The 144,179-nt window shown below is 44.1% G+C and overlaps 2 protein-coding genes across 2 annotated transcripts in view; one reads left to right on the top strand and one right to left on the bottom strand.

Annotated features, from left to right (window-relative positions):
* Nucleotides 1–38,004, top strand: part of etfa (electron transfer flavoprotein subunit alpha) — a 50,710-nt gene extending 12,706 nt beyond the window's left edge. Inside the window, exons 5-12 of the mRNA XM_068015508.1 lie at nt 144–243; nt 2,318–2,428; nt 4,581–4,682; nt 6,147–6,215; nt 7,486–7,568; nt 21,745–21,810; nt 28,730–28,810; nt 36,911–38,004. Of these exons, the coding sequence (XP_067871609.1) occupies nt 144–243; nt 2,318–2,428; nt 4,581–4,682; nt 6,147–6,215; nt 7,486–7,568; nt 21,745–21,810; nt 28,730–28,810; nt 36,911–36,946 (648 nt within the window). The 3' untranslated portion in view covers nt 36,947–38,004. The remainder of the gene's footprint in view (nt 1–143; nt 244–2,317; nt 2,429–4,580; nt 4,683–6,146; nt 6,216–7,485; nt 7,569–21,744; nt 21,811–28,729; nt 28,811–36,910) is intronic.
* A 21,753-nt stretch (nt 38,005–59,757) lies between these two features.
* On the bottom strand, nt 59,758–117,874 carry tmem266 (transmembrane protein 266). Its single transcript, XM_068015199.1, has 10 exons — nt 117,843–117,874; nt 117,519–117,707; nt 107,260–107,414; nt 107,082–107,155; nt 100,704–100,760; nt 94,791–94,929; nt 81,316–81,431; nt 74,567–74,759; nt 64,234–64,296; nt 59,758–60,474 (listed from the first exon to the last, which is right to left on the bottom strand). The coding sequence occupies exons 1-10, from the start codon at nt 117,872–117,874 to the stop codon at nt 59,864–59,866; spliced, it is 1,629 nt and encodes a 542-aa protein (XP_067871300.1). The 3' UTR covers nt 59,758–59,863.
* Nucleotides 117,875–144,179: the final 26,305 nt, after the last annotated feature.

The raw sequence follows: 144,179 nt of genomic DNA, 5'->3' as shown, positions 1-144,179 counted from the left end.
ACTTGTTGAGCTATGGTTTTCCCTGAAGCTTGTCGTTGTGATAAAGAAAACACAACAAAATAAATTCAGTTTGACTGAAGAAAAAACTATAACAACTTTGACTAATCTCAAAGAGTTCATTCTCAGCTTTTCATTTTTTACAGAATCTTATACCTAGAATAGCTGCTAAACTTGATGTTGCTGCTATCTCTGACATTACTGAAATTAAAGCCCCAGACACATTTGTTAGAACTATCTATGCAGGTAGGTACAAGGTGAACCCTGTTATTGTCATGATGCTTCAAAGGTGTAAGTGATTTGTAATTAGATAGTACACCTTTTTACTGAATGTAAAATCTAAAAAAATTTTTTAAAGTACTTTGAGCTATTTGTGTTCTAGTGCTTGTAGAAAAGAATCTGGCACGGAACCAAAGAAACATCCGCTTGGGGTTATAATGCTGCATTCCTTCCCTCTGTTGCACAGAGTCTTTTATTTACCTTTTGATTGTAGCAATGACTTGTTTCAGATCACGATAATTGCTGTCAGTTGTTACTTCCACTGTTAAAACGAGGCTGATGTGGTTCGTACCTCATTTGCTACAGCAACTTGCACCACCGATGCCTTTAATGCAGTGAAAAGTCCTAGTGCACGATTAAGACAGACATGGAGGGAGGGGTTTCGACATTGGATGAGGGACTGGGATGTTAGAGGTTGGGACTGAAGGTGATGTTGAAGAGAGGGGTTTTATGGAGTTTGAACATGGGGAGCGATAAAGCAAGGTGGAGTAATTTTGGAAAAGCATTGAAGGACAGTGCTGCAACTGACCTGTCACTGACCTTTTAGGATGGGGGTTGGTGGCACGTAGTCCAGGTTTAGAAGAGGGTGGGTGAGGGATGGGACTGAAGCAAGGCTATGGAGGGATTTGTAAACGGCGGGGAGCCATTTGAAGTCGACGAGATTAGGAAACGTGTGCAATAGGATGTAAGTGACAGAGTCTGGGTGAGTTGAAGTTTGTGGACATTGATGGCCAATGAGTTGAACATTAGAAAAGTTGAACCTGAAAGTTTTTTTTGAGGCTTTTCAGAATTGGGCGGAGTGAGACAGAGACTGACACAGGTAATGGCGCGGGGTTGCAAATAAGCGCGTTCAGCAATGGACTGAACATTGAGAGGCAGTTGGAGTTCAGTTCCGTGTTGTCCAGGGCAAATTCTACACTGTTGGGTTTAGTCAAGAAGAGGGTTGTTGGGGGTTGGGGGCGGGCTGCGGAGTTGGAAGGTGGGGTTAGGGTGTAGAGTTTTTGGCGAGAAGCGAACATAATATATATATTTGGTCTTTCAGTGCTATCTCGAGATATAGCCCATCGGCAATGTTGTAATGTACCTTCTTCTGGAAGTAGGGAGGTACCACCACTTGAGGTGGTTTTGCCTTGTGCCTCCAACAGTAAAATGCTGCTGTCAGGACTTCCAGTTGTTCAGACAAGTCGAAGAAATGGTTATGCTAGCCAACATTGTGTTTTTCATTTCACTTTGGTGTAGTTCATGGCCAGTAATGTAAATTTGCAAACATGATATTTGATTCAAAGCACATGCACAGTCATTCCAGTGTATACCATCAGAATGTGATAAGTCTGAAGTTTTAGGTAGTTACTGTCGTGCAGCCGATATTGTAGAGCTGCAGCCAATAGAAATGTTCCTCTATATAAAGTGAGCATCAGTTGGAAAGAGATTAAGTATTTTATTCAGTGATTGGTGGTCCACACATGATCTTAGCTTGTGATTGAGCACATCCTTTTACGTCAAAGAAAAATATTTTAGACTGGTGTCAGGGGAAATGTGCCTAGTACTGTCTCATTCCTGAAGCTAAGTAGCCACAACTGATTTTATTTTTTAAAAATAGGAAGTCGAATGAAATTGCTGGCAATTCGGAGCGATTTCCAAAATGTGATGACTTTTAAGTACTGGTGACTATTGTTTGAACCCAACTGATACCATGTGTAGCACGATTGCTTTGCTTTCTGTGTTACACAGTCATGCCACCTAGTTGTGGAAAGAAAAATGTTTAACTGTGTAATTTCATTGTGAGTTAAGCTGTTGAGTCTGTGCAATCGATTATTAACCAAGTACCGGTTGCGGTTTTGAATGTGGGCTTGATCTTCTTTATGGAGAAGCCAGTTCTTCTGAGGATGCATTCCTAAACTTGCACTTAAGATCAATGGTAATTCAAAAGCAGCTATTGGGAGTTTAAGAAGGTTCAAGTTTCAAAAGTCTACCTTGAAGTCTGAGCCTTTTTTCTCTTCATTTGATTTTTTTTCAGTTCTTAACTTTTGGCTTTTTGTAGGAAATGCTTTGTGCACTGTGAAGTCCAGTGATGAAGTGAAAGTGTTCTCTGTACGTGGCACATCTTTTGAAGCTGCTTCTGTAAATGGAGGAGATGCAAGTTCTGAGAAAGGTAAATGACTAAACTATTGAAATACTTTTTTTTTTAGAGATACAGCACTGAAACAGGTCCTTCAGCCCACCGAGTCTGTGCCGACCATCAACCACCCATTTTGTTTTACTAATCCTACACTAATCCCATATTCCTACCACATCCCCACCTGTCCCTATATTCCCCTACCGCCTACCTATACTAAGGGCAATTTATAATGGCCAATCTACCTACCAACCTGCAAGTCTTTGGCTGTGGAAGGAAACCGGAGCACCCGGCGAAAACCCACACGGTCACAGGGAGAACTTGCAAACTCCGCACAGACAGTACCCAGAATTGAACCCGGGTCGCTGGAGCCGTGAGGCTGCAGTGCTAACCACTGCGCCGCCCTCTTTTCTGGATGCAAAACTAACTTTCTGTGTTTGAGAAAATTGGTTTCCTGGCTGGCATTGCTATAGATTTTTGTTAGTGCTGCCATCATTTTGTTTAAACAGTAACAGTCCTTAGTTGTAAAGATGTTTGTGAATGAACTGCAGGCAGTGAGAACATGTATTGTGAAAACTTGTTTTGTAGGAAAGCTCAGCAGCAAATTGCCAAGTTCTTGGTCATTTACCTTATTTGCAGTTCACAAGTAATCTGTTTTCTGGTGGTTTTGGCTGAGAGGAATGTTGTTCAGAGTGCTGGAAGAACTCCCTGCTCCTCTTTGGGTAGCCTCATGAGATCTTATTCTGCCCATCTAAACAGCAGACAGATCTTTGGTTTTAACGTTTCATATGAAAAAGACACATCTGACAATGCAGCACTCCGAGTACTGTGCTGAAGTCAGCCTCAGTTACTCTTTCAAGCCCTGGAGTGGGGCTTGATCCCACAATCTTCTGACTTAAGGTGACAGTGCCAGCTGAACCAATCTTCCATTTGTGGAGTAAAATGTGATCTATCAACGGAACCAAAATTTGCACTGGTTGTTTTGAAGGTGTCATTCTGGGAATTGGGTTAGTGCATACTGGGGCATTAGCGAGAGCTTCACTCTGCATCTGACCTACTACGCTTGATGCTAATAATAGGTAAAATAAGTTGCATTCTGTCCTTGGCTCGAAGAGCACAAAATTCTCTCAAATGTGAATTTATATGGGTTTGAGTTTCTCTTGAGTGTTGTAAGAAATGACTCTGACCAGGTGTAGTCCTGTAACTAACATGCAATCAGGCAGTCAGCTTTATTGGTGTTTATTTTTCAGTATCTACATGATTAGCAATCTATAGTCAGTGGCACTGGAGGTGGAGAGCTATGAATTGTATTACATCTGAAATAGAACGTAGAACATAGAACATAGAAAATACAGCACAGAACAGGCCCTTCGGCCCACGATGTTGTGCCGATCCTTTGTCCTCTGTCAAGGACAATTTAATCTATACCCCATCATTCTCCTTTATCCATATACCTATCTAAAATAGAACATAGAAAATACAGCACAGAACAGGCCCTTCGGCCCTGATGTGCAAAAGCCTCTATTAACTAAAAGTTCCATCCTTTTCATATGGTAAGTCAGTCACTGTTGGGAGAGGACAGTTACAGTATTTACTAGCTCTGCCTTTACATCTTTACGAGTGGTAGCTTGGTACAGTCACACCAATCTCATTTCTGAGTCAGAAGTTCAAGCCCAGCTCCAAGATTTGAGCACAGAATCTGGGCTGCCGCTTCAGTGCAGTAATGAGAGAGGACTGCATCGTGGGAGGTTGGGTCTTTTGGAGGAGAAAGTAAGCCGAGGTCATTGTTCCATGAACATGGAAGATCCCGTGCTCTTGTTTGAAGAGCTAGGATTTCTTCTGGCCAACCTCCATTCCTCAACCAATGCCAGCAAAACATATTATCCTGGCATTTATCTAATTTTCTGTTTGAGGGGTCTTGCTGTGTGCAAAATGGCTGCTGTGTTTCCCTCCACAACAATAATGACACTTCAAAAGCAATTGGTTGTGAAAAGCTTCAGGGTGTTTTAAGGACATGAAAGGCATTGTTTCAATGCACAAAGTTTATTTTGGGTAAATAACAGTTGCTTTCTGTGTGCTTTGGTCAGACTATCTCCCAACAAAGTTGTTTTCCTATAAAGATGATTTCTTATGTATTGCACAGTGGATACTCTATCCTTTCTAAAAGTCACCTTATTTCTATGATTAGTTTCATCCCCGTCTGGAGCTGGTGTGTCTGAATGGATCGGACAAAACCTGACCAAAAGTGACCGTCCAGAGTTGACCAGTGCCAAAGTTGTTATATCTGGGGGTAAGTAGCTGATGTAGTATGTAATATTTTAATCTTTGAAATGTATTCATTACATTTATTACCCAACTAGGGGATGGGTCAGAATAAGTTACAACCTTGTAATGAAGTCCAGGGTTTCTTGTAACGCAAGTTACAAGAGCTAACATTGGATTTGTCTTTCATGTTGTGATATACCAACAGAAATCTTTTGTGATCTATAAATCTGCATGAAACATTGGGAAAACCAAAGCTATTGTATTAGGGGCTGTTTCTGTTTACCATTACAGATTTTCTGCTTCTTCCCCACCTCCCCCATTGCCTAGCTCCATTTTCCCAATTGTGGAATAGACCATGTCTAATGAGAGAGCCTTTGGTTTGACGCCAGCTCAGCTAAGGGCTCAAATCTCAGAGAACAAGGTTGTGCTGTTGGGAAAATAATTTGATTTAAATAAGTTAATATGAACAAAGAGCATTTAAATATAATCTGTATTCATTCCTTCTCTGTCATTCATTTCTCTGCAAAATAATAAATGGGTAAGTGGACAAAAGTAAAATACTGCACATGCTGGAAATTGGAAATTAAAACAGAAAAGGCTGCAAACACTCAGCAACTCGAGCAGCATCTGTGTAGAGAGAAACAGAGTTAATGTTTCAGGTCAATGAACCTTCTTTCTCTCTCCGCTGTCTAACCAGCTGAATATTTCCAGCACTTTCTATTTTTATATCAAATGAGTAAGTGGGTTGGAATGATTTTGGGGCAAAATTTCTTTGGAATTAAATGTATATTTTGGTGTTTTTCGTTTCTATCACTTATGAAATTCCTTTAACAGTTCCTTTAACAACTGAGTGGCTTACTAGGCTGCTTCAGAGAGTGTCAAGTGTCAAAGACATAGTGTGGGACCAGAGTCATGTAAAGGCCAGATCAGGCAGGCATGGAAAGTTGCTTTTCCTCAAGGATCTTGTGAATCAATTATTTTTTGCTGACAATCCAATAACTTGCATGGTCATCATTTCTGATACTAGCCCACTAGCTATCAGGTTACTTGAATTCAGTTTCACAGCACTAAGGAAATGGCAGCCTATCGGTTATGGTTCTGGGCAAGCACCTGGAGGCCATGAATTCACTATGGCAAGTTGTGAAATTGAATTCAGTAACTAGTAATTTGTGGCCGAGCATCGGAAAGAAAATGAACATGAAAGCTGCTGGATTGTTGTAAAACCCCAAACTGTTCAGTAATGTCTTTCAGGGAGGAGAAGTTATCACCTCCCCACCCGGTCTAGTGTGCATGAGACTCCAGATCCACACTATGCAGTTCACCCTTAATCCACTCAGGGTAGCCAGGAATTGTGTAAACTGGACAAAAGTCTCTGGATTGCTTATCCGTCTTGCACCAAGGCCAGTAAATGAAAGCCTAATAGCAACTCTGTGTTGGTCACTATTTGTTTGTATTCACTACTTGATATTATTGCCTTAATGTTTACTAGGCCGTGGACTAAAGAGTGGAGACAACTTCAAGTTATTGTATGACCTTGCAGATAAATTGCATGCTGCAGGTGGGTGCTTTGTTTGACAGCCCTTTCATCCTCCTTTTGTTAGGTGAATGTAATTTGCCATTAATGGTAGTTACTGATGGTCCAAGGTGTAGTGTTCTGAAATTATCAGGTAAAAGTGCACCTTTTATTTGTTCGATGCTTTTTTTTTTCACAATCGGAACTTTATTGGGAAAAAGTATAATTGGGTGATGCTCCGGTAATCCCTTATGTGCTCCTGATGACAATTGCTATTGTACATAGGTTCAAGCGAGGAGGACAGCTACACTCCTCCCTCTTACAACAGTGTTTTGCATCATTTTCTGGTTGAGAGGATAAGCCATATGGCCGTACTAACATGGCTACTTAGCCTACAAAAGGGCACAACCCAGCCTGCGGCTTGTGCTGGCTCATGTCATTGGAGTGCCAATTACTGCACCATGAGGCTTACCCATTTTCTTTTTTTTTTGTTTTGGATTAGCCTAATTTAATATATCTATCTAATAATTATTTTATCAATCTTTTGTCTTTGTGCACTTCCTGTCTACGTTTTCCATTATAAACTCAGTTCCCATTTGAAATGCAGCAATAATCGAAGTAAATTTGTCAGGCTGTAATTACATTCTCTTGCCAGTAGAGGTCCGCAGGGCCTCTAGCAATAGAGCATAACTGCAGTGTGTCAAATCTGTACAGGCAATTTCCATTATAAATGTGGACTCAGGAATTTTTAATGGAAAAACCTAAAGAAGAAAGGTGTGACAACTGGGACTGGTTTATGTCTGCATACCCTGCTTCAGTTATCACCCCCCCCCCCCCCCCACCTGCCCTCTAATCTTGTTCCACTTGAAAATAACACTTCACCTTAATGCCTCGTGTACTGCTCCATAGGAGATTGTCTAGTATTTATATTTTAAAAGTTCTGCTGAGATGTTCTGTCATCTTGTGTTATAAGCATTCTGTAGTACGTATTCTGCATTGAGCCCACAGTTAACACTTTATAAGAGGATGCTACCCAAACATTTAATAGAAAATACCCAGCGCTAAAGTCATAAGCCAATCTTTTAAAAAAATAAAATTTGAATTGGAGTTTGCTTTGAATTCAATTCCAGTTTTTGTTGGAAAAGTTGCAATTTTGATACGGCTACAATTTTGAACCTTGATTTCTCATTTATAAAAGATCTTTCTATGAGCCTATAGTGAATTTTGGGAGTATTTTAATCGTCTGGTCACCGCGTTAAAATTTCCTGCAAGGTCTGAGAAAAAACCTCATTAATATTTTTCACATTTGTTACAGTTGGTGCTTCTCGAGCAGCAGTGGATGCAGGATTTGTACCAAATGATTTGCAAGTTGGACAGACTGGAAAGATTGTCGCACCTGTAAGTACAATAGTTGGGATCCATTAAATGGTTTTAACTCTTGGTAGGGCGATGGACCTGCAGACGAAGTATAGGTTAATAACTTGCTGAGAAAGTATTGACGACAAGGTTAGTGTCCTAATAAACCAACATTAAAACCCACTTTAAATCAAATGTGTGTATACACTTCTCACTGGCTTCATGCATATAAATCTGGTTCCGAATTCACACCTGTATTAATGGACAAAAGGATTTTCCTTTGTTAAATGATAGCTTATTATGCTAAGGTGCCTGAAGTCGTACAAATCATTGGGCTGATTTAAAGGTGTATTTACACTGGATAAGGCAGTCACACCTGGCACTTCAGGCGCTGACACTCTGATACAAAGAACGCGATAAACTCTGGAGTCCTGACTTGAGTAGCAAACAACACACTGTTGAATCTCAAGCTGTTAGCTTTCTAGTTAATTATTTAACTGGAGGATCTGCGCCCTTTTGCTGGTGGGATTTGTGGCTCTTGGACTTCTGGCAGGGAAAAAAAAAGGCAATATTGTGTGAAATAAACGGAAGAGAGCAGTGTGGGGTGATTCTTCAGTTTGGGCATTTCTCTTCAAGGATCCATGCAGGCAGTGCAAAAGTACCTTAAACCATGCTTTAAATAGGATTGGTTAATATAGACTTCCCTAACCATTTTTAAGTTAATAGCGTCCAGTATCTGTTTTCCATTTCTTTGTACTAACATTACAGTAACTTTGCAGCATATACTGATTTTTTAAACTTGTAATTCTTCAGTGTTGAATTATAAATTTATTTGCGACCAACAAACACAATTAAACATGAATGATTTAAGGGAATGAGCTAAACAAATTCCAGTGTATTTAAAGCCAAGTATTTGCCTTGAGGGGGGTGGGGGGGGGGGATACAAAACTAATTAGTTGTGTGGACTCTGCTGTCATTTGCTAATTTAATGATAAATGTACACACTGCGAAGAGTTTAATGCACAGGAAAATTCTGCCTTTATGCACATGGGTATTTTGATTTGGGATTTTAATTCCCTAAAGGTTGATGGTAAAATGTTTCATTCAAGTGTGTTCCCGCAAACATGACTAGAATGCAAAGGTTCCGTTAATGCACAATGGTCATGAGGCTCCCAGTTTGAATTGAAGCCTCCTTGAAAATTTGACAGATTGGCTACTGAGTCTGGTACTTCCTTTTCAAATCCTCTCTGTTTTGTGTTTTTGAGCAGTCGCTAATCTTGTCAAATGTAACTGTAATGTAGCAGCTCTGCGCTAATATATATTTCCAAACTTGTGTTTTTTTCCCCCCTGCTGTTTGCTGAATACATTACAAGTATTTAATCCTTTAAAAACATTGAGTGCACAGATCTGATTGTTTGAGGCTCGATTCCCTAACTTTTAATGAGCAATACAGTTAGATTCTTGCTATAATGAATGCTATTTGTTACAACAGTTCTTTTTGGCTTCGTTTCAAAGAGATGTTGAGCATATAATACATCTTAAAATCATGCTTTTAATAATGGATAAAAGCAAGGGAACTTGGATATTGAGAGAACCGTGGTGTTGAAAGTCAGTTTGAGGTACATAGTTAACCTGAAGTTAAGGGTCAATTTACTTACATTTAGGAATTGAGTTTGAATATCATTTCTCAATTTAAAAAAAATATATAGCTGTGTGGTGTGTTGTGTTTGACAGCCGGGAAAGAATATGGAAGCATTTATTTTAGCAGTAGAGCTCAAACAAAATTAATTTTTTAAATTACATTTTTGTTTGCTAAACTGCTAATATTTAAAGATTCTTTTTGGGGTGCAACATCAAAATTTGTTCTAAATCGATGACAAACAATATAAAACACTTCAGTGCACCATGAAAAAATGAAGTCTGCTGGAAATAATGAGTTTATCGGTGTCTAACATCATGGTGATTTGTACTATTTACATTAGTGGAATAACTTTATCAGTATTTGGTAACCTTGCTCATGGCAGCAGTTCAAACTTAGTATAATTTAGATTAGTGACTGTAGATTAATGCTCCTTTGATACTAGTTGCAAAATGTGCATGCACTCAAAGGGTTAATTGTTTAGCATTCTGCTGGCGATGCTTTTTTAAAAAAAAAATCCTTCATTTAAGCTTCCATTAAAGGATGCTGGACATTACAAAGTTTGACTAAGAAGACCTGTATATGTTCTCTGTGGCTCAGCTAAAGCTCTCAATGGTTAGTGAGACCCATAAGTGCACTTAAATAATGTGCCCTGAGAATAGAGGCAGCCTCTATACACAGAAGTGCCCCACAAAGCATGGTATAAGTGCTATTATGTTTCTCTCTGGATTTACTTTTTGCGTATAATTTGAATATGATTCTGCTGACTTTTTTTTCCTTTGCCTAGCAAGATGCATGACATGGGTTTAACTAGCAGTCTGAGGTAAAGCTGCATATGATTGAAGCAGTCCATGTCCATGTCCAGCAAGACCTGGACAACATCCAGGCTTGGGCTGATGAGTGGCAAGTAACATTCGCGCCACACAAGTGCCAGGCAATGACCATCTCCAACAACAGAGAATCTAACCATCTCCCCTTGATGATCAATGGCAGTACCATCGCTGAAACCCGCACTATCAACATCCTGGGGGTTACCATTGACGAGAAACTGAACTGGACCAGCTACATAAACACTATGGCTACAAGAGCAGGTCAGAGGCTGGGAATTCTGTGGCGAGTAACTCACCTCCTGACTCCCCAATGCCTGTCCATCATCTACAAGGCGCAAGTCAGGAGTATGATGGAATACTTCCCACTTGCCTGGATGAGTGCAGCTCCAGCAACATTCAAGAAGCTCGACACTATCCAGGACAAAGCAGCCTGCTTGATTGGCACCTCATCCACCACCCTCAATATTCACTCCTTCCACCACCAACGCACAGTGGCAGCAGTGTGTACCATCTACAAGATGCACTGCAGCAACTCACCAAGGCTATATACTGTTATATAACTTTTCTAGGTTAGACCATTCAGTAATCAAGGAAGTAAAGCACTCAGGATGACAAACACTCGCACACTGCCATTTACCAAAAAATACACAAGAAGGTTTAAGTACACAAATGTATGTTGTGCGTATTGAATATTCAGATCTGATGTCCAACAGTGATGTTTTTTGCTCATTTTTATTTACTAATCAGAAATATAATTAGCCACATTTAGATTCCCAATTAGCCACATGTGCGGAGCTAATCTATTGGACAACACTGGGATATACACGGTTCCGTTTTCAATAATTGCCAGTCGGTGAAGTGTGCAACTTCCAAATCCATGATTTGCTCACAGGAAGGAGGTCTTCACACTGATCAGAATGTTTTCACTGCCTGCTTGTAGGATGACGAGAGATTATTGAAGCAGAAGTGATTGACTCCAAAGTGAAAGGGCTTTTTCTCTCTCCAACCCCTTATCTACACTTTCTTTTGGTCACTTAACTTTCCTTCCCAGGGTTGCAAACCCTGCTTATTAGAAACTGGATACTAATTAGTCTGAAGTGGGATTTGAATCAATTCTAGAAAGTGTTGTGGTGTACCATTAATTGTAGCTACATACTGGTGGATGTTATATTTACTGTCACTGACTGATGGATACAGTGCTTCCCATATAATATCCATTACAGCCTTTACAACTATAAACCAATACATGTGTAAATTTCATAATGATAGATTCATTCCGATACAGCTACTTAGAATAAATAGCATATAATATGTTGCTAAGAATAAGAGGACTGATCACCCTTGGGTTAGTACCATGAGGAAAAAAATAATTCTCGACCTTATAGAACGATTAAACCACTTTAGGACTCTCTTCAGAGTCCGTTAGAACCATTAACGTGCAGTCAGCAATAAAGATTTAACCTTCCATTGGCAGGATAAATTGAGCATTAGAAAACACTCCCTTCCTTAGAAATTATATATTTTGTGAATGCAAGGCCTTCTCTTGAATCTTGAGAAGCCGAATCTCAGGATGCAGTCTTTCCATCTGGGACCTTTGATCGTGTATAAATTCTAAAGCAACACTTAGTCCTGACTAATATGAAGATGCAAAAAATGCACCACGTTGATGAAAGAATGTTTACCTGTTTTTTTAAGGCTACTAACCTCTGTCTGTGGTGAATGAGTCTCTGAAAATGTGTTTTTAAATCCTCCAGACCACAAAATCCTTTGCTCTACATTAAGTTGAAACTGCTTGTATTTTCCAGCCCTAGATGGATAGTATCCTCTTTACTCAGTTTGTAGTATTGCATCTGCCATCAGCTTGTGGGCTCAAGTTCCACTTCAGAACTTGGACATATGAAACTAAATTGTGGAAGTACTATTCTTTTCCTGCCCAACCCTCAATAGCTTAAATCTCTCACCTTTCCCAGACTTTTTTGCCAAGTTCCTTCCACATTTCCTCTGCCTTTAATACAGCTCCACAAAACTTGAAAGCATACACTAAAATAAACTCTCCGCTCTGATCAAGTTGCCTTTAAGGTGGAAGTACCAGCGAAGTCCATTCTCTCTGCCATTACTTCAGATTTCAACCTAAGAAATAGGAGCAGGAGCAGACCATTTGGCCCCTCAAGCCTGCTGCACCATTCGTTAAGATCATGGCCTCAACTTCACTTACCAGCCCGCACCACGCTCTTCACCCCCCCCCCCCCCCCCCACCAATCACTCCACCCCACCCTCAATGACTCTTTACTCCCTTGTACATCAAAGATCTGGATATATTCAAGGCTGAGTTAGACAATGATCCAGCCTCCATCTCCTGCTGGTGTAAAGAATTCCAAAGATTAATGACCCTCTGAGAGAAGAAATTCCTCATCATTTCCATCTTAAATGGGTGACCCCCTTATTCTGAAACTCTATCCCCTGGTTCTACATTTCCTCATGAAGGGCAACATCCCATCAGCATCTTCCCTGTCAAGCCCCCTCAGAACCTTGTATGTTTCAATAAGATCACATATCATGCTACTAAACTCCAATGAGTATAAGCCCAACCTGCTCAACTTTTCCTCATAAGTAAACCTTTCGTCCCAAGAATCAACCTAGTGAATCTTCTCGAAACTGCCTCCAATGCAAGTATATCCCTCCTTAAATAAGACAAAACTGTATGCAGTACTCTCGGTACAGTCTCACCTTTACAGTTGTAGCATGACTCCCCTACTTTTATATTCCATCCCCCTTGCATTAAAGGCCAACATTCCATTTGCCTTCCTAATTACCTGCGTGCTAACATTTTGTCATTCATGTCTGAGGACACCCAGACCCTTCTGTACTGTAGCATTCTGCAGTCCCTCTCCATTTTAAATATTTTACTTTTCTATTCTTCCCACAAAAGTGGATAACCTCAGATTTTCCCACATTATAATCCATCTGCCTAATTTTTACCATCTGCCACTTAACCAATCTATATACCTTTGCAGAATCTGTCATCCTCACAACTTGCTTTCCCACCTATCTTTGTATTGTCAGCAAATTTGTCTGCAATACACTCGTTCCCTTCATCCAAGTCATTGATATAGATTGTAAACAGTTGAGGCCCTAGGACTAATGTGGCACTCCACTAGTTACAGTTTGCCAACCTGAAAATGATCCATTTATCCCGACTCTCTGTTAGTTAGCCAAACCTCTATCCATGCTAATATTTTACCCCCAATACCATGAGCTGCTGGTTTGTGTAGTAACCTTTTATGTGGTACCTTATTAAATATCTTTTTGACATTCAAATACACTATATCTACTGGTTCCCCTTTGCTCACCCTGCTCATTTGATCACAAATGAGGCGGCACAGTGGCGCAGTGGTTAGCACCGCAGCCTCACAGCTCCAGCGACCCGGGTTCAATTCTGGGTACTGCCTGTGTGGAGTTCTCCCTGGGTCTGCGTGGGTTTTCTCCGGGTGCTCCGGTTTCCTCCCACAAGCCAAAAGACTTGCAGGTTGGTAGGTAAATTGGCCATTATAAATTGCCCCTAGTATAGGTAGGTGGTAGGGAAATATAGGGACAGGTGGGGATGTGGTAGGAATATGGGATTAGTGTAGGATTAGTATAAATGGGTGGTTGATGGTCGGCACAGACTCGGTGGGCCGAAGGGCCTGTTTCACTGCTGTATCTCTAAACTAAACTATTACATTCTCAAAGAGCTTTAATAAATTTATCAGACATGATTTCACTTTCATAAAACCATGTTGACTCTGTATGGTCGTATTATGATTTTCTAAATGTCTGTAATGATGGATTCCAGCATTTTCCCAATAACAGATGTTAGGCTAACTGGCCTGACCACTGTTCACCCCTACAATATGTTAGCTTAAAGGTTAAATACATTAATAGGACATTAGAAATTAAACTTTAAGGTTATATGAACTGTTTGCAATGTGTCTAACTAATACAAGTCTTTAAAATGTGACCTGTTTTTATACTTTTGGGTAGACATAGGGAAGCATAAGAAGTGCACTTCATCGGGGGTGGGGGGTGAGGGGTGAAGTGAAGAAACACCTTTTGAGTCGATCTTGTGATCAAATAACTTGAGATCTCTGAAGCATGTTGGAGTATATAGATGTGACATGGACCCACCCACTGACTCAGCTGCTCTGGAATTTGGCCAAGGAGATAGAAATGAAAAAGAAAACGCTTGAAACACTCAGCAGGCCGGGCAGCATCTACAGAGAGAAAGAAGGTCATCGACGTGAAATGTTGACTCCTTTCATCAGAACCGGTAGATGTTGGAGAGGAACAATTAGAGAAAGATGACGGGGTGAGGAATGAACAAGGGAGAGATCTGCGTTAAGGTGGTGGCAGGAATGATTGGACAATTAAAAAGCAAAAGGAGGTGATAATGTGTTAAATGTGGAAACGAGATGGGTTCAGTGGAGGTGCAAATGGTTACTGAATGTCTAAGAGCAATGTCCCAAGGGAATAGGGTAAAAATTTTCACAACATCAAACTTTCTTCCTATATTACATTGTGCAGCTGGAAATCCTATCTGGTGCTATTTTTTGTACAGAAATGAGATAGAAAAACATCAGTCAAATTTATGACAATGTAAGTCAAATCCAAATGGATATATTCTTACTCAAATAGAAGTAATATTTTGAGAGACAGTACATGATTAATTATGAGTAATGTGGTATGTGTGTCAGCCTTGGGAGGAGCAGGTAACTTTGAACCTATGATTCCCAAAGCATTCCATTTTACCTCACCTTATGTCTGGGTGTGTTATAGACTAATTGATGGAGATTGATTTCTGTGTTTAGTCAACAACTCCATTATTTTTGTTGTTACATCATGCGACCACCATGATCGTAGAAGGTGAGCTAGATGACTTGGGTCATTTTGCCCATCAATTCCAACGTTCCAGGTGAACTCATGAATTTGGGAGGTGCCCAGTGAGTCAGAGAGAAGATAATACCAAGAGTGATGCAAAGAACTAAGGGAAGAATTCATATACTGGTTGAGGAAAAGGATTTCCATCTTTCTTAGTAAGAAAGCAGCTCAGAAATCAGAGCAGGGCATCCATATGAACATACAAACATATGAATTAGGAGCAGGAGAGGGCCACTTGACCCCTCAAGCCTGCTCCGCCATTCGATAAGTTCATGGCTGGACTGATTACTCCACATTTCCACCTACCGCCAATAACCTTCCACCCCCTTGCTTATCAAGAATCTATCTACCTCTGCCTTAAATAGATTCAAAGACTCTACTTCCACTGCCTTTTGAGGAAGAGAATTCCAAAGACTCATGACCCTCTGAGAGAAAAAAATTTCTCCTCATCTGTCTTATTTTTAAACAGACCCCTAGTTTGAGATTCCCCCACAAGGGGAAACATCATTTCCACATCCATATGGTATTTAAACCCCACAATGTGAACCACTGACAATATAGACTTCCAAGTTTTGGTGGGGGGAAAGGAGCTTTTTCGTTATATTTTTAACTCTATTACTAATCTTATATAATTTTATTTAGATTTTCCTGTTGAATACAGGGTGCAGCAAACCCCAATGATTCAGGGCTCAATAATTGTGCACTAGCCAATGCATAGCAGACACAAAGATAGTTCCATGGCACAATTACAAAGATGATTGCAGTGTTTTCCCTGGTGTCCTGGCCAATATTTATCCCTCAGCCAACATCCCTATAACAGATTATCTAGTCGTTTATTTAATTGATGTTTGTGGGAGCTTGCTGATGAGTTTCCTACATTCCAGCAGTGACTACATTTCAAAAGTGCTTCTTTGGCTGTTAAGCACTGTTGAACTCCTGAGGTCGTGAAAGATGTTATATAAATTAAAGTTCCTTCTAATGCTCAATTTTGATCCCAGTGTTGAGGACTCCTGGGTCGGTTCATTGGTTCAACATAGTGTAAATCTCTGTCCTACCCTTAGAGCACCTCCTGCAGTGGTTGTGAGAGATATTTGTTTCTTCAGCCTGGCAACATTAAGGATGCTTTTTGCGAAATCATGCTAAATTTTAGGGGGCAGTTTTATACCTTGGATCCACAACCACGAAAACTGAGTTGAGACTGTCATAGACTGGTTGGGCTGAATGGTCTATTTCTGTGCTGTAGAGTCTCTACAAATATACTTCAAGCAGAGGCAAGTTTTTTTTTCATGAGCCTAGACAGTGTGTCTTGGCTGTTGAACTGTGGGAGTGTCACAGTTGGACATGGCAGGTTGCTAAGCCATTGGTTGTGGGGCGGGGTGGGGGCCTCCCAAAATCCTCTGGATTGTCATCTGTAAACAAGATTTTGTATAGTGCAAATTGGGAAAAGATTGAGTGCTCAAATGATTTGAAGTAATAGATGGCTTATGGTAGGCAATCATGTGGCACAGTATACTGGTTTAAGAATGGCCATGCACCTGCAGGGTGTGAACATGTCTGAGTTAATATCTTTATTCCAGCCTGAGTACCTAGTCAATATCTTGTGCTCTAACACCTAAAACAATGCTCATTGGAGGGTCATGCTAGTTTTTGAAACACTTTTAGGTCTTTGGTTAGCAGGGCAGCTCTCTGTGTATGTGTTTCTGTACAAGAAAACAGCTGAATAAATAAAGTGGAATCACTGGCAAGTGCAGGTAGCTTTGGGGATACTGGTCAAGCTTGGTAAATCGTTTTTGCTTTCCATGTTCTTTTATTAAAAAAACAAAATTATTCAGTCATGCCTGGGAGTTGTTCCGCCGAAAACTTTTGAGTGTTTGTTTGTATGCAGCTGGGATTCTTAACGGCTACCTTCTCCACTACCTCCTGCTTTTTCTAAAAAAAAACAAATTCCCACTAGATTGACAGACTTTTTGATACTGCAGTATTTGGTCTAGCTTTTAACTCTACGAGAGCTCTGTTCACAAATTGATGCTCTGCTCCTGTGGGATTTGTGCAGAAACATTAAATCGTACTGAAATATTCATGTGTGAGTGCATTTAGCTGAGAGCAATTTATGTGCTGCTCCCTGGGGGTCCGATGGAAACAGTGCGGGGCCTCTTACTCCAGCAGACACCCTAAGCGCTCATCTTAGGGGTAATTACATGGTCTCCTTGATCAAAGCTGGAGAAAATCTTCATAAGAATGGGATGGAATAAGTGCCGATCTGCTCATGTTCCATATTCTATCCATCTGCTTTCATCTAACTGAATATAAATATGCCTAACAACTTGTTCAAACAACAATAGAAAGCTCATTAGTGCAACTTAGTATAAGGATAACTTGATGCGTTTAACGTAGTGTGTTTTCTTTTCTTCACCCTCTAATTCTCTGATTCAAAAATTGGCCTATCCTCTCATGTATCATTTAGTTAAGAAGGTAACTTTGAATGTGTATCACAACAATTGTCTTGTGTTCGTTCTTTTATGATAACATAAGGGACAGAATTCTGAAGCACTCCCAGTAGTTGTAAAGAAGCTCTTTCGGAAGTTGATTTAGTGTTTCTCGTGTCCAAATACCGTCTTCATGTACAGTCACTAATAAGGGAGCAAGCTGGTGAGTCCGCATTACTTATCGTTTGTCAATGTATGTCTTACACACCCAACCCCATCTACCAAAGCATATGTTTAATGTATCCTGTTTCATGTAAACAGTAGCTTGGACAGATTGTCTGAAGTACATCTATTTTAAAAAAAAATCTGTTTATCCTTGCCACTTTGTCCTCTGCTTTCATGAAAGGACTGGCCACTCATCCTAATATGGTACATTAAACTCTCTTTCAACATGTTTTTGTAATATAAAAATCATGTGAAATTTGCCTGGGAATTTGCTTTTAATAAATAACTGCCTCGAGTCTTGCCTCCATGTGTAGCACACAGTCCATAAAACATCTGTCTGTTATAACTCACATAGCTGAACCAACAGTGGGGAAGTTTGGAGATGTCTTAATAGAGTCAAAAATAAATTGAGACAATGTTTTTGAAGAATTCTGATACCTGGAACTGTTGGAATTCTACCTCCACATGCTTTTGTTGTACATTTTCACTGGTTATTGGGAAGACTGAGGCTGTTGTTTTCTGTCCCTGCTCCAAGCTCTTTTCCCATCCCTCTCCCTGGCAACATTCTAAGATTAAGCCAGTCTATTCGCAACCTTGGTTTGACCCCGAGATGAGCTTCCAACCTCACTCTCTGCCATCACTCAGACCACCTATTTCTACCTCCGTAATATCACCCTTCTTTGCCCGATTCAGTTCCTCTGCTGTTGAAAACTTCATTCATGCCTTCGTTATCTCTAGACTTAACTATTCCAACGCACTCCTGGCTGGTCTCCCATATTCTACACTTCATAAACTTGAGATCATCCAAAACTCTGCTGCCCATGATTTAACTCCTACCAAGTCCCAAACCCATATCACCCATGTGTTCACTGACCTACATTGCTGCTCGGTCAAGGAACATCTTGATGTTAAAATTCTCATCTTTGTTCTCAAATCCGTCCAAGGCCTCGCCTTTCCCTGTTTCCTCCAGCCCCACAACCCTCCGAGACTTTTGTGCTCCTCTAATTCTGGATTCTGGAGCATCCCCGATTTTAGTTGCTTCACCATTGGTGGCCACGCCTTCAGTTGCCTAGGCCCTAAGCTCTGGAATACGCTCCCTACACTTTCCATCTCTATTTTCTCCTTTTAAGACATTCCTTAAAACCTGCCTTTTTAACCAAACCTTTGGTCATCTGACCTAATATCTCCTTATATGGCTCCGTGTCATAATTGGTTTTATAATGTTCCTGTGTAGCACCTTGGGATGTGCTGAGAATCTTGTAAGTAGTTTGCAATATAATCTGATGCCAAGTTTAAATTGTTGTTCTGTTCATGGATTTAAGGAATTTGTGATTAGTTGCAAATTAAAACAAGTGTGGATGGCTGACATTTGCATCTGCCTTCTGAAGAGACTTACACTCAATATGCCCGTATATGACAAATGTATGGAACCCTGGAGGAACAAACTGAGTTGTAATTGGATATTTATTGAAATGTCTGAAATTACTGAAAAAGCAAGGTCGGTAACATGGAGATAAAATAATGGTGTACTCCTTCCTTTCTCTGAATTTATACCATTTTGCTCTTCATTGCCTGAGGATGCTCACTCACCAGTCATGCAGCATTCTCTGCTATCTCACTGAGGTGGCTCTTTTTCATGGATGAACCATGACAGTGAATGCCAGCAAGTTATTTAACTGTAGGGAGTAACGATAGCATCATAGTCCAATCCAAACCGGTCCTCAAGCAATACCCATATCTATTTGCCGTCAAGACATCTTAGAATGACCAGCTGTTTCCCACCACAATCCCTCTTCTCTCCGTGTGCAGCTCGTGGTATGGAGCTAATTGTAACAACCCAACCACTACCCATCCGAAACCAGCAATTGAAGATGCTGCCCCTGGTCTGTATGGTTTAGTACAACCCAAGGGTTGTATCTTTGGTTTTACTTTTGTGCACACATGGCAGCTATAAAACTTGAGAACAAGTGACAAAAGAGGTTGGACAGCACCTATTGCTTGTTGGGACACACATGATCAGGTACCTGCTCTCCCCAGAACCATGGCCATTATAATGCACAAAAGTGTCAGCTGGGAATTCAACCTCTCAACAACGCCCAATCTCAGTGGTCCACATGTGCTTGAAGCATTGTGAGCTGGGCCTCTGACCAGGCCACCCCCCCCCCCCAATTCCCTCCCTAATCTGGAATGCTGGAGCCAATTTTTTTACACCTACCTTTGTTCAGACTGAGATTCATTATCTCAGTGCAGCTCAGGGGTTCCAACATTCTTGGTCTGAATGAGTCAGATACTCGATGGATAAATTCATTTGAGCTTTTGGAGGAGCACAGAACATTGATTCAACTGGAGAGGCCAGGATGGGTGTCGAGGGATTGGTAAAGACTGAACACTGAACCTTCAAGCAAGCAAGGAAATCTAAAACAAAATGAAGAGTGGGAAACTTGCACAATTCAGACGAGCTGTCTACAATGGGATTTTGTATTTTCCATCTGTGGTGATGGTTAAAAGCATTCTCAATAGCTGGTGGTCAAATAATGCAGCATTGTTTCCGGCTGAACACATTCTTTCCTTCGACCACAATATGTTTGTTTTTAATTCAAAAGCACTTAACGTGATATAATTGTTTTAACTCTCCATTTATTGTTTTAAGAACATTTTTTAAAAGGGAAAAATGCGGAACAAGATTTTCTGCATTACGCATTTCATAATGCAAAATTCTGATTTCGTTAATATTTTCAATTCTAGATCATAGTTTGGATTGTTATAAAGCTTACTGTTCACATAACTTGTCTTTAAATGCAAATTTAGTTCAATTTTCGTGGAATGTAATGACTTCAGCAGAAAAGTACCATGTGGTTTTTCTGGGGAGTTTTGATCGAGTAGATAAGGGAGGCATCATTTCCACTGGCAGGTGGCTCAGTAACCAGAGGGTACAGATTTAAGACGATTGGAAAAAAGGCCAGGGTGCGGGGTTGGGGGGGGGTGGTGGTCGGGGGAGGGCCGATGGGAGATGAAAATTTTTTTTTGTGCTCAGCAAGTTACGATCCGGAATGTGCTGCCTGAAAGGGCAGTGGAAGCCGATTCAATAACAACTTTCAAAGGGGATTTGAAGAAATACTTGAAAAGAAAAGAAAAATTGCAGGCCATGTGAACGAGTAGGCAGGTGATTGCATAGCTCTTTCAGACAGCTGGCACATACATGATGGACTGAATGGCCACCTCCTGTGCATCTATGATTCTATAATTAAATGAATGTGTGGTTTAATAAAAATTATCAAGACAGCAAACCCTAATTTTTTATGCATTTATAAGCAATTACATACTACAGTCTTAACTAAAATTATATGTCTTTTACAGTTGAATAGTTATATTTGGACCAGATTTCTAATGCATGCTAAGTCGGCAATTTTCACCAGCTTGGTCACCAAACACCACCTTTTGACTTTAAAAGCTCAGTACGTCAGACATTATGTGGTAGCTGAAACCTCTGTATCTGATTTAAATATCCCATCTTGTTGACTAGGGTAATGCAAGTCTGAACTTTGTAATTTATTTTAAAGCAGCGTTTGGCTCTTTTGTCATTAATGTAAAGCTGCCCTACCAGGAATCATTTTGTGTAATTTACTTTCAGCTTTTCTGTGTTTGTTCAATCCTAGAAGGCAGGTTGATGGATAGATGCTAGAGAAATTGGCACATTTTATTAACCATTTGAATCTTAGCTTTTCATTTAATTGACAAGATAGGGAATAATTTAACAATAACTTGCTTTTATATAGAGCCTTTAATGTTATGAAACATCCAATGCACTTCACACTGAGCCGCACAAGAGGACATTAGGACAGGTGACCAAAAGCTGGTCAATGAGAGAGATTTTAAGGGGTGACTTAAAGGAGGAGAGAGGGGCGGAAAGGGTTAGGGAGGGATTTTCAGAGCTTGGGGCCGAGGCATAGCTGCCAATGGCGGAGTGAAGGAAATCATGGATACACAAGAGGCCAGAATTGCAGGGGCACATTGGGGTGGTTGTAATCGGGTGGTTGTAACCTGTTCTGTGGTGTAGAATCCATGCCCAATACTTAGTGACTTTAGAAATAGTTGTAAAGATCAAGGATCAATGCCTTTGACACTTGTCTTACATTTTGCTCTCTAACAAACATTTTCTTTCTTTCTTTTTTTAAACTTTGTAGGAGCTATATATTGCTGTTGGAATTTCGGGAGCAATACAGCACCTGGCAGGAATGAAGGACAGCAAGGTATTTTAAACAGAAGCTGTGCACTTTTAATGGCTGTTCTTGGCTGGCATGGTGAAGGTGGAGTGGGGGTGGGGGAGGGGGTCGGTGTCTTATCACTCTTTAGGGATAGAGTAATGTAGTAGTTATGTTACTAGAGCAGAGAATGTGATTTGAAGTCCTGCCATGTTAGTTTCAGAATTTGAATTAAAAACAAAATCTGGAAATAAGCGATCATTAATAAAAGTGACCATGAAACTGTCTGATCATTGTAAAAACCCACTGGCTCGCTAATGTCCCTTAGGGAAGGAAACCTGCCGTCCTTACCTGGTCTGGCTTATTTTGTGACTCCAGTCCCACGCCAACCTCGTTGACTCTTAAGTGCCCTATGGAGTGGCCTAGCAAACCACTCAGCTGTATCAAAACTCGAGCCTTGTGGGAGCACCATCACCGCAACATGGACTGCAGTAGTCCCTGAAGAAGGCCCACCACCACTTTTTCGAGGTGGGCAATAAACGTCGGCCTTACAAGCAGCACCCACATTCCAAGAATCAATGTATTTAAAATTTTAACAAGAAAACCTTACTACAGATATAGGAGTAAAAAATAACTTTAAAAATTAGCCCTACAGTCAGACTGTTTCTCCTATGCTTTTTTTTTCCTGTGGATTTTATTTATTGAACATTTTTGTTCAAACAGATGACCTTGAGATCCCAGCAGAGAGGAACTACTCATTCTAATGGTGTAAAGAAGCTATCACAGCATAGTCTTCCACTTCAACTCTGAATAATTCAGCTCCCTTGCTCTGCGGGGCTTAATATATTCTCCCGTCCCTTTCCTAGGTGATGAGCAAAGCTCGGCAAAAATATTCAGAAATTGTAGGAATGAAAACAAAGTTGTTGAAGTTCATCATTCATTTCCATGTTGGAGTCGGTCTTTCTGTTCTGAAGTGAAATTACTTCCAATGTTTGGGTACTAACAAGTTATTATGAAATTTCTTTGTAAAAAAAAAAGAAACAGGAATTTCATATCAACCAGTTGTCATGTTCATATGCACAGTGTGGTTTTTCATTCTGCTTATCTTTGCAGAGTGCTTTTGCTGTACCCAATGACCAGCCTTTTAATTCCAGATCTGAGTTTGCACAGTGGCTTCTAAGGAAATGCCTTGATTTTTGCATTTGTGAGCTGTGAAATTCCTGATAAAATTTAGTGTGATATAGATCTCTCCTTGTGATTCATTTGCTGTCTTGTTAAGTTGTTGTACGAGGACGAGTCGCTGACACCATGATCCGCATTAGCTTAATCATTCCCATGGCTTTAGCTACCGTTGCTGCATAAAATAATCTGCCAGGGCGATTTAAATTCAGATGGCTATCAAGTGTTATCTAATTTACAGTGTTTGTATTGGATCAAACTTTAAAATGGTAATGTAACTTAGGAATAGGCCGTTCAGCCCCTCGATTTAGATCCTGGCTGACTTGTACTCCATTTATCCCCCTATGTTCCACATCCCTAGATACTCTTGCCTAACAATCTATCGATTTCTGTCTTGAAAACTTCAGTGAACCCAGCATCCATGGTCTTTTGAGGGAGGAAATCACAGATTTCGTTGTTTTGCATGTGAAGTATTTTTGCTTTCCTGTGAAACGAAGTTATCGAGAGTTACCAAAACCTATTTAAAACAAAGCAATTTTTGACCAGTGGTTAAATATTTTTTTTTCTCCCCTTCCTGCTGTTTAATAATGTAGTTTATAATTAGTGTGTTTATATACTGTTCCTTATTTCATGTGATCACATTTGCATTCCAAATGTTGTATTATTAATTCGCAGTATCTTTGCTGTATAATGATTTTGTGTGAATTCTGCATCTGAGGTCCTTGTTATTTAAGTACTGCTTCCCATTTTTAATAAAAATAGACTTAATTTGTTCAGTTTAAAGATCTGTCAAGCATAACAACGCACGATTCACAGAATCATCTGCAGTGAAAGCAGTTGGAAATGTACCAAAAAAAAGTGTTAACCCATTATGAAGAGATTGTAGAGGTTTTTAAAATAGTTTTTAAGCACATGCACTTGGTTAAAAGTTAAAACTAAAATATTCTGAAAAATTATAATGAATTGAGAAATTTAAACATATTAAAATAGCTTTCTGTTAACAATGTAGTTGAATTAAAAGTAACTCAACCAGTATGTCCTGTGGGGCATCAAAAATTCTAATTGGGAAATAAATAAATTGAGCCTGCACACCACCTCCAACCAGTTTTATAAAGAGGAGAAAAATCTCTCTCCCCATGCCCACCACCATCTCCATTCCCCCCCCCCCCCCCCCCCGAACCAAAGAAACTGCTTGTCTTACATGACAAATGTTATTTAAAGATACAGGGAGAAAATTTCTCTGAACTGTGGCATAAGGCCATTTATAAAGAACAGGTTTATGATTTTGTTACATGGGGAAATTGTGTAATAGGACTATGAAAGTTTGAATTCACCATTTTATGCCAAAATAGGATTTTTTCCCCCAATTATATTAAAATTTTAAATGGATTGGGTAAATCTGGTTTTAAAATTGGCTTCAGCCAGCTGTATCTTTGGAGGAATCCCATTGTTTCCATGGCGTCAATGACCATTATATGTAACCTTGCCAGACTTGTTCAGTGAAATGAGACAGAATTTATCATCGCTAAAGCAAGGCAGCTAAATGGTAGAAAGAATAAGGCTGTCACAATGCAGTGGTGTTACTTGTAGCTTTCTGATAGCATTTGAAAGAGAAAGGTAAGTTATTATTTGGGATAAGACCCTTCATTGGAATCCAAGTCCTGCCTGAAATGCTGCTTTCCTCTTTCCATGTGTTAGCTGACTGGCTGTGCAGTTTCAGTTTTTCTTCAGTCACTTTGAAAAATTGGTCTCTTCCCAGTGCTTACCGCAAAGTTGTAGCAAGTGCTTTTAATTCTCGACCTTTGTACTCTTGGCACTGTCTACTCCAGTGCAGGTCTTGGCTCAGTGGTTGAATGAGCACTCTCATTCAAGCCCTGCCCCAGAGAGTTGAGCGCATCATCCATGCTGGTCGTTTAAGTGCAGTACTGTCAGTGATGATGCCTATTGGATAAGACGTTAAATTGAGGCTCCACCTGCCCCCTCAGGTGGACCGAAGATCCCACTGCGCTATTCAAAAAGCAGGGAAATTCTCTCAAGTGCCTTGACCCAAAATTTATTCATCATCCAATATTACAAGAACAGATTAACTAGTCATTCAACCCATTGCTGTTTGTTGTACCTCGGGTGAAAATTGGCTGTTGCATCTCCTTGTATTACAATAATGACTATCCTCAACATATTTAACCAGTTGTGAAACACTTTGAGATATTTGTAAAAGGTTTTATCTAAATGCAAATTTGACAAACTACCAACTTTGTGTACAGATGTGCCTAAACCAAACCCTAACCATTGCCATGGTATTGCCCATTGTAACACATGTGATCCTGTCTCATTCCACTGTGTCTTAGAGTGGTTATTAAGATTGGGTGTCCCACATAATAGATGAACTGAGCCTAGAAGCTCTACTAGATTTATGTATCAGAAAGCTGTACTGATATAAATAATTGCTGATGAAAGTGCCATTTCATTAGCAAATGGGGAAAGAAATTAATCCCTTCCCATTTAATTTTAAACTTCTTTTAATCACATTGTATAAATGGATTGTCCTATGAGTAGAGTTTGAGTAGACTTGGCCTATATTCCTAAGAGTTTAGAAGAATGAGAGGTGATCTCATTCAAACATATAAAATTCTTAAGGGGCTTGACAGGGTAGATGCTGAAAGGCTGCTTCCCTTGGCTGAGAGTCCAGAACTAGTTGGTCATAGTCTCACAATAAGGGATCAGCCATTTAGGACTGAGATGAGGAGAGATTTCTTCACTCAAAGGGTTGTGAATCTTTGGAATTCTCTATCCCAGAGGGTTGTGGATGCTCAATCATTAATTATATTCAAGATAGATCAATAAATTTTTGGGTACTAAGGGAATCGAGGAGGTGGGGTTAATGTGGGAAGGTGGAGGTAGAAAATCAGCTATGATCTTATTGAATAGTGGAGGAGGCTCGAAGGGCCTTCTATTATATTCTTAACTGATGTGTCCATTGCCATTTGTAAGTCACTTTGCATTAAGATATAAAGGAAAGTTGACAGGCCACAAAATGTGCCTGTACCTTTGGTCCCAAAGGAGTGTGTTCTGATGTGCCCTTCTAAAGGCCTGCTTTTCACTTTGGTGTGTATTTAAAATTTGTTCTGGCTTGTACCTTGCAGCCCCCAAAATTAAAACACTTCCATAATACCTGTTACCTGGATGTGATGGTTAATCATTCAGATACAGTGGAACCTCCCAATTATTGACTAGAATCTTGGCAGTATGAACCTTGCACAATATCACCTTGTTGTACATGCTGCTGATGTTTCTCTTGTATTGTATTTCATCTCTCCTTGTGACAAACTGCATAATGTTTATTTGTATTGCCATTATCTCTCTCTCTGTCTCTGAGCTTAGGGTAATGCAGCACCAGAACACATCGGGGCTGTGAGTTAAACACCATCTATTATCCATTGCGGGAAGGGGGTGAAAGAGTATCCTTTCCGTAATTTGGGTAATGGATGACATTTATTATTTACATAATTATATGTATACTTTCTTTTGTAGATTAAAAAAAAATGGTTTCAACAATGTCTTTAAATGAACTGTTGAGAGTTCAGAAGGAAACTATTCATCTCACTGTATCCATTGATTACATGAATGAAAGAAAAGAGTTCTCATCAAGGGTGTGACATTGACTTGCACAACCAAAGCTTCTGTTGTATACCTTAGTCAGAATTTTAAGGTAGAGTGAGCATCCTTGTGATATGAAAGATGCAAAACAATGTCTGAAGATTGCAATTTTTTTTTTTTTAAAAGCCGTGGTGGTTGTGTAGCATACCACCTGTCTCACAGTTCTGTCCCTGACACAGTCGAACGTGACTTGGTGTGCTTTGTTTTCCCCTCGCACTGAATTTCCAATCCCAATCACGAAGGCGCCTCAAATGTTGCAAGCAGAGTGTAACTTGCATTGGAACTGCAGGGAAAAAAGTCAGGTAGTTTTAGAAGCTAGAATGTTTGTCGCCATCAGCAAGTTTTCGTGGTATCATTTTGTTGTAACTCTGGTCCCTCCCCAAGCACTAAGATCAGCTCACATTTACTGCTTTTTAATCATATGTTATAAGTTGTCCTGGAAGCCTGCTTTCCAACCATCAACCAGCTACAACTGTATTACAAAACATTCCAGCCTGCAAGTTATGTGTAAAATCCTGCTCTAAAATTCTGAAAACATGAACCAACTTTCCAATTGGACAAAGCTCTATTGCTTATTGCAGTCTGGAGTGTGGGCACAATAATTTCACTTGCCTTTCTAGTTCCTGTAAACTTGTTGCCGGTTGTAGTCATGACCTACTTTTTTCTACACTTTTTTTTTTGCCCCAGTTCTTTTGAGCTGTTTAGCATTTTATCCACCATGAACCTATAAGGAAATGTTTGGCCAGAATCTATAATGTTCATCCCTCTTTTTGAAAATCTTACTCCTGGGTGTCTTTCCGATTTTTTTTTTTCCCATTTGTAAATTCCTACATTCACATTTATAGTAGTACTGCGACTTGTCACATTGTAATTGCACACTCCTGCAAGTGGAGGTGCTGCAGCCCCACCACTGGCAGGAGGGTATAATTAACAGTGTGACCAGTTTACAAAGGCATTGGTACATAAAAAATTTTAATGGGAATATATGAAGAAGGACAAGCGGGGAAGACTTCAAACTGAGGACTGAACTAAATCAGCATACTCTGGTCCAATGATTCCCCAACCCCTCTAATCCGACTTCATCTATAGACTACACACAGTCTTAATTCCCTGTGTGCACTGTCACAGGAGGCCACCAAGTAAATTTTAGTTCTAGTAACCATGGTGACTGCCTCTAAAGTAGATTTTCCTACCACGTGCATTAGCCACATCCCAGTATTCTGCATTAAGATGTTCTAAAAGCAGTTGGAAAAGCTTTTGTCCTTGTGATTTATAATTTATATATATATTTTCCTGTAAAAATGCTTTTTGAAATCTAAGGAACATTTTCTACGCAGGTTGATTTTTCTGTTTTCTAAGATTTGCTTCGAAATTATTTAAAACGCTAGGTGCGTGATTCCCAGAAACGACATAAGTTGTGGCATGGTGAATTTCTGAGGAAGTTACCATGCAGTCTGGTATTTGTATATCTTGGCATTGAATTGTAAAGGTATAAAACGTTTTCCTCTCACAACGTTGGCTCAATTTTTGAAACTAAGCAATAAGCTGACAATTTTACAGGGCTTTTATGAAGGTTCGATCACCAGTGACTGACAAAAATCATGTTACAGATTCAAGCCCTAGTTGGTGCTGTGTTAGCTGGTCTTCAGTTGGAGAGGCGATGGGGAAACCAACAACAGTACAACTGGGCTGTGAAGGGGTAGTGGGGGTGCAGGGGAATTGACCAGGGTTCAGGATCCAGCAACTAGTGAACTACGTGGACGCCAATCAACTTCCCAGAAATATTGCCATCTGCAGACCACAGCCCACATAAGGTGTGTTTTTTTGCTCCTGGAAGATGCCTTTTGGCAGTGAAGTATTAAAACCAGTAACGCAAGCCTGTAGAATTCTGAAGAATAACTTGTTTGTATTTTCTAACTTACTTTGTGACCTCTTCAGAAGATGTTTGGTTTCAGGTACAAGAGAGGGATTCCTGAGGCATTATTTAAAACTGCATATTTCAGTAATGCAAATTTTCTTTGCTTTTACAAGTTGTATTTTTGAATGAACTTGCTTAATTGTTGCTAGTTTGGAAAATCATTATTGGGAAATGGTTATGGGAAAATCGTTAATATGTACACTTTTTTTGCAGACAATCGTGGCCATTAACAAGGATCCTGAGGCTCCCATCTTCCAGGTAGCAGACTATGGTTTGGTGGCAGATCTCTTCAAAGTGAGTCTTGTTTGCTGTGAATGTATAAAAGTTGACAAAGTGACTGGGATATATTGGGGGTGAAATCCTCTTTCCACAAGAAAATCGGGCAATTCTTCTGCTTTCTGAGTAATTAACAGCTTGCTAACAAAATTGTAGGCATGGCCAAAAGTGCCCGATTGGTATAAATGCCATATTCCCTCTTCAGTGCAATTCAGCTTTTGTGGGTTTTTTTTTAAGGTTACTTTTTGATGAGCAGGAGAATTAATTTTATGGCATGTAAGTTACATGAAAGCAGCACTGCAAGGAATAAAAACAATAGAGACAACAAACTTGCATTTGTATAGTACCTTTAATGTAGTAAAACGGCCTAAGACGCTTCACAGGAGCGTTATAAAGCAAAATTTGACACCGAGCCTCATAATGAGAGATTAGGGCAAAAGTCTGGTCATAAAGGTAGGTTTTAAGGATTGACTTAAAGGAGGAGAGAGAGGTAGGTGGAGAGGTTTAGGGAGGGAATTCCAGAGCTTGGGGCCTTGGCAGCTGAGGGTATGGACACCAGTGGTGGAGCAAATAAAATCAGGGATGCTGAAAAGGCTGGAAGTAGAGGAGCGCAGAGAACTCTGTGAGGGTAGTGAGTCTGGAGATAGGGAGGGATTTGTAAGCGAGGATGAGAATTTTAAAATCGAGGTACTGCTTAACTCGGAGCCAGTGTAGGTCAACAAACACGGGTGATGGGGGGAATGGGATTTGGTGCAAGTAAAGACATGGGCAGCAGAGCTTTGGATGGCCTAAAGTTTACAGAGGGTAATGAAATAATTTAATTAACTAATTAGAAAGTGGAAAAGTCTTGCTTTGTGCCTAAAATGTGTGTTTATGTCATTTATGTGCACTAATGTATTTAGGGGGTTTGATCCTGCCGTATGTTGTTTAGCACTAATGCATATTGTCATATTATTGTCCTGGAGTTCTTGCTGTGAATTAACGAGAATAATTTGGTCTCATTTGCCTTTGTGTCTAGTGAACTGTGACATCACATATAAATAAAAATTGGTGAATCATATTTTGCTCAATAGAATTAGTGTAATGTCCCCGAATGAATAAACTAGGAAAGAACAGGTTTGGTAAAAATGATACCAGTTGGGCTAACTGGAGCACAGCAGAAGATTTGGAATCTTTTATAATTCACTCTCCTGGTGGCTCAGGTGGGTAAGGCATTGAGTAGCTCAGTGACACAGACCAGGGAGGGATATCCCAGCTTCAATTTTCAGTCTGCTGTTCAGCTTACTTTATTGGCAAGAATGGCATTGGGGGTGCTTCAGCATCTCTGGGTTAAGGAGGAGATGATCAGCCAAGGACTTGCTCCTGATCGTTATCAAAACAGGCTCTGTTGGGAGTACCAGACGATATGATTTAGCACCGTCCCATTCACCTGTCACCCCTGTGCTTACTTACCTACTTGGTGATCACTGTATGAACCCTATAAAGTCTTTTGGAGAGGCCCTACACCCTCCTCTTGTGAAGCTGCCGATCCATTATCCATGCTTTTGATGACTCCGGACTTGACTATTCCAGTGATATCCTGGCTGGTCTCCCATTTGCCACTTGGCGGGGAGACGGTAGCATTGTGGTAATGTCACTGAACTATTAATCCAGAGGCCCAAACTAATGCCCTGGGGATACAGGTTCAAATCCCAACACAGCAGCTGGTGGAATTTGAATTCAATTAATTAATAAAATTCAATTAATAAAAAAAATCTTGGATTGAAAGCTAGCCTCAGCAATGCTGCCATGAAACTATCATCAATTGTTGAAAAAGCCCCTCTGGTTCTCATGTCCTTTACTGAAGGAAATCTGCCGTCCTTACCAACAATGTGGTTGACTCTTAACTGCCCTCTGAAATGGCTTAGCAAACAATCCAGTTACCAAGGGCAGTTAGGGATGGGCAACAGATGCTGGCCTTGCCAGTGACGACTGCATCCCATGAAAGAATAAATAAAAAAACTTTTGTAGTCTTCAGTTCATTCTAAAACTCTGCTGCCTGTATCCTAACTAACACCAAGTCCCATTCACCCATCACCTCTGTCCTCGCTGACCTACATTGGCTCCCAGTCCAGCAACACCAACAAATTTAAAATTCTCATCCTTGCTTTCACATCCGTCCATGGCTTCACCCCTTCTCTATCTCTATCACCACCTACAGTCCTCTGAGATCTCTGTGCTCCACCACTACCGGTCTCTTGTAAACCCCAATTTTAATAATTCCACCATTGGTGGCCATGCCTTCAGCAGGCCCTAAGGTCTGGAATTCCCTTCCTAAACCTCTCCACTTCTCCATTTCTCTCTTCTTTAAGACGCTTCTTAAAACCAGTCTCTGACCAAGCTTTTGGTCACCTTTCTTAATATCTCCCTCATGTGGCTCAATGTTCAATCTTTTTTGATAACGCACCTGTGAACTGCCTTGGAGTATTTTTATGATGTTAAAGGTGCTATATAAATGAAAGTTATTGTGATTTCCTATTTCCACTAAATGCACATTGTTTTCAATAGGGGTCACTGGAAAGCTATCAGAGGCAAGAATCTGGCCATTTTTTTCCCTCCTCCTGACTCTGGGACCTTGCTGCACCTCTAGCGCTGCATAGTTGAGATGAGCTGTAAAGAGCCCAGGGGGCAAACTGGGACCCTACCTTGGCGGTTTGAGCCACCGAGGTTGTCCTTGGGGAAAGTTGCTCTTGTTTGCCACTCTTGTTGTGTAGAGAGCTCTGTGTATGTTTGTGAGATGCCACAGGGCAGTAGCATCCCCAAAAGGCAAGTTGGAAGAATCCCTGCCAATTTCAATAGTTTTCTCTAACTCATCCCTGCTGGCTGGGCAGTAAACATGCGGCTTTTAATAAACCAGAAACAAAGTGATGGGAGGTAGAAAAAAACATGTAGACAATTTCTCTAATAAATTTTGTACGGCGGCATTACTTCCAGCTAATGGAAATGCAGATCTCGTGAATAATTGAGAGGCTATATTCATCATTGGCGAGTTCAGCTGCGATCTTTTAGTCCTGTGACAACCACAGGCCCTTTCATCAGAAGCGGTAACTGATATTTAACACGAGTGACTGGGTTTAGTTTCAAGCTGGTTTTGCTTTACCTTCAAACAAACATTTACATGCCTAGCTGACTCTTTTTTTTTTGGCCAAATACCTGTGATGAGCAATCAACTGTAGTTAACAGTGATAAATGTGGTGAGAGCTGAACTGACTTCTCAAAAAAAGGGGCTTTGTTTACTGTGATTGAAATGGCTTGAGGTTTTTTTATTCATTCGGCTTATCTTCGCTTGTTAATTATTTACCAACCTTCTGAAGCATGACTGGCGGCAGGAGCGTTTTTAGTAAATTCCCTCTAATAAACAATGGGTAATCATAGCCATGTGAGTTCAGATCTTAACAGTGTCTTTCTTACCATCAGTCGATTGCCTGCCTTCTGCTTCTGAGAACTGGTTTAAGCTGTAGGTTTTGGAGACAAATTTACGCATGTTCTTGTGTGTTGGAGTTTTTTTGAACTTGTTCCACACTCCACCCTGCTTTCTGCTGGCCCTGTGACTGTTGGCCAGCTATTTGACCAAGAGAGCATCACATTCAAACCCGATCCTGTTCTCGCCTGATATTCATACGTGCACTTTCCATTGCAGTTCAGTGGCTACTAGTGATCAGGAGTGCGAGCCTTGACTGATTTTCCTAAGCCCTGAGGAGCCAGTAGTGATACTAGTGGCTCCGCTATTGTCCTGACTTTCATCGTTGCTGGGTCAAAATCCTGGAACTCCCTACGTAACAGCCCTGTGGAAGCACCTTCACGGACTGCAGCGGCTCACCACCAAGGGGCAGTTAGGGATGGGTAATAAATACCAGCTTTGCCAACAATGCCCATAACCTGAGAATTTTTCAAAAAGGTGGCTTTACCAATTCTTTATAGTCAAACCTGCCCTTTTGATGAAATAGCTGTCTCTAGTGATTAATTTTAAGAGTTTTTCCAGAGTAAACTAACTCATCAGGTTTCTATTAAAATTAAACGGGACTCTCAATTGAGACATTTGCTCCCACTGTGATCACAGCACAAGCTAAAGTGATCAATTACTGAATCAATTAGATCTCGCATAAATAAGCGGAACACTCATTCAGCTTGGGCCCTCATTTTTTTTAAAGGGGGTCCAAAGCTATGTGGGGAAATCAGTGCTTGCACTGCATGAATGTTTTTTCTACTATTCAGTTTTTTTAAATTTAAATTTTATGTTCAAGGTGATGGTTGTTAGTGCTGAGGAATGGAACATTTTCTTATTATACATTCCCAGGTTAGAGGTAGACACTGATGAACCTTTATGTGCATTTGACTATCTCCAAAGAGTATCAGCTCTTGTACCACTATGACATTTTTTTGATTTCTACACAAGCTATGCTGCAGTCCCCATGAATAAAGGTGCCAATTTAGTGTGAATTAGCAACAGTTCTACATTGTTGGCCCCTGCTCACGATGGATTGGACTGGGAATCTCCAAGCATTTCACACAGGAGTCTTACAGCCGCAAAAGAAGAGACCTTCATCCCATCGGTCCAAATTTGAATATTTTGCTGGGCCCTTGGTTTCCTAATCCTGCATCTGGTGCTCTTCCTAAAATGTACAGCACAGAAACAGGCTATTCAGCCCAACCAAGCTATGTCGGTGTTCATGCACCACACAAGCCTCCTCTCACCCTTCTTGATCTAACCCTGTCAGCACAACCTTCTGTCTCATCTGTTAATCTAACTTTCTCTTAAATGTATGTTATTTGCCTCATCTACTTCCCGTGATAGAGTTTCACATTCTAGCCACTCTCTGGGTAAAGAAGTTTCTCTTACTTCCTATTTGATTTATGAGTGAGTATCTTATATTTCTGGCTCCTAGTTTGGGTCTTCCCTCATGAGTGTCGTCTAACCAAGATTCTATACAAGTTTAACATAGCTTCTCTGCTTTTCAATTCTATCCCTCTAGAAAACAACCCTAATACTTTGTTTTTTTTCTTTAACCTGCTTTAACTTGCATTGCTACCTTTAGTGATTTATGTATATATACTCCAAGATCACTTTTCTCCTGCATTCCATTTAGACTCTTATTTTCCAAGGAGTGCATGACCTCCTTTATTTGTCCTACTAAAATGCACCACCTCAAACATTTATCTATGGTTTCTTTAAGCCTCCAGAGTCCGCCACTTTTAAGTTTTAGGTCACAGGGATCTTGCAAAGTCACTGTATTCATTGACAAAATGTTCCCTTACCCAGTGAGGAGTGGAATTTTGCTGCCTTCTTTGTTAACAAGAGCATGCCTAAAGCACATCTGAGCATATTTTATTGCACAAGCTATATGATTATGGAAAACTAAGTTAAAGTTGCATGTGGGGCTGAAACAGCTGTGGTAATTGTTACGACCGAGGAGGGAGCAGTGCACTGTTTATTCTAGTCCCACTTCTCCACAGTTCACAATGTGTATTTAAATGTTCTCACTTACCAATACGGTCAATCATGTACTCTATTTTTCCCAGAATACAACACACCAAACCGGTTTCTTTAATAAACAGCAAAATTATCAGATTATTATAAAACCAGTCTTAACCGATAATGAAATAAAACGTACACACAAATTATTTATCTAGCCCCCCCCCCCCCCCAATGGTTAACTGGGAAAAAGGAAAGGGATTTTTATTGCGCTGTTACAAAGAAAGAAAAACCGCTTAAGCGGAATGCTACTTGTCTTTGGTTTTGGTTTGGTGTCCCAAATGCGTATAGATGCCTGTCACTGGAATTTTCCTAAAACAATTCTTTCCAGGCGATGTTGAAGATTAGTTTGGTAGGCTTTCCCAGAAATGCAGCCTCAGGCTTCAGACAGGTCTCAAAGCAGAAATGCAGCAACAAGGCTTCAGTTCCCACACATTCGACACACAGGGTCTCTTCAAATACAGTTTGACCTATGAAACTGACGCATTGGAAATACAGGGTTTCTTTTCAAGAGAAAGAGACGTGAGCTGGGTCGTCGTCTTTTGGCAGGCAAAAACTGTCAGTTTTCACAATTCAAAGTGAAACTAAAAACATTCCAGAAGTCAAGCCTCCTGACATCTATAAATCTTGGCCTGTCACTTCTTTGTAAACATCTCCCCAAGTCAAAAACAACCCCTGCTGGGTGATTATCCACAGACAGGTGCCTTCCAGTAAGACTTGTTTACAAGTCAAATCCAGGAACCTTCTGGTGATGTCTTTGGAAAAAAGAACACAAAGTTCAGCATCCCTTCAAGATTTCAGATGAATCAATGTCCATAAGTCCATAAAACATATTTTACAAAAAAAAAGTGCTCTTGTAACATAATGATGAAAGTAACTTCCGATCTTTAAAAAAAATCTTTCTTTTTGCTGTTTCATGTGCTTTGGTTCCAAATCTTTATAACTCAGCCTGACTCAAGTAATTTATCATGAATTCTGGAAAATATGAACTGATTGCTACAACATTACACTTCCAGATGGGAAACTGTCAGTACTGGCTTTTCACGGGACCTATGTAATCTGATAAATACTGTAACATAAGTCCGATTAATTCTTCACAGAGCTATCTCTAATACCTGATCAGATTAGAATCGCACAGCGCCGAAGGAGGCCTTTTCATTGTGCCTGTGTGGACACATTTGGTAGAGCTATCCAACTGGTCCTACTTCTTCTGCTCTATGAATGTTTTCCCTTCAATTATATATCCAATTCCCTTTTAAAAGTTACTATTAAAAATACTTCCATCACTATTTCAGGCAGTGCATTCCAGATCATCACAACTCGCTGCATAAAAGGATCTCTACTCATCTCACCCTTCCATTCTTTCACCAGTTGTCTGTTTAGTAGTTTAAAAACTTGTGTAAGGTCTGCCTTTTGTTTTTGAAAAGAGATTAGAAGTTTGAACAAAAACTGTTGGAAATAGATAGCATCAAAGAGAAGAAAAATTGGCAGGTCCAGATTTTAAAAAGAAACATGTGTACATTCAAAGCACTTTTCCTTTGCTGGTGGACCTGCAGTGCATTTTCTATTTTAATTTCACATTTCCAGTGTTCAGTTTTCCCCATTATCCTCATTTTAAAAAAAAACTCATTATAGTTCAGGACCAGTAAAAAAAGAAAATGGGTGACGTGATCTCAACTGTCCGTGCATATGGGGCTATTTCGGACATCTTTGTTAGCAAAGGAAAAACTCTTGGAATTGACCATGCTGAAAATTAAAATGGCAACTCTGAATAAGGTCAGAAAGTTGGGTTGGGCATCTTCTGAGGATGACAAGAGGGGTTATGTCCATCATTATCGTTGAACAGAATGGAGGTTCTTTATCAAAATGATCAAGCTTAGAATAATGGAGAGGACAAAAATGAGAGGATTACCTTTCTGTTTGGTGGCTGTACCATGAGGAAGGAAGAGTAGAAAGGCGAATTTGAAAGTTACAGAACAGAAAGACCAAATACTGAAGGGGTAGGCATTGACATTTTTTGGTCTTTGAGCTGTCTTTTGGTCTCTGCTTTGAAAGCAACAACTATTTTATTTATTTATTTAGAGATACAGCACTGAGACAGTCTGTGCCGACCAACAGCCACCCATTTATACTGATCCTACATTAATCCCATATTCCTACCACATCCCCACCATTCTCCTCCCCACACTAAGGGCAATTTACAATGGCCAATTTACCTATCAACCTGCAAGTCTTTGGCTGTGGGAGGAAACCAGAGCACCCGGCGGAAACCCACGCGGTCACAGGGAGAACTTGCAAACTCTGCACAGGCAGTACCCAGAATTGAACCCGGGTCCCTGGAGCTGTGAGGCTGCGGTGCTAACCACTGCGCAGCTCTGATTGTCAATTCAAAGAACGCTTCTGTAAAGTGCTGTTTAATGTTTTACTATGTTAGAGGCACTATTTAAATGCAAGTTGCTGCTGAACTTACAAGCACTTTTGGTTCATTCTTTTATTAACTTGACCTTTTTTAAAGAAAACTTCAAAAATGCATTGAAATGGTTTCAGTGGAATATGCCTCATAAATGGAGGGTTCAGTCCTGACTATACTTGTTTCCCCCCCACAGGCAGTCCCTGAGATGACGGCTCTATTGGAGAAATAATGCCAAGGTCCTGCAGCTTAGTCAATAATCTGACGCTGATTCATTAATTGGGCCTGTACAGTTTGAATATTATGTACAGATAATTTGTACATCAATGCTGGATATTATTTTTGATGCACCCAGTGTTTGTCTCTAAACTATCAATACAGCTAACTGATTACATGAGAAGATCTGTTTAGTTTATTGGATTGTGGTTCTGGAATTTGAATACTATCTGTATGTGTACCAACCCCAGCTAAGAGAGGAGGTGGGTGACTACATTCCCTACCCACTGCCCTACTCCACAACTAACTGCTTGGGTGTATGTAAGCAGCCTCTAAAATCTCTCTCTTCCTTCTCGGCCTCACTTGGCACCTTCCGAGGGAACTCGTGAAGATATTGCCAGGTGTGAGCCTTTCAGTGAACAACTTGTCAGGTTGTTTTCAAATGTTTATCAGAAGAGACTATTGAGTAGCGAGACCTTCCAGTGGGATTACTAAGCAGTATTTCCTCTAACTTAACACTATACCTGTGATGTGCCCCTGCATTTCATACTCAAATAACTTGGGCGGAGGGGAGGCTCTGTTCACTGAAGATCATGTTGATTATTTCACTGCCCTTGGCTGCTCGAGCATTTCCTCCCTCATTGCAATTTTAAAAAATGCTCAAAAAACTTTGTTTAAAAAGTATATTAATTTAAGATTCCTACGCATCGCGACATCAGGTAGAGTGAGGATGATCGACCTCTGCAGTTTTCCAATTTATGGATGGTAATGGAAAATGGTTGTCAGTTCTGCCATGAAGGAGAGAGATGTGGTTGCAGATATATATATATGTGTAGGAGGCTTAAGCCAAGACATCTCTGTTGGGGAATTATATGTGACAGTGTGATGTTGTAAGGGGAAGAAAGTAGGGCTGGTATTCTGGAAGGAAATACATTATCAAGGAAATGTAGCTGAGTTCTTAGATTGATAACCAATTTATATCCAAGAATTGTATTCAGTTGCAATATATAGACTAAATGGCAAATTTTGTGGTAATCGACTGGAGAGTATTTTGTAATAAACTGTGTGACCATCCTCTTGTATCTGCGTCCTCTCACACCAGGAGCATTGACATTACTGACAAATAAGGGGCCCAAAATGGACCAAACCCTCAGTAATAAAGTTGTATACGTTTAAGTAGAGAAAATGCAGAGAGCAATTGGAATTGGTGATCAGTGCTTGGGGTCCAGATGCTGGTGATAAGCCAATTGTCCTTGAGAATTCTGCCCACTCCCCATCAACCAAGGTCTGCCCTGCAAAAGAAGGAACCTGCTTACTGAACTGTTGTCTAATGTGATCAAATTTGTTTGAACGGTAAGTCCATTTTGGGGGAAATGCTAACTTTAAACACTTCCTATTTTCTCCCTGTAAATTAAACAACCTTTGCCAGTCATCTCTGTGTGACTTCTCTCATTGTGATTGCCAGTGAGAGGGCCAGCAGACAGTCAGATCCTAGGGGATGTTTGCATGGGCAACTGAGGAAACGTGCTCTAATTTTTCCCAGTGGGAAAAATACTTCATCTGTCCCCAAGTCAAGACACGGTACCGTAGGTGTTCACGTGGTCTCAGTGATCGCACTGTCGCCTCTTAAATCAGAAGATCATTGTTTCAAGCTCCACTCCAGAAATTTGAGCACATAATCCAGGAAGTACGCTTCACTGCTGTACTTAGGCGGTGGTGCACAGTTGCAGGTGCCGTCCTTTGGGTTGGACATTAAACCGAAGCTCCATTTTCCCCCTCGGGTACATAGGAACATACGAAATAGGAGCAGAAGTAGGCCATTTGGCCCCTCTAGTCTGCTCTGCCATTCAATAGGATCATGGCTGATCTGTTTGTGTCTCGAATTCCACACTCCCATCTACCCCTGATAACCTTAGATTCCCTTGCCTAGCAAGAATCTCGCTACCCGTGCCTTAAAATTATTCAATAACCCTGCCTCCACCACCTTCTGAGGTAGGGAGTTCCAAAGTTGCACAACCCTCTGAGAGAAAAAAATTCTCCTCATCTCTGTCTTATAAGGGAGACCCCTAATTTTAAAGTGCCCCTGAGTTCTGGACTCCACAAGAGGAAACATCCTTTCCACATCCACTTTGTCAGGACCGTTCAGGATCTTATATATTTCAATCTAGTCTCCCCTCACTCTTCTAAACTCCAGTGAAAACAAGCCCAGTCTGTCCAAACTTTCCTCATAAGACAACCCACTTATTCTAGGTATCAATCTAATAAAGCTCCTCTGAACTGCCTCCAAAGCATTCACATCCTTCCTTAAATAAGGAGACCAAAACTGTACACAGTATTCCAGATGTGGTCTCACCAATGCCAAATATAACTGAAGCATAACATCCTTACTTTTATTTTCAATTCATCTCGTAATAAAGGATAGCATTCCATTAGCCTTCTTTATTACTTTCTGTTCCTGTATACTAACTTTTTGTGTCTCATGCACTATAGCATGGCTACCCGATCCGGACCCGACGACGTGTCAGGTTTGGGTTGGGTCGCTCTTCCAGGTCTGGCATTCGGGGTCGGGTCGGGCTGGGTCGGACGCACTCTATCACCACCTCCGGTACATAGCTCCAATCTTCATGTACTTTTTAAATAACTTTCAAGTCCAGTTACAGTTTTTGTTGCTTATCTACACAAGCTTAAAAGGTGAAAAATGGAAGCTAGGTTAGCTGAACATTCAGGTGGTCAGGTCGGGCGTGGGAAAAAAATGAAAGGTCTCGGGCCGGGTCGGGCTTGGGTCGGATGTGGTTCTGTCTGGTTCAGGTCGGGTTTCATTTGCAGACCCGAGCCGGCCTTTACACTAGAACACCTAGATCCCTCTGCACCTCGGAGTTCTGCAATCATTCTCCGTTTAAGTAATACTCTTTTTTTAATTCTTCCAGCCAAAGTGAACAACTTCACATTTTCCCATATTATATTCCATCTGCCAGATTTTTGCCCAATCATTCAACCTATCTATATCGGTCTGCAAACACCTTATGTCCTCTTCACAACATACTTTCCTACCTATCTTTGTGCCATCTGCCGATTTAGCTACCATGCCATCGCCCCCCTCATTCAAGTCGTTGATATAAATTGTAAAAAGTTGAGGCCCCAGCACACTCGTAATGTAATAGATCCCAAGGCACTATTCATAGAGCAGGGGAGTTGTCCAGATGTCTTGGCTACATTTAGCCCTCAACCAACATCACAAAAAAAAATTTTTATGTATGTTTATCACATTGTTTATGGGACCTATGTGCAATTTGGCTGCTGCATTTCCCTACATTTATAACAGTGACGGTCCTTTAAGGGTATTGTCTGTAAAGTGCTTTGAACATAAGAAGTAGGAGTAGACAATACGAACAAGGCTGATCTTTGGCCTCAACTCCATTTTCCCACCTGTTTGCCATCCCCTTTGATTCCCTTTGTCGACAAAAATCTCTGTCTCAGCCTTAAATATATTCAATGATGGAGCATCCACAGTCCTCTGTCGTAGAGAATTCGAAAAATTCACAACTCTTTGAGTGAAGCAATTTCTCCTCATCTCCGTCTTAAATGATTGACTCCATATCCTGAGACTGTGCCCTCGTGTTTCGATTCCCTGGCCAGGGGAGATGACCTCTGTCTACCCTGTCAAGGCCCCTTCAGAATCATATCTTTCAATGAGGTCACCTCTTGTTCTTCTAAATTCCAGAGAGTATAGGCCCAATTTACTCAGCCTCTCATCCCAGGAACCAATCTAGTGAACCTTCACTGCACTGCCTCCAAGGCGAGTATATCCTTCCTTAAATATGGAGACCAAAACTGTGCGCAGTGCTCCAGGTGTGGGCTCACTAACTGTAACAAGACTTCCTTATTCTTGTACTCCAATCCCCTTTCAATAAAGGCCAACATGCCACTAATCCTACAGACAGTTTGTTTTTATAATTTCATAGTGCATTTTTACAAAGTTACAAGCAAAAGCCATTTGGCCCACGAAGAGCTCTTCCTGCATTTTGCTTACAACAATTAAATGTGCCATTCTATCCCACCCATCTAATCTGAAAGTTCTGCATCAACACTTTTGATTGCCAATAAATCCAATAAAGGATGAATGTGACTGAACTGAGTGAGATTAGTGCCTGACCCTCAATGTATATCCAATGATCTTTCTCTTGAAGCCTCTGCTCAGCCAGCACCTGATTCCCAACTACAGTCAGTTTTGCTGAATTCTGGAAAAGGACAAGTGTGAATGGCGAAAAAATTCACTTTGGGTAATAGAGGCTCAAACTCTTGGACATCCTCACTTTGCAAAGGAAAACTCGTTCAAATCTTTGCAGTGGGAATAACCTACCCAATGGCATTGGGAGCTCATGATGGAGATGATGAAGGAAATGAAGGTGGAAGAACTTTCCGAAGAGACAATGGCTATGGTCAGGGCAATCAATTATATTACAACAGTCACTGCACTTCAAAAGTACTTCATTGACTGGCGATACACTCTGGTTAAATACTTTGGAAAGTCTTGAAGTCGTAAAAGGTGCAATATTTGTGTAAGTTTTTTTTTCTTTAAACATTCACGGCAGAAAATTATAAAAATGCTCCACCATTAAACCTAGCAAACCCTAGAGATCGCACATGAATATATTTAAGGCTGAGACAGATTTTTGTCGACATGGGGATCTTCCCCTTTACCCTCCACTATCGTACACAAAGCTTCCAGGTTCTGTTCCTCGGTAGCGTTCTCTTATGCTGAAGCTATTAAACCTCATGAAAACTCTGATCATCTCAGTGTATGCCATTAGCTTATCTTTATAACTTTCTCTGGTTCCTAAGTAAGTATTTATCCTTTCCCTTTAAAGAAAATAACACTAGTCAACTTTCTTTGGTGCCTGCCCCATACATCAGTTACTCTGGGAGAGGGAGAATCCTTAGAGATGTATGAAAATACTGAACAGAGGAAGTAAGTCAAAACCAATAGTTCGATGCACCAAACTACAAGAGGGTCAAGATTTAGGAATGTGAACAGCAAATTTAGGACTGAGACTTGGAAGATTTTTTTCTTAACATCCAGGCTGACAGCTTAACAGGGTTACTAGGATTAGTTGTTGAGACGAGAGCAATGAACAGTAATGTTGCAATGGGAAAATGGGACTAGTGTGGATGGATAAAATCAAAAGGGCCTCCTTCGTCCAAACTGATTTTAGGAGTTGTACTTGAGGTTTGTTAATTTGAACAGATGCAGTGATTTGTGTTTGATCCTAACCCAATTACTGTCAATAATGCAGTATAATGTGCTGATAAAAATCTGATTGAAATCTGATCCCTCTTGTTGCATTCATTGATCCTTCTTGTTTTGACAAAAAATATTTTGACAGTCTAAGAGTTTAACAGAAGCTGGGGCCCACGGCAGCAGATGTTGAGTGTCAATGTGTGACGTCACCACACATCTGAACTTGCAAAAGTAGCAGTGAGTTTCATTTTTTCCTCTTGACATGAGGAAAATGCTGTGATTTTTTTTTTATAGATACAACACTGAAACAGGCCCTTCAGCCCACCGAGTCTGTGCCGACTAACAACCACCCATTTCTACTAATCCTACATTAATCCCATATTCTGTACCACATCCCCACCATTCTCCTACCACCTACCTTCACTAGGGGCAATTTACAATGGCCAATTTACCCATCAACCTGCAAGTTTTTGGCTGTGGGAGGAAACCGGAGCACCCAGCGGAAACCCACGCAGTCACGGAGAACTTGCAAACTCCGCACAGGCAGTACCCAGAACTGAACCCGGGTCACTGGAGCTGTGAGGCTGCGGTGCTAACCACTGTGCCACCCAAACGTGTTGTTGTGATCTGGAAAGCACTGCCTGAAACAATAGTAAAGCAGGTTCAATGACCACTTTCAAAAAGGAATTGTAATTATCCTTGAAAAGGAATTGGTAGGGAATATGGGATTAATGTCGGATTAGTATAAATGGGTGGTTGATGGTCGGCACAGACTCGGTGGGCCGAAGGGCCTGTTTCAGTGCTGTATCTCGAAATAAATAAATAACATGTAGCGTTTTGTTTTAAATTCTCACCTCCCCTCTGATTCTTTAGCCAGAATTTTACAGAAACAAAGAATTGGAAAGATAACTACAGCCAACTGTGCGCATGAAGGTGAAGTTCAACGCTGCAGTCTTTTTTGTGCAATACTTGTCATCCAGTTTCTCAACCCCTCTCATTGCCAGTCTGCTACACTGCCGCCTGTGAGGGATTAAGGAATAAGATAAATTCCCCTGATGGCTCAATTGGTTAAGTTAGTGAGCTACTGAGCCAAATGGGCAAAAGAAGGTCACATTTTTAATTTCCCAGTCTGGGCTGAGTCAGTTAATCTCGTTTAGAACAGTGGTTGATTTGTTGCCATTAACCTCATGCCCCTGGGTTAGGGTAGGGAAACTCAGCCAGAATGCCCTGCCTTTAATTGTTTTACACTAATCCCTGCCTTCGGTTTATGATAATCAGATGAGGAGTGGATAGGCCTGACTAAAACTTCCCTAAAAGAGAAGCAGAGAGAAGGAGATCACTTTTATAATAAACCTTGAACTTCAATGAGTTGACGTAAAGCTGACAATGATCAATGTCATCGTTGAGGCCTAATGTAGCAACATGGTGCTGAAAGGGTTAATCAAAAACTTTGACTGCATTCTTTGCTTTTCCTTCATTCCTCACTTAATTCAATAGATGCACCCAGGTTTGAAAGAATTATACACTAAAATAAGAGCAAAATACTGCGGATGCAGAAAGCGCAGGAAATACTCAGCAGGTCTGGCAGCATCTGGGGAGAGAGAAACAGAGTTAACAGCCGAAATTTGACAGTGGGCGGAGGGAGCTGGACTCCGACGTAAATGTCGGTGACTAACCCGCTTCTGCCCAGCCTGGGGATCCGTCCAGTATTTTACGGATCCCCAGGCTTTAACTGGCCCAAGGCGGGACTTCCACCCACTTGAGGGAGGAGGTCCCGCCTCAGTGAGCTGCCGGCCAATCAGCGGGAGGGCAGCTCTTCGGCTCAACAGCGCCACCGGGAGCGGTGGCCACTGCTGGGACTGCAGCCCAGCCGATGCCATGGACGAGCGAGAGAGAGAGAGAGGGTAAGTTTGCGTTGCCTCACCAGGGGGATGTGTTGTGCCCTGGTGAGGCTAGGATGGTCGTTTGGGGGGAGGGGGGCATTTTGGATCCCGGCGGTGGGTTGGGGGGCGAGGGCGGTCCTCAATCGGGCACCCTGAACGGACAGAGGGCATTCTGAAGGGGGAGGGTGAACAGCCAGACATTGTGGTACACATCGGTACCAATGACATAGGCAGGAAGAGTGATGAGGTCCTGCAGGGGGAGTTTAGGGAGTTAGGTAGTAAGTCAAAAAACAGGCCCTCTAGGGTTGTAATCTCTGGATTACTCCCTGTGCCACGTGCCAGTGAGGCTAGAAATAGGAAGATAGTGCAGCTAAACACGTGGCTGAGCAGCTGGTGTAGAAGGTAGGGTTTCAGATATCTGGACCATTGGGCTCTCTTCAGGGACAGATGGGACCTGTACAAGAAGGACGGGTTGCATCTAAACTGGAAGGGCACTAATATCCTGGCTGCAAGGTTTGCTAGCGTCACTCGGGAGGGTTTAAACTAGTGTGGCAGGGGGGTGGGAACCAGAGCAGTAGGACAGCGAGTGAAGTAAATGAGGAGGACATAGTAAATAAGGCCAGTAGGACTAAGAGGAAGAGCAGGCAGGGAGATGTTGCTGAGCACAGCGGGACTGGTGGTCTGAAGTGCATTTGTTTCAATGCGAGAAGTATAACAGGTAAGGCAGGTGAACTTAGAGCTTGGATTAGTACTTGGAAATATGATGTTGTTGCTATTAGAGACTTGGTTGAGGGAAGGGCAGGATTGGCAGCTAAATGTTCCAGGCCTTAGAAGCTTCAGGCGGGATAGAGGGGGATGTAAAAGGGGTGGGGGAGTTGCATTACTGGTTAAGGAGAATATCACAGCTGTACTGCGGGAGGACACCTCGGAGGGGTCATGCAGCGAGGCAATATGGGTGGAGCTCAGGAATAGGAAGGGTGCAGTCACGATGTTGGGGGTTTACTACAGGCCTCCCAACAGCCAGCGGGAGGTAGAGGAGCAGGTATGTAGACAGATTTTGGAAAGATGTAAAGGTAACAGGGTTGTAGTGGTGGGTGATTTTAACTTCCCCAATATTGACTGGGACTCACTTAGTGCTAGGGGCTTGGATGGGGCAGAATTTGTGAGGAGCATCCAGGAGGGCTTCTTGAAACAGTATGTAGATAGTCCAACTAGGGATGGGGCCATTCTGGACCTGGTATTGGGGAATAAGCCCGGCCAGGTGGTCGAAGTTTCAGTAGGGGAGCATTTCGGGAACAGTGACCATAATTCCATAAGTTTTAAGGTACTTGTGGATAAGGATAAGAGTAGTCCTCGGGTGAAGGTGCTAAATTGGGGGAAGGCTAATTATAACAATATTAGGCAGGAACTGAAGAATTTAGATTGGGGGCAGCTGTTTGAGGGTAAATCAACATCTGACATATGGGAGTCTTTCAAACGTCAGCTGATTAGAATCCAGGACCAGCATGTTCCTGTGAGGAAGAAAGACAAGTTTGGCAAGTTTCGGGAAGCTTGGATAACACGGGATATTGTGAGCCTAGTCAAAAAGAAAAAGGAAGCATTTGTAAGGGTTGGAAGGCTAGGAACAGATGAAGCACTTGAGGAATATAAAGACAGTAGGAAGGAACTTAAGCAAGGAGTCAGGAGGGCTAAAAGGGGTCATGAAAAGTAATTGGCAAACAGGATTAAGGAAAATCCCAAGGCTTTTTATACATATATAAAGAGCAAGAGGGTAACCAGGGAAAGGGTTGGCCCACTCAAGGACAGAGATGGGAATCTATGCGTGGAGCCAGAGGAAATGGGTGAGGTGCTAAATAAGTACTTTGCATCAGTATTCACCAAGGAGAAGGACTTGGTGGATGATGAGCCTAGGGAAGGGAGTGCAGATAGTCTCAGTCATCTCATTATCAAAAAGGAGGAGGTGTTGGGTGTCTTGCAAAGCATTAAGGTAGATAAGTCCCCAGGGCCTGATGGGATCTACCCTAGAATACTGAGGGAGGCAAGGGAAGAAATTGCTGGAGCCTTGACAGAAATCTTTGCATCCTCATTGGCTACAGGTGAGGTCCCAGAGGACTGGAGAATAGCCAATGTTGTTCCTTTGTTTAAGAAGGGTGGTAAGGATAATCCAGGAAATTATAGGCCGGTGAGCCTTACGTCAGTGGTCGGGAAACTCTTAGAGAGGATTCTTCGGGACAGGATTTACTCCCATTTGGAAACAAACGAACTTATTAGTGAGAGACAGCATGGTTTTGTGAAGGGGAGGTCGTGTCTTACTAATTTGATTGAGTTTTTTGAGGAAGTGACGAAGATGATTGATGAGGGAAGGGCGGTGGATGTTGTCTATATGGACTTCAGTAAAGCCTTTGACAAGGTCCCGCATGGCAGACTGGTGCAAAAGGTGAAGTCACACGGGATTGGAGGTGAGCTGGCAAGATGGATACAGAACTGGCTCAGTCACAGAAGTCAGAGGGTAACAGTGGATGGATGTTTTTCTGAATGGAGGGATGTGACTAGTGGTGTTCCGCAGGGATCAGTGCTGGGACCTTTGCTGTTTGTAGTATATATAAATGATGTGGAGGAAAATGTAGCTGGTCTGATTAGTAAGTTTGCGGACGACCCAAAGGTTGTTGGCGTTGCGGATAATGAGGATTGTCAGAGGATACAGCAGGATATAGATCGGTTGGAGACTTGGGCGGAGAAATGGCAGATGGAGTTTAATCCGGACAAATGTGAGGTAATGCATTTTGGAAGGTCTAATGCAGGTGGGAGGTATACAGTAAATGGCAGAACCCTTAGGAGTATTGACAGGCAGAGAGATCTGGGCGTACAGGTCCACAGGTCACTGAAAGTGGCAACGCAGGTGGATAAGCTAGTCAAGAAGGCATACGGCATGCTTGCCTTCATGGTCGGGGCATAGAGTATAAAAATTGGCAAGTCATGTTGCAGCTGTACAGAAACTTAGTTAGGCCACACCTAGAATATTGTGTGCAATTCTGGTCACCACACTACCAGAAGGGCGTGGAGGCTTTGGAGAGGGTACAGAGGAGGTTTACCAGGATGTTGCCTGGTCTGGAGGGCATTAGCTATGAGGAGAGGTTGGAAAAACCCGGATTGTTTTCACTGGAACGACGGAGGTGGAGGGGCGACATGATAGAGGTTTACAAAGTTATGAGCGGCATGGACAGAGTGGATGGTCAGAAGCTTTTTCCCAGGGTGGAAGAGTCAGTTACTAGGGGACATAGGTTTAAGGTGCTAGGGGCAAAGTTTAGAGGGGATGTGCGAGGCAAGTTTTTTACGCAGAGGGTGGTGAGTGCCTGGAACTTGCTGCCACGGGAGATGGTGGAAGCAGATACGATAGCAACGTTTAAGAGGCATCTTGACAAATATATGAATGGGATGGGAATAGAGGGATACGGGCCCCGGAAGTGCAGAAGGTGTTAGTTTTGGCAGGCATCAAGATCGGTGCAGGCTTGGAGGGCCGAATGGCCTGTTCCTGTGCTGTACTGTTCTTTGTTCTTTGTTCTTTGACTGCCATGATTGCCGGGCGGCCTTTCACTTCCCCCACTTGCCATGGGTAAAATACCAGTGGAAAAGGGCGAGGGCCCTTAAGTGGCCACTTAAGGGTCTTGATTGGCCTTAGGCGGGTGGGTCATTCCCCACACCCCGCCCCCACCCCCACCCCCCCACCCCTCTGGGCCGGACCTCTGTAAACTTGTCCTGAGGCGGAATCGGGGTGGGTAGGCCTCCTGGAGCCTGCCGCTCAATTTGACGCCGCCCCATGCCACCATCCGACCTGCTGGGGTGGCGTAAAATTCCGGCGAATGTTTCAGGTTTGCGACCCTTCATCAGAACTAGCAAAAGTTAGAAATTAACAGTTTTTGAGCACGTGGGCCGGGGTGGGACGGTTGGGGGTGGGGGGAGGGTTGCGGGAGAGTAGAACAAGAAGGAAGGCCTGTGATAGAACAGAGCCGGGGTGGGGGAGAGGTTAAGTGACCAATGTCATGGAACAGAATGCAAACAGAGTGCTAAATAGTTGTCGCAAAAGTCCACAGAGAGCTAATGGCAGAACAATGAACAGATCTGTACGAAAGCAAAAACGTGAAAAATAAGTTTAAGACTAGCACATGGTTAAAAAATAATCAATAAAATGAGAAAATAATATATATTAAAAAAAATATGATGGGGCTCATGGCCTGAAATTATTGAACTCAATATTAAGTCTTGAAGGATGTAGACTGCCTAATCGGAAAATGAGGTGCTGTTCCTCGAGCTTTCGTTGATGTTCACTGGAACGCTGCAGCAGGTCGAGGACGGAAATGTGGTCTTGGGAACAAGCTGGAAAATGGCAAGCAACCGGAAGCTTGGGATCACGCTTGCGGACTGAATTCACTGCTCATAATGCGGTCTCCACTGGAGAGACCAAATGCAGATTGGGTGACTGCTTTGCAGAACGCTTCCCCCCAGTCCGTAAGCATGATCCCGAGCTTCCGGTTTCCTGATAATTTGATTCTTCACCTTGTTCCCATGCCCACATTTCTGACCTCTGCCTGCTGCGGTGTTCCAGTGAACATCAACGCAAGCTCGAGGAACAGCATCTCATCTACCGATTAGGCAGTCTACAGCCTTCTGGACTCAATATTGAGTTCAATAATTTCAGACTATAAGCTCCATTATTTTTTGTTACTTTTTTAATATATTAAAAAAAAAAAATTTTCTTATTTTTTAACCATGTGCTAATCTTAAAATTATTTTTCATGTTTTTGCTTTTATACAGACCTGTTCATTATTCTGCTATTAGTTCTCTGGACTCGTGCTTTGTCTTTTGCGAGAACTATTTAGCACTCCGTTTGCATTCTGTTCCATGACATCTGTCATTTAACTTCTTCCCCCCCCACGTGGCCCTCCCATCCTATCACAGTCCTTCATTCTTGTTCTATTTCTCACCCTCCCCCCCCCGCCCCCCCCCCCCCACTTCACTTGCTCAAAGACATTTCTAACTTTTGCCAGTTTTGCCAAACCTGAAACATTAACTCTGTTTCTCTCTCCACAGATGCTGCCAGACCTGCGGAGTATTTCTGGCACTTTCTGTTTTCATTTCAGAGTTATGTTTTGCTATGAACCCTCACTGTAAGAATATTGAACAAGAAAAAGGTTTCAATTACAAATTGCATTTTTGTGAATGAAGAAAATGCTCATGACATCAGTGAGCATTGAGAGTAAAGTGCTTGGGGGAAGCTTCAAATGTTTCAAGAATGGATCTTCAATTCACTTTGTTTGCCCTAATTGGCAACTCAATTAGGAGGCAAAACCAATTTTGATTGACCTGAAGTTATTGAATTCCTTGAAATGGGAGGTTTGTATTAATGGGAACAGAGATAAATGAGTTAGTGCTGACAATCGTGCTCCATGCAGTGAGGTCCAAGCTTGGTAAGAGCATCTCAGTCAAATCCTCAGGGTGACATTAAATGTGGCAATTTTTTAAAAAGAAAAACAGGTTATGTTTTTACAGATTTCTTGCAGGTTAGGTTTGCTGATTTATTGCACAGTTTAACAAAATATATAATGAAAGGCACTGTCCTTTGAACACACTGACCCCAGTGTTAATATGATGGCTAAACTAGGGAAAGCACAGGGTAACTCAGTCATTTCGACCAGAAGGTTCCAGTTTGTGTGCTGAGTCACTTAATCTCAGCTGCGGTACTATTTCGAGAGCTCCAGTACCTAAAGCTCTGGTTAGACCCCATTTAAAGCACTGTGTTCAGTTCTGGGTACCGCACGTTGGCTAGGGTATGTTGGCCTTGGAGGGGGTGGAGTGCAGATTCGCCAGAATGATACTGGGACTGAAAGAGTTAAATTATGAGGCCAGGTTGCCTAGATTAGGCTTGCATTCCCTTGAGTATGAAGATTAAGGGGAGATATTGTGGAGATGTTTATGATGATTAAAGGAGTTGATGGCTATTTCCACTGGTCGTGTACAGCCTTAAAATTAAAGCCAGACCTTTCAGGAGTGATATCAGCATGACCTTTACACAAAGTGCAAATCTGGAACTCTTACCCCCCCAACCCCTCCCCACCCCTCCCCCCCAAAAAAACTGTTGAGGTTGGGAGTCAATTGAAAATTTCGAAACTGAGATTGATAGATTTTTGTTAGGGAAGGGTAGTAAGGGTTTCAGATACATTGCAGGTTAGGGAGTTAGGACCCAGATCAGCCACAATCTACATGAATAGCAGAACAGACTCAAGGGGCTGAATGGCCTCCTGCTCCTGTGAGAGCTACAGACGACACCAATGCCTTCGGAGGAGAAAATTCACCAGGGTTCCCACTCCTGATTGTTAACAATCCTGGCTGGAAAATATTTGAGCATGGATCAGGCATGCCTTTGATGTACAGTTGATTAGCCACTAAATCTCACTGTCTAGGATCACACATTGAAGTACTGCAAGGTTGTGGGTGCCCATGGAAACTTATCCTACCAAGATGCAACACCTTCAGGAGAGCAGGGGAAGAGGGAAATGGTGAAAGATAACTTTTTTAAAGCAACTGGGGGAAAAAAATCCTTAACAAATGAAAATTGACCCTTGCTGTCTCCTGGATGACCAACCATTTCATTTGTGCGTCCCTGCCCTCTGGAACTTACCCTTAACCACTTGTTCCATTTCTTCCAAAAGCCTGTGTTAAAATCTTTAACTGCTGTTGGTGTCCTCATTCTCTCCTCCCTTCCCAATTACCCCACCCAGCTTAATTTCTCTCGTGCCTACTTGATTTCATCTTTAACCTCATTAAGTGCCTTGAAATATTCTCTTGCATAAAGGCCTCTGTAGAAATATGTTATTGTTGCTAGTGCCTTTGTTAACCTCCAGACTTGAGTTTTTTTTTAATATAGATACAGCACTGAAACAGGCCTTTCAGCCCACCGGGTCTGTGCTGACCAACAACCACTCATTTATACTAATCCTACATTAATCCCATATTCCCTACCACATCCTCACCATTCCCCTACCACCTACCTACACTAGGGGCAATTTATAATGGCCAATTTACCTATCAACCTGTAAGTCTTTGGGTGTGGGAGGAAACCGGAGCACCTGGTGGTGCACAGGCAGTACCCAGAATTGAACCCAAGTCACTGGAGCTGCGAGGCTGTAGTGCTAATCGCTGCACCACTGTGCTGCCCTAAAGTTTGCAAGTTCTCCCTGTGACTGTGTGGGTTTTCGCCGGGTGCTCTGGTTTCCTCCCACAGCCAAAGACTTGCAGGTTGGTAGGTAAATTGACCATTATAAATTGTCCCTAGTGTAGGTAGATGGTTTGAGCATTGTGGAGATGTGGTAGGGAATATGGGATTAATGTATGATAGTCAGCACAGTCTTTGTGCCCTGAAGGGCCTGTTTCAGTACTATATCTTGGGTGGCACAGTGGCGCAGTGGTTAGCGCCGCAGCCTCACAGTTCCACCGACCCAGGTTTAGTTCTGGGTACTGCCCGTGCAGAGTTTGCAAGTTCTCCCTGTGACTGCATGGGTTTCCTCCCACAGCCAAAGACTTGCAGGTTGATGGGTAAATTGGCCATTGTAAATTGCCCCGAGTGTAGGTAGGTGGTAGGAGAATGGTGGGGATGTGGTAGGGAATATGGAATCAATGTAGGATTAGTATAAATGGGTGGTTGTTAGTCGGCACAGACTCGGTGGGCCAAAGGGCCTGTTTCAGTGCCGTATCAATAAAAAAAAATTGAGTATTTCCGTGTTCTCCTGGCCAGCGTCCCGTCTTCCAACCAACATAAACGTGAACTCATCCAAAACTGCTACCCATAGCTTAACTTGTACCAAGTGCCATTCATCCATCACCCCAGTGCATACTGACCTACGTTGACTCCTGGGTCAAGTTAAAAATTCCCATCCTTGTTTTCCAATCCCACCATGGCCACACCGCTCCCTCTCTCTCACCTCCTACAGCCTCACATTCCTCTGAAATATCAGCACTCTTCCAATTCTGGCCTCCTGCCGATCTGGGATTTTAATTGCTGCAATGGTGACCATGCCTGCAGCTGCTGAAGTGCTAAGCTCTGGAATTCCCTCCCTAAGCTTCCCTACCTCTCTCTCCTTCTTTGAGACGGTCTTTAAAACCTACCTCTACCAGTCCTAATATCCTCTTATGTGGCTTGGTGCCAAATGTTGCTTGACAACACTCCTGTGAAGCATCTTAGGATGTTTTACTTTTTTAAGAAGCTATATAAATGCTGGTTATTAACTTGGGTGGTGTCAGCCCTGGATCAGTGGGTATCATTCTCACCTCTGAGCGAGCAGGTTATGGGTTCAGGTTTCATTCCAGAGACTTGAGCACAAAATCTAGGCTTACACTCCAGTGCAGTACTGAGGTAGTGCTGCACTGTCAGAGGTGCCATTTTTCAGATGAGATATTAAAATAATGCCCTGTTCGCCTCTCTGTTGGATATAAAAGACCCCATGTCTCTAGTTCAAACAAGGGCAAGGATGTTCTGGCTTATCTTTATCCCTCCATCAACACCTAAAAACAGATTGTTCGGTCATTATCGCATTGCTGTCTCTGATCAGCTTGAAAGCAGGAAATGCAATCGAAAGAAAGGTCTGAGAGGCACCAGTAAGTGTATAGATACGATCGTTTGTATGACATTGTGTTGCTAAATGGGATGATTACAGTTCCCCCTTTGAGCTTAAGTGCTCCAAGCTTATTAATGGCACAATCACGATCAGTCTCTTTCTGCAACTTTCAGCAGTGTGGAAATAACAATGTATAACATAACAGCTACTCCTGAATGGTTTGAGCGGCACCATTAAAGTTTAATCTTTCCAAGTGCCTTTTATTAATTTTGTAGCAAAGTGTAGCACTGCCATTACCTTGTATTTTCAATCCTTCAGCCAGGGAAAGCTTGACTAACCTATTACTCACAATTACTGGAACATTAGCAAAATGTACAAAGCTCTGGTTGGATTTTCCCCAAAGACTTCTGCAATTCTCATTTTGCAATTTCTATCCCTGTGAAGTAATTGTACGATGTCAGATGTGGAGTTGCTTTCAATTCAATTCCTTTCCACAGGTTTCCTCCCATTCTGTCTGGCAGGTGCTAACCCGTGCAGAATTGGCCTATCTGTTTGTGTGAGTTTCGACGTTGAATGGTCACCCCCTAGTTTTGCTCTTCAGTTGCTTAAACTATGTAAGAGTAGGAATAGACTGGATGTTCGGTGATTCTTTTCGCAGAGATGAACACTATTCTTAAACAAGTACCTAATTTGCTCTGACCAAATTCCTCTCAGTGGTGTTAACCTTGTTTGAAAACAATTTGATAGGAGGGAAGAAGATGCAAGAACTGCGCTGATTGTAATTTCTACCCTATGGATTTTATCTTTGATTGATGAACTTCAGATTCTTCCTTAGAACCCCCAATATTCCTGTTGCCACCTACCGTCTGGGACCAACTGAGCATAAAGATAACGTCCTCTGTCCCAATCACCCACCATTACACTACTCGGGCAACCAAGGATTCCCACTTGACTTGAGTGCCTGATCTAGGCCTGACACTCCAACGTAGTACCAAGGGCATGCTGCACTGTCTGAGGTGCCATCTTTCAGATGAGACATTAAACTGCTGCCCCGTCAGGTGGTTCTGACAAAACGTCACCGACCTTTAACTCTGTTTCTCTGGCCACAGTTGCTGGCAGACTTGCTGAGTGTTTCCAGCATTTTCCATTTATATTTCAATGTTTTTTCTGTCTGCACTGATATTGGGGTTTCCAACATTCTGGCTGTGGACCGAGCAGTCTCTATTTTTTCATTGGGCTTTCGAGAAATTCATAAACGTAAAATGTACACCAAAACACTCCTACTTTTAAATGAAAATCTATTTTTTTCTCCTTGCAGTGCACAAGTATTTGTTATTATGCTTATTACAGTTATCACCATCAGAAAATAAAACTTCAGAATTCAACATGATCCCACACTCCAGTCCAGTGTTGAATCTGGTTCTTTTACCATTTACCTTAAATCAGTGTCCTCTGGTTCTCAACCCTTCCGCCAACGGGAACAGATTGTCTCTGTCTACTCTGTCTAGGCCCCTCATGATTTTGAACAACATCTCTATCAAATTTCCTCTCAACCTTCTCTCAGTAAAACAACCCCCAGCTTCTCCAATCTATCCACGTAACTGGAGTCTCTCATCCCCAGCACCATTCTTGTAAATCATTTCTGCACCCTCTCTCATGCCTTCCCATCCTTCCTTACGTGTGGTGCCCAGAACTGGACACAATACTCCAGTTGATGCCGAACCGATGTGTTTTCTTTTGGTAAGTTTAGTTGAGGGATAAATGTTGGCCAGGACTCCAGGTGAACTCTACCTTCTCACCTTTAAAGAGTGTATAGGATCTTTTATGTCTACTTGAGAGGGCAGAAGGGGGCCTTAGGTTAACATTTCCTGTAGTATCTAACTAGCTGAGGTGCTCAGATCTCTGGAGTGGGGCTTGAATCTTCTCATTTGGTGGCAAGAGCACTGCTACCCACTGAGCTAAAGCTGAACACAATGCTATTATGACCATATTTTGTTATACATCCCGTAAACACAAGTAGCCATTATTTTATGGACAATTTTGAATGAACTGTTGAACAATTAATGTGAGCTTTATGCAGCAGCAGAGCACCAAGGAATAGATCATCTCAGATAATGTTGAACATTGCTTTCCAGAGATATGTGAATGAATCTTGAACCCAAAAGCTCTTGGATGTCTGTCAGTCTTCCCCGTGAAGTATCCTTGAGCAGTCTTCCATTATATCCATAAACAGTAAGTGGTTTTGTCCATTCTCAGCAGAGGCTTGGCGTTACATGAAGGAAAACAATGGCCTGTACAGCTGGCTGTTAAAAAAAAAAGTGCTTCATTTGCCTCTATTTGAGATTGATCAGAACAACCTAGTTCCTATTCTTATCCTCGTGTTTAAATCCCTCCATTGCCTCGCCCCTCCCTACCCAATAACCTCCTCCAGCCCTGCAACCCACCCCACCCTCATCCCTCTGAGCTCTTGCATTCCCCTGTGCCCGGTCTTTTGTGCATTTCCTTCCCTTTGTTGAAGGCCGTGCCTTCAGCTAGCCAGGTTCCGTTCTCTGGGATTCCCTCCTTAAACCCCTCTGCTTCTCCAACTCCCTCTCCTCCTTAAAGACCCTCTTTTAAAAGCCACCTCCCAAGCTTTTGCCACATCTCTGATTTAGTCACTCCATCCTTGGCTCGTGTCTCTTTCAAGTGCCTTGCGCTCTTTTCTATGCTAAAGGCATAAGTGGAGATGGTTGTAGTCAACAACTACAATATCGTATGGTTTAGTCTCATGTCATACAGACCAGAAGAATCCATGTTTGACCCCTGGTCACTACTGAGTTAGCTGATAGGACAGCAGTTGTGGAAGAAGCAACCGGATTGAGTATGGCATGGACTGGTTAGGCCGAATGGCCTGTTACTGTGCTGTGTCTATGTACTCATGACTTTCTTTTCTTTTGGGCCTCCTTATCTCGAGAGACAATGGATACGCGCCTGGAGGTGGTCAGTGGTTTGTGAAGCAGCGCCTGGAGTGGCTATAAAGGCCAATTCTGGAGTGACAGGCTCTTCCACAGGTGCTGCAGAGAAATTTGTTTGTTGGGGCTGTTGCACAGTTGGCTCTCCCCTTGCGCCTCTGTCTTTTTTCCTGCCAACTACTAAGTCTCTTCGACTCGCCACAATTTAGCCCTGTCTTTATGGCTGCCCGCCAGCTCTGGCGAATGCTGGCAACTGACTCCCACGACTTGTGATCAATGTCACACGATTTCATGTCGCGTTTGCAGACGTCTTTATAACGGAGACATGGACGGCCGGTGGGTCTGATACCAGTGGCGAGCTCGCTGTACAATGTGTCTTTGGGGATCCTGCCATCTTCCATGCGGCTCACATGGCCAAGCCATCTCAAGCGCCGCTGACTCAGTAGTGTGTATAAGCTGGGGATGTTGGCCGCTTCAAGGACTTCTGTGTTGGAGATATAGTCCTGCCACCTGATGCCAAGTATTCTCCGAAGGCAGCGAAGATGGAATGAATTGAGACGTCGCTCTTGGCTGGCATACGTTGTCCAGGCCTCATGACTACAGGTAGAAAATCATCCAGGATTACCACTGGCCATTAAATCCTGCCGGGAGGTCTGGACATCAGCGGCAAACAGGATTAGGCTTGGCTCCGAAGAAGGGTCACTGACCCGAAACGTTAACTCTGCTTCTCTTTCCACAGATGCTGCCAGACCCGCTGAGTGGTTCCAGCATTTCTTGTTTTTATTTCAGATTTCCAGCATCCGCAGTATTTTGCTTTTATTTTAGGCTTGGTTGTGATGCCCCTGTTGTCAAATAGCTCTCACCTGAAGAACGGTGACCTGGGTGAGGGATTGGGAGGCCATCAGGAGAGGAGAGGTGGAGACTGATAGAAACAGAATGGACAAAATTGCATGAATCAATTAAAAAGATTGTTTTTTTTTATTTAAAAGAGATTTAATAATATTTTCCACAGTTGTTCATTGCAATATAAATTCCTTTTTATTTACAGAATTCAGTCCTTATAAATGAAGCATTTCAGTGTTACAAACGCAGGGCTGTGTATACTGCATCTCGTTCACATGCAGGTGCAGGTATCAGGTCACTTCACTGTCCCCATAATTAAACCCTCTATAGAGTCAGCATTATCAATCAAATCACCTTGAAAATGGCTCACTGACAATTGGACAACAATGCAGCAGGTCAGTATCGGACAGCCTTGCTGGGAACAGTCCTCAGATTGTGTTCCCCACCCTTCCCTGTGTTAAAATGCACTATATTTTCCTCCTTCTGATAAGAGTCAGTATTGTCCCCAGAGAACTTTTGAGCTCAGTGTTCTGCGAATGATATTCATCATTCAAGCGACCTTCCTGTTCATGTCCATTAAATTAAGCTTCCTTTTAAGGAGACGGTATGATTTTCACCTCCCGCCTTCCCAAATTTTTCTTAATTCAAGTACCAGAGCTGCCAGATTTAGAACGTTGTGGAAAAATGATGTTCCTTTTAAAATTATTTTTAAAATATGATCTTTAACATTCGTTTATTTTAATATATGTATTTTCCCCATGTTCTCTTATTTTCTGACACTTCTGGTTACGATTCAAAGGCCTCTGGCAGCCCTCCCCATTCACCCACACCCCCCCCCCCCCCCCTGGACAATGCGTGTCGGTGGGCTGTTTGACTTTGGAAGGCATCGCGCACAAGTCTAACCCTATGCTCATCTCACGTCCACATGTGCTGTGCTTTCCAGAGGATGGGATTGGATAGAACTCTGGCTCAGTTTCCCCTCCCCAATTCAACATGAATCCGGTTATCCAATCTGCCTGCTTCCCCTGGTTCATTCCCACAGTGGACGATGCATCCACTCACGAACAAGACTTAAATGCCATTGGTTATCCAAACATCTGGCTTCTACAAGCTACAATCCCTGGTTAAGACAATCTACAAGTTGGGCTTTGCTGTGTTTAAGAGATTCTTTCCAAAGAACATCAGTTACAAAGAATTAGATTAATTTTACACCAACTTATATAAAGCCTTTCAATCGAGGAATTTTGAACAAGGAACAGTGACACTAACCAACAATTCGTGGGCAAGCCCATGCGTGGCGAATAACTGGCGGAAGATGCGATGTCGCCCATTTAGTTCCGCTGCTTAATCCCTCTGCATCTGATTTGGGTTCCCCCCCCCCCCCCCCCCCACTCCTCCTCAAAGTTACAGACTCCATGTGGCATTTTTGGTTCGAACTGGTTTTATGTTAACAGCTCAATTTCAGCTCCCTAAAATGCTACCTTCTAGTGCGGCTGCCTGGTCAGTGGGTGTCGATCAAAGGTTTCTGGAGAAACTGAAACACAAATGGACAACCTGAGGGCACAAAACCAGCCTGGCATTGTATCAACAATGGGGCAAAACAGGGCCGATGGGTGGGATCATAGCTTGAACTCTGCTGATGTAATTAACAACCTTAATAATTAATAATACTATTGCATCACAAGATAGGAAAGTAAACAGGGGAAGAAACATTCCTCTTTTGAAATGATTTTGGGGCCAAAGTTTTCTAATTCTCCATTCACTGGCCCACAATTTAACAAATTAAAAATCACTAGCTGGCAAACACAGATAGGCAAAACCCGGGCTTTGGTGCCCAGTTTCCATTTTTTGAGGGTTCCCAACAGTCCACCCACTGAACTGTCCCAGCTGAAGGCAGATAGGCAGCAAACCCCCTAGCTGGTATGAAGGGGCTCGCAAGAAAACCGAATTAAGCATGTTTTTATGGACTCTGGACTCCGATGAAATGACAATTGTATCCAATTTTGTGATGATCTATTGGCACGACTGTGATCAAAGGGTTAAAAACCATTGCGAAGCAGTAGTTAAATGGCAACTGGTTAGAATCACAGAATGGCGACAGCACAGAAGGAGGCCATTCAGCCCATCGAGTCCGTGCCAGCTCTCTTGTAGAATTATCTTGCGGGTGGCATGGAGCCCAGGAAAATAAAACATCTTCTGGGAAATCTTATTTTTGCTCAGAGGTACCTGCGGAGAGCCAATGAACTCATCGTTAAATTTCATTAAACTTCATTAAAATCTAATCAAAAAGTCGGATAGGTGCTTCAATTGGTTTGTGAATTTGTCAATTGTCAAAACCGCCGAGAACTATTTCTCTTCAACTCTGAAGATTGTTCCCTGCTGGGTGTTGGCGAACTCCCAAATCTGGTGTTTGCTGGCACCGGAATCCCATCAACTTTAAAGAGGGAACTTTTGCACTCGATCCTTCCCCACACATCATTAAACCCACCCCTCCCCCCCACCACCACCTCCCCAGTATTTTGCTTTTAAGACAAAAAAAGAGAAATTCATGAATGCTGAAAATCTCAAATCAAAAACATTCTGTGAGTGCACAAAAAGATCTGTTTGGCATCCAAAGGAGTAAAGAATCTCGTTCTCTTTTTCTCTGTTTCAGTCTTTCTCTGTCTGATGCTGATTGATCATATCTGCATTTCCAGTCTTGAATTTCTACCGCGCATCAACATCCTCTCAAGTTATTCTATCTCTGCAGCAAATCTAAATCTTTAAGTTTAAACAGTGGGGCCCGAAATATTACTGTTTGCAATATTAAACTCAGGACCTTTGTGTGTGATTTCCTATGTCAGCTATTTTATGGGGATGTTTTGGGTTAACATCTTGTTAAAATAGCAGACAAGGACTGTCACACAAGCTTGTCTGTTGTTATCGCAAAACAGCTATTTATCGGCTTGAGTACCAGTAACATCGCCATCAGCAGAAACAGGTTTGATTGACTCACTGAACCCAATAGTCCAGCCGAGCCTTGTTTAATTTCATGACAAATACATTCATTGACTTGTGGTACGTCAGTGACCATGTCACTTTTGCTGTGTCTGTTAAATTCAGCTCCCTTACGCTGTTGAGCTAGTTCTTCCAATGATGTCATGATCAGCACTTCAAGACAAGTATTACAAAGGAAAAAAAACTTACATACAAAATAAAAAAAATGTTAATTGTTCATCATAATGTTTTGCAACTACTCAGTATTTGAGACAGTACTGATGGCAAGACATTCTCTACCACAACCAGATGTGGGATCCACAGATGCCACGTTTCCTGAATTTTATCCGATGATGGATGCAAGACCACCAGGTTCCGAAGAACTCCCATGACCTGAAGAATAGGAAGTGCTGGTCTTAGGGTGTTGAAGACTAAGACTCTGGTAGTCTGTTCACTGTTGATTCTGTAGGCTCCAGGAACCTGAACTTTTCTTCAAGTGTGATGTCGTTGCCTTGGATCTGGATGACCGGCGTTGTTGGATAGACGCAGAGATTGTCCTGGTTCTTCTTGTTATAAATGTTAACTCTGTGACCCAGTTCTGGACTAGCATTAGTGGACCCAGGTGAACTCGGCAACTTAAGGTTGTCTGGGTCTAGTCCTTTCTGAGTGAGGCAGGTATCGTCTGGTAAGGTGGACAGGAGTTTGTGCACCATCGCACTCGTGTCTTTGTGCATGATAGGCTCCATGGTGCCATCTTGCTGATTCTCAGACCTTTCTTGCAGGTAGCTTTCGGAGGACCCCTCCCTGGTTGTGCTGCAGTCTGTGGAGGAGCCCAGAGTTTGGCTGCTGATGCTTTGGGCTTGTGTGGTGGTACTGTCTGTAGATCTGGAGGCACTGCCCGAATTATCGCTTACTGAACTGCTAACCCTCTCAAGCTTCGCTGGCACCTCCACTGTCAATAGGTCGGAGGATGCATTGGGAAGGTGAACGTCAATGGCAGCTGTTGTGATGACATGGGAGGCACCTTCTGGAATTCCCATCTCTAAGAAAAACAGATATTGGTGCAAAAATATCACCCAAGGTTCATTTACATTTCAACTCAGTGGTACATCAAAGCAGCTTTACTTACTCCAACTGCAGTTCTAGTGTAAACGCAAACTGAATCCTGCATCATTGCAATGAAGCAGCATGGAACCACTTGGAGGAGGGAGTCCCATTCCGCTCCTCACTGCAGCCAACTCAGAGCTTAAAATCCAGATCACATTCTGAATTTAACGGTACAAAGCAGTTTCGGCTTTGCACTGTTAGAATGTGAAAGCAACATTAAAGAAAGACTATAGTGCTTTTCATGACCCCAAGACGTCCCAAAGTGCTTTGCAGCCAATGAAGTACTTTTGAAATGTAGTCACTGTTGCAATCTAGGGAAACTAGGCAGACAATTTGAGCATAGCAAGCTCCCACAAACTTAGAATCTGTTTTGTGACTGTTGATTGAGGGATATTGTCCAGGACACCAGGAGAACTCAACCACCCTTCTTTGAAATAGTCCCATGGGAACCTTTCAGTCTGAGGGACTTGGTAGTGGTGAGCTACAACTGAGTGGCTGGCTAGGCCATTTCAGAGGGCTTTTAAGAGTCAACCACATTACTGTGGGTCTGGAGTCACATGTAGGCCAGACCAGTTAAGGACAGCAGATTTCCTTCCCTGCAGGACATTAGTGAATCAGATGGGTTTTTACAACAATCAACAATGGTCATCATGAGACTAGCTTTTAATTCCAGATTTTTATTAATTGAATTCAAATTCCACCTTCTGTCAAGAGCAATACCCTGGGTCTCTGGGTTACTAGTCCAGTGCCAATACCGCTATGCCCCCACCTCCCCTGAGAGAGCAGACAAAGCCTCAGTTTTATGTCTATTCCAAAAGACAGCACCTCCAACAGTGCAGCACTCTCCCAATACTGCCCAGATTTTTACTGCTCAAGTCTACAAAGTGGGGCTTGAATGCACAATCTTTTGACTCAGAGCTGAGAGGGGTACAGCTGAGCTGTGTAATATGGGGGAGAGTACATGCAGTATCTAACCATAGGATTCAAACGATTTGAAAATAGAATAATAGATGCTGAGAGTGATTGAAAAACAGTAATCTAATCGAGCAACTCAGATGATTTATATTTAGAATAATAGATACCTGGAAGTGATTACATAGCAGTAATCCAATCAAGGGATTCAGACATTGGCAGAATCTGTGAGCAGAAAGTCTATAACTGTCATTTGAATCCAGAGATTACATTGCAGACTTGAAATCAGTCACCTCAGCCTATTGTACTTCTCCCAGAGAAGATAGTTGTTTTGGATTACTGACACCGATAACACAGAGCTGGAACGATATCTGTTCAGGGTTGGAGTGATTTTACTAGGCACGGCTTGATACTTTTTTGAGGGAAGGAGTGTTCTCTAAATTAGGGGAGCAACAAGTGTTGCTGGTGGTGGGGATAATTAGTCTGAGTAATGAATAATGAACTGGTACAGGCTTGATGGGCCAAATGGCCTTCCCTCACTTTGAATTTCACTCTTCCTCATGTTGCCATCTCTATGATCTACACAATATACTGCACTTAATTTATATGGAGCTTTTGTTCAGTTTCTAGCCACTTTTTGTGCCACCAGACATTTAAGATGGAGTTTGGACATAAAGGAGCAATAATTGCGGAATTACCATAGATTAGTGGAGAAATAATCTTCAATTGATCGTTGAGAAAGTTTTGACCCTGTATTTCTTTCCCTGTCAGTATGGTATCTGCTGAGTTTCAGTTGGTAGCCCTCTTGCCTCTGGTTGTGGATTGAGGTTTCACTCCAAAGATGTGAGTACAACATCGAGGAAGTGCTGCACTGTTGAAGGTGCTGTCTTTCAGATGTCAAAGTGAGGCCCTGTCTGCCCTCTTAGGTGAACATAAAAAAAAAATCCCATGGCACTACTCTGATGCAGAGCAGGGAATTTCTCCCCAGCGTCCTGGCCAATATTTATCCCACAAGCAACATCACTAAACATCAATAACCAAAGGGGCATAGAATTAAGGTAAGGGGCAGGAGGCTTAGAGGGGATTTGAGGAAAATATTTTTCACCCAGAGGGTGGTTGGAATCTGAAGTACACTACCTGAAGGAGTGGTAGAGGCAGGAACCCTCACAACATTTAAAAAGTATTTAGATGAGCCCTTGAAACGCCATAGCATACAAGGCTACGGGCCAAGTGCTAGAAAATGGGATTAGAATAGTTAGGTGCTTGATGGCCGGCATAGACATGATGGGCCAAAGGGCCTGTTTCTGTGCTGTATAACTCTATGACTAAAACAGATGTTCTGGTCATTATCACATTGCTGTTTGTGGGACCTTGCTGTGTGCAAATTGGCGGCCGTATTTCATACATCACAGCAGTACTTGACTGCGATTCAAAAGTACTTCATTGGCTGTAAAGTGTGTTGGGTTGTCCTGGGGTCACAAAAGGCACTATATAAATGTAAGTCTTTCTTTTAGTTTCTCTTTCAACATGTATGGAAACCTGTCATGATGTTCAGGAGTTTCCTTATCAAAGCATTGAGAAACCAACACTTGCAAAATTTCTGTTTGCCTAATGCAGAGTGTAGACTTGCATGATATAGGGACATGCATCATGCATCTAAGTCCAGAGCAGTTAGGCACAGGTTGGTAAATCCAAGGTTTTTGGACTTCCAATGTTGTCCGGGGCACTGCTAGAGCGGAACCAGTTAAAACCACGCAGATTATCAAGGCAGAAAAGTAAGCTTCCCTCTACTTGTTCACCCATTAGGCAACTGACCTGCAAAGGTTAACTAGGATTGAGTGTGGGGAGTACCAGCCTCACAGTGACAGGTCCAGCATTCAGGTTCCATTGGTTAACCAGATTTGCAGATCTATTGGCAAAATGCCAACCTGCCTGCTTTGGGTATTGGATCACTGAGTTTGCCACAGAGGGCTGACTTGCTTCTGAGTCGTGTCATCTTAGATCTGCTAAACCCACTTACCTCCTCCCCAGGGGATAATGGTACTGAGCTTTGAAAGTGCACCAGTAAAGTCAGCAAAAGCACAGTATGAACATACAGTGATGTGGATAGATTGGAGAAGCTGGGGTTGTTTTCCTTAAAGAGAACGTTGAAAGGAGATTTGATAGAGGTCTTCAAAAATCACGAGGGGTCTGGACAGGGGTTGGAAAGAAATTGTTTCCAATGATGGAGGAGAACTCCATGGGCGGCACAGTGGCGCAGTGGTTAGCACTGCAGCCTCACAGCTCCAGGGACCCGGGTTTGACTGTCTGGTGGAGTTTGCAAGTTCTCCCTGTGACCACGTGGGTTTTCGCCGGGTGCTCCGGTTTCCTCCCACCGCCAAAGACTTGCAGGTGATAGGTAAATTGGCTGTTGTAAATTGCCCCTTAGTGTAGGTAGGTGGTAGGGAATATGGGATTACTGTAGGGTTAGTATAAATGGGTGGTTGTTGGTCGGCACAGACTCGGTGGGCCGAAGGGCCTGTTTCAGTGCTGTATATCTAAATAAATAAATAAATGAATAAACTAGAGCCCTACCCAGTCTACCTGTTGATCACACTTTATGTGGCAAAGACCTTCCTAAATTTGGCTTTTGCTACCCAACTGTTGGTTCCGTCAACAGAGGCAAGGTGTTGTTAGTTGGGGGAGGGTTGAAAGATTCATACGAATCAGAGCAGGGTTACTGCTGCATTGAAGAGACTATGGTGGGAGGAGGGGGCAGGATAAGGGGATGTTTTGTACTAACCGCTGCTGGGTTCACTGTAGTACTGGCTGATGTAATTGTTCATATCGTCCCTCGTGGCTGCTTCTGCAAGATAAAATGTGACAAGTGAAGCACATTGTTGAGCTCTCACTTTAACAGAACTGGGAATCATATCATTGAGTCTATTCTGGTAAACATCGCTTTCAGCTTCTGTCTGTCAGTATCAGGATCATTTTCCGCAATACTACTGTGTAACATCGAACTGATCATCTGATCTAGAACTCACCACATATTTCCTCACTATTTCAGAGTCTCAAGTACATTACAACAACGACTACACTTCTGAAATACTTCATTGGCTGTAAAGTGTTTTGGGGCATCCTGAGGTTGAGAAAGGCGCTATAGAAATGCAAGTTATTTCTTACTTTATTATTCACTCACTTCATATTTATAAGGGAGTGCTGCACCTGTAGGTACTGTATATTTCCCACCACCCCTGGTCTGCCTCTCTTATATTTCTCCTCTAATCTCTTAGACACCCTGACTCCTGGTGGGCGGTTGATTCCACTCATCTGCCCTCCATGTGCCTGACACAAATTGTTACTGTTGCGTTGCCTAGCGACCATTGCAGTAACTTGGTGGGAATTCCATCCTGCCAGAACTCTGCCCACATTATGACAAGGGGCGGGGACTAGGAAGTGCCCATCTCATTCAGGCCTAATTTAAATATTCATTTGGAGGCGGGGCCTTCCTGCACGACATTTCCTGACATTCAGACATGCAGGTTGTTGCCTCCAAAGGGCTCCCCGTGTGAAATGGGCCTCTGGAGTCTTTCGGGAATTGGCTGTGACAGGGACTGATTGAAAGGAAACAAGTGCCCTGATTCGGCTAAATCTAAGTCAACTCTTGACTCTTTTGCTACTTGTTAGTTTCCCACTGACACCTAGGTTCCCAAGGGCCTACAATGTTTATGGCACCTCCCCCATCCCCATCATGTAACACTACTGTCACCAGTGGGTTTCCCAACGGGAATCCTCCTATTGGAGTATTTGAAAGAAGACTGATCTATACAGGGAGGTTAGGCAGGTCAGGTGATCCAAGAGGTGCAGCTGGAACCCTCACATCCACATCTGCAGATAGACCATGCTTTAACAAACAATTGGTGGATGCAGAGGTGCACTATTTTAGCAGACCCGATAGCATCGTGTAGATATATCACTTCCAGAGTAGCAGTAATGTTAAATGCTTTCTTGGAGCTCACCCCAATCATCATATGTTTCCTTTTCAGTCGTAATGCAGGAAAGAACACCAGTATAGGTGACCAACATCCAGCGTAACCTGATCGGCTACTGTTGTAAAGACGCCAACAAACCACTTCTGCTGCCTCTGGGAAACCATTTAGCAATGACGTCGGGGCTGTCTTCACAGGTTCTGGATCAGCAGACAGCCAGTTGTGCCGTCTGCTGCAAGGACGACTAAGCTACCATGCAACCTAGTAGGGCTGGCACATGCAGTGATGGTAATGGCCAAATGTGGCCTGAGACGTGGCTCCATCTGCTTGCAGATGTGCTGCAATGCTGGCCAATGGTGCAGAGTGGGTGGAACCACTCAATCCACCATCATCTCCACTTCAGCAGCCATCAAACAAGAGTGGGGTGGTTGGCTGCTGTGTTACCATGATGCCAAGCTTGAGGTTTGGAAGCCTGTAGACCCCAGGAGGAAGGACTGGAAGGACATGAGAAGTTCCACAGCTTGGAAGCCTTGGGAAAGAATGAGTTTGAGTTGGAAACAGTGCAATGAGGCTTGATTTCAGCACAGCCAAGACACAGGGAGAAGCAAGAGAGTGTAGAATGGGGAGAAACAGGGGAGCAAGTTCATAGGCTATGGTGGCAAAGTGATTATATTACTGGACTGGTAATCCAGCAGATTTGGACTAATGATCTAGTGACATGCATTCTAATCCCAACATTTGATTTTAATTCAGTTGATTAAAATAAATTTGGAATAAAAAGCTAGCATCGGTAATGGTGATATTTGAAAAACTCATGTAATTAGGGAAGGAAATCTGCTCTCCTTACCCAGTCTGGCCTATATGTGACTCCAGATGCATAGCAATGTGGTGGACTCTTAACTCCGACATGGCCTGGTAAGGCACTCAGTTGTGCTAAACTGCTACATTTGCAGGGGTTCAAGAGTTGTCTCACCAGTACCTTCACAAGGGCAATTAGGGATGGTCAATAAATATGGTCTTGCTGGCAATGCCCACATCCTAGAGTAAATTTAAAAGAAGATGATAACAAAATAGTGGGAAATAAGAAAGAGAGAGACAGATAATTTGTAGGTTAGATGTAAAAGGATTGCCAGATTTGATGATGCACCTTTTCTTGTAGCTGCTGCTAGTTAAGCTTCTCCAGATATGGGGCTGCACTCCAGACTTACAGTGAGACTATATTCTATACTTAATCAGTATTTGTAAAAGACAGCAAGAAATAATTTCCGCCTCGACGTACCTGTATAAATATGTAAACAAACCTGCAATATTTAGGAAAAGCGTGAATTGGACTGAGCGTTTGGTGAAATTAATTGAAAGTGAATGTAACATTTATGGAAGTAATAATGAGTTCCCCCCGTTTCGTCTCATGTTTAATTTATGCTGAAAAGTTTATTCCTTTACCTTTGTAGCGAGACTGCATTTTTAAACTTGCCCTGGCCCTGTTTATTGCTGAAATGTGAATGAGGCATCGGATGGTAAGCTATTTCAGGCCTTTTATTGCGTCAATGCAATCTGACTTCTGTTCGAAAGTTTCATCTCAAATCTGAACCGTATCCGACCAGGGAATAATAGTGCAATCTGCGAGGTTCAAGTACAAGGTCTCCAAACAATTACTTCAATGGGACTGCGTCAGCATCAGATTCCCCTCGAAAGACAGCGGGGTTGAACCTCTAAGATCTACTTTGATTGGCATAAGTTCGAGTTCAGTTCCGCAGAGGAACAGAACTCACAGTTGCCCAGAACGGAGGACGGGGTGATCAGCATAGCTCTCACAGATGTTTCACTCCAGCGTGGGCATATCAATGCCCGTCTCCCTGCGTGAGCTCTGGATTGTTGCAGCAGCTGCATGCCACCCCACTACAGCAAATGCAGCCCAGGAAAGCTCCCAAAGGCTTCGATCGGCAACTCTACAACCCCCAAAGGAGCATCCAAGCCACCCCTGCATGATAATTCATCCCCATCACATTCTGAGACTTTTAGGGACACAATGGAACTCAGCCCTGCCTCACTGATGTCTGTGTCCGTGGGGTGGGGAGTGGGGAGGGGGAGGGGGAGGGGGAGAGGCAGTAGATAAGCCCATGGCTTCATCTCTACCGCAACAGAATTTCCTGGCAAGGTGGAATTACAACAGCACCAGGCTCTTGTGTTCCCCTCTAGCAGCACTGCCCAAGATGTGCCCAGAACAAGGGCAGAATTTCATGCCCCAATCCATTCACAGGCTCACAAGATATTGACGCGTGAGGCAACTCAACTCATTCACCTGGATGATTAAATCTGACAGTATCTCCAGTAACAAAAACAAGGAATGCTGGATTCACTCAGCAGGTCTGGCAGCATCTGTGGAAAGAGAAGCAGAGTTAACGTTTCAGGTCAGTGACCCTTCTTCGGAACTGATGTATCTCCAGTATTCTGGAGGCTGCTTGATTGCCTTAGGGAGTTGGGGAGGATTTTTTTTTAATAGAGATTTTCCTGAAATTGGTCTCAGAATTTGGTCTCCCTTCTTTCTGGCTGCAGTCAGTGACACCAATATTCCCAGCCAGAATGGAGATGATCTCCTGCCAATCACGCCTGTAGATAACATTGCGTGAAAGAGGTCCTAGAGGTGGATTCCCTTCAAAAGAGTTCAACACGGCATCCTCTTTAAGGCAGTAATGAATCATTGAGATGTTTGCAAATTGGAAAGCGGTTTTGCTGTCTTTCCCTGCTTTTATAGCCAACAGGCACTGCTATTTTCTGCTCAGATATAAGCACTACAATGTAACTGACATCTGTGAGCTTCTGTCCATTCTAAAAAGCAAGCTGGGTAGGAGAGCCCATTATTGAACCTCCTGGGAGAGCTGGAAAGAGACTGCCAATACTGCCCTGCCAAACCTTCCTCTGCCCCGACAGGGTTTGACAGAAGCCCTGCTCTCCAGACGTGTGCGCTAACTGAAGCCTGCTGTTGTATCATCACCTGTGCCCACCCAGGTTCCGGGCCACAATGAAGCAGTTTCATGAAAATCAGTACAGACAAGTCAAGCAAAACAGCGAAATCTCGAGTCCCTTCCGAATCTCCAATGGTGTGAAGCAGGGATGTGTGCTGGCCTCGATCCTATTCACCATCTTTTTCAGCATGATGCTGCAACAGGGAACAGAAAACCTTAAGGGGGGAGTTTATGTACACTTCCGGACTGAGGGAGGCCTTTTCAACCTCAGGCGTCTTCAGGTTCACACAAAGACACAAGAAAAACTCATCTGTGAGCGTCTTTTCGCCGATGACTGTGCTCTCCTGGCCCACAGTCAGTCAGACCTGCAACGTATAGCATCACATTTTTCCGAGGCGGCACAACTCCTCGGACTGAAAATCAGTTTAATGAAAACTGAAGTCCTGCATCAGCCTGCACCCCAAGAAGAATATCGACCACCAAGCATTGTCATCGAGGGAACCGAGCTGAATGCCATCAAGCGATTTACTTATTTGGGGAGCGTCATCTCGTTTGATCCCACCATAGACAAGGAAGTGGACAATAGGCTCTCAAAAGTAAACAGTATATTCGGCAGACTCTACAAACGTGTGTGGAGCAACCACAGCCTCAGAGCGCAGACCAAACTCAAAGTGTACAAAGCCAGAGTCCTCACCACCCTTCTGTAATGGCGCTGAGTCATGGGTCCTACACCGCCGTCAAGTACGCCTTCTAGAGCGATCCATCAGCACTGCCTCCGCAGCATCCTCAAGATCCGCTGGCAGGACCACATCCCAAACATTGAAGTCCTGGAAACAGCCAATATCACCAGCATTGAGGCCATCCTCCTGCAAAACCAACTGCGTTGGGCAGATCACGTTGCCCGGATGGACGACAGTCGCCTGTCCAAGATCGTGTTGTATGGAGAGCTGGCCACGGGTAAAAGGAACAAAGGGGCTCCATGCAAACGTTTCAAGGCCTCCCTGAAGAAGTCTCTCTCTGTGTGCCACATCGACCATCGCCAGTGAGAAGCGCAGGCCATAGATCGTGATGCCTGAAGATGCTACATCAGGAGGGCTACAGACACCTTTGAGACTGAGCGAAGAACCAGCATGAAAGAGAAAAGGAGGAGAAGAATAGATCCAATTGTCCCCAGCAGCAACTTGTACTCGCTGTGGGAGAATCTGCCGGTCACGGATAGGCCTGACTAGCCACCAGCAGGCCTGCAATCGATGACTACAACCTTCCCAAAATCTTGGTCCACGAAGAAATGCCAGGAAGAAGAAGAGAAGTTGAACCTGTGCTGTCCCTCATCCTTACTGTTTGGCTTCTTTATTACTTAAGTGCTGAGCATTCTCAGATCCACTGCTAACTTTCTGTCATCTCACTTTCATTCAAAGCAAAACTCACTGTGTGTTTTCCCTGTGTCCCCCCCACCCCGCCTTTGTCAATATCCTAGGAGAGAAGCAAGGATTCTAGGGAATTCCATCACCACCTGGCAGATGCCCAGGGAGAGATATATTATGACTCTCCCCGACTAGCTCCATCAGACCCTCTCTTCCTTTGCTCCTATATTTGACCCATCATTGGCTTCACAGAAGATCAACATAAGCAATAGGTGCAGGAGGAAGTTATTCAGCTCTTTGAGCCTGTTCCACCAATCAGTACGATCATGGCTGATCGTCCACCTCAACTCCATATCCCTTGATTCTCTTGGAGTTCAAAAATCTATCAAGTTCAGTTTCGAATATAGCCAATGACTGAGTATCCACAACTCTCTGGGGTAGAGAATTCCAAAGATTCACAACCCTCTGAGTGAAGGAATTTCTCCTCATCTCAGTCCAAAATGACTGATCCCTTATCCTGAGACTCAGCCAGAGAGTAAATCTCAGTACTGTTGACGCAGCACCATTTCCTGCCTGCCTCCCCCATACGAAATAGATGAACAGAAATAGACCAGCTTGTCCACTGAATCTGTCGTGTTGCAAATAAGCAACATGACCCTCAATCCTCCCTACACCCACCCACAGCCATGTCATCTTTTGAGGAAGGATAATTTTTTTTAAAAACCTAGGCCAATTCAGAAAGAAAGGAAGACTTGCATTTATATATCTCCTTTCACAACCTCAGGAAATCCCTGTGAAGTGCCTTGGGATGTTTTACTGCATTAAAGGCACTGTAGAAATGCAAGTTGTTGTTGTTGTCTACAAGCCCTAATTAAGGGCAAGATACAGCTCCTCTGTGATACCTTCCCGCATTCAAAGGGCTCGCCAACACTCACTGATATATTTAGAATGGCCACTTACGCAGGGTACTGCTTTTAACCCTGTGCTCCAAGGGACAGTAAGTGTCCTGCAGGAGAAGATAGAGTAGAATTGGAAGGTAACCGATCAGAAGGAAGAATAAAAGAGAAGCAATATCATTATCTTGGGGTTTAGGTGTGAAGATAAATGGAGATACTGGGAAATCTCGAACATTGATGTGAGCAAAATAACCATCATTTCTCCATAACTCATAAAAAAAACAAATACCACTTAGCACATTCTCATTCAACAATGTGACAACGAGGACAAAGGCTCACTTCAGAAGCATTCTTCCTTCTGAGTATTACAGTCCCAGAAAGGTATTCTTACATTGATGTCGGATGTCAGGAGCCCAGCCTGTCTCAGTGATCTGGATTCACAGTCAGTCCCCGGGGACTCTGTAGCTGCAGGCCTCGCCTCTTTACCAACAGCTTGCAGTCGGCAGGTGAAAGAAACAGATGTTTTCTGTGGACCACTTTCCCCTCACTACAAGGCCCAAACCACAAAACACTCTGTACCTGAAATAGCTGCACTCTAGAGATGGCAATCTAACCTGACATACAAAGAGAACATAACTGTTTTCCTGGGTTTCATAGACCATTAAAAGCTTTTCCGGCCTCCGTTCCCCTCTAAATGCCTCCAGTCAGAAGTGTGTACTGCGCTAATGTTGGATTTCTACAGAGAGGCCTTGGTGTAGCCGAGGGTAACTCCTCGGGACGAGATGTGGATACACGAGACACGTGGGAGCTGCACTAGATACTCGTAAAAAGACTCCATATTCCTCTCATTCATGATTCATAATTTACATGTCACCTCACTCTCTACGCCAGTAGAGTCTCACTAAACACAACAAGATGAGCTTCTCTTTGAGTGGCTTTCTGTGGGGGTAGGCAGTGGAAACAATATTCAGGGTTTCAAACCATAGTGGTCACCTTTATTGAGTCAACTGAACCCCCTGCTGTTGGAAACTATTTTGAATCTATGAATTTGTTTTAGAAAGCTAGATTGAATCATTAATGCTCCACATCCTTTGGTGCTACATTATTGATGGGAATCACATCAATAATAAGACTATCCTTTATGCTGCTCTAGCCAGACTGGATTGTGAAGACGGTGAAGCCCTCAGATTATTGCACCCAGCTTGTCAACCACATTTGCAACACTAAATGAAGGCTGAATTTAAAGAGGACATTAAGGGTAAACCTGTTCCTCCGATATGCAATCTGCAATTTGCTGACGTCAACATTTGCTCCAAAATGTTTTTAAAAGATTGATTCTTGAAATGTGGGCATCGTTGGCAAGACTGGTATTTATTGCCCAGTGACAGCTGTCCTGAGAAGCTTGTTTTTCATGCGATTGTGGGCATCACTGACTAGGCCACCATTTTTATTGCCCATCCCTATTTGCCCTTGAACTGAATGGCTTGCTCGGTCATTTAAGTCTGGAGTCACTAGCTAAGGACAGCAGATTTCCTTCCCTGAAGGGCATTCGTGAACGAGATGGGTTTTTACAACAATCGACAATGGTCACCATTAGACTTTTAATTCCAGGTTTATTAATTGAATTCAAATTTCACCATCCGCTGTGGTGGGATTCGAACACATGCCCCCAGAGCATTAGCCTGGGCTCTGGATTACTAGTCAGGTGACATTACCACTACACCATCGCCTCCCCTGCTGGTCGCAGTTTGCTGCAAGTAAGTGACTTGCTACACCACGTCAGATGGGCAGTTAAGAGTCAACCACGTGGGTGTGGGACGAGAGTCACATACTGGCCAGACTGGGTTAGGAGGGCAGGTTTCCTTCCCTGAAAGACATCAGTGAACCAGCTGGGTTTTTTTTTTACAGCAATGCAACAGCTACTTGGCCACTTCTATGGATGACAGCTTTTTATTTCCAGATTTTTCAAACTGTATTTAAATTCTCCAGCTGCTGCGGTGAACTTTGAACTCATGTTGTTGGATTATTAAGCCAGGACTCTGGATTGCGACTCCAATAATGTCACCATTGCATTGGCTCCCTCAAACTTTACTTGCTCAAGTTTTTAAAGCCCAAACATGGAACTACTTATCCACTTCTTTTTGATTTATCTTGTCTTCTTTACTCCCTGCTAACATTGGTACATACACTATGGGTTCTGTCTGTCACTTGGGGTTTTCAAAGAGAAATCTAAATGAATAATACAAAGTGAGGGAGTATGTAAGGCAGCAAATTGCTCAAAATTTTAGTTAACATCTTGAATCATGTTAATGAGGTGAACTATCACCAAACACAGTCCAGCCTGTGTTATGTGTTTGTGGAGTGAAAGTGTGAGGTCACTCAATGGAGTCGGGGTATCAAGAACTTGTGGGGTGGGGTGGGGGGGGGGGGGGGGGGGAGGGGGTGGCGGGGGAGGGGGGGAAATTGTTGGGAAATTGATAAGATATCTGGGAATGAAAGGGACAAAGTCTGATGAATGGTAATTTCAGCAGAGCAATAATAATTTGCATTTACAAAGTGCCTTTCGTGTAGAAAAAAAGTCTCAAAGTGGTCGACTCCCAATCTTCCGTTGCCTAATTATCTGCAATCAAAGCCCCACCCTCCGCATCTTCTTACAAACAATGGGCACTGATATACTGCATGTCTGACAGGAGTGGGGCACATACGGTGGCTGCCACTGATGCCAAGCATTCAAGATAACTACAACATGAGGCAGATGGTTGTTCACTGTCCAAGGTCCTGACGTAAGGTTTGTCCCAGATGGATAAACCGCAGCTGTCTTCAGCTCCGACAGTGTCGTTTCAATGCCTATCCATTGTGCTCTTAACACTGAAATGGTAGCTGTATCAGATGGACAGTAAGGTCTCCCAAGTCATAGAATGTCTAATGGAAATTCTCAGATCCATTGCTTACAATTTTCCAGCTGTTGGTTTAATGGACAGTTGGATTACAATCTTCCGATGTACCCCATCATCAGAAAATTTAGTCCTAGCTATCAGTTTTTGGGTTCAAACTTCAGAGAGTTTAATGACAGACTAGTAGTTTTAACTTGGCTATCAGCTCTGCTTACACATACTCAAAACCTGTATTACCTTGCTCAACCCCTCCCCACACCCCCGACTTTATACTACAGTTCAGTACTCTGCTCGTGCAACTCACTGGCATTTTAATTAAACACTGAGCACTGTTTTGTCTGTAATTGAAAGCTTTGGACATTTCTAAAAATGTGAATTTAAATGTATATGAATAATGATTGAGATAATGGAGGATTTCGAGTTACGTGAGTGTACACTGGACTGTAATATTCCTTATGGTGAGATGGGATTTTGATGTCTCTAACAGAAAGCAGACTACAATCTCTATAACAGTGGAATGGACCCTTTTAACCCGAGTTATAAGAAGAATTGGAATATCCCTAGTGATGAGATTGAGTGAGATTTCCAGTGGTGCTTATAATATCCCTCATGTTGAAATGGTCTGTAATGTATCCAGTGGTTGGATGATCTGTAATATTTCCAAGGATAAGATGAACTGTTGTATTGCAATATTCCCAATGGTGTGATGGTCTGTAATATTAAAACTTGTAACAAAGGGAAAGGTTCAGGTAATCTGTCAACCCTGGACCATCTTCTATTGTAACTAATTACTGCAAAAGCCTCACCTTCCTCAGACTTCCCTTCCTACTGCAATGTTTAGGCTTCCAAAATCCAAGTTGAGCTTTAAAAACCTAAGGTTTGTGGGCAGAAGATAACTTGCTGTGTCCTGCTTTATCCCATCTCCTCTTTTTCCCCACCTTTCAACCTTGATGGGACCCTGGACACGTGCATCGTTTCGTAATGCTTTGTTTTCAAATAAATACAGGATCGCATGAACCCTTACTTTGTGTGTGGCGTGGATCGATGATGCTGTCGGGGCTCTCGTCATCAGATACTCCAGTTCCTGACCCATCGACCACTTGAAACTTGCTGCTCTGCTTGTCCCAGACGTGGTGCATTTCCATAGCGGCCTCCCTTTCAGCAGCGAGGTCCAGGTCCTGCTGGGCAAGGTGAGCCCTCAGCTGCCTGATCTCAAACTGCACATCGGATACAAATGCAGAGACATGTTACCATGGGAGGCACTTGCTGTCATTACTGAAAGAAAGAAAGACTTGCGTTTATATAGAAGCCTTTCACTGGATATATTTTTTAGGAGACTTTTGAAGGTAGGGAGAGAGTTGGCTGGTGAAGTGGTTTGGGAAGGGAGATCCAAAAGCAGTGGCTGATAGATCGCCCTGTGACACTGCAGTGGAGTGGTTGCGACACTCCAGAGGAAAGGGGAGAGGGGCGAAATCTGCCTGGGGCAGTAGCGGGTTAGAAAGAAAAGAAAGACTTGCATTTTTGTAGCTCCTTTCCCAACCTCAGGGGCTTTGCAGCAATAAAATACTCCTCAAGTGTCATCACTATTGTAATGTTGGAAATATAGCAACCAATTTGCACACAGCAAGCTCCAACCAACAGCAATATGATAGAGTCATAGAGAGAAACAGCACTGAAACAGGCCCTTCAGCCATCAACCACCCATTTATACTAATTCTGCATTAATCCCATTTTCTCCCTCTCACATCCCCACCTTCCCTCAATTCTCCTACCACCTACCGACACTAGGGGCAATTTTTACAATGGCCAATTTACCTATCAACCCACAAGTCTTTGGCATATGGGAGGAAACCAGAGCACCCGGAGGAAACCCACGCGGTCACAGGGAGAACTTACAAACTCCGCACAGGCAGTACCCAGAACCGAACCTGGGTTGCTGGAGCTGTGAGGCTGTGGTGCTAGCCACTGCGCCGCCCTTGATAATGACCAGATAATCCTTTTTTAATGGTTGAAGGATAAATATTGGCCAAGGGCATTGGGTGAGAGTGATGTGGTTTTAGTTGGTTAAGTTCCATCAGAAACACCCGTGTATACTTGTGGGGGCCAGTGGGGGAGAAGGGGGAGTGAGTCTGAACCAGGGGCTGTAGCGATGGATTTATGAGTGTGTCGAACACGTAGCCAATCAAATTATACATTGTATCAGGCGATGACAGGGTGTGCAAATTGTGCACAACTCAAAAAGCACCGACTTCTGTTGGGGATAGAGGCATTGCCAAGGTAAGAACCCAGTATTAATAGGTCGGTGTAAGCTCACTGCCCTCTCCTGGCAGGCAACAGTAGTGCAGCAACTACACCAAGCTGATGTGCCACATGAAGAAGTGAATGTGTGGTCAAAAAGATCAGTGGGATTTATCTTTTTATAATGAATTTTTATGACTTTACAATCTTTCTAAGCTGATTTTAAAGATTTCTGGTCGATAGCAAGTCCTTTTTTTGGTGTGTCTGTAACATATAAAACTTGTGTGATTATATTCTCTATAAGCTTCAGGCTCCTTGAGCTTTTAATTCTAATCTTTGCTTTGAAATCACCAGATCACAACATATCGTGGATGGTGGAGGCCATTCATGCATTGTAACTCTTACATCCAGACAAGCCCTGCAGTTCCTACCGTCATCAACTGTTTCTTAAACTGTCCTCTTTTCTCTATTGCCCTACCCTGTCGATATTTATTCATCAATAAGCTTCATTAAAGGCAGACTGTCTGGTCATTTATCACACTGCTATTTTTGGGAGCTTGCTGTGTGCAAATTGGCTGCCATGTTTCCTACATTACAGCAATGACTGCACTCAAAGAGTGCTCAATTGGCTGTAAAGTGCTTTGGAATGTCGCTATACAAATGCAAATTCTTTCCTTCCTTGTACCTAGAGGTCCACTCCATGCGTTGATCAACCTTTGCACAAAGACCTCTCTGGTATTTGTCCTAAACTTCCCTTTTTACTAGTTTGAACCTGTCTTATTGTCAAACAGTTTAAATTTTAAGTGATGTTCAGTGTCTGTGATCTTTTCACAGTGGCCTGTTTATATTGTCTGACGGGAGGAGAACATTGTATGAGCATGTTGTAAAACTGACCGTCACTGACCTGACAATGGCTGCAGCCAGTTTAATGTTGGAAAACTACCACCTATTTCACAGCCTTGGGTATAATATTCCTTTCAACATAGATTTAGTTCTAAACATTTAAAAATAGCTTTTAAAAGTTACTTTTCCTTTTTTAAATGGCTTTCCTCATTCACCGTCTTCTGATTATGGTTTGTAGCATGCGAACCGTATTCTGGCACTAGATAAAATTACCAGAAGAGGTGGCAGATTGTCATAAACACCCAGCTTGTTCACTAATCACCTTCAGAGAAGGTCAGTGAACGTCAGATGTCTGGCATTCTCCTACATCTACCTGGTCTGGTTTACATGTGATTCCAGTTCCACACGATTTACAATACACTCAGGATAACTAGGGGTAGGCAACAAATGAGGCCTTGATGGCATCACTCACATCCCAAGAGGAATCGTATAGTACAGGAGGAGGCCATTCAGCCCATTGTGCAATGTGCTAGCTCCTTGAAATTAGTCCCAGACCTCTCCCTGCTCTTTCCCCACAGCCCAACAAATTTTTCCTTTTCAAGTATATATCTAATTTCCGTTTGAAAGTTACAACTGAACATCCTCCTGCTGTCCTTTCAGATCATAACAACTGGCTGCCTAAAGAAATTCTCCTCATCTTCCCCCTGCAGTTCCTTTACCTATTATCTTAAATCTGTGTCCTCTGATTACTGACCCTTCTACCACGGGAAACAGTTTCTTTTTATTTACCCGATCAAAACTCTTCATAATTTTGAACACCTCTATTAAATCTTCCCTTTAACCTTCTCCGTGTTATCATGGATGGGATCTACAGTCATCACATGGACTCCTACACTGACTCATTCTATCCCACGTTCTCAAAACAATGAAGCTCCTTACTCCCCTTGGGCTTGCCCTTCCTCCTATAGGCTGTTGAAACCCAAGCTTTGCCCAGAAACAGACCCTTCAACTGGTGTTTATGCTCCACACAAGCCTCCTCCCACCCTACTTCATCTCACCCTATCAACATATCCTTCTACTCTTTTCTCCTTCGTGTGTTCATCCAGTTTCCCCTAAAATGCATCTACACCACTCGCCTCAACTACTGCACATGGTAGCGAGTTCCAAAGTCAATCAGAGCGTTGAAGTGTGGTGTGTCTTGCTTAAGATTGTAAGAGTCTTATTAGAGGTGATGTATGGAGCACAACTGAGTATAAATTAGGTTGTAATCACTGTCAAGTATATCATCCGAACAAAACGGATTCAGTAAGGAGCTAGAATGTTAGGCTTGTCCCCAAGTGTCTGTTATTGTGCTCGAGTTGGCTGCTAGCCCAGAGCAAGCAATTGTACATGTTGCAGCGGTAACATTGTCCAAGTCTGTTTTCATAGCAGTGTCAAGTCACTAATTGCTTTGCTAAATTTTCCAAGGGACCAACACCCACATCAATGAGCAGGTCAAAGGCGCTTGATGTCAAGTTTCTGCTTTTAACCAAACTCAGGTTTTCTTCTTTGAGCTTGATATCGAGAGGCCGTAGTCAGTTCGGCTTAAATGAACACAGTCAATTCTAAAAGAGCTAGTGGGAGGGTGGGGGATAAATTCAGGAGTGTCCGTTCTTGGGCACCTCACCATCATGGTATTAACAGCCCGCATTCAAAAGGTGAGTTGTGAGGAGCCCAGACTGCCAAACTCATCCTAATGTAGGTGGTGGCACTGGAGGAGCCCACACAGGTTAGCGCATGTAAGTGATGGGGTTGGATCTCGGGGATCTGGGCATACGCAAATGAGCTAACGCCTACTTCGGGTGTGAGTAAAGGCTGCCTCTTGTTTATCCTTTACCAAGACGGTGTCCTGTGAACTTCCTGTCGGAAATGTGCATAAGCATCTCAGCTCCCACCTTCCATCCTTATATTGGCCGCATTGTGCCTCAATAAACGACACAATTTAACCCCTGGAACCTTCCTGAAAATACATCCGAAAGCCTTCCTGATGCTCACGTTGAAAGGACCCTGGGATATTTCCCACCTTTGAAGGCTTAAGTTGTTAATCCAGAATTAGAAGTTCAATACATCGATCCATTCAACTTCCATTTCCCATTGTTCAACGTTCCAGCAGATTTAACACAGGAACAGGAGGAGGTCATTCAGCAACTTGAGCTTGCTTCACCATTCGGTTAGATCATGGCTGATCTGCATCTTAATACCCTTACCCCCCCAAAAAAAACACTATCAATCTCAGTTTTGACATTTTTCATTGACCTCCAGCCTCAACAGTTTTTTGGGGAGGGAGTTCCAGATTCCACTACTCTTTGTGTGAAGAAGTGCTTCCTGACATCACACCTGAATGGACTGGCTCTAATTTTAAGGTTATGCCTCCTTATCCTGGATTCCCCCCACCAGAGGAAATAGTTTTTTTTTCTAGAGATACAGCACTGAAACAGGCCCTTCGGCCCACCGAGTCTGTGCTGACCAACAACCACCCATTTATACTAATCCTACAGTAATCCCATATTCCTTGTCACCTTCCTACACTAGGGGCAATTTACAACGGCCAATTTACCTATCACCTGCAAGTCTGTGGAGGTGCTGTCTTTTGGCTGAAATGTCAAACCAAGGCCCCGTCTGCCCTCTCGGGTGAATGTAAAAGATCCCATGGCACTATTTCGAAGAGGAACAGGGGAGTTCTCCCTGGTGTCCTGGCCAATATTTATCCCTCAACCAACATCACTAAAGCAGATTATCTGGTGGTCGTGAAAGTCTTTCTTTTAGAGACTAAAGGAGCATTCAGAATGCTATTGGATACTGGGAGGAGTTAGAATACAAATGAGCTGAGATCCTCCGGGTCCGATGGCCTCAACTTGCCCTTGCCTTTGTCAACAGTTTCAATCATTAAACAGCAGGGAGAGGGGTCAGGAGCTGGGACAGAGGGGATCTGGTCTGTATTAGTTTAAACAACAAACAGACACAGATATCTGAAATAGTTATCTTCTGCTCTCTCTCCATCCTGGACTCTCATTTTCTGATCAATTTTGCCAATATGATTTATACCTTAATATTTATTTTTAATTAAAAATCTTTAACCTTAACATTTCTCCTGGATTTATGAGCGACTTGGGAAATGTGGCAACATTTCAATTAAAGTCTAACTCCGCCCCTTCCTTATTTATTCTTCCCGAGAAAGCAGCAATATTTAAATATTGACCTTGCAATTAACAATTCATAGATAATGGATGTGTAGCTTTAAAAATCTAAATTACATATGATTTTAAGTCTGTTGAGGGTTATTGCTATGAGGCCACTCAATTCTATTCAATAGCATCGCAGAAAGAAAGAACTTGCATTTGTATGGCACCTTTCACAACCTCAGGACCTCCCGCAGCATTTACAACCAATGAAACACTTCTCGAAATGTTGTCACTGTTGTAATATCGGAAACACAGCAGTTCATTTGCGCACAGCAAGGTCCCACAAACAACGATGCGACTTCACCAGTTTGGCACGAATGGGTTTGGCACAATTATAATGGACTGACACCATACAGCTCACAATTACACCAGGCTGATATTAACTGGTGCACAATTATATCAAATTATTCATTTATTATTTTTCGCTCTTTGATTGTCTGAAAGTAATAGTTGCTATCTTTGATAACATTCACCAGTCAGGCCCCTAGAATCTGCAAACTCAATTTTTATTTTGGATTTCGTTCTTTGCATCCTATTACCGTGAAAATGAAAGACCCAGCAACATGCCCAATGATGTGAAATGAAGCATTATGGTGCATCAGGCTAGCGTGCTGAAGCATTGTGACAGGTTGCATATTTAACAGGCAGGAGACCCACAAGCTCTCAGCATTCTCTGAATAGCAAACGGGATATCAGATGGGGTGGTTTACCATCACAATGTCACTTTGCATTACTGCTTACTCACTCTGTCAGATCAAGGAAGGGAGCTTCAAGTTCCCTAAATAGATTATTCATCCTCCTCCCTGTAACATCACTGAGTTTAATTCAAGACTCAGATTCTATCTCAGCCTCCCCTGCAACTTCAAGACTGTGAATCTCCTTTCTCTTGGTCTTTGCTTCTCACCTATACCATACAAGGGGTCAGCTGTGGTTTGGTGAGTAGCATTCTCACCTCTGCGTCAGAAGGGTTGTGGGTCCAAGCAGCACTCCAGCGATGTAAGCACAAAAGTCCAGGATGACCTTCACAGTATAATACTGAGGGAGTGCTGCAGTGTCAGAGGTGTTATATTTTGGAGGAGACATTAAACTGAGGCCTGTCTGCCCTCTTGTCACAAATTTGAAGAAGCGCAGGAAGTTTTCCCAGGTCTCCTGGTCAATATTTATCCCTCAGCCAACATCATTAAAACAGTTCGGATGAAAGGTCACAGACCTGAATTGTTAACTCTGTTTCTATCACCACAGAGGCTGCCAGACCTGCTGAGTATTTCCAGCACTTTCTGTTTTTATATCACTAAAACATCACTGGCCACTATCTCATTGTTTGTGAGAATTTGCTGCGCATAAATTGATTTCCTATATTACAACAGTGACGTCACTTCAAAAAACTGCTGGATTGGCTGCAAAACACTTCGGAACATCCTGACATGAACAGCTGCATACAAATGCTAGTTCTTGCTACTGGAATACTCACAGCTTGTTCCTGACAGATCTGTGTGAGTCGTTCCAGTTGTTCCTCTCGAACCTGTTTGGCCTTCTCGTACTGTTGGATGACCATCTCCATCTCCACCTTAACCGGCAGGACATAAGCTGGAAGAGTCAGAGGCACAGATTTATCAGAGCTAGCTCACAGACTGAGGAGTGATACAGGTCGCGGGAGCTCAACAACAAGGGTGAGCTTCCGTTTTTTTGTCGCACTTGTTGTATGCTGGGATCATTCTCCCTATAGCAGAGAAGGTGGTGGGAAGCTGCAGTAGAGGTGTTCAACATTAGGAAGGGCTTTGATCGGGTAGATAAAGAGAAACTGCTTCCCAGTGGCAGGAGGTCTGCTAACCAGAGGACACAGAATTAAAATTAGGAAATATATTTTTACCCAGTGAGTTGTTGCGATCTGGAATGCACTGCCTAAAAAGACGGTGGAAGCAGATTCAGTATTAACTTGCAAAAGTGAACTGAATAAATACTTGAACAGAAAAAAAAAAATTACAGGGGTATGCAAAGGGAGCAGGGGTGAGGGATTAATTCTACCAAGAGCCAGCACGGACACAATGGTTTGAATGGTCTCTTTCTCTGCTGTATCATTCTATGATTGATCTCAGGATGCAGGTGGCATTGACAGGGTCTCATTTTATCTCCATCCCTAGTGGCCCTGAAAGTCATCTATGTAGTGTGGGACTGGAGTCACATGTAGGCCAGATCACATAGGTGTGGGAGTTTTCCTTCCCTGCAGGGGATCAGTGAACCTACAGGGTGTTTACCTGGCACCATCTATGGTCATTTTATCTAGTGCTAGCCATAAATTACCAAATTCAATGTCCCAACTTGGCACGTTGAGATTTAAACTCCCCACCTCTTGGATTACCAGTCCAGCACCATACCCATTAGACTACCCTATCCATTAAACCTCTACCAATGTTCACAGTGCAGGACTAAAGTATAAATCAGAAACTAGTTACTGCCAACGTTGGGTTCTAGGGGGGAGAGAGAGAGGGAGACTTCCACCGCTTTGAGGTTCAATGAAATAAGTTGGAGTAGCAGAGTTGGAGCGATGAGTAATTTTACAAAGGGAAGGAGGAAGAATTTTTACTGTTGGCTAAAAGCTTAGTAACTTCAACTCAACCCAGGAGGCATGGTATTTATCAATTCAATACACCAGATCGGGAGGGAATTCATACTGTGCCTATTGTAAACTCATTTGCGTCCAAGGACTGTTAGAGAAAGTATCTGAGTATATCTTGTCTTCATATAGATAATGATTCTCATCTCCAAATGCTCTGTAATCATAGCCTTTCTAAACTTTTTCAATTTTGACGACACTATTACAGTCACTGGTTCTTTGAATTTTCCTTTTCACTCCCCATAAGATTCAAATACGCCATCCGACACATTCTACCTCCTCTCTGCATCCTCACTGAGCAACAGGTCAAAACTCATTGCATCATCTACTCCACGTCACAAATGGCGATCTCCTCATCTCCCTCAGTCTCTCCTTCCTCAGATTTATGAACATACGAATTAGGAGCAGGAGTAGGCCACTCGGCCCCTTGAGCCTGCTCTACCATTCAACAAAATCATGGCTGATCTGATTGTAACCTCAGCTCCACATTTCTGCCTACCCCTGGTAACCTTCCACCCCCTTGCTTATCAAGAATCTATCTACCTCTGCCTTAAAAATATTCAAAGACTCTGCTTCCATCGTCTTTTGAGGAAGAGAATTCCAAAGACTCACGACCCTCTGAGAGAAAAAAATTTCTCATCTCTGTCTTAAATGAGTGACCCCTTGTTTTTAAACAGTGACCCCTAGTTCTAGATTCTCCCACAAGGGGAAACATCCTTTCCACATCCACCCTGTCAAGACCCCTCAGGATCTTATATGTTTTAATCAAGTCACCTCTTACTCTTCTAAACTCCAGCAGATATAAGCCTAGCCTGTCCAACCTTTCCTCATAAGACAGCCCACCCATTCCAGGTATTAGTCTAGTAAACCTTCTCTGTACTGCCTCCGACGCATTTACATCCTTCCTTAAATAAGGAGACCAGCACTGTACACAGTACTCCAGATGTGGTCTCACCAATGCCCTGTATAGCTGAAGCATAACTTCCCTACTTTTGTATTCAATTCCCCTCACAATAAATGATAACATTCTATTAGCTTTCCTAATTACTTGCTGTATCTGCATACGAACCTTTTGTGATTCATGCACTAGGACACCCAGATCCTTCAGCATCTCAGAGCTCTGCAATCTCTCACCATTTAGATAATATGTTTCTTTTTTTTTCTTCTTGTCAAAATGGACAATTTCACACTATCCCACATTATACTCCATTTGCCAGATCTTTAAAGCACTCACTTAACCTCTCTATATCCCTTTGTAGCCTCCTTATGTCCTCTTCACAACTTACTTTCCTACCTATTTTTGTGTCATCAGAAAATTTAGCAACCATACCTTTGGTCCCTTCATTCAAGTCATTTGTATAAATTGTAAAAAGTTAAGGCCCTAGCACTGATCCCTGTGACACACCACTCGTTACTTCTTGCCAACTAGAAAATGCCCCATTTATGACTACTCTCTGTTTCCTGTTAACTAGCCAACCTTCTATCCATGCCAATATGTTACCCCCTACACCAAGAACTTTTATTTTCTGCAATAACCTTTGATGTGGCACCTTAAATGTGGGGTCACCAAACCCAAACTTCTTCATTTATCTTGTCTTGTTTCCTACACTTAGTCATTTCCACTTTGAACCTAGGCTTCTCCATGAAAGATAATCACATCAGAGAACTAACTGGAGCACCTGAATCACATCTCAGACATCCCACACCTTGCAGCAGCTGCAATGGGAACACCACCATCTCCAAGTTCCCCTCCAAGTCATACACCATCCTGACTTGGAACTATATCGCCATTCCTTCATCATGGCTGGAATCCTGGAACTCCCTCCCTAACAGCACTGTGGGTGTACCTACACCACAGGGACTGCAGCAGTTCAAGAAGGCAGCTCACCACCTTCTCAAGGGCAATTAGGGATGAGCAACAAATACTGGCCTAGCCAGTGGCACCCACATCCAGAGTATGAATTTTAAGAAATGCCTTTAACTGAGCTTTCAGGCACCCCTCTTTATCTATCCCTGTTTACATTAGAGTGCTGCATGCAGGGGTGTTTTGCAGCCATATAGTAGGGCCAGAGGACTTAAAATTAAAATTGGAGCAGATACTGGGAAGAACATCTCCCCACATTATATTCAGAATGACCTGTTTCGTGGGACAGTAGAGGTTGAATCATGAGGAACATTTATATCGATAAAATGCCCCATTTATGCCTACTGTCCATTTCCTGTTAACTAGCCAACCTTCTATCCATGCCAAATGTACTTATACTTGCACAGGTAAGAGGCTTGAAGGATAGGCTCCGATGGGCTGATGGCCCTTTTCTTGTTTGTGTTTCTTATTTTCAATAAGTGGCGTTAAAGTGAAAAGCGAAAAGGAAACACATGTTTCCAAGCAATTTAACTGCTGTTTTGAGTCCAGGAAAATTTGTAGCAAGTATGTTATTCATGAGTGCTTACCCACTGTTTTTTTTCAGGTTTGCACTTGCTGCTGTTCAATATTCAGTCCATTAACACCCTATCTGTACTAATGCTTTGTCTTTCAACACACCATTAACATATTGTTTGCCTTTGCTCCGTGACCTTTTGGTCAGCTATGTGGCCTGGTCCAACCTAGACCTCCTTTGTGATCTCTTGCCCCACCCCCACCTCACTTGCTTATAACCTGTGACTTTTCTAATATTTGTCTGTTCCGATGAAGGGTCACTGACCCGAAACGTTAACTCTGCTTCTCTTTCCACAGATGTTGCCAGACCTGCTGAGTGGTTCCAGCATTTCTTGTTTTTATTTCAGATTTCCAGCATCTGCAGTATTTTGATTTCATGTTATTCATGAAGTCTGCCACAAGAGGGAGCCACAATACAAGAACACACAATCAACTGGGTCCTTAGCTGTTGTGCTGAAGCAGCTAAACACTGGTTCCTTCATCCAGTAATTAATATTCCTATTCAATATAGGCAAAAATAGATGGATGAACCACCTTTGTTTCTTTGAAGATCTTCCAACAACGCCTGACCTCCTCCTGTTTTAGCTTTAAGCTGCTTATACTCCTAGTTTGCACTATAATGGTGGCACCTCCTGCAGTGGGGCGCATTCCAGTGGGTCAGCTCCTGGGCCTGGCCAGACCATTCACCGGTCTCGGATGGACACAGCCTGTGAGGGGAGTGGGTTGGCGTGACCGCCTGGTCTCTCCCTTCCACCGTCTTGTCCATGCTTGGGTGGCTCTGGAGAGGGGGCATGCGGAGTTCACCAGAAAACTGGAGGCCTTCTGCAATAGACTCACAGCCAATAACGTGATGAGAAACTGGACTAGGTTCAGCAGCACGGGGACCTCTGGCGTTTACCCTTTAACATCCTGGTTTAATTTTCACCAGAGCAATATTGTCTATGTAAGACAATATCAATGTCACAGGGACCTTCCCATCGGCTTCCTGACAAGCCAGTCCATTTTTAAACAGACTATTTGGAAATTTCTAAAATATAAACTGGATTCCAACAGTCTGCTCTTCAAGTAAATCTGTATTTTCTTTCACAGGTTATCAGTGCTGTTTGTGGGATCTTGCTGTGTGCAAATTAGCTGCTGTGTTTCCTACATTACAACAGTGACTACAGTTCAAATGTACTTCATTGGCCGTGAAGTGTTTTGCGGCATCATGAAAAGTGCGATAAAATGCATGTCTCTCTTTTGTTACTTATGAACTAGAGCTATTTGTTCTGATGGTTTTCCATTAGTTTTGATCAGCAGCGAAGGAAATAGTGGAACTGGAGCTCACTTAGCCTCACCTCGATTCCAAGCCTTTCGCCCATTACCTCCATCCCATCTCCAAACAAAGGAGTGCTCCTTAATGTACAGTGTGCTCAACTCTTATACTATCTGCATTGTCCTCCCTGCCACAATGGGCGCTGAAGTATGAGATATAACAGCTACTACTTATAGAGCGCATCGCTGAGGGGAGACAGACAGAAGAATAATTTACCAAATGGGGAGGGGATGGGCTGGAGAGAGAGGTTTCCAGGAAGGTATTTTTAGGCAATGATATGTGCCTTGCAATTACTGGGACTGGTAACTGCATTTGTCAATGTCAATTCCAGGGGCTGTGTGATACATTTCACTACACAATTCAGCACCTTGGACAGCTCCCGCCATAGTGTAATCTGACATGTAATTCACAGCATTGCCATTTCCAATGGGTCTTCATCTGTAACATTGCCTCGGATTTATTCAGTCCGCTGCACAAATGAACTCACAGCAGCTGCAGAGGCAGAGGATAATCCTCGGGGCAGGGTTTTACCTTACTCATTACTCACTTTGGCTCAGTGAGCAACACTCTTGAGTCAGAAGGTTGGGGGTTTAAATGACTCACCAGAGACTTAAACACAAAATCTAGACTGACGCTTCCAGTGGAGTATTGAGGTGCTGCCTTTTGGATGAGACATTAAACCAAGACCTTGTCTGCCCTCTCAGGTGGATGTAAAAGATCCCATGGCACTACTTCAAAGATGAACAAGGGAGTATTTTTTTTAATTCGTTCGTGGAATGTGGGCATTGTTGGCGAGGCCAGCATTTATTGGCCATTCCTAATTGCCCTTGAACTGAATGGCTTGCTAGACTATTTCAGAGAGCATTTTTAAGAGTCAACCACATTCCAGGCAATATATGTCCCCTCAGTTAAATTCACAAAAACAGATTATCTGGTCCTGGTCACATTGCTGTTTGTGGAAGCTTTCTGTGCGCAAATTGGCTGCCATGTTTTATACATTACAACTGCGACTACACTTCAAAAGTACTACATAGTACTACATAGTGCTTTGAGATGTCTGGAGGTTGTTAAAGGTGCTTTTTTTTTTCCCCAACAGGTTTGCCATTGGCTGTAAAGCTCTTAGCGACTTTGCACCTTTGGGAATGGAGGCCAGTGCGAGTTAGCAGGCGAGACTGTTTCCACTGCTGAAACTCTGGTCAGGATTTTCCTGACTGAATCAACTTGCAGTCAGGCTTTTAAATGACCACTCAGCACTCCCACTCAAAAACAGGCAGGGGCTCTTTAAATATGCAAATCATGGGCCTACCCCTTTAGATTAGAGATACAGCACTGAAACAGGCCCTTCGGCCCACCGAGTCTGTGCCGAACATCAACCACCCATTTATACTAATCCCCTATTCTTACCAAACATCCCCACCTGTCCCTATATTTCCCTACCACCTACCTATACTAGTGACAATTTATAAAGGCCAATTTACCTATCAACCTGCAAGTCTTTTGGCTTGTGGGAGGAAACCGGAGCACCCGGAGAAAACCCACGCAGACACAGGGAGAACTTGCAAACTCCACACAGGCAGTACCCGGAATCGAAACCGGGTCCTTGGAGCTGTGAGGCTGCAGTGCTAACTACTGCGCCACTGTGCCGCCCTGTTGTAGGATCCTGACTGCAACTTTGCAGGAGAAATGGGCAAAGCAGGCAGGGCCATGATGGCTCCAGGCATGTTGGAAAAAACTTTTGAAGTGTAGAAGCAGTTGTAAAGTATGAAAAGTGGCAGCTAATTGTGCACAGCAAGCTCCCACAAACAGCAATCTGATAACAACCAGATATTCTATCTGTTTTTTTATTTTATTTATTTATTTATTTATTTTTTAATTTTTTTTTAGAGATACAGCACTGAAACAGGCCCTTCGGCCCACCAAGTCTGTGCCGACCATCAACCACCCACTTATACTAATCCTACACTAATCCCATATTCCTACCACATCCCCACCTGTCCCTATATTTTCCCTACCACCTACCTATACTAGGAGCAATTTATAATGGCCAATTTACCTATCAACCTGCAAGTCTTTTGGCTGTGGGAGGAAACCGGAGCACCCGGAGAAAACCCACGCAGACACAGGGAGAACTTGCAAACTCCACACAGGCAGTACCCAGAATTGAACCCGGGTCGCCGGAGCTGTGAGGCTGCGGTGCTAACCACTGCGCCACTGTTGATTCTTAAAAGGGGCCTCTTCCAAAATGTATGTCCCTCCTTTAAAGATTTGTGTGGGGCCCACCAGAACAGATAGAATAAAAGCCTTACTGCTCACTGTCAACCTCTTACCCTTCCCCCCCATCAAACAACACCCCCCCGACTCCACCCGCAATACCCTACACCTGTCTAGCGGCCTTACCTACCAGTGGCTGTGCACAGTAGCCGGATGATTTTTATTTTCATCAGATAGAACTTCCCACTTGTGGCTGAAAACATTTCGGGCCTTCCCCAACTGTCCCTTCCGTCAGATGCCATGGGCAGCTCCCGATACCATGCACATTCAGCGCCCATCCCAAAAGTCTCTCTCAGTAAATTTAGGAGAGGAGGAAACAGGGTGAATAGAAAGTAAAGTAGGTCAGGGCCTGCAGGGATCAGGGCCTGCAGGGATCAGGGGCCTGAGGGGATCAGGGGCCTGAGGGGACCAGGGGCCAGTGGGGATTAGGGCCAGTGGGCATTAGGGCCAGTGGGATTCAGGGGCCTGAGGGGATCAGGGGCCTGAGGGGATCAGGGGCCTGCGGGGATCAGGGTCTGCGGGGATCAGAGTCTGCGGGGATCAGGGGCCTGCAGGGATCAGGGGCCTGAGGGGATCAGGGGCAGCAGGGATCAGGGGCCTGCGGGGATCAGGGGCCTGGGGGGATCAGGGGCCTATGGGGATCAGGGCCAGCAGGGATCAGGGCCAGCAGGGATCAGGGGCCTGAGGGGATTAGGGGCCTGAGGGGATTAGGGGCCTGTGGGGATCAGGGCCAGCAGGGATCAGGGGCATGAGGGGATTAGGGGCCTGTGGGGATCAGGGCCAGCAGGGATCAGGGGCCTGAGGGGATTAGGGGCCTGTGGGGATCAGGGCCAGCGGGGATCAGGGGCCTGTGGGGATCAGGGGCCTGAGGGGATCAGGGGCCTGTGGGGATCTGGGCCAGCGGGGATCAGGGGCCTGTGGGGATCAGGGCCTAAGGGGATCAGGAGCCTGAGGGGATCAGGGGACTGCGGGGATCAGGGCTAGCGGGGATCAGGTGCCTGCGGGGATCAGGGACAGCGGGGATCAGGGGCCTGAGGGTATCAGGGCCTGCAGGGATCAGGGGCCTGAGGGGATTAGGGGCCTGCGGGGATTTGGGCCAGCGGGGATCAGGGGCCTGAGGGGATCAGGGCCAGCAGGGATCAGGGGCCTGAGGTGATCAGGGGCCTATGGGGATCAGGGGCCTATGGGGATCAGGGGCCTATGGGGATCAGGGCCAGCAGGGATCAGGGCCAGCAGGGATCAGGGGCCTGAGGGGATTAGGGGCCTGAAGGGATTAGGGGCCTGTGGGGATCAGGGCCAGCAGGGATCAGGGGCCTGAGGGGATTAGGGGCCTGTGGGGATCAGGGCCAGCAGAGATCAGGGGCCTGAGGGGATTAGGGGCCTGTGGGGATCAGGGCCAGCGGGGGTCAGGGGCCTGTGGGGATCAGGGGCCTGAGGGGATCAGGGGCCTGTGGGGATCTGGGCCAGCGGGGATCAGGGGCCTGTGGGGATCAGGAGCCTGAGGGGATCAGGGGCCTGCGGGGATCAGGGCTAGCGGGGATCAGGGGCCTGCAGGGATCAGGGCCAGCGGGGATCAGGGGCCTGAGGGTATCAAGGCCTGCAGGGATCAGGGGCTTGAGGGGATTAGGGGCCTGCGGGGATCAGGGCCAGCGGGGATCAGGGGCCTGAGGAGATCAAGGCCAGCAGGGATCAGGGCCAGCAGGGATCAGGGGCCTGAGGGGATCAAGGCCAGCAGGGATCAGCGTCCTGAGGGGAGCAGGGCCAGCAAGGATCAGGGGCCAGCAAGGATCAAGGCCAGCAGGGATCAGGGTCCTGAGGGGATCAGGCCAGCGGGGATCAGGGGCCTGTGGGGACCAGGGCCAGCGGGGATCAGGGGCCTGCTGGGATCAGGCCAGTGGGGATCAGGGGCCTGCGGGGATCAGGCCAGCAGGGATCAGGGGCCTGCGGGGACCAGGGCCAGCGGGGATCAGGGGCCTGAGGGGATCAGGGCCTGAGGGGGCCTGTGAGGATCAGGGCTTGAGGGGATCAGGGGCCAGCGGGGACCAGGGCCAGCGGGGATTAGGGGCCTGTGGGGATCAGGGCCTGAGGGGATCAGGGGCCTGCGGGGATCAGGGGCCTGCGGGGATCAGGGCCTGAGGGGATCAGGGGCCGGCGGGGATCAGGGCCAGCGGGGATCAGGGGCCTGCAGGGATCAGGGCCAGCGGGGATCAGGGGCCTGAGGGTATCAGGGCCTGCAGGGATCAGGGGCCTGAGGGGATTAGGGGCCTGCGGGGATCAGGGCCAGCGGGGATCAGGGGCCTGAGGGGATCAGGGGCCTGAGGGGATCAGGGGCCTGAGGGGATCAAGGCCAGCAGGGATCAGGTCCAGCAGGGATCAGGGGCCTGAGGGGATCAAGGCCAGCAGGGATCAGGGTCCTGTGGGGAGCAGGGCCAGCAAGGATCAGGGGCCAGCAAGGATCAAGGCCAGCAGGAATCAGGGTCCTGAGGGGATCAGGCCAGCGGGGATCAGGGGCCTGCGGGGACCAGGGCCAGCAGGGATCAGGGGCCTGCGGGGATCAGGCCAGCGGGGATCAGGGGCCTGCGGGGACCAGGGCCAGCGGGGATCAGGGGCCTGAGGGGATTAGGGGCCTGTGAGGATCAGGGCTTGAGGGGATCAGGGGCCTGAGGGGACCAGGGCCAGCGGGGATTAGGGGCCTGTGGGGATCAGGGCCTGAGGGGATCAGGGCCTGAGGGGATCAGGGACCTGAGGGGATCAGGGCCTGAGGGGACCAGGGCCTGAGGGGATCAGGGCCTGAGGGGACCAGGGCCTGAGGGGATCAGGGGCCTGCGGGGACCAGGGCCAGCGGGGATCGGGGCCGGTGGAGATCAGGGTTGGTAGAGAGAAACTATTTCCCCAGCTGGGGATGTCCAGAACAAGGGGGCATAACCTTAAAGTTAGAGATAGACGTTCAGGGGTAATGTCAGGAAACTCTTTTCACAGAAAGGAAAATGGAAATCTGGAACTTTTTGTCAAGCAAGGTTACGCAGCCAAGGCGGGGAGATGGAGCTCAGATACACTGAACTGATCGAACTGAATGGCGGAATAGGTTCAAGGGCTGAATGGCCTCCTCCTCTTCCTATGTACAGTAACAAAAGGCATCTGAGAATCCCTGGCAAGTGAAGGGATGGTTTCTTTGTAATATCTGCACTCACATGACCCCTCACCACAAAGTACTTCACCTTAAAGGTTGATTGCTCAATTTTAAATTACACTTTAAAAAAAATAGAATTTAAATTTGTCATCTAAATTGATTAATCCTGAAGCTAGACTCATAAACAACAGAGTAAATGTTAATGATATTCCACTTGCTCCTAATGAACAGCTCCAAATGCTGATTAGCAGGCATGCGCTCGTAAGTACTAGTTCTGCTGATGAAGAGTTTGGGAAAACAGTCTGCCACGGGAATGCAGTATAATCTGCATTAATGCAATCATAGGAATTAAAGGAGGATATTTTTGGCCCACGGAGGAGGGTTTTATTCGTCCGTCAGTCTCTTTGCTTCTTCCACAATTGGAGAAGCTAAAAAAACTGCCACGAAAGAAAGACTTGCATTTGTATAGCACCTTTCACGACCTCAGGATTCCCCAAATTGCTTCACAGCCAATGAAGTACTTTTTGAAGTGCAGTCACTGTTGTAATGCAGGAAACACGGCAGCCTGTTTGCACATAGAAGGTTCCCACAAACAGCAATGTGATAATGACTAGATCATCTGTGTTTTTTTTTTAAAAAGAGGGCCGAAGGGACCTTGGCTTACCATCTTATCTGAAAGATGGCATCTCTGACAGTGCAGCACTCACACAGTGCTCTACTGGGAGTGTCAGCCTAGATATTGTACCTGGTGTGGGGCATCAAACCCACAACCTTCTTACTCAGAGGCAAGAGTGCAGCCCACTGAGCCATGGGTTGACAACAGCCGGATGAGAGAGTTCCCAGGTTTTAACCAGGGCTATGCTGAATTAACTGTGCTGGTTGGCAGTGACTGCACAGAATATTGGGGTTGGTCTTAGTTCCACTGGGTGAGTAAAGGTTAAAAAAAGAGACAGCCAGGGGTCCTACTATCCCATCATCACTGCCGGAAAACGTATGTGCCTGGATGTTGAAGGACGACAGGATTGGGTTTGTGGTGATGCCTATTACGGTTGAAGAGCAGCCCACCTGGCTGCGATGTCAAGACCGTGGGACCGCACGCCTACAATAGTCAGCAGCCTCTGCCTGATTAAAGATAAGGTCTACTTCTAATCATTTGTTAAACACTACTTGTAGATTGCCGATATCTTTGTGCAGAGATCCAATTAAAACAGGGCCATTGCTGAGTGAAGAACTATCCATGTGTTATTGTCGAATTGATTATCCAGTCCAGAAACACACTAGTGGGTGATTTTCTATTGATAAATCTGCCACTTAATTGGAACTGGAGAATATTCACTCCTGCACAATATATTTGGTTGTCACTGCACTTTCTATATTTGTTTAGTTCTGGGACTAGTTCGCAACTTGCAGGACGCAACAGTCGCAGGCTATTTTTGAAATTGGGCTAATATTAACATTTAAGCCAGACGAATGTATTAACTAACTGTAGCCGGGTTTGTGTCTGCAGCCTGGAGCTAAAGAAAGGGGCTTTTCTATTCGCTAATTTGCTCACTGCTTCTCTCCCGAGGATGTTGACCCGTTTCTGATACAGTGCCAGGGCTGCTCTGCAGTCACTTCAACCAATCTTCGCATGGGAATCAGGACAATGTATCAGGCTATTCCACCACACGGATCATCACAGTTGTAAATGAGCCTTGTTAGAATAGGAGGCCATTCAGCCCCTCAAACCTGTTCCATCTCGGATTAGATCATGGCTGATCTGTATCCTAATTCCACCCCTTGTGCCTGTAACCTTAAAATCCTTACTCAGAAAAAAATCTATCAATCTCAGTTTTGAAATTTTCAACTGGCCCCCAGACTCAACAACTTTTTGTCGTTGCAGATTCCCACGGGCGAAGAAGTGATATCAGCCCGCCATTCGATAAATTTTCTTCAGGAAATAACGTTTTGAGATCCAGTATGCGTCTGATTAGAGACACGACGGGCCGGATTTTAAGAGCCCTGCCTCCGATCTCAGCGACGAGCTCAGAAAATGGCGACCCGCCCGCATGGGCTGTAAATAGCCGGGACGGCCCGGCCCCCCCCCCACTGCCCTAATCTCGCGGAGGGGGCGGGCTGTCCATCCCCGGCAATGGTGTCAGCTGCCGCCGTGCAGGTGCCTGCGTCATTTTTAAAGGGCAGCCATCCCTGCCAGTGAATTCAAATTTTTAAAACACATATGCCCCAAAATTAAATAAATAAATTTCTTATGCCTCTTTCCCACCCCCCCCCCAAATAATGATTACATTAACTATTTGCCCTTCCTCCCCGACCAAAATACTTACTTTTTACATCTGACCCTCCCCTGCAAACTGCACAAAGTTTGAAGTTCACCTCTTCCCACCATCCCCTGCACCCATTATGCGTATTTGACCGTGTTCCCCACCCCCCGCACTGAAAATCTCACTTCCTACCCCCTCCCCGCCAGTGTCACGCAGCCTTTCCCCGGACGGGGAATTGAAGGCGCAGGAGCGCCGGCCACCGTGCCAACGATCGCAGCGGGCCCTCGAGATTGAAGGTAAGTCAATGCAAATTCATTAATTTTATTCATTTGGATATTTAAGTTGAGGCCCCGTCGCCCAGCGGTGCTGCACACGGAGCCTCACCGCTGCCGGGAGCATCGGACTGGGCCCTCTTGGCATTGAGGTCCGTGGCGGGCCTCCTCCGGACCCATCTTCAGGCCCCCCCCCCCCCCCACCCCCCAACCACAGATCACGACGTTGAGGGTTTGGTAAAATCCAGCCTGATGTGGGGTGTCGCAGGCTTGGGAAGGAATAGGTGATTTTGGACCCATGGTTCCCAAAATTCTCCACCACTGGGGTTTTCCTCACTTCATGTCTGGGTCTGCTGTGGATTAATTGATAGAGATTGATCGCAGTGTTGCCTCATGTGACTCTCGGGATGGTAGAAGGAGAACTACTTGTACCTTGGCCTTTTTTTTTGTCTAGCAACTCCTATGACGAACACACACATCTTGAGGTCATGAAAGGTGCTAATATAAATGCAAAACTTTTTTTTTCAGTGTGATGTAACATGAGATACTGCCCTGACCCCCAACCCCACTCAGGTAACAGAGAATAAGTCAATCAGCAGTGAATTTCAACCCACCCACGAATGTTACGGCAACACCTCACACTCACCGTCAATGATTCGTTTGACCTTCCAGATGCGAAGGGTAATGATAAGGCTGATGGCGTCCCAGGGGCTGCTGGGTCCATTCGCTACAGTCGAAGCCACCATGGGCGCCAAGGAGAGGACGATTACTGCGCCATCAAATACCTGCAATGCACACAATAATCAATCGTCAGGTGAGAGGGCTAAACCGAAGCAATATCGCAGCAGGAGGGAACCAGTTCCACCGATCGTGCCGTCTGCTTGGATTTCCCCCTGAAAAGCTCATTAAAACTCGCCCTCCCTTATCGGAAAACCTTATACTGATGAGGAACTCCCTCCTGTTGGACAATGACTGCCAGAAAAGACTACAGTCATACCTTCCTGCTTCAGAAACAAAACCTAGCTCAATCCTAACCTCCAACTTCTCTCGTCTATTTTGTCGTTATCACTGTGGTCACTGCTCCTCTAATTTCTCAGCTCCTCCCAGTCCGGCATTCTACGCTCTTCTTCCTCCTCTGCGACCTTACCAAGCCTCATCGCACTGTTTCCCACTCTAAGTTATTCTTTCCAAGAACATCTAAACTGCGGAACTCCTCATCCTTCCTCAGTCTTCCCTATTCCTCCTACAGTTTACAGGCTTTTAAAACCCAAGCTTGGTGTCATCAAATTGCTGCATCGCCATTGACCTCACCTTTTCCCCTACTTTTCCAAACTTGGCGGCCACTTGCATTTTGGGCCTTTCTCAACAAAAGAAAATTATCAGTAGCAGTTTGACATGTACTGATTGACAAAGCTATGGTTTGAATTGAGAATTAAACAGAGGGATGCTTAACATGAACTGGGATTCCACCATAACATGGTCACACATGGACTAGAGACTGCAATTCCTCACTTCCCAATCTCAGCCACTCGCTTCTGGCTGATATGAAACACAAGGCAGAAAAAGCTGGAGGTGAAGGGTCACCGGCCCATTTCATCTCACCTCTTGTGGTCCCATTGTTGGGGAACATCGTTGGGCCATTAACTGAGGAGGCTCCATGGAGCCGGGGGGAAAATTTTTTTTTTTACCCTTAATGGCGAAAAAGCCCAGAAGCAACATGAAGAAAACTCTTTTCACACAATGAGTGGTTAGGATTTGGTAAACTCTGCCTGGTAGTGTGGGGGCTACAGATTCAATCCTACCCTTCAAAATAGAAATAAACATTTAAAGGAGAAAAATTAGCAGGGATATGGAGAAACAGCTGCCGATGGGACTAACTGGATCTCTCTTCGTAAGAGTTACTGCAGACTCAATGGGCCAAATGGTCTCCTTCTGTGCTGTATGATTCTATGATTCATGAAATGTATATAGTCTCAGCGTTACATTTTGCTGAGGTTTCTATGATCACTTTTTTTTTGTTTCTTTTTACAGGGTATTCAGGTTGTTTTATGTTGTTAACCCTTTCCTGAATCCATCCCGTCCTGGAAAATAGCAAATATAACCCCTCTATTCAAGAAGGGGGGGTGGGGGGAGCCAGAAAACAGGTAATTATAGGCCAGTAAGCTTGACGTCTGTCATGGGGAAGGTGTTAGAATCGATCATTAAGGAGGCTATAGGTGGGCACTTAGACAAACTCAAGGTAATTGGGATGGGTCATCATGGCTTTGTGAAAGGGAGATAGTGTTTAACCAATTCATTGGAGTTCTTTGAAGGAGTAACATGTGCCGTGGATAAAGGGGAGCCCATTGATGTACTGTACTTGGATTTCCAGAGGGCATTTGACAAGGTGACAAAGGTTATTGCGCAAAGAAGGAGCTCATGGTGTAGTGGGTAACACATTAGCATGGATAGAATAAAAGCAAAATACTGCAGATGCTGGAAATCTGAAACAAAAACAAAAAGTGCTGGAAATACTCAGCAGGTCTGGCAGCATCTGATGAAAGGTCACAGACCTGAAACGTTAACTTTGCTTCTCTCTCCACAGATGCTGCCAGACCTGCTGAGTATTTCCAGCACTTTTTGTTTCTGTAGCATGGATAGAAGATTGGCTGGCAGAAAACAAGAGAGTATGCATAAATGGGTCCTTTTCTGATTGGCAGGATGTAACGAGTGGAGTCCTGCAGGGGTCTGTGTTGGGGCCTCAACTTTTTACAATTTATATCTATGACTTGGATGAGGGGAGCGATGGCATGGTAGCTAAATTTGCAGATGACACAAAGATAGGTAGGAAAGTATGTTGTGAAGAGGACATAAGGAGCTTGCAGACCGATATAGATAGGTTGAGTGAGTGGGCAGAAATCTGGCAGATGGAGTATATGTGGGAAAATGTGAAGTTGTTCACTTTGGCAGGAAGAATAAAAAAGCAGAGTATTACTTAAATGGAGAACGACTGCAGGACTCTAAGGTGCAGAGGGATCTAGGTGTTCTATTGCATGAGTCACAAAAAATTAGTATACAGTACAACAAGTAATAAAGAAGGCTAATGGAATGCTATCCTTTATTACAACAGGAATTGAAAATAAAAGTAAGGATGTTATGCTTCAGTTATACAGGGCATTGGTGAGACAACATCTCGAATACTGTGTGCAGTTTTGGTCTTCTTATTTAAGGAAGGATGCAAATGTGTTGGAGGCAGTTCAGGGGAGGTTTACTAGATTGATACCTGGAATGAGAAGGTTGTCTAGCAGGTAGATAGATTCTTGATTAGCATGTGGGTGGAAGGTTATCAGGGGTAGGTGGAAATGAGGAGTAATCAGTTCAGCCATGAACTTATTGAATGACGGAGCAGGCTCGAAGAGCCGAGTGGCCTATGCCTGTTCCTAATTCATATGTTTGTATATTCATATGTTGGTCTTATGAGGAAAGGTTGGACAGACTGGGTTTGTTTTCACTGGAGTTTAGAAGAGTGAGGGGAGACTTGATTGAAGTATATAAGATCCTGAATGGTCTTGACAAGGTGGATGTGGAAAGGATGTTTCCTCTTGTGGGTGAGTCCAGAACTAGGGGGCACTGTTTTAAAATTAGGGGTCGCCCTTTTAGGACAGAGCTGTGGAGAAATTTTTTCTCTCAGAGGGTTGTGCGAGTTTGGAACTCTCTGCCTCAGAAGGTGGTGGAGGCGGGGTCACTGAATAATTTAAAGGCGGAGGTAGATAGATTCTTGTTAGGCAAGAGAATCCAAGGTTATCGGGGGTAGATGGGAGTGTGGAATTTGAGACACAAACAGATCAGCCATGATCTTACTGAATGGCGGAGCAGACTAGACGGGTCGAATGGCCTTCTTCTGCTCCTACTTCGTATGTTCATATGTTCGTATGACAACCAGCATCAAGTTGGTCAAATAACAGTCAGTGACCACAACCCAATGATGGTCCCAGAAAATGTTAAAATGATCTTGAGGAAAAAGATGTCAAGGTCTTGGAGAGTTCTCCAGAGAATGAGGCAATCCAGCTTTGTGGAGACTGGAGAAGCTGGGATTGTTCTCCTTAGAGCAAGGAAGATTCGGAAGGGTTGTCATAGAATAAATAGGGAGAAGCTGTTTCCACTGGCAGCAGGGCCAGTAAGCAGAGGGCACAGATTTAAGTTCGTTGACAAAAGAACGAGAGGGAAGATGAGGAAATTATTTTTTATACAGCAAGTTGTTGTGATCTGGACTTCACTGTCGAAAGAATGATGGAAGAAGTTCCAATAGTAACTTTCAAAAGGGATTTAGATATATAGTTAAAGGGAAGAATTGGCAGGGTTATGTGGATAGAGCAGAAGAATGGGACACATTGGATGGCTTTTATAAAGAGCCAGCACAGTTATGATGGGCTGAATGTCCTCCTGCGCTGTTTGATTCGATGATTGCCAAGAAATTGGCTCATTCAAAGAAACCAGGGGAAAATCAAACCAGGCCAATGAAAGGCTCCACCGTATTTGAGTTCTACAGAATAGCCTAAGCTGTGGCCAAACCAGGAGCAATGGTATTTTATTCCAAGATGCCTCTTCCACTGCCCCAGCCTGGTGCATTCTTCCAGTGACCAGTCCCACCAGTCTCCATGGACTCTTTTATTGGTAACATTCACTCATCCTTTCTCACTCCACACTTAACTGAAAGCCTAAGTGTCGAAAATACTACTGGTGATGTGAGTGGACTAATTTAAGGCAAGTATAACATTCCCCTTCCTATATTTTAATGCAGGCTTATTTTAAATTTTAAGACGGCCAACAGTAATTGCAAGACCCTAACTACAGAACCCTACACGTCCTGCACAAAACATCAACTTTTCCCTTGCGGATTTTGACTGCCTTGCTGTGCATTTTCTCATTTGAAGATCAGATCTCTGCCCTTTCCCTCTTTTTCTCTCCATTATTAAGATAAAGCTGTGTGTTTAGGTTGTTATCGGTGAGACGTGTTTGGGCAGACAGGATGAACAGACCCACTCAGTTTAGCATCATGTGGTGTATAATTATTCCCCTGCTCCACTTCAAGCTGAGTTCAACAAGCAAGTCTCACTTAACTACAAATTGAAACTCTGGACATATTGTTAATGAGCGGAATGCAATTTACTACTGCAGCAGGGCTGCTTAGTATAGGCCACCTTCCATTAATGGTTTCTCACTGACTTATTTTGATAACAGACAACACACTGGGTTAGCGTGTCGTCCTTTTACAATTTGGGATGGGGTTTGACTGTGTGCGTGTTTGTGTGTGTGTGTGTGTGTGTATGACAGGTTTTACTTCCTCACAATTACCATCCCATCCCCCTGCCTGTATCCATGGTATTCGCCCCTATTAGAATTCAGCAGCAAGTCAGCAAGCAGACGTCTCCATGGAAACACTATTGCCTGCTCGGCCCAATGGGGATGTATCTCGTTGCTCCTTTTCCAAAGGAATCGGTTCCACAGTTGGGTTGGTTCCTAGTTTTTTGCCAGACCCTCCCTGTTCCTGCTGCACTAGTGAAGGGCTAGAGCAGCACGCACAGACGCACAAGTGCACTCTGCGCCAAGTCCCATCTCCGGCTTTATGGATCTGACTGGGATCTTCTTCAATCTGGGGCAGCTCAGTGGTGCTCAAGCCCCAGGTACTTGGACTGGGGGAAAGGTACCATCGCTGAGAGCTACAAGCATATGAAACTGACAGATAGGAAAAAACTAGCTGGTCTATCAAGCTTTCCCCAAATTCCATGATGGCAGAAGCATCGTTACTAGATACTTCATCCCTCCCTACCCCCTATTCCCTACCCGATGTTAAAGGAACTACATAAATGTAAATTGTTATCCCCTCCCCCACCTTCCCCATTCACGTAATCTCCCAGAAATGAAAAACCGAGGGCTAATAAGAGACAAAAAACTCCAGAGAATTCCTCTCCAACCGCCTCAGTTTGGTCGGAGCCTGTCCAGGAGACCAAGTGTTATCCATGAAGACAGTTACCTTCTATATCGCTGCCATCTCTGCCCCAGTTAAGAACCCTCTTGGAAAGCAAAAGCTGTTCAACTTTATCCTCACAGGCACTTTCAACCAGAGGCACAGCCAGCCAGAACCCACACTTGTAGAAGGTTCGTAAATAGGATATGAAGGAAAAGTGTGTCAATGGGGTTGAAGTACAGAGAAGCCATAATTGACTTGAATGGTGGCATCTGCTGGAGGGGCTGAAGGGTTTAACCCCCATTCCTATTCTTTGGTGTCTCTGATGGCAGTAGCATTGGGATATTGACAGTATGAAATTGCTTCTAGCACAATATTTGGAGATGGAGGCAATCCTGTAGTTGAAAGAGGATATCTGTGATGTGAAAAAGCCCTCTCCTTGCCCTCCTCATAGATGAATAACACAGACTAGTGAACATTGACCTCTGGGGAAGCTGAGGGGTAAGAATATTGATCAAGAGTAACATTTGTATTCGATCTAGTTCTGAAGTTCAGCAGCTTGGATGCAGCTACACATGGAACAGCTCGCACTGTGGTAAGAGCTCAGCTCACCTCTACTTTGTTCTCGATATAATCCCATATGCCAAGCACCACGATCCTGAAGACAGTCTGATAGAGAGAGAACACAACAGAGACTTAGCCTTCCTTTGAAGATGGACCAAAACCTCAACTATTCAGTTCCGCAGCATATCAGATTACAAGCTGGAGCTTTCCAATATTGAGCAGTTCCCTGAAACACATTTTGCTGTTATGTTCAATAACAATTTTTAACAGGCAAAGAAAAAAAATTCTGTTATGTTGTCCTGAAATAGAATTCTACCCAATGGGGATGTCATTAAGTGTCAGGCAGTTACTATGCTGATCAACTAGTGTTGACACCAAAGCATTTCCAGGTCAGGTATAGTATGAGTTGGCTTCAGAGTACAGCTCCCTCTACTATGGCCCATTATGCCCTAACTTCCTGCCCCATTCCTATTCTATTTTTTTATTCATTCATGGGATGTGGGCGTCGCTGGCCAGGTCAGCATTTATTGTCCATCCCTAATTGCCCTTGAGAAAGTGGTGGTGAGCTGCCTTTTTGAACTGCTGCAGTCCTTGTGTGGTAGATACACCCACAGTGCTGTTAGGAAGGGAGTTCCAGGATTTTGACCCAGCGACAGTGAAGGAAAGGTGATATAATTCCAAGTCAGGGTGGTGTGTGACTTGGAGGGGAACTTGCAGGTGGTGGTGTTCCCATGCATCTGCTGCCCTTGTCCTTCTAGTTGGTAGAGGTCGCGGGTTTGGAAGGTGCTGTCTAAGGAGCCTTGGTGCGTGGCTGCAGTACATCTTATAGATGATACACACTGCTGCCACTGTGCGTTGGTGGTGGAGGGAGTGAATGTTTGTAGGTATGGTGCCAATCAAGCGGGCTGCTTTGTCCTGGATGGTGTCGAGCTTCTTGAGTGTTGTTGGAGCTGCACCCATCTAGGCAAGTGGAGATGGCCTTGTAGATGGTGGACAGGCTTTGGGGAGTCAGGAGGTGAGTTACTCGCCACAGGATTCCTATCCTCTGACCTGCTCTTGCAGCCACGGTATTTACTTGGCTACTCCAGTTAGGTTTATGGTCAATGGTAGCCCCTAGGATGTTGATAGTGAGAGATTCAGCGATGGTAATGCCATTGAATGTCAAGGGGAGATGGTTATATTCTCTCTTGTTGGAGATGGTCATTGCCTGGCACTTGTGTGGCGCGAATGTTACTTGCCACTTATCAGCCCAAGCCTGGATATTGTCCAGGTCTTGCTGCATTTCTACACTGACTGCTTCAGTATCTGAGGAGTCACGAATGATGCTGAACATTGTGCAATCATCAGCAAACATCCCCACTTCTGACCTTATGATTGAAGGAAGGTCATTGATGAAGCAGCTGAAGATGTTTGGGCCTAGGACACTACCCTGAGGAACTCCTGCAGTGATGTCCTGGAGCTGAGATGATTGACCTCCAACAACCACAACCATCTTCCTTTGCGCTAGGTATGACTCCAACCAGCGGAGGGTTTTCCCCCTGATTCCCATTGACCTCAGTTTAGCTAGGGCTCCTTGATGCTATACTCAGTCAAATGCTGCCTTGATGTCAAGGGCAGTCACTCTCACCTCACCTCTTGAGTTCAGCTCTTTTGTCCATGTTTGAACCAAGGCTTTAATGAGGTCTGGAGCTGAGTGGCCCTGGCGGAACCCAAACTGAGCGTCACTGAGCAGGTTATTGCTAAGCAAGTGCCGCTTGATGGCACTGTTGACGACACCTTCCATCAGTTTACTGATGATTGAGAGTAGGCTGATGGGGCAGTAATTGGCCGAGTTGGACTTGTCCTGCTTTTTGTGCACAGGACATACCTGGGCAATTTTCCACATTGCAGGGTAGATACCAGTGTTGGAGCTGTACTGGAACAGCTTGGCTAGGGGCACAGCAAGTTCTGGAGCACAGGTCTTCAGTACTATTGCCGGAATATTGTCAGGGCCCATAGCCTTTGCAGTATCCAGTGCCTTCAGTCGTTTCTTGATATCACGCGGAGTGAATCGAATTGGCTGAAGTCTGGCATCTGTGATGCTGGGGACTTCAGGGGGAGGCCGAGGTGGATCATCAACTCGGCACTTCTGACTGAAAATTGTTGCAAATGCTTCAGCCTTATCTTTCGCACTGATGTGCTGGGCTCCCCCATCATTGAGTTTGGGGATATTTGTGGAGCCACCTCCTCCAGTTAGTTGTTTAATTGTCCACCACCATTCACGACTGGATGTAGCAGGACTGCAGAGCTTAGATCTGATCCGTTGGTTATGGGATCGCTTAGCTCTGTCTATCACATGCTGCTGTTTGGCAATGCAGATAGTCCTGTGTTGTAGCTTCACCAGGTTGACACCTCCTTTTGAGGTATGCCTGATGCTGCTCCTGACATGCCCTCCTGCACTCTTCATTGAACCAGGGTTGGTCTCCTGGCTTGATGGTAATGGTAGAGTGGGGGATATGCCGGGCCATGAGGTTACAGATTGTGGTTGAGTACAATTCTGCTGCTGATGATGGCCCACAGCGCCTCATGGATGCCCAGTTTTGAATTGCTAGATCTGTTTGACATCTATCCCATTTAGCACGGTGGTAGTGCCACACAACACGAAGGAGGGTATCCTCAATGTGAAGGCGGGACTTTGTCTCCACAACGACTGTGCGATGGTCACTCCTACCAATACTGTCATGGACAGATGCATCTGCGGCAGGCGGTGAGGGAACCAACACGAGGGAAAAACATACTTGACCTCGGCCTCACCAATCTGCCTGCCGCAGATGCATCTGTCCCTGACAGGTTGATGAGGACGAGGTCAAGTATGTTTTTCCCTCGTGTTGGTTCCCTCACCGCCTGCTGCAGACCCATTCTAGCAGATATGTCCTTTAGGACTCAGCCAGCTCAGTCAGTAGTGGTGCTACCGAGCCACTCTTGGTGATGGACATTGAAGTCCCCACTCAGAGTACATTCTGTGCCCTCGCCACTCTCAGTGATTCCTCCAAGTATTGTTCAACATGGAGGAGTACTGACTCATCAGCTGAGGGAGGGCGGTAGGTGGTAATCAGCAGGAGGTTTCCTTGTCCATGTTTGACCTGATGCCATGAGACTTCATGGGGTCCAGAATCGAAGCTGAGGACTCCCAGGGCAATTCCCTCCCTACTGTATACCACTGTGCCACCACCTCTGCTGGGTCTGTCCTGCCGGTGGGACAGGACATACCCGGGGATGGTGATGGCAGTGTCTGGGACATTGTCTGTAAGGTATGATTCCGTGAGTATGACTATGTCAGGCTGTTGCTTGACTAGTCTGTGGGACAGCTCTCCCAACTTTGGCACAAGCCCCCAGATGTTAGTAAGGAGGACCTTGCAGGGTCGACAGGGCTGGGTTTGCCGTTGTCGTTTCCGGTGCCTAAGTCGATGCCGGGTGGTCCGTCCGGTTTCATTTCTTTTTATTGACTTGGTAGCGGTTAGATGCAACTGAGTGGCTTGCTAGGCCATTTCAGAGGGCATGTAAGAGTTAACCACATTGCTGTGGGTCTGGAGTAACATGTAGGCCAGACCAGGTAAGCAGAGCAGATTTCTTTCCCTAAAGGACATTAGTGAACCAGATGGGTTTTTACAACATTCGACAATGGTTTCTTGGCCATCATTGGACTAGTTTTTAATTCCAGATTTATTAATTGAATTCAAATTCCACCATCTGCTGTGGTGGGATTTGAACCCATGTCCCCAGAGCAATACCCTGGGTCTCTGGGTCACTAGTCCAGTGACAATACCACTACGCCACCGTCCTAGTGAGGCTGCTAATTTATCCCAACGTTTGTTCAACTTTGGGGCATGGCCATTAGGAACCATGCAGAAAATGTGCCAACGATTTATTTATTTTTTTAGAGATACAGCACTGAAACAGGCCCTTCGGCCCACCAAGTCTGTGCCGACCAACAACCACCCATTTATACTAACCCTACAGTAATCCCATATTCCCTACTACCTACCTACCTACCTACACTAGGGGCAATTTACAACAGCCAATTTACCTATCACCTGCAAGTCTTTGGCTGTGGGAGGAAACCGGAGCACCCGGCGAAAACCCACGCGGTCACAGGGAGAACTTGCAAACTCCACACAGGCAGTACCCAGAATCAAACCAGGGTCCCTGGAGCTGTGAGGCTGCGGTGCTAACCACTGCGCCACTGTACCATCTAACAATTCTCTGCAGAGCCTCCTACTCTCGACTTAGGCCATTTGGGAAGCTTATTCCCTGAAAGAGGGAGAAAAAACAATTAGTCTCCTTTGTTGAACTTACACGTTTCTGCACAGCTGGATATAGGTGAAAGAAATTGTGTATTGTTCATTGTACAGGCATTTCTTCATTTCTTCCTTGTTTGTTGGACTCTCTTGTGGGTTGAATTCATTGAACTGAACAGGTTAATATTTTTGTTGAAATTCACTGTGAAATCGCACACTGCGATGTTCGTAATGTATGAATGTGCTTGTTACTAATGTCGTACAGCTCAATGTTAACCTCTTGATCTCCCCATGCAACACCCCAGAGGTTTGATTGATCTGCCACTGCTGCTCTGTAACCCCCTGATATGACGTGCGTGACAGGATGTGCACGACAGTCACTGTCAATAACCCTCCAGATGCGCTTGACCTCCCATCAATACAATAACAACTTACATTTGTATAGCACCTTTAATATAGTAAAACTGCCCAAGGGGCTTCACAGGAGTGTAATATGGCACTGACACCTGGTCAAAGCAGGAGCTATTAGGCCAAGTGACCAAAAGATTGGTCAAAGAGGTAGGTTTTATGAGGAACATCTCAAAGGGGAGTGGTAGGGAGGGAATTTCAGAGCTTAGGGGCCTTGGCAGCTGAAGGTGTGGACACCAGCGGTGGAGTGAAGGAAGCGGGAATGCACAAGTGTCCAAAGTTGGAGGAATGCAGAGTTGTCGGAGTCTTGTAGGGCTGGACAAGGTTACAGATGGAGGGATTTGAATAAGACAGCACAGCCAAAGTCAAGTGCTAAGCACACCTGGATGGCCTGCTTCCCATCACTCAATTCACTGTGCCATGATGGGATGGAAGTCTCCCTGTGATTGCTATGACTATCTCGGGCCAGTGCCTAGCTGACATGAACCCATTGCACAAAACTCTTCCTAATTTGGAACAATCTCACTCCGAGAGGTGTAGGGAATGGATCAAGTGTTGCCCTGGTGCTGAAGGGGAATGCTGTCCTGAGGCTTGGCATTGAGGCTGAGGCACACTATTGGAGCAGAGTCGAGGGAGCTTCAGTCAGCATTTGCAGTGACCCAGGTTTGCTCGGCAGGGTCACTCCACTCTCCGAAATCAACATCCCTCGCCATGAATAAAGGCATTTCGGGGGAATGAAATAGCCCAATGCCACTTGTGTGAATGCAGTGTCCTTGAATGAATGGGAAGAACCAAGAAATGAATGGAATTCAAGATGAACTATGCTGTTCAATCAGCAAGAAGCTTTCAATTAACTGCTGCTTTCTTTCTGTCACTTTGAACAATCTAATCTTGAATTATCGCCAAATCACTGTTGCAAAAATGCCGATGATATGTATTTATTCTGGACAAGGATCAGAAACACCGTCTTATATATCAAATTATTGTTGTTGACTAGTCAAGCAGATGCCTCAAACAATTTACATTGGGGAAGTATCTCTGGAGAGGGATAACCAAAGTTCTTGAGTGGCATAAATCCAGCTGGTCTGACAGCTGGGATTAGGACTTTAATGGGCAATCAAATTAATGAAAGTTGGGATGAATAAGAATGATGGAAAAAAAACAGAATGACTTGCATTTATATAGCACCTTTCCCAACCTCAGCGTGTCCCAAAATGCTTTACAGCCAATGAAGTACTTTAGAATTGGTCCAGAGTTGCCAGGAATTAAAGATTAGCCTCCAGGACACTGCTTGAGACAAATCTGGCAGAAAAGTTCAAAAGGGTATTAAAAATAAAGTGTTTTCTAACTTTCCTTTGAACGCTTTCATTTATTAGTTAAACAGGTTGAGGATTGGGGGATTACAAAGGGCAGTTTGACAAATAACAGTCCTTTAATTGGGTAACGGAGATCCTGTTTACCTCCCTATTGGCTGCGGAAAGTGACAAAACGCGAAGGTGGATGTTTTCAGTGACCAATAGCGGGGGTGGGCGGTTGGGGGAAGGAGGTCACGTGATGAAACCATCAGGAATACGTCCAATTGCAGTTGGCAAACCTAACCAGTACTCATCTGGCTTACTATGAGCAATGCCCCCGGAGAGTCAGTAAATAACATTGCGGCACCAAGCACAGCAATCAATAGTAACATGAATCATTTTGCAACAAGCAGCCAGTAACTCAAGTCCTTGCCACGAACACTTACCTCCGTGAAGAAGACGGAGAGGATGACGAGGCTAATCCAGTGAATGATTCCGGCAAACTGGAATGCACTGGTAACTTCAACAAGAGAGAAAGAGGATGGTAACTATCAGGAGTGACTGAACAGGCTACAGCTTTTTCTCTAAAGAGAAGGTTGAGGGGTGACTTCATACTTTACTCACACTGAAGTAACTTTGTGTCGATGAGCAGCTCCAGTGTCAGGAGGAGGACGACCAGGACCACAGACGCCACTAAGAAGCAGTTGAGACCAGCACTGAGTAGGACCACCTGCCAGACTGCTGCCCGCCTCCCACAGCAAGGCTTTAGCCAGTTCGAGCTAGGATAGCAGGACAGAGAGGGGCACAGAGTTAGTGGAGAGACACGGTGACACAATGCTAGTGCTTTGAGATCCAATCGCAGCACAGCAAACACATGCATTTGGTAGGCAAGGGTATTAAAGGGTTACAAAACCAAGGCGGGTAAATGGAGTTGAGATACAGGTCAGGCACGATCTAACTGAATGGTGGAACGGACTTGAGGGGGATGAGTTGCCTCCCTCAGGTCCTGTGTATGAGGGGCCAAGATGGATGTGTGTAAAGCTGCTACATGTTAGAATTGGAAAGAAGCTGCAGAAAAGAATTGCCTGTAGCTCTGCATAGATCCTGGGTCGGGCTGCATTCAGATCACAGGGATCAAACTTCACCTGATTTGCCTTCTGTTAGGGGATGATAGTAGCCTTGAAATGGAGTGCACGGCCTTACCATCAGGTTGACACTGGCGATGTTTTGGGAGGAATCTGTTTCACGTGGGGTCGGCCCCTTTTATTAAGCAATTCGGGGTTCCTAGGATCCCGATCACCATTTTAAGTTGGAACTGTCTGCAGTGTGGGCCGGGCACCCTCCTGGTGTGACGGAGCTGAAGAGACTCAGCCAAGGCGCATTTGTGATTACTGTTGGGGGCCTCCTGCCCTCCGCGATCGCGACCCTCCTCTCTCCTGCACTTGTAGGAGGCCCGGTATTTGAGCTGCAACGGGACATGCACTTGGTGCCCCGCATCCTGCCAGCCTAATGTGAATGAAACTGGAATATCAATATGGTGGCTGCCCCATAGTTGCAGGTGCGGTAATCTTTGGCTCAGTTCCACCGGTCAAAAGTGATCCCACTGTGTGCAGTTTTGGGCATTGTAAAAAGATTTTCAGTTATATAGAGTTTTGTCAGAACCTCAGGATGTTCCAAAGTGCTTTACAGCCAATGAACATAGGGACATATGAATTAGGAGCAGGAGGAGGCCACTCGGCCCCTCGAGCCTGCTACACCATTCAACAAGATCATGGCTGATCTGATTGTCACCTCAACTCCACATTCCCGCCTACCCCCGATAACCTTTCACCCCCTTGCTTATCAAGAATCTATCTACCTCTGCCTTAAAGTTATTCAAAGTCTCTGTTTCCACTGCCTTTTGAGGAAGAGAGTTCCAAAGACTCATGACCCTCAGAGAAAACATTTCTCCTCATCTCTGTCTTAAATGGGCGACCCCTTGTTTTTAAACAGTGACCCCAAGTTCTAGATTTTTCCACAAGAGGAAACATCCTTTCCACATCCACCCTATTAAGACCCCTCAGAATCTCATACGTTTCAATCAAGTTGCCTCTTACTCTTCTAAACTCCAGCAGATACAAGCCTAGCCTGTCCAACCTTTCCTCTAAGACAGCCTGCCCATTCCAGGTATTAGTCTAGTAAACCTTCTCTGTACTGCTTCCAACGCATTTACATCCTTCCTTAAATAAGGAGACAAATACGGTACACAGTACTCCAGATAATGCAATGAAGTACTTTTGAAGTATAGTCACTGTTGTAATGTAGGAAATGTGGCAGCCAATTTGCGCACAGCAAGCTCCCACAAACAAGCTATATGATAATGACCAGATCATCTGTTTTTGTGATGTTGGTTGAGGGATTAATATTGGCCAGGACACCGGGGAGAACTCCCCTGCTCTTCTTCACGTAGTGCCCACCTGACAGTGCAGCACTCCCTCAGTACTGGCGCTGGAGCGTCAGCCTAGATTTTGTGCTTAAGTCACTGGAGTGGCACCTGAACCCACAACCTTCTATCTTCGAAGTGAGATCCTACCCACTGAGCTACAGCTGACACAATGTGCCTTCAAAAGGGAGGCTGAGCATTTGGGAGGGTGCTGTGAAAGATGATCTGGGAGTTTAAGTTATGACTAGAACTGAACTTATTTTCACTGGTGAAAAGTAGAATGCGTTTTTGCAGAGTCGTGATCCAAGTCTTCAGCTTGCTGAGAGGCACAGATGATGTAGTTGCAAGGTATCTCACCTACGCTATGAAATGGAAGGCATGGGTTTAAAATTAGCAAACCTCAAGCGCTGGAGATTAGTGATGAATATACGGACCTGACTCTCAGCCAGAACAGTTGAGACTGAGACAATTTAACTCCTTCTGAAAGAGCTGGATAAATATCAGGTAATGCAATAGGATTGGTGCTGTTAATCAAAAACTTTCTGGGACACAATGGTTTCCATGTTGTTGGGGAGGGATGTTGGCAGGACACGACTGAGCAGTGCGGAGAGGATGATAGATTAACAGACGGGCTTGCTCAATGGTTTAATGATCCATACCAGTAGGTCCCAGAGTCAACAACAATAAGTTGCATTTATATAGCGCCTTTAACATAGTAAAACGTCCCAAGGCGCTTCACAGGACTGTTATCAAACAAAATTTGACACCGAGCCACATGACAAGACACAAAGACAGGTGACCAAAAGCTTGGCCAAGGGGGTAGGTTTTAAAGGAGGAAGGAGAGGTAGAAAGCCATTCCAGAGATTAGGGCCTAGGCAACTAAAGGCACAGCCACCAATGGTAGAGTGAAGGCAATGGGGGATACACAAGAGGCCAGAATTAGAGGAGTGCAGATATCTCGGAGGGTTGTGGGGCTGGAGGAGATTGCAGAGATAGGGAGGGGCGAGGCCATGGAGCGATTTGAAAACAAGGATGAGAATTTTAAAAGCCGAGGTGTTTCTTTCAAGGAGCCAATGTAGGTCAGGGAATGGTGATGGGTGAATTGGACTTGGTGTGAGTTAAGTCTTGGGCAGCAGAGTTTTGGATGAGCTCAAGTTTATGGACAGGGGAAGATGGGAGGCTGGTTAGGAGTTAAATAGTCACGTCTAGAGGCACAGATGAGGGTTTCAGCAGCAGATGAGCTGAGGCAGGGGTGTAGTGGGGCAATATGATGGAGGTGGAAATAGGTGGTCTTAGTGATGCCATGGATATTCAGTGTCTGGTCTGTGCTGTGGCAGCTAATCTGAGCCCGGAGATGGACACTGCAGTTAACCTCTGTGCTCCTGGTGAGAGAGGGGCTAATCGACCAGGGTTGCCACACCTCACCACAATCCAGAGGTCCTGCTGGCATGAACAGGATCAGGCATGGCTAGGGCACCTCTAGAACAGCTAGCCCGGAAACAGCAGCCTGGGCTTGCACTCAAGGAATGGTGAGACAATGGAGGGCAACCCATTCCACAGAGCAACATTCAGGACAAGAGCAGAGGGGATAAAACCAAAAGGAAAAAGAAGGCGGTAAAAAAATAAAGAGCAGGCCGTTGAGCTAATGAATGGTTCGTGTCTCTATTTAGATCCAATGTTGCAGTTGCCGTTCCATTAATTATCAACCCAAAGAAAATATTTGAAAGGCACGACAGATTGGATTTTCTGCAGTTTAATCAGCTAACGGTTCTTTCAAACACATGCAACAATTAGCACAGAGTGTAAAGCATTCGTAATTACAACCCTACAGCATCAGAGTGTGGTGCTCCAGTCAAAACCTGTTTACACAGCAGGGCAGCCCTAGAGCAAGAGTGAAGAGAGATGAAGCCCTCTAGTGTAAATGAGCTGGAGGGGTTGTGACTCAGGGCCACATTGGTTAATCTTGGATAAGTGTAGGCACAGTTGTTTTTTTTTCTTTCATGGGATGTGGGTGTCGCAGGCCAGGCCAGCATTTATTGCCCATCCCTAATTGCCCTTGAACTCAGGCTTGCTAGGCCATTTCAGGGGCACGTAAGAGTCAACCACATTGCTGTGGATCTGGAGTCACATGTAGGCCAGACCAGGTAAGGACAGCAGATTTCCTTCCCTAAAGGAAATTAATGAACCAGATGGGTTTTTACAACAATCGACAATGGTTTCATGGCCATCATTAGACTTGCTTTAAATTCCAGATTTATTAATTGAATTCAAATTCCACCTTCTGCTGTGGTGGGATTCGAACCCATGTCCCCAGAGCAATACCTGGGTCTCTGGGTTACTAGTCCAGTGACAATACCAGTCTGCCATCACCTCCCCTTGTGTTTGAGGCAACAACAGTGAGGAGGGCTCAATATGCAGGCACAATCAGCACCATCCCTACTAGTGAACTCTGACCCCATGGGAGTCATCTAGACCTTTGCTTCTGCTCAGAAAGCTAGGTATCAGGTATGCGGCATTATTCATCATTAGTAACAACTTGTGACTATATAAGGCCTTTAATATAGTATAATGTCCCAAGGAGCGTAATCAGACTAAATCTAACACCTAACAGGCAAATAATATGGCCACCTCAGCAGCCATGTTGAGGTGTAGGGTTCCCATCTCTTGACAAGCTCCAAACTAGATGGGGGAGGGGGGAATTGAATAGGGAGGGGTAGAGTAGACAGGTAGTGGAGGGGAGTGTTTGGCTGCTCAGGAAAATAGGTCAAAATCCACAATGACCATGTCATAAGATGTTGGAGTGGGCTCTGTTGTGATGCTCTCCATGGTGGAATAGCCTCCCAGCACTGCTGTAGTGTAGGAGACGCAGGACCGCATGGCAGGATCTCACAAACAGCCATTTGATTATGACCAGATCATCTACTTCAATGATATTGGTTGAGGAATAAATCTAGGATATAGTGACTGTGGTATATTTAATATCCTGATGATATTATACATATGACTACATATACAACATACTGAGTGTGTTTTATGTAATACATACTGGATATGATGAACTGAACACCAATATGAATTAGGGGCTTCAGGAAAACAGCGACAAAGAGAGAAAGTGAAAGGACTAAAGTAAGCAACCAATTTTCCAATGCTGAAGATGCCCGGGGACAATAAATCTGCAGTCTTGGAATGGATAAAGAAATACCAATTGATGCCACACAAGCAAAAAAGCCAACGAAATCATCTTCATCCCCCCACCCCCAGCCCAACAATATTAAATCAAATACCGAAAGAAATCATTGGACGGATTAAGCTGAAGTGCCGGAGCTCCCTGCTGCTGTGAGCCATTCCTGAAGTAGACGGGAGTGTGTGACCTGTTAGATAGCAAGATGCCCCTTAGGCCTCTCCTGGGTGCTTCTTCGAGATAAGTTACACTACACACTAATTAAATAAGCAGCAATTCATGTCTCCTGCCTCTAGTCCCCAGGGAGGGAATACATGGGCAGGGAGCTTTGTATTCTGTGTGTGTATATTCAAGATGTTCGCTGTCTTGAAGCTGCCTCTCTCTGTGTCTTTCAGCACAATCCACTCCCTTCAATTTTATCCCTTCCGAGCGAGGCTTGTTTTATTATCTGTAAAGATAATCATCTTCCCTCTTCTCTTCTCTGAAAGTCATTTTTGTTCAGTGTGTGACAATGAAACACTAAAGCAGGCACATCTATTTTTGAAGTTGGCCTGTCTTTGTTCAGGAGAGAGCTGAGGTCAGGCTGTAAAACTGATGTAGGCCAAAAGAAGAGGCCATTATAACCTCCCTCTTGCTAACCTGTAAGGAAAAGTCAATTACTGTTCTAAACTTCATAAATATTCAGACCCTCTGACAATATTTCCCAAGGTAATCTCACAGCAATGGCTTTAGAGATACACAGACAGAATAGGTAACTAATGCTGCCGCTGCATAACACAGACTGAGTTGTACATTGGAGAGTGTGGTGAGACAGCTTGCACTAATAAATAGAGCGAATAGTGACGAGTCTATCCTTACCTTCTTTTTGTATCTTTCTACAAATTGACTACATTTAATATACTGACCGTGTTATAAATAATGTTTGGACTGTGTTATATTTAATATACTGACCATGTGTTTTATATATACTGACTCTGCAATATACCACATACTGAGTGTGCTATTTTTTAAATACTGATTATGCTTAATCCTTGTTAATTTAACATACTGAGTTCTTCAGACATTGACCAACCTTAACTATAAATGCTGCAATGGTCATTGCTCCATAGCACAGTTCCTGTTCAGCAACAAAAACCCTGGGATTCACCAGCAAAGCAGTGCCCTGGCCAATATTTATACCTCGACTAAAATCACCTCTGCTATTCTACTGTAACCACTTCCCATCTTTTGCTCTCACCTTTGAAAAAAAAAGACTTGCATTTATATAGAACCTTTGACAACCACTGGGCGTCTCAAAGCTCTTTGCAACCAATGAAGTATTTTTGAAGCCGCTGTTGTAATGTAGGAAACATAGCACCAATTTGACACGGCAAGCTCCCACAAAACAATAATGTGATAATGACCAGGAAATCTGATCGGGTGACGTTGATTGAGGGATCAATATTGGTCAGGACACCGGGGGAGAACTCTTCGAAATAGTGTCATCGGATCTTTTACATTCACCCGAACAAGCAGATGGGTCTCATTATCGCCTCCTTTTGCCTTGCAAGCATCATCCATTTTCCCAATTAATAACTCCTGCCCTCCATCTCATCGCTGTCCTCTCCCTTTTGTTCTTTCCTGCCACTTTTCCTCCTGGCTCTGTGCTTAAAAGCTGTTCATCATTAACATTTCCCAGTTCTGACAAAAGGTCATTGACCTGAAATGTTAACTTGCCTTTACTCCCTCCACAACTGCTGCCTAACCTGCTGAGCGTTTTCCCGGCACTTCCTGTGTTTATTTCACTGACTAGATTATCTGCTCATTTGTCTCATTGCTGTTTGTGGGATCTTGCTGTGTGCCAAAATGGCTGCCGCATTTGCCTACATTACAACAGTGACGACATTTCAAAGTCAACTTGAGGTGTCCTGGAGACATGAAAGGTGCTATATAAATGCAAAATCTTTTTTTTAACCTCTACACTCAATCTACTTTTCCAAAAGGTTCCACCTGCTTCAACAGTTTGACATGTTTGGAAAAGGGATGAACTGCAATAAATTATTTTGCTTACATCCAATGTCAATAATGATCAACTGATTTGATTTTTATTAATTTTTGGTGCAACATAACTTCTAATTAATTAACTTCTGTGCAATGCTGAGTAACTGGCAGAAAAACTTCATAGGAGTTTGTCGTTGATGGGAAAATTGATTACCAATGTACATGGCTTCTTGTTAACTATTAATCACAGATGTAATAATGAAACAACAATTTAAATTGCAATTAATCAAACCAGTATTAGTCTGAGAATTGCAGCTGTCTTAGTGCCTGTCGTACAGAGAATAAAAGTTATTGGGCTGAATGTTACATGTCCACCACCTCCATCGCAGAACCGCCATGTTATTAAATATGGTGGCTCATCTAAATGGCTGAGGCGGACTGTCCCATCCCCCGATGACGTGGAGGGGGCGGCTGGTCCGTCCCTAGCAATGGCGTGAGGTGCCACTGTGCAGGCGCCGACGCCATTTTTAAAGGGCTCTGAGCCCTACAACAATTTAAATATTTAAAGAAAAAAATCGGATTCAACTTCACTAAAAAAAAGTTAAATGAACGTTTCTCGCCCCTCTCCCATGCCCCCCCCAATAAACATACACTTCATTCCATTGGGTGGGGGGGGGGTGCTGCTATGAGGCCTCACCGCCGCCGGCAATATCGGGCCAGGCCTTCCCGGCGTCGAGGTCCGTGGCGGGCCTCTCCTGGAGACATTTCCCGGCCCCCCACCACGGACCCTCAATGTCGGGGGGTTTGTAAAATTCAGCCAATCCTCTTTAACTGTAATTTTAATCATCGCTGGCCAGAGTCGTCTCTTGGACTAGTTTCCATTGGCTAAGTGGGGGGTGGGATTCATAAGAATACAAGAACATGAGAAATAGGAACAGGAGTAGGCCATACAGCCCTTGAAGCCCGTTCGGCCATTCACTAAGATCATGATCAACATCTACAAGATGCCCTGCAGCAACTCGCCACACCTCCATCAACAGCATCTTCCAAATCCGTGACCTCTTCCACCCAGAAGAACAAGGGCATGGGAACACCACCACTTACAAGTTCCCCTCCAAGTCACACACCATCCTGACTTGGAACTATATCGCCGTTCCTTCACTGTCGCTGGGTCAAAATCCTGGAACTCCCTTCCTAAGGTGTACCTACCTCACATGGACTGTAGCGGTTCAAGAAGGCAGCTGACCACCACCTTCTCAAGGGCAATTAGGGATTGGCAATTAATGCTGGCCTAGCCAGCAACACTCACATCCCATGAAAGGATATTAAAAACATCCACTTTCCCACCCTATCCCTGTAATCCCCAATTCCCTCAGTGCCCAAAGATCTATCGATCTCAGTCTTGAATACACTCAATCTCTGAGCAGCTACAACCCTCTGGAGTAGGGAATTCCAAAGATTCACAACCCTCTGAGTGAAGAAATTTCTCCTCATCTCAGTCGGAAATGGCTGACCCCTTATCCCCTTAGTTCGAGATTCTCCAGGGAGGAAATTCCGAAATTTTTCCCTTTCTAAATTGGCCTGGGTTTTTAATGTGGTTTCTTGCATCTTCCCAGGAGACCACATAGTTCTGTGTGGTGGAGATGGTGTTTCGGGACAGGCTGGATGGACGAGAGGGTCTTTTCTTGCTCACCATTGTTGGTATGTAAGCCATTGAGACAGAGACCAATTGCAATGTTGTTGCAGCCTACCAGGAGATCAGCTAAATTTCCGCACACCCGGGATCAAACTGGGATCTTTCTGCTCTGCTGTGGTGCTGATGGTACATTCACTCAGTTTTATCCCCAATTATTTTGTGCAAATATATTTGAACAGAAGAGATTTACAGCAGCAAAGTCTGGCAAACCTATCCGCAGCATCAATTGTACGGTGAGAGCAATCAACAGACAGAGCAGCGGAGAGAAAGAAAACAATTGGATGTCACAATAGGGGGGGAATGAAGAAAGAAAGACTTGCATTTACATAGTGCCTTTCATGCCATTAGGACGTTCCAAAGTGCTTTGCAGCCAATACATTCCTCGGACGTGACAAACTGCCAAAACTCTCCAAGCCCTCCAGTCTCGGTTTACAAACCGAACAGAGATACACTCCTAACATTTAACCTCTTTCTTCATTCCTTATATACCTGAAGAGGACTAATTTGCAGGGCTATGGGGAGCGATCGGGGGAGTGGGACTAATTGGACAGCTCTTTCAAAGAGCCAGCACAGGCACAATGGACCGAATGGCCTCCTTCTGTGCCGTAGGTTTCTGTGTTCACTCTATTTTGTTATTATAAGGTGAAGTTTCCTCTCTTAGCTGCCACTAAATAAGTCATCCTATAGGTTCAACCTCCTCTTTGCTGGAGCCAGCCTTTGGCTTAGTGATAGCATAAATCAGAAGGTGAACGGTTCAATCCCCACTCTAACCAGTCCCACTGAGTGGAGGCCAAAGCTCTGACTCTGAATTCTGGGTTGCTATCCAGTGGGATGCCACCTCTAACAGATGTAACCTTGTTGTATTGGTTATGTAACAACTTTCACAACCTCAGGATGTGCCAAAGTGCTTCACAGCCAATTAAGTACTCTTTGAAGTGCAGTCACTGTTGTAATATAGGGAATGTGGCAGCCAATTTGTGCACAGTAAGATCCCACAGACAGCAATGTGATAAATGACCAGGTGATCTTTTTTTCTAGTGATGTTGGATGAAGGATAAATATTGGCCAGGAGATCGAGGAGAACTCCCTGCTCTTTTTCAAAAAAGTAGCCATGGGATCTTTTACATCTAACCCAAGAGGGCAGTCATGGTCTCAGTTTAACATCTCACCCTGAAGTAGGCACCTCCAACAGTGCAGCACTCCCTCAGTGCTGCTGCGCGTCAGCCTGGTTTACATGCTCAAGTCTCTCGGAGTGGGGCTTAAATCCACAATCACTCTCACTCAGAGGTAGGGGTGATACCCACAGAGCCACAGCTGACATTGTGTGAGTGGCCAGCAATTTGATATGGTACTCACATAAATGGTGATTTTACACAAACAGCTGAAATAGCAAAAACTGATGATACTTGCTCAATTACTGAGGGTATCTACTGTTAATTTATCTCTCTCATTCCACCAAGCTCTGTAAACCATCCCTACCCTTCCCAGACCAGGAAAGAAATCTAATCAATAAGGTCAACAGACAGATATTAAATTAATCCGCATACTTTCACAATCATTTCAAAGACAGATGAAGGAGAGAAAATTTCTGACGACCCACTCACCTCTCTCTCTGATCATCGTCGTCCATGTTGGAGAGCAGCTGTGACCCAGCCAACGAGAGGTCAAGGGCTGCCAGGGGTAGGTCACGATAGGCAAAGCTGACTAGTTGCACTGGGGCGATGCACTGGCTCTCGTCCTCCACTTGCTGGGAGATGATCTCGAGGTCTGACACCCCCCCTTCCTGACCGAGCCTACCAAAGACAGAGATTAATGTCAACACAGCACATGACAAGGCCGGAACCCCTACAGTGCTCTATTGGAGTTAGAGGCAACCTTTGCTCTAGGCCGGGAATGGATTTAAAAAATAGGGGTTACGCGACGCAAACCAATCAGGCACCTCAGGTAAGGCTTTTGCCATCATTCATTTTTCTACTCATCGCAATAATACAAAAAATGGTCAGTGTTCTGGCCAAGACTGACATTCCACATTGTGTCTCCTAACATCAACAAGAACCTGCAATTATATAGCCCCTTTGGAGGTCGATTAGCTTAGATGGCTAGCATAAAATGCAAACTAACACCAACAGTGTGGGTTCAATTCCTGTACCAGTTGTGGTAGTTCATGGAGGCCTACCTCCTCGCCTTAGCCCATGCTTGAGGAGTGACCCTCAAGCTATACATCACCAACTGTTCCCCTCTAACGGGGAGACATGCCTTTGGGACAATGGCTGGAGCAATCAGTCTTAAAGTAACAAAATGTACCAAGGCTCTTCACAGGAGTGTTATCAAACAAAATTTGGCACCAAGCCACATAAAAAGCTATTGACACAGATGACCAAAAGCTTGGTCAAAGAGGTAGATTTTAAGAGGAGAGAGAGATTTAGGGAATTCCAGAGCTTGGGTCCTGGGCAGCTGAAGACACAGTCACCAATGGTGGAGTGAGCAGATATCTTGAAAGGTTGTAGGTTTGGAAGAGATTACAGAGATAGGGAGGGGTTGAAGCCACAAGAGATTTGAAAACAAGGGTGAACGTTTTGAAAATCGAAGTGGTGCCGTACAAGTATCAATATAGGACACTGGACACAGGGGCAATGCGATTTGGGAGCCAGTCAATAAATGGTCAGGAGAGTTTCAGATGAGTTCAAGTCCGCAGAGGTCACATGTTGCTCCGTGTCACCCAGAATTGCTGTTTTACAGGAATTAGAATCCTTGCGTACAAGTCACACAGGAACGATGACATTTACAGAAAAATGTTTGTGAACGGAGGAGGGACAGAGATTAGCTGCAGCAGTTGGTGTGGAACCCCACATAACCAGTTGTAGCTCCCTTGTCTCTGAGTCAGAAGATTGTGTGTTCCATTCCAGAGATTTTAGCACATATTCAAGACTGACACTCCAGTGCAGTACTGAGTTATACAGGGCATTGGTGAGACCACATCTGGTGTACTGTGTACAGTATTGGTCTCCTTAATTTTGGATGTAAATGCCTTGGAAACAGTTCAGAGAAGGTTTACTAGACTAATACCTGGAATGGGCGGGTTGTCTTATAAGGAAAGGTTGGACAGGCTAGGCTTGTATCCACTGGAGTTTAGATGAGTAAGAGGTGACTTGATTGACACATATAAGATCCTGAGGGGTCTTGACAGGGTGGATGTGGAAAGGATGTTTCCTCTTGTGGGAGAATCTAGAACTAGGGGTCTCTGTTTAAAAACAAGGGGTCGCCCATTTAAGACAGGGATGAGGAGAATTTTTTTCTTTCAGAGTTGCGAGTCTTTGGAATTCTCTTCCTCAAAAGGCAGTGGAAGCAGAGTCTTTGAATATTTTTAAGGCAGAGGTAGATCGATTCTCGATAAGCAAGGGGGTGAAAGGTTATTGGGGGTAGGTGGGAATGAGGAGTTGAGGTGACAATCAGATCAGCCATGATCTTATTGAATGGCGGAGCAGGCTCGAGGGGCCGAGTGGCCGACTCCTGCTCCTAATTCATATGTTCGTATGTTAGCAATGACTGGAAGATACCCCCAACACAAATCTAGAAAATCTGATTCAACAGCAGCAACACATTTGTAATGATGCAATGAGTTATCATTGATGACAGGCAGCACGAAATCAATTACAACCTGCCCCACTCTCGCTTGTCTATTATTGCTTAACATCGTTTCCACACTTAGTGAAACATTTAATTATAAAGTTAATGGTTTGGCTCAGCCCAGGATGTACCCAGCGGCTGTTAGGAGCCAGTCCCACCAGCAGGGAGCTGACATTTGTGGTCAGCTCAGCAACTCTCTGCGATCACAAACCGCCATGCGTAATTCCTAAACCATCAGCAGCAATTCATTCTGGAAGACCCAATTCCGTCTGAGTCTTGAACGCAGGGTGGGGAGGGGAGGGGGGTGGGCAGTTGGAGTCTTCCCTCAATCTCTCCCCTACTCTGAACAAGACGCAACGAGAGAAAAGAGAAAAATAAAACAAGACCTACCTTTCTATGGCATCTTTCACAACCTGAGGACCTTTTTACAGCCAGTGAAGTACCTCTGAAGTGGAGTCATTGTTGTAATGCAGGAAGCGCAATAGCCAAACAGCAAGGCCCCACAACAACCAAGCAATCTATTCTGAATGATGTTCAATGAGGAATTCGGAAGGAAACTGGGGAGAACTCCTCTGCTCTTCAAAACAGTAGCATGGAATCTTTTACATGTTCCCAAGAGTGCAGACAGGGACTCAGTTTAACATCTCACCTGAAAGGCAGCACCTCCTCAGTACTGCATTGGATTATATGCTTAAGTCATTAGAGTGGGACTTGAACTTACAACCTTTTGGGCTCAGAGATAAGAATACTACTCCCTGAGCCACAGTCGACACCTACAGGCTGCAGCCTTTCCAATCTGGTGCAATCCTGGTGCACATTTGATGAGGTGGGAGTTTCACCCGCCCCAACGTCCCCCTGACCACGTCCTGCTTTTGTGGAATAGCCTCACTTATATCTTCAGTCTCGCTGTTGGTGGGATTCCAGCCTCTCTCAATGCCTGGAACCAGTGTGTGGGGGCCAGGCAGGTTAATCGCTGCCCAGACCTCGGCAGCTTGAATTGCACTGTTTACATTTTATTTTAGAAATTGCATGAAAGTTGTGGGGCTCAAGGGTTGAATTGATTGGCCTGTGGCTGACTCCGAATCCCTGTGGGGCCATTATAATTTAAATTATCCATGTCGTAGCTTATTAATGTCTTCTGAAAATCGATGTATACAGAATCCATCATATTCTTTTATCAAAACAAAGTGTGATTTGCTCAGAAACTTCAGGCTGTTAAATGCAGTCTGTCCTTTATATATCTGAGCTGTCTCTGCTTTGCCTAGCGTGATTTTCCCTATCTAGACTGTCCTATCTATCCCTGACTAACTTGTGTTGTGACTGTTTAGTTGAGGTTGACTGTCCCTGATCAGCTCAGGTTGACAGTCCCTGAGTAAACTGTGCTAACTGTTTCTGACCAGCCCAGGCTGATTGCCTCTGGTATTCAATGGCATTACCATCACCAAATCCCCCACCATCAACATCCTGAGAGTTGTCACTGGCAAGAATTTCAACTGGACCAGCCACATAAATGCCATGGTGACTGGAGCAGTTTAGAGGCTGAGTATTATGTGGTGATTGGCTCACCTTTTGAATCCCCAAAGCCTCTCCAGTTTCTAAAAGGCACAAGTCCAGAGTGTGATGGAATACTCTCCACTTCCCTGGATGGGTGCAGTTGCACCAACACTCAAGAAGCTCGACACCATTCAGGACAAAGCAGCCTGCTTGATCAGGAGCTCATCCATCACCTTAAATGTCCACTCCCTTCAGCACCAGCACACTGTGGCTGCAGTGTGTACCATCTACAAGATGTACTGTGTCACCTCCCCAAGGCTTCATTGACAGAAACTCCTAAACCCACAACCTCCATCATCTAGAAGGACAAGGGCAGCAGGAATATGTCAACACCATTACCTCCAAGTTCCCCTCCAAGCCACAGAGCATCCCGACTTAGCCATATAACGTTTCATCATTGGTGCGAGGTCAAAATCTTAGAATTCCCTCCCTAACAGCACTGTGGAAGCACCACCACCAAATAGACTACAGCAGTTCATGAAGACCCACCATCACCTTCTCAAGGGCAATTTGGGATGGTGCTCTATCTGCTTCTCAAGGTCAACTCTGATGACAAGTCATTGACCTGAAATATTAACTCTGCTTCTCTTTCCATAGATGCTGCCTGAACTGCTGAGTATTTCAAACATTTTCTATTTTTATTCAAGGTAAACTCCGCGGATTTGCGAAGGTTGATGCCCAAGAACAAAACGAATCTCGGGAGACTGGGTACATTTATTTTGGCACTGCCACCAGCTGTGTAAGATCTGCCTATCAGGAGCATTGGATGAATATGGAAGCTACTTATGTAGTACGACACTATCTTGCAGGATGCAGAAGACTTTTGTCCCCTTCTTAGTTTTTTTTTCCTGAGAGGAATGAAGTTGAGGTTTTCTTTTTAAAAATATGCCCCCCTCCTCTTTCCCTGGAGTACAACTCCATAGATGCAGGCTGCACTCTAGTATTTCACCCAAGCTCCGCTGGTGGGGTGGGGGGGGGGGGGGGAGTCTCGGACAAGGTGACATAAACTCGAAATCAGAGCCAGCAGAGAGGTTAGGAAACACTTCTTCACACAAAGGGTGGTAGACGTGTGGAATTCTCTCCCACAAAAAGCAACAGATGCTAGCTCAATCAATCATTTTAAATCTGAGATTTATAGATCGTTGCATGACAAGGGATTTGGAGCCAAGGCGGGTGGACGGAGTCAGGATACGGATCAGCCCTGATCTCAATGAATGGCAGAAAAGGATTGAGGGGCTGAATGGCCTCCTCCTGTCCCTATCCTTGAGCTTGAACAGTGAATATCGGCCAGCCAATCAACAGGCCGAATCTCATCCAACATCCACAAATGTACACTGCAATGATTAACATCCTGAAATGCCGACACCTTGACCGAATTTTTCAAAAAATATGCATTCTCAGGATGCATTTATTGCCCATCTTGCGTTGCCCTGAGAAGGTGGTGGGCGGGGCCACCTTGTAGCAACCTGTCAGGCCACTTCAGAAGGCAGGTAAGAGTCAACCAGACTGGTGTGGGTCTGGAGTCACATACAGGCCAGACCAGGTAAGGACAACAATTTCCTTCTTTAAAGGACATTAGTGAACCATTTTTAACAACAGCTTAATGGTTAGTGTTACTAGCTTTTCATTTATATATTTGTTTTGGAACTGAATTCAAACTCTTCGAATGCTATCGTCGGGTTTAAACTCATATTGTCGAGATTTTTGATGAAGACCCTCAAAAACTCGATGAGCCCAATTGAAACACTTCTACCATCCCAATTGCGATGAACTATTTTGGCCAGAGCGCGGATTGCACTTGGGACTCTCCTGGGTCTTCATGGCTCAGGATGACATTGGGCAGCACATTTCCCTACTGAGCCCAGGACAGAGCACTGAAGTGGTTTTTATAACGGTGAGGTTCTCAGCTATCCTCGTGAGGTGCACTGAGTGTGTCTAATTTCTCTCATTATGGGTTATTAGAAATTGTTTGGCTGATTATTATTCAGGTCTCTTGCTGTATAAACACTTATCTGGACCTGGCTCCAGGGAGCTCCTGAATAACGTGCTCCAGGTCTATTTAGAAGTAACGAAAACAGGTAAGTTGGACACTGTCTCCAAAGAACGCATGTTCTCTTAGCTCTAACTGTAGAGGAAAGGTGAGAGAGAAAGAGTGGGAGACAGAGTGCAAGTGAGAGAGAGAGGGGTTAAGAGAGGGAATGAGAGAGTGAGATATAGTGTAAGTGGAATCAAGTGCAAGAGATAGAAAATGAGAAAGATTGAGAAAGTAAGAGTGAAATTTGCAAGTACAGGAAAACTGGTTCATTTTGGAGGGCACTGAGGCCAGTTTACCACACCTACTACTACCCAGCTAAGATGAGTAAGCTCAGCACAGACTGGAGTTTGAACCTGCGTGCCTCAGCTAATTATGGTGCAAACTCACTGAGCCTTTTGGGGAGGCTCTACATCCTACTTTTATGACTCCCCTGTGAAGCAGCAGATCTATTATCCATGCTTTTGTTACGTCCCCTCTTGCCTATGTCAATGCTCTCCTGGCCAGCCTCCAACCTTCTCTAATCATCAGTTCAGTCAAATCTCTGCTGCCTGCATCCTAACTCGCACCAAGTCCCGTTCACCCTTTGCCCCCGTGCTCACTGACCTACATTGGCTCCCAGTCCAGCAACACCAATGGATTTAAAATGCTCGCCCTTGTTCTCAATTCCCCCCCTGGCCATGTCCCACCCCCTCCAATCTCCATCTCTGTAACCTCCTTCGGCCCTGCAACTCTCTGAGACCATTGCACTCCTTCAATTCTGTTCTCTTGAGTATTCTCAATTTTCATCACTCCACTGTTGGCGGCTGTGCCTTCAGCAAACTGTGCCCTCAACCTCTCTGCTTCTTTCCTTCCTCCTTGAAGACACTCCTTAAAACCTGCCTATTTGACCAAGCTTTTGGTCACCTGTCCTAATCTCCTTATATTGCTCAGTGTCAAATTTTGTTTGAAAATCACTCCTTGGGATGTTTCACTCTGTTAAAGGTGCTATATAAAGGCAGGATGTTATTGTTGTTGAGCAGCTGAAGTTTCTCTGCTGCACTGAACTCGGCACAAAGTCGGTGGTTTAAATTTAGCAATGATTGAGTATTTTTTTTTTGGCTGAGGCAACCTCTCAAAGATAGCGACAAATGTTCAGAACCCACGGCCATATTGTACCATCTGTGGCTCCGATTGTCCCTTGCTGTGCAGGCCTCACCTCCTGCTCAGTCTGGGGCTTGTTCCCAGTCTCTGAGATGCCTGTTCCAGCGCTGGCCCAGAACTTGGGCCAATATCACTAACCAACATCATGAAAAGAAAAATACAGATTGTCTGGTTCTGTATCTAAGAACATAAGATCATAAGAAATAGAAGCAGCAGCAGGCTATTTGGCCATTCAGATCTGCTTAGTCCTTCACTAAGATCAAGTCTGATCCTCTACCTCAGCTCCACTTTTCCGCACTATTCCCAAACCCTTTAATTTCCTTAGTGTACAAAAATCTATCTAGCAATCTCTGTCTTAAATATACTCAATGGCTGGGCATCCAGAGCACTCTAGGGTAGAAAATTCCAAAGATTCACCATGCAATTCCTCCTCATCTCTGTCCTAAATGGCTGACCTCTTATTCTGAAACTGTAACCCCTAGTTCTAGACTCCCCAGCCAGAGGAAACATCCTCCCAGTATTTACACAGTCAAACCCCTTAAGAATTGTATATGTTTCAATGAAATCACCTCTCGTTCTTCTAAACTCTAGGGAATATAGACCTAATCTACTTAATCTCACCTCATAGTACAATCCCCTCATCCCAGGAATCAGTCGAGTGAACCTTCATTGCACTTTCCTTAGGTATACCTTTCCTTAGGTAAGGAGAGCAAAACTGCACACAGTACTCACGCTGTGGTCTCACCAAAGCTCTATACCGTTGCAGTATGACTTCTTTGCTCTTGTACTTCAATCCCTTTGTAATAAAGGACAACAAACCATTTCCCTTCCTAATTGCTTGCTGTACCTGCATGTTGACTTGCTGTTATTCTGTGCAAGGTCACGCAGGTTCCTCACCAACATGTCTCATTCCCTCACCTTTTAAAAATGTATTCTGATTATATATAATATATTAACATATATATATAAATATATACTTATTGCAGTTTGTGGGATCTTGCTGTTCACAAATTGGCTGCTGCGCTTCTCCATATTGCAACGGTGACTACTCTTCAAATTAAAAGTACTTTACTGGCTGTAAAGCACTCTGGGATACTCGGATGTCATGAAAGGCTATATATAAATACAAGTCCTTCCTTTCCCTTTCCCTCTGAACAGCAATCCTCTTTCAGATATCTGAGGAAAGCTTTATTGAAAGGAAACATTGACAGATTATTGCTAATGGTTAAAGCCAATATGGGAGGGATGGCCAAACTGCAGCCTGTGGGCCATGAGCTCTCTGTTCTGCTCTGGCCGCCCGGGCATCTCGGTTTTCCCTCACTCTTACATCTCAAACTCACTGGTTTGTCTGGTTTGAATTTCAAGTACATGGAGGTTTGGAAAGTGCTGCTCTCAGTGCTGTGTTGGCTGACTGGGGGTGGAGAGGAGGTGGATAAATCAGTATCAGACCACTGAGGTCTTTTTATATCAGCAGCTTGAAACATGCAGATCAGTGGCAAGATGGATTTCAACTTCACAAGGCAGATTTACAATTGCAAACTCATCTGCTGACTGTGCAGATCTATTCTGGTCACCGCTAGACAAAGGAGATTAAGAAAGAAAAAAACTTGCATTTCTACAGCACCTTTCACAACCTCAGAACATCTCAAAGCACTTTATAGCCAACGAACTAGTTTTCGAAGTGTAGTCACTGTTGTAATGTATGAAGTGCAGCAGTCAATTTGCACACTGCAAAGTCCCAGATAATCCAGTTTTGGTGATGTTGGTTGAGGAATAAATATTGGCCAGGACACCAGGGAGAAACTCCAGTGCTTTTCAAATAGTGTCACGGGATCTTTTATGTCCACCCGAGAGGGCAGATGGGGCCTCGGTTTAACATCTCACCTGAGAGACGGCACCTCCAACAGTGCAGCACTCCCTCAGTACTGCACTAGAGCGTCAGCCTAGATTATGTGCTCAAGACTCTGGAGTGGGACTTGAACGCAAAACTATCTGACTCAGAGTCCGCCCTCTCAGGTGGATGTAAAAGATCCCACATCACTATTTCGAAGAAGAGCAGGGGAGTTCTCCCTAGTGTCCTGGACAATATTTATCCCTCAATCAGTAGTCTTGAGAGAGATTATTTGGCCATTGTCTCCTTGCTGTGTGCAAATTGGCTGCTGTGTTTCCTACATTACAACAATGACTATACTTCAAAGATACTTCATTCACTTTGCAATGTCCTGAGGTTGTGAAAGGCACTAAAGGAATGCAAGTCTTTCTTTGTTTTGAACGGGTTAATGACTGTGTTAAAATAGCACACAAGGGAATGGGTGGATCAATTATTTTAGTGTTCTAAGGAGTAGAGTGGAGATAATTCCTCAATAACCTTATCCTGCCACTAGAGGTCACAAGCATGCGATGTAAATATTCCAGAGCATAATATTGATAAAGTCATTAGCTTCATCTAAAGGTGGAATGTCAGTATTACATGACCCATTCTTTCCATAATCAATACAATTATATTAATTAGAATGAAATTCCACTTAAAACTGAACTTTCCCTCTGCCACTTGGAAATTGATCTTCGAGATCCATTCTCGATGTAGTATAAGGGTTTGAAAGGGTTAATGTTGAGACAGTGTAAGGAATACCTCCCACAATGATGGTGCAAGAGATCACATATGAGAGAGACTTGAAGAAGAAGCAGCATGGCTTCAGAGGAGTCAAACAGACTTATGTAAAGCAGTATATAGTTAAAATATATTAAATGAGGTCATGCTAAATTTACTGAAGACTCAGTAATCTCTCCTAGCTAGACTAACCAAATATACAATGGTACAAGTATACAACACTCTAATTGGACAGGACAGTTAGACTGGTGGGACCTGGGCTCAGATCAGAATATGAAAGTCCTCTTGCCAAAGACTACAAGTGAGACATTTTAGGCAGTCCCAGCACAGGTCCCATGGATCAGGAAACTGCAGCTAATGGCTGTCCCTGACTTGGGACTAAAGCAGTATTTTCATGGCATCGTAAGAAATTCATGCCCAGCAGGAGGCCACCTAGTCTACCTGGTGTGAGCTGTGATAAATCTCAACGGGGGATGTTTATCTCATCTCGTTTTCTCTGCCCTTTCTCTGTATATTTTCATAATCATGTTCAAGTATTTACCCAATTCCCTTTCAAATGATGCAATAGTCCTTGATTCAGTAGTCATTCTTGCTAAAGGAGCGCATGTCCTCTGGATGAGAGAACGTCTCTCCATTTGTCCTTTATCCCTGAATGATAATTCTAAATCTATCCTACCCTTATTATCAATTCTCCCGTGGAAACAACTGTTTATCCTCTCAAAACTATGATAAAACCTCAATTGAATCCCCTTTTATCAGTAATAAAAACAGAAAGTGCTGGAAATACTCAGCAGGTCTGGCAGCATCTGTGGAGAGAGAAGCAGAGTTAACGTTTCGGGTCTGTGACCTATCATCAGTCTCTGGTGCAGCGAGAAATGCCCCAAATTTGGAACCTTTCTTCATAACTAAAACTGCTGATTCCCGAAACATCACAGCAAAGTCTGGTGTGGGAGAAGTGGAAATGTCCCATTGATGCAGAGACGGATGCTCTTTTGAGGTTGTGGTTAGTGTTGTGTAGAAAACGTTTTACTCTGGCAAGTTATTCCTGATCGACGACTGCTTCATATTGACAGCGGTGACCTTAAGATTATTATCAAATGCGCATCAACTAAACTGACTCTGCAGTGCTGGAGGTGCTATTTTTCAGATGAAACGTTAAACTAATGCCCTGTCCGTGCTTTCAGGTAGAAGTAAAGATCCCATTGCACTATTTCGGAGAAGAGCAGGGGAGCTGTCCCCGGTGTCTCGGCCAACATATATCCCTCAACCAGCATCACTAAAACAGATTATCTGAACATTATCACACTGCAGTTTGTGGGAGCTTGCTGTGCACAAAGTGACTGCCGTCCTCACTGCAGTAGTGACTACACCTCGAGAATTTGAGAACGGCTGTGATTTGGGATCACATGAGGTTATGAAGAATGTTATATCTGTATGAGATCTTTCTTTCCTTCTTTCTATGATGAAGAAGCCTAGGTGAAGGGCCCAGAGCTCATATGTCAAGATAAAATCAAGGTTGAAATGATTAAGAGAGAAGTAGCTGTCAATTGACACCATGCTTTGAGGTTAGGCATTGGTAGATTACAGGAGGAAGTGAGGGCATCTTATGAAAAATATTTAATTCCCCAGAACTGACTACCAATGTTCACCATAAATATATTCTTTTCCAAAATAGTTTTGAAAACCTGCTCTAATTATATGTATGCAACAGCTAGAAATGAGGATCTCTTGTCTGTGGGAACAGTGTGCCCTGCCATACATTGCCTTTTTATTCATTCTTGGATATGGGTGTCATGGCAAGGCCAGCATTTATTGCCCATCCCTAACTGCCCTTGAGAAGGTGGTGGTGAGCCACCTTCTTGAATCACTGCAGTCCATGTGGTGTAGGTACACCCACAGTGTTGTTTTCTGTAGCTGTTTGATACAACTGAGTGGCTTGCTAGGCCATTTCGGAGGGCAGTTAAGAGTCAATCACATTGCTGTGGGTCTGGAGTCACATGTAGGCCAGACCAGGTAAGGACAGCAGATTTCCTCAGATTTTTATATCAATCCAGTAGTTTCATGATCATTATTAATGAGTAGCAGTTTATTCCAGATTGATTGAATTTAAATTCCCCGGCCGCCATGGTGGGATTTTAACTCATGTCTCTGTATCATTAGTTCAGGCCTCTGGATTACTAGTCCAGTAACATCACCACTTATGCTTTTGCCCTCAAATTAGTTTACATGGATTACTTTACATGTAAACAGAGTCCCGTCTTAACTGGCAATCATTTTAATAGCTTCTTAGACACCCTAAGCAAACACTCCAGTGATTGAAAGCTGCTGCTTTGTGAGAAAGTCTGTCTGCAGTTCATCAAACAACGTGAGGCGCTGTGTTCTGACTTACCCACTCAGACAACACATGCCCTCTGTGATCAGCAGTGTGTTACAGTAAAAGTAACAGAGGGTAGGTTTTGGCTGGAGGGAAGAGGACAAAACCTGGACTCAATTGCTGTTGACTTGTGTTTCCTCATTGAAGGGCAAAAACTATTATTCAACTACAATTATCTAAGAACCAAAAAATCAAATTGGGAATTCAGGAGAAACATCCTTATCCAAAGAGTGGGGAGAATGTGGAACTCGCTGCCATAGGGAGTGTTGGAGTGAATAGCATAGATGCATGTAAGGGGAGCCGAGATAAACATATGAGGGTGAAGGGAATTGAGGGTGAAATGAAGAAAAGGTGGGAGGAGGCTCAAGTGGAGCATAAATACTGGCATGGACTAGTTGAGCTGAATGGCCTGTTTCTGTGCTGTGATTCCAATGTAATCTTATGTTTGTCTGCTGCACTGGGGTTGCACCTCACGCACAAGAGAATCCTGGCACATGACTCCCTCTGACCCCACCCCTATTCCCACCTGCACCCACCTCCAATTCCCCCTCCCCAAATCCCTCTCAGGTTGCTAAGGATCTTGAGTGAAGTCAACCAGAGTCATTGTGATTCAGCAAACAATAAGAGCCAAGGACAACACTAAATTGGCACTAACGTGGAGATTTTACTCGAAGAGGAAAGGTACAACCTGGGAAATGGAGGACACACAATGAGGGGACAGGAGGAACGCCCAGGTCATTCCACAAATGGAATTTTAATAGATATAATCATTTCATTTTAATAGGAGATTTAATAGAGGTATTCACAGTTATGAAGCATTTTGAATGAGTAGATAAAGAGAAACTGTTTCCACTAGCAGGAGGGTTGGTAACCAGAGGACACAGAATTAATGTAATCGGCAAATGAACCAGAGGGAGATGAGAATTTTTTTTAAAACAGTGAGTTGTTATGATCTGGAATGCACTCCCTGAAAGGATGGTGGAAGCAGATTCAATAGTAACTTTCAAAATATATATACATGAAGGGGAAAAACTGGAGGGCTAAGGAGAAAGAGTGGGGCAGTGGGGCTAATTGGATAGCTTTTTCAAAGAGCTAGCTCAGGCATGATGGGCTGAATGGCTTCATTCTGTGCCAAATGATTCTATGAATGAGGAAATTGGTTATTATTGCGTTTCCGACATCAATACTGAGTCAGAAACAAGAGTGTGACCCAGTGAGCTACGGCTGGCATTTTCTGACAGATTACTCTTTAGCAGCAAAATAATACATAGAACATCACATGGCATAACGGTCCTGTCATTCTGAAACAGCGTTTCATCCATTATACAGTGAGCAGTGCCACAGGAGGTCTGTCAGTAACAAATAAGTAATGGTCCAGAGAGCCAGTTTAACGGTATTTTGTTCTGTGTTTAAGTCTCTCTCAAGGGAGAGGTACATGAATTTAAAATTGAGGTTTCCTTGATGTAGTTGCAAAGCACTATTCTGAGCAGTGGCTCACCAGCAATCGATAATGGAATATACAAGCAGATATTTGCTAATTAAATAGACTGAATATTTATGTCGGCCTCTCTTTTGCCTTGGGCTTCCTATCAGTGTCAGCTGTGGCTCAGTTGGTAGCACTCTTACCTCTGAGTTAGATGTTTGTAGGTTCAAATGCTTGAGCTCAACAGTCTGGGCTGACGATCCAGTGCAGTACTGAGGGAAGGTTGCTCTGTCTGAGGTGCTATCTTTCTGAGATGTTAAACTGACTCAGGTGGACTTAAAGAATTCCTTGGCACTATTCTGAGGAAGAGTGAGGGAGTTCTCCCCAATATCCTGGCCAACATTCATCTCTTAACAACACCACGAAAACAGATTATCCACTCATTCATTTGCTTGTGGGAGCTTGCTATGTGCAAATCGGCAGTCACGTTTTCTACATTGCGACAGTGACTGCACTTCTAAAGTATGTCATTAGCTATAAAGCACTTTGGAACATCTTGAGGTCATGAAAGGCGCTATATAAATGCCAGTTCTTTCTTTTATTCTTACTTCGACAGATATTATTGGTGCCACGGTGACATTTTGTACTTTAATAGACATCCCTCAATATAAACACCTTACGTTGGAGAATCTACAGAGTATCTGAAATAAAAATAAATATACTTGACCGGAAATGTTTATGAACACCTGGTAGAAAAAGACTGCCCAATATGGAATTGACCCATAGCAGCCAGTAAGAACCCCAATTCCATCCATTTGTATCCAGTCAGCTGGTCATAGCTGGGACACGAGGAACACAACCTTCTAACTCAGAGGCAACATTACTATCACTGGGCAAAGGCTGACACTCTATATAGAAGAATCAATTGTTGTCGTTGATCAAGCTAAAAGCCCTCCGCCCCTCTACCTTTATCCTCCTTCAAGATGCTCCCTGTGCCTCCTCTACTTTCTGATAGCCCTCAATACTCTGCGTAGGTAGCTGCCATTTTCCCTCTTTGAGAGAAAGTGTGCCTAAAGATTGACAGAGTGCTTCCAGAATCTTGTTGAATTAACTATCCTAATGCATGAATGGTCTACAGACTCTTTTATGTGGGGGCCCCATTCTGTGTGGGAGTCCCATTCTGTGTGGGGAAATCCCTTGCAAAATTGAAACATTGCCAGGGATCTCACTCTAGTTACTCATGCACATCCATCAGCAGCACCCCCCCCCACTCACCCCGCACACCTTGACAAATCTCAGGGACAATCCTTTCTCCCAACCTCTGAAAGAAAGTGATCATGGTAAAAAGGCTTTCATTGCAGAAAACATTTGTTTCGTTAGTATAGAGCATCAGAGATTAACAAGCTAATAAGTCAAGAAGTAGAGAAAGCTATGACAGACGGATAGAAACTGCAGAACTACTGAGATCACCTACTGGACTCGCTAGCATCTGGGATTCCCAGTTTGAAAACTTACATCATTCACTGTCTGTTCTTTAACACGTATCATTAATATTGTGATATTGTTCAATACTCACATATGCCCGCGTCTTGTAAATAGCCAGAATGACTAATCTAGCAAAACCAGCCAAAAGAGAATTTATTTTTGTGTGTGTATATGTGTGTGCGCAAAAACTGATTAGCATTAAGTGTCGTAAAACACTTGCAGCAGCTGTGAAAGTATAACTGCTGAGCCCTATCAGAGTACATAATAAGACTGCCGTGAGAGGGAAAGCTGTGACTGTGGAGTCTGGAGCTTGTCTTTGGCATCCTATCTGTGCTATCACGCTCTGTGTGTGCCCAAAACTGATAAACCTCTGCCTCTCATTAACGTCAAACGGAAGCAAAGCTTCTTGCGAAAATGCAAGTGAGCACCTGCTAGCGTCATTTTGGGACCAGCTACACAATAGGTCGTGGAGACATCTTGGCATCTGCTGGATGTGATGTTTACCTAACTGAGGAGCCCAACCGAATGGCACACAAACTCCTACAATCCTTGCATATCAAAGGTGGCTAATGACGTAGTAGTTAAGCAGATCGCTGGCTGCAGAATAGTGTGCCAAAGGCTGGGAAGTTGGGATTTAGATTTTGCATTTGTAAGTGATTTGGGGGTGTGGAGGGCTGTCTGTTTTTTCCTCAAGGACGCACAGAAGGAAGAGGGGTTGAAATGGGTTAGGAAGAGGTGGGTGGTCCTTGATGTCTTTTCTGTGATAAGGTCCATGGGAAGGCCATGGAAGGGGTCAAGGTCGAGGAGTTTGTAGGAGGTTTTGCATGGAGGATCAATGATTTCAGGCGGGAGAGGGGAAGGGGAGCTGAAGATTGAAATGACTGAGGATGAGGAGTCACTCAATGCAGTGGAAAGGACAGAGACATCTCAGTAAAGGAACTTGGATTAGGCCATGGGCTTGCGATAGACAATGAGAATTTGAAAGGAGCAGTGAGAGGGGCGGAAAAAGGTGAGGTGCTTGAAGGAGGAAGGAGCACCAGAGGAGGAGGCGGAGAGGTTTGGATATGATTTGGTGATAAGGGCCACACCTGGTGGTTTGGGTGTGGCAGGTAATGGACAGCGTAGCTAGGTGATAGGCCTTCAGTAAGGGACAAGCTGTTGCCACCCATGAGCCAGGTTCCACATATATAAGGTAAAAATAGGACTGTTAATACTGTGTCTCATGATATATATTATCTGGGCTCAACAATACAGCTTGTGATATTAAAACTAAAAATCACAAAATTACTGTTTACTATAGATGACCATTCAAGTCATTTGGGAGTTTTAAATTCTGCCTCTGAGCATATAATGGTCAACTGCTTCTAAAAATCTACAGTCATTCACTAAAGCCAGTGTGCTCATTTCTTCCTAACTTCCTGGGAACATGGGCATATTTGTCCATCTATACCAATAGGATGCAGCAACACATGCTCCCTCCAGAATGGCCATGATCTTAGCAAAGATTATACACTCCCTTGACCCCATAGCAAGTATAGATTCATGAAGATACAAATATAGATCCATGGACAGATCATTACGGATCATACAGCACATGCATTGCAAACTACTAGAACATACAGACACAGATCCATCAATCACACTACAGGCGGGTTGGGGGATGTGGGTGATCAGGGACACAAGGAAGTGGTCAGGCATGGTCTTGTCTGTTATAGAGACCGTGGAAGTATAGAGCCCATGGCAGATGCAATGGTTGACGGGGATGGCCGTGAAAATGGGTAGGAGGGTTTACATGGCAGGAAAGGTTTTGGGAGGACAGGAGGTCACTGAATTTAGAGGAGAGAACAGACTGAAAGATTGGAATGATGAAGGATGAGGAGTCATTCAGTGCAGTGACTGAGAGAAGAAAGAATGGAGATATGGGTAGCTTTGCGGTTGTGATGAACAGTGAGGATATTCCCAGGAGACATTTCCAAACCCGTCTCTCGGAACTATGGACTCAAACTCACCACGAGAACCTCTCTTTGCCTTAGACCTTCAATCTCTCGTTCACCATTGCTACATTTTTTATTACTCTATTCTGACAGTATTGAAGAGGTCACTGCTGCTCTGAGCTGACCCCCCCTTTCTCTGTTAAATTTCAAATACACTCCTACACATCTTCCTTCTACCTGCGTTCTCACTGTGCTGAAATCATGATGCATTAGTTGTCTCTTATTTAAGAACAACAACTTTGATTTATATAATGCTTTTATCTTAGTAAAATTGCCCCAAGGTGCTTCATAGGAATGTTATCAAACAGAATTTGATATTGGGTCACATAAGAAAATATTAGGGCAGGTGACCAAAAGCATGGTCAAAGAGGTAGGTCTTAGGGAGCATTTTAGAGGAGGAGAGGTGGAGAAGTAGAGAAGTGGAGAGGTTTAGGAGGCAATTCCAGAATTTAGGGCCTCAGTGGATGAAGGCACAGCGACCAATATTGGCGCAATTAAAACCGGGGATACATGAAGTAGGCAGAACTGGAGAAGTGCAGATATCTTGGAGGGTCATGAGGCTGGAGGAGGTTACAGAGATAGGGAGGAGCGAGGTCATGGAAGGATTTGAAAGCAAGGATTTTAAAATTGAGGTGTTGTGGGACGGGGAGCCACGGTAGGTCAGCGAGCACAGATGTGACAGATGAATAGGTCTTGGTGTGAATTAGGATACAGCGAGCAGGGTTTTGGATGAGCTCAAGTTTACTAAGGGTAAAGGATGAAATAATTCCAATTTAAGCTTTCCCAGACTCCCAGTACTGTGGAATGCCTCACCTCGGGGAGTGAGGGGTAGGGAGGTCTGGTTTCCCCAGAAAGGGCAAGGGATTCTCACAAAGGAAGGTGTGGGTCGGAGGCACCAGTAATATGGATTAAAGCGATATGGAACCATCCACTGGGGTGGGGTGTGGGTCATGGCAAATCTCCCCATTTCCCTTATGGTGAGTCTGTCCCGGCCTCTTCTCCACCAACCCCACCCCCTCATCTTTCCTTCTTCCGACATCCTACAGGTTTTTCAAGTTGAACAAAGAACAAAGAACAAAGAACAGTACAGCACGGGAACAGGCCATTCGGCCCTCCAAGCCGGCGCTGATCTTGATGCCTATCTAAACTAAAACCTTCTGCACTTCCGGTGTCCGTATCCCTCTATTTCCATCCTATTCATGTATTTGTCAAGATGCCTCTTAAACGTCGCTATCGTGTCTGCTTCCACCACCTCCCCCGGCAGCAAGTTCCAGGCACTCACCACCCTCTGTGTAAAAAAACATGCCTCGCGCATCCCCTCTAAACTTTGCCCCTCGCACCTTAAACCTATGTCCCCTAGTAACTGACTCACCCTGGGAAAAAGCTTCTGACTATCCACTCTCTCCATGCCACTCATAACTTTGTAAACCTCTATCATGTCGCCCCTCCACCTCCGTCGTTCCAGTGAAGACAATCCGAGTTTATTCAACCTCTCCTCATAGCTAATACCCTCCAGACCAGGGAATATCCTGGTAAACCTCTTTTGAACTTTTGTGATGACCAGTTCTTGACTCATCAGTTAATGAATTCAGCAACCTAGAGCCCGTTTTGGGGCACGATCGGTTTTCTAGACTATCGTGTCTATTCTCCAACTGCTTTTAGCCTCAGAGATAACTTGCACAGTGGGAGTTTACTCTTCACCTGGGTTTTCCAACATGAACACAGAAAATCGAACCCCATCACCAGAATTCTTTGGTGTTTCAGTTTGAGTGACAGAGGTCCCGCCCCACCTAGCTATGGATAAAATAAATTAAAAGCCCATTTATGCAGGATGGTTCCTTAAACAAATACCAATTACAATATCATCCACTGGTGACAGAAAAATTTCACAATTACACACAAAGAAGAAGACCTGTCAGCATAATTAGATCATCGTTAGATTCACAATTATGTAAATTCTTGGTCCTTGTCACTTGCTTTGGCTCTAGATGACGACTTTTCTTCCTCGCAACAAACACTTACCATACGTGTTGCATCCATAACATGAAGGAAGTTTCATCTAATAACTGAGACAATTGCTTTTCAAAGCTTTGATTTCGGGTATAATTTGATCAGGAAGAGAAAGGAAGCTGGGCTTGTTTTCTTCAGGAAAGCAGAGTCTTCGAGATCGTTGAAGGTGTCAGCCGTGAATCAGCTGGCAGCTGTCTCCAGAGACCCGAGCACAAAACATCCAGGCTGTCACTCCCAGTGCAGTACTGTGGGAGCACTGCAGTGTCGGAGGTGCCGTCTTTCAGATGGGATGTTAAACCGACGTCCTGTCTTCCCTCTTAGGTGGATATGTTCTCTTGGTGTCTTAGCCAATATCTATTCCTCAATCAATATCATAAAATGGAGTGTCTGCTCATTAACAGACAGTTGTTGTGGGATCTTGCTATGCACAAGTTGATACTAACTTCATAATTTACAACAGCAACTACAATTTAAGTACATCATTGGCCGTGAAGTATTTAGGGACATCTCGAAGTCCTCTGTAGTGTCCTTGTTGGCCAAGGGTTGTTAATAACACTATGGGGCAAGGCAAAGAGGCAGGCCCCAAGGACTATCTCAGCTGGTAGAAGGATGGAACGCATGCTTTTGGCATTATCCTGCATCACACCCTCGTCATCTAACCAACTGAGCTAAACAACCCCAAAGTCATGTCAGGCACTGCGTGAAGGAATCCTCTGAATGTAAGTTTTCAGGATTCTGAAGGACAAATTGTTCACAATAGCTTCTAACACCAGAAGACACCAGTAAACCATTTGAAAAGTTAGGAGTAAGCCAAGACCCTCTGGTAGAATTGTGGAGTAACTCCCCAGGGAAGGCCACACAAACACACAGTGCAACTGAGTTAAAGAAACAATTTGATGCTTTTCACTAGAGATGAAGGACTAAGGAATTTGATGCAAAGGCAGGTGAGACAGACCAGTCTTTAGATTGCACATCCTTTGCCCTTATTGCATTTTGAAGCAAATACAGATGTTCATGAAAGTATATTGATAAATTAACGAATAGTTAAGCTTTATTCTTCAGGCCTTGCAATGTCTCAGGGGAGTAAACAGTCATTTGGAGGGGGTTGGACATTATTGACGATTGCTTTGGAAAGGCAACAGCTTGCTTTGTAAATCCTGGACATATTGCAATTGTGGATGGGAGAAGCTCAAAACAATTCAGGGAAATGTAATAACTAGTGAGGTCGAGGTGTTGCCTTTTACTACCACTAGATAGCCTGTAATATGCTTTGCAGAGAAAAAGTGCACCAATGATAATGATGGCCAAGTTAGTGCGGGCCTGAATCATACAGATTGGTAATCTGTGCTGCGTTAGCTGGTCTCAGTTTAAAGGAGTATGTGGCTCCTACAATTGAACTGTCAGTGACCTCCCAGTGGAAAGTGCTTGTGTGTGCCAGCCAAGAGCAGAATTGGTTTCCATGCCTACCTACACCTTACTGTTAAGGTCAACACATAAAGAATGCCCCCTTGGCTGAGATACTGCGGGGATTGCTGGCAACCACGAGTCGTGCCTACAGCCGATTGGGGTAATAAGCCGGCAATCTTACAACATGACCGGAACGCTGTTTCCTGTCGGGTTTCATGGTGGACTATATTTGAAAGTTAAGAGTTCAGGTCTGCTGCGACATCCAAAACTTGGAGAGGGTCTCACTCCAGGACACGGTGGTGGTTCAGTCTGTGGATTTCAACGTGGCGCTGGCAGAGGGAGCTTGTCTTACAGCAGCTCAACCACAGAGGGCGGTGGAGCGAACTGGAAACTGGTGGAGACAGTACTGCCTCCCGTTAATGGCCGAGATCAAATTGTGAGCGGGAGGCAGCTCTGGCTGCTTCCTACAGGGTCTTAGTGCTGACAGATGGCGTAGTTTCCTTTAATATGAGCAAGCAAAATGATTACAGCCTCAGGGTTTAATAACAGCCAAAAGGGTCCAATCAGAACAACAGCTTAATAACCTTAATATATTCTCTACATAAGTGACATAAAATAATCTGATCAGTCTCTAATTTTGGCAACGCTGCACATAATGGACAGACATCTTAAAATGTAGCACAATATATACGAGTTCCCTATAAAGTTGCAGATGGCGCACACCCAGAAAATGACCCCGTAATTTAGGCCAACATTCCAATGCAGTGCCCAGGGAACGCTGCACTGCGGGAGGCATGGTTCTTCAATGCTAAACTGAGATCACACTTGTTGGTTCTTGTTAAAGATCAAGCACACTCTTTGCTGAACAGCAGACGTTCTCCTTGGGTCCTGGCCAACAGTCCTCCCATCATCAATAATTGCAAAAATGACCTCATTCATTGTTGATTGTGGGACTACACTAGTAACGGTTGTAGGAAAAAACAAATCACTGCATTTCAAAATAATTAATTGGGGTGAAAGGCCATGGGGCGTTTTGATAGGATAAGGCGCTTTACAAATGTAATTGTTATTATTTATTACCGACTTGCGTGTGAATTTTTAGGGAACAATTTGGGGAAAAATGTCTGAGGCCTCTTTTGCTCAGATTGGCAATGGTTAGTGACTTTTCTTGGCCATTTGAGATTTAGATTCTATCATTTCCAGTTTTTGCAAGCCTGAGTAAACAAAGGGATGGAGAGGCACAGGGACTGACATCTGTCGCATGGGGTCACGTGGGATCTTTCAGTGCTTATTAATGCTTCCGTATGGAGAAAGAAAACATGTGATCAAGGATCTGGCAGTTAGGAGAAAGCTTGGCTGGGAGACAGGTGTGCATACTGCGACCCAGCTGCTATCTCCTTTCACTGTGTATTTCAAGTAGGAGTGGAATTTATAGCACAACAGAGCCAGAAAGTAATTTTCTGAAACCTGCAATAATGAAGAGTTCCATCTATGGACCTCCGTGCCTTTTCAAAATTAATCAGTGGGATATGGGCGTCACTGGCCAGGCCAGCGTTTATTGCTCATCCCTAATTGCCCCTTGAGAAGGTGTCGGTGATCCGCCTTCTTAAACCGCTGCAGTCCCAGGTGCTTCTGCGTTGCTGTTAGGGAGGGATTTCCAGGATTTGAACCCAGCGACCATGAAGGAACGGCCGATATATTTCCCAGTCTGGTTGGTGTGTGTGACTTGGAGGCAATTTCAGTGAGGAATATGGGACCTTGCTTAAAATGAATTTTGGGGGGTGGGGGGATGGGGGGGGGGGGTGGTGGAATCCACCCACGAGGCTAAAAGGCCCTCTCCTCCTTCCATTCATCCTTTTCGCATGACCTCTCTGCTTCACCAACAACAACTTGAATTTTTACAGGGGTCTTTTGCTGGAGGATAATGCCCAAGAGAGGCTTTACATTGGGATCAGATGCCGAGCTGGGAAGAGCAAGATTAGGAGATGTGAATGAAAGCTTGTCTGAACAGATGAGATTTGTAAAAGTAGAGAATAGTACAAAGAAGACTCGTGGTTTAGGGAGAGAGTCCAAGAGGGTGGGACCGAGGCAGTTGGAGAGGGTAGGTGGCCTATCAAGGCTCCGTGCACTTTGAACTAGCCATTAAGAAATGCATGGCAATTCGCCTGATGTTGATCCATGCCTCCACCATTGATCAGTCATTAATATTGCTGTTGGTATAACTGCCCCCAAGAGCTCGGCAGGTAACAGTAAACATGGGCGGGATGCAGAACAGGTGGTATCACATCTGTCAACTGTTACACAACACATCTGGTATTCAGTTCCTTTAATTCAATACAGCCTTCATATATTGAACTGCAGATGCAATTCTGCCTGTTTTGGGGTCCTTCCCCATGTCTGATTTCATCTCCCCAATAGTTATGTGTGACTAAATGGTGCTGGGTACTGTTGTAAGTGGCCATCACATTCACTTGAATTTGATAGTTTAGTAAGAGTCAATGAAGAAGAAAGAACTTGCATTTATTTGGCACCTTTCACATCCTGAAGCACTTTACTGCCAATTAAGTATTTTTGTAATGTAGTCACTGTTGGAATGGAGTAATGTAGAAATGGTGTAATGCAGGAATGTCGGGATGGTCAATGCAGGAATGGTGTAATGCAGGAATGTCGGGATGGTCAATGCAGGAATGGAGTAATGCAGGAATATCGGGATGGTCAATGCAGGAATGGTGTAATGCAGGAATGTCGGGATGGTCAATGCAGGAAAGGTGTAATGCAGGAATGTTGGGATGGTCAATGCAGGAATGGGGTAATGCAGGAATGTCGGGATGGTCAATGCAGGAATGGTGTAATGCAGGAATATCGGGATGGTCAATGCAGGAATGGTGTAATGCAGGAATGTCGGGATGGTCAATGCAGGAAAGGTGTAATGCAGGAATGTTGGGATGGTCAATGCAGGAATGGTGTAATGCAGGAACGTCGGGATGGTCAATGCAGGAATGGTGTAATGCAGGAACGTCAGGATTAAGTAAAGCAGGAATGGAGTAATGCAAGAATGTCGGGATGGTCAATGCAGGAATGGTGTAATGCAGGAATGTTGGGATTATGTAAAGCAGGAATGGTATAATGCAGGAATATAGGGATTACATAAAGCAGAAATGGTGTAATGCAGGAATGTAGGGATGGTCAATGCAGGAACTCAATAATGCTGGAATGTCGGGATTATGTAAAGTAGGAATGGTGTAATGCAGGAACGTCAGAATTATGTAAAGCAGGAATGGTGCAATGCAGGAATGTCGGGACGGTCAATGCAGGAATGGTGTAATGCAGAGATGTCGGGATTATGTAAAGCAGGAATGGTGTAATGCAGGAATGTCAGGATGGTCAGTGCAGGAATGGTGTAATACAGGAATATAGGGATTATGTAAAACAGGAATGGTGTAATGCAGGGATGTCAGGATTATGTAAAGCAGGAATGGTGTAATGCAGGGATGTCAGGATTATGTAAAGCAGGAATGGTGTAATGCAGGGATGTCAGGATTATGTAAAGCAGGAATGGTGTAATGCAGGAATATAGGGATTATGTAAAGCAGGAATGGTGTAATGCAGGGATGTCAGGATTATGTAAAGCAGGAATGGTGTAATGCAGGGATGTCCGGATTATGTAAAACAGGAATGGTGTAATGCAGCGATGTCAGGATTATGTAAAGCAGGAATGGTGTAATACAGGAATATAGGGATTATGTAAAGCAGGAATGGTGTAATGCAGGAATATAGGGATTATGTAAAGCAGGAATGGTGTAATGCAGGAATATAGGGATTATATAAAACAGGAATGGTGTAATGCAGGGATGTCAGGATTATGTAAAGCAGGAATGGTGTAATGCAGGGATGTCAGGATTATGTAAAGCAGGAATGGTGTAATGCAGGAATATAGGGATTATGTAAAGCAGGAATGGTGTAATGCAGGAGTCAGGATGGTCAGTGCAGGAATGGTGTAATGCAGGAATGTCAGGATGGTCAGTGCAGGAATGGTGTAATGCAGGAATATAGGGATTATGTAAAGCAGGAATGGTGTAATGCAGGAATATAGGGATTACGTAAAGCAGGAATGGTTTAATGCAGGAATATAGGGATTACATAAAGCAGGAATGGTGTAATCCAGGAATGTCAGGATGGTCAGTGCAGGAATGGTGTAATGCAGGAATATAGGGATTATGTAAAGCAGGAATGGTTTAATGCAGGAATATAGGGATTACGTAAAGCAGGAATAGTTTAATGCAGGAATATAGGCATTACGTAACGCAGGAATGGTATAATAAAGGAATGTAGGGATTACATAAAGCAGGAATGGTTTAATTCAGGAATATAGGGATTGCGTAAAACAGGAATGGTGTAATGCAGGAATGTAGGGATGGTCAATGCATGAACTCAATAATGCAGGAATGTTGGGATTATGTAAAGTAGGAATGGTGTAATCCAGGAATGTAGGGATGGTCAATGCAGGAATGGTGTAATGCAGGAATGTTGGGATTATGTAAAGCAGGAGTGGTGTAATCCAGGAATATTGGGATGGTCAATGCAGGAACTCAATAATGCAGGAATGTCGGGATTATGTAAAGTAGGAATAGTGTAATCCAGGAATGTAGGGATGGTCAATGCAGGAATGGTCAATGCAGGAATGGTGTAATGCAGGAATGGTGGGATTATGTAAAGCAGGAGTGGTGTAATCCAGGAATATTGGGATGGTCAATGCAGGAATGGTGTAATGCAGCAATGTAGGGATTATGTAAAGCAGGAATGGTGTAGTGCAGGAATATAGGGATGGTCAATGCAGAAACTCAATAATGCAGGAATGTCAGGATTATGTAAAGGAGGAATGGTGTAATGCAGGAATGTCAGGATGGTCTATGCAGGAATGGTGTAATGCAGGAATGTAGGGATTATGTAAAGCAGGAATGGTGCAATCCAGGAATTTTGGGATGGTCAATGCAGGAATGCGGTAATATAGGAATGGTGTAATGCAGAATGTCAGGATGGTCAATGCAGGAACTCAATGCAGGAATGTCGAGATCATGTAAAGCAGGAATGATGTAATGCAGCAATTTTGGGATGGTCAATGCAGGAATGCGGTAATATAGGAATGGTGTAATGCAGGAGTGTAGGGATGGTCAATGCAGGAATGGTGTAATGCAGGAATGATGTAATGCAGGAGAGTAAAGATAGTCAATGCAGGAATGGTGTAATGCAGAATATAGGGATGGTCAATGCAGGAATCCAGTAATGCAGGAATGGTGTACTTCAAAAGTGTCAGAATGCGTAATGCAGGAATGCCTCGCACACAACTGATGTGCACATTTGTGACGTGTGGCACCTTTCCCAGAGTCAAGGAACACAGTGGCATTTGACCAACGTAATCATTGCCCTCATTAGTGGTGTACATCAGGTTGGATCTGGGTATCCTGATGAGCACATCAACACCTGCCCACTCCATACTCCAGTGACTCCATCTGCCCATCTGCTCCGAAGAGCAGTCCGAGGCACAAAACAACACACACTACCAGCTGAGCTAATAGGATGGCATAAATACTCCATGGCCTTGCTGTTGTCTGCTCAAAGGCAATTACAGGCCAGGAAATCTATCTAAGGCAAGCACTCTCTCCAGGACATACTAGTACAAGGACCGTCACTGGGGTGCGCAGCAGGCAAAACTCTCTCGGGTGCAAATTTATTGCAAACTTAAGTCCCAAATGCTTTCTAATTACTCCAGGGCAGGAAATCCATGTCTGAGATACAAGTCTAGAGCAGGAAATGTTATGGTAAGATCATTAAAGGTGTTCAAAATCACGAGGGGTTCTGATAGAGTACATGAGGAGAAACTGCTTTCACTGGCAGGAGGGTTGGCAAGCAGAGCACAAACAGGCAATCATACCAAAGGGAACGTTTTTCACCCGGCAATTTACTATGATCTGGAATGCACTACCTGAAAGGGTGGTGAAAGCAGATTCAATATAACTTTCAAAAGGGAGTTGGATAAATACCTGAAAAGGAGAAATGTGCAGGGCTATGGGGAAAGAGCAGGGGAGTGGGACTAATTGGATAGCTCTTTCAAAGAGCCAGCACAGGAATGATGGCCCAAATGGTGCAATTCTGTGATCCTGTGAATTATTACTGGGTCGTGCCTTCAGCACAACCATCTACTGCAGGGCTGCTCCTTGTGAAACTGTATGCTTAGAAATCCCTCAGTTCCTAGACATGCCCGCGGTGAGCTTGTTAATGGTTGTTAATTGCAATGAAAAGTGGGCATTCTCCCACCTTACAGAAAACTCCCCCCACTTAACTATTCTGTTACAAATGGATCCTGTGCTTTACTGCCAAAAGGTATTTTCTACCCGATTGTTGTAAGTAGCAAGTGTGAACCTGTGCATCCGGGGGGAAAGAATGGCTAACAGGGGGTGGGGGTGGGAAGGGACAAGGTAATTACAACCTAACCAATCAGTAAGGAAACTGACAGATTTGGGTGTAATGCTAGTTTTACACTTGGGTTTTTACTCTCCATTGGCATAAAACTAGTGTTACGCCCGATTGCATGGGTTTCCCCGTTG

Source organism: Heterodontus francisci, chromosome 35 (assembly GCF_036365525.1).
Source record: "Heterodontus francisci isolate sHetFra1 chromosome 35, sHetFra1.hap1, whole genome shotgun sequence".
NCBI lineage: Eukaryota > Metazoa > Chordata > Chondrichthyes > Heterodontiformes > Heterodontidae > Heterodontus > Heterodontus francisci.
This window is presented reverse-complemented; position numbering and strand designations above follow the sequence as displayed.

Coding starts and splice junctions, on each gene's coding strand:
- tmem266 (XM_068015199.1), bottom strand. CDS start 117,874: ATGGCAAAAGCCTTACCTGAGGTGCCTGATTG. Junction 94,930..100,703: donor ATATCGAGAACAAAGTAGAG/GTGAGCTGAGCT, acceptor TGTGCATTGCAG/GTATTTGATGGCGCAGTAAT. Junction 60,475..64,233: donor CTACAGTGAACCCAGCAGCG/GTTAGTACAAAA, acceptor TGTTTTTCTTAG/AGATGGGAATTCCAGAAGGT.